The sequence below is a fragment of the Aphelocoma coerulescens genome, chromosome 1A, assembly GCF_041296385.1.
Source record: "Aphelocoma coerulescens isolate FSJ_1873_10779 chromosome 1A, UR_Acoe_1.0, whole genome shotgun sequence".
Lineage (NCBI taxonomy): Eukaryota > Metazoa > Chordata > Aves > Passeriformes > Corvidae > Aphelocoma > Aphelocoma coerulescens.
In genome coordinates, this window is record NC_091014.1 from 30,277,605 (window position 1) to 30,399,500 (window position 121,896).

Genomic DNA, 121,896 nt, shown 5'->3' on the forward strand with positions numbered 1-121,896 from the left:
ACGAATTCTTTGGGGATTTTGTTGTTGCTGTTGTTACTGTCCTGTAACAAGTGATGTGGAAATACCTAAAAACTGGAAATTGGATATCTAGTGTAGATAAGCAGAACCTGAAATGACCCTGACAATACAGGTGAATGATGCAAAACTTCATCATCTCCTTCATCCTCAGACCAAACTGCCCAGAAAGTGCTTCTGGTTTTGGGGGACTCCAGATTGTTCAAACTTTCTGGGCACCCAAAACATTTCAGTGGTAAAATGTCCACTGTTGCCTTGATTAAGTGGAAGACTACGTATTTCCTAACAGATACATGGCTAGAACTGGTGATTTATGCACAGGCCTCATGTTTTTGTTCAACTGAAAGTGGCTTAACTTGTTAATACCATCTGCTTAGCAGTTTACATGTTAAACTCTTAGATATTATATGTATTTTCAAGACAGATCTTTCGAGACAGAGCTATTCAGAAAGTATTCAGAAATTATAAGCTTCAATGTCAAATGAGAAATTATTTATTAAAGAGTAAAAGATGGACATTAATATGAGATTTCTATATTGCATAACTAACTAGCTGAAGGAGGGATGATCCTGTTCGTAATGGAAAAATTAAATCCTGCACTGGAGGGAATTTTATGCATGAACAAGGCATGGGGCGAAAAAGAAGGTACACTGCTAAAATTTGCTCAGGCATTCTTTGCAGAAAAGGTCCAGATTGGAGTGTCATATGTAGGGACTGTGTAACCTTGAAGATTTAAGTAATAGAGGGAATTTAATAGAAGACATGAAAGGTCATGCCTGTAAAGATATTCTGCTACATAAAAAGTTTCTATTAATAGCTGGGATCGCCCCTATTAGAAGTAAGAAAAAAGATATACTTGGATATACTAGGTGAGCACCTGGTGACTGTGAAGAGCCAGTATACTATGGCAATAAAAAGATCCCAGAGGAATCTGAGGGTGTACCAGTATTTCCAGCAGAGTCAAGCTCCAGTAAGGAAAATTCATTCTGGTGGACTTGCCAGTGCCAGACTATTTTCTACAGACAAAAGGCTGACCTAGGATTAAATGGGTATATACTTACCTGAACAAATTTCATGCAGAAATTAAAAGGCTTCTAAGTGTGAGAGGAGTGGATTTTTGGTATCAGAATGAAAGATTTCTGGTATCTCTGAATGAAAGAAGAGGAAATAATAAACACCTCTTATTTTTAAGATGCAATGATCAGTTCTACAGCAGTATTATTCAGAGCTTTGTAGGGTCAGTGGTAACAGGGGATTAGGCTCAACGCCAAATGTTCATCTGTATCCTCTACCCCTAGGTCTATACATCACCATACATACTTATGGTTGCTGCCTCCTGTTGCACATGGAGCATTATGCAGAAGCAATCCTGTCCTCCAATTCAGGGCTGACATCGTTTCATCAGCTCTCATTTTCCACAACACCTTCCACTGGAGATACGAGGACACTGAGAAAAAGAATCGTAAGAGCGACAAAAAAAATTAACATTGGTAGGACTGGATCAGGAGCATGGAACTCACTTGGTGCATATCCTCTGCTATTAGCTCAGTTTGTCAGAGCATGACATCAATAACACCAAGGTTGTGGTTTGATCTCTGTATGGGCCATTCACTGAAGAGCTGGACTTGATGATTCTTGTGGATCCCTTCCAGCTCAGAATCTTCTGTGATTTTGTGATCTCTATTAGCCTTTAGCACAGATCAGTAACACACCTATGAAGCAAACCTCCTGGTTGCACCAATGTAGAAGTGTTTGACTGTGTGCCGAGCTATACAAGCATGAACTGGATTCATTTCCGATAAAACTAAACCAGAGGACGCAATCTAGACGTACATGGATCCTCTCCCATAGTAACTGCTGCTGAGTCCTTGAGACCAGAACAGCCTGGTACAAACTAATTTGCAGCACACCTCCAAAATGGGAAGAATGGGGCTGGACTGCTGGATCCACGGCACCAACTGATTTGCTTTGTAGATCTATTCCTGTTGCACCACAGTATTGCTTATGTAGATGAACCTGCTTATCAGATAGAAATTACCATGTTCCTCAGAACAAAAAAATCTATGTAAAACTGATTTTTTTAGTCCTTAGCAGTTTTTTACTATGCCTACTACAAATTTCCTGCCAAGTGTTATCAAAGTACTTACTATAAAGTCTATTGAAAATTGCTCTTTTTCATTTTATTTTGTGGGAAGAGTTTAGATAAGAAAGCCTGATGGAGCATGCAAATAGGGATTCCATGGGAACAGACTTTTCTCAAATGCATTTCAAGACCTTCCTCTGGAAACCTCAATATGGGAATTTCAGATCAGTTTGCAGTCTTACCAGAGTTCATGTTCACAGATCTGATGTTTAGATCTACAAAAGTTCTTGTCAGACAGCGTTGTCTGATTTCTGCTGTTTCCTATTTCTGCTTCTACCCATCCTCCTTTCAGAACTGAAAAGTGAAGAACAAAACAAAAAAAAAAGACATTTTTGTTTTATACACTGTTGGCTTTGGAAAATCAGAGGTATTCTCCCCAGTACCAGACAGTTTCTGACTGCAGGCTCTGATCTTCCAATTGATAGGGTTTAAAATTAGGGTGAAATGGGCCAACATATTTACCCTAGGTCATTTGTTATTTCTGCCTGATGCTGTGGAATCTCCAGGAGATGACTGCACAGTATGTATTGCTGAATTATGCAGATAACATATGAATTTAGGGCAGGGGCTGCCTTAAGCAAACACTATCTTGCTATTGTGAATTTAATATTATAACTATTTTAGCACTTTTCTGTCTTTCATCTGCTTACTTTAAAAGCGGCAGTATTTGTTTGCACTGACACTGTAATACGCTCATAATCTTAAACCATAATGCCAATAAACCACCACTGACAGTGTAATGATTCACATTACCATATCATTATAGATGTAAAAGTCAGTCCCACATACCACCTACAACATCAGTATTGGTGAGGCAGCCGTTAAGATGTCAGTGGTAGAGCAGAGAATCACCATTATAAGCTTAGTCAACATAATAAAACATTGCTAAAGGTAGCTACAGGGCCATGCTCAGCAGCTGTTTTCAAATATAAACCTCACAGCAGTTTAAAAATAAATTTTAAATTAGTCAAATGCTTGAATCCACATTAAGAACTGATGTTTATGTCAGCAAAAAGAAAAAAAATCCTATTTAAGATTGTCAGAGAATGGGTATTTCTTTAATGTCTATTGTGAAAAGCATATTTAAAAAAAATTATTTCCATATATTTTAAATGAATGAAAAATTGAGGGACAGGAATTTTACTCCAACTGTAAACGTCGTGCCCTTTGCTGACAGCAATGGAAAAGCTGTGCTTAGAGTGACAATGCACCCAGGTTGTATGTAAGTTACCATAGCTGAATCCAAGGGTGAAGTATTTACACATAGGGATTTATATTCTACAGCATACACAATACATTCAGGTCTTTTGTGGTCATTAGTATAATTCAAAGTCATATCCGATGAATCTTTTGCATGAGCTTTTTTAAAGCAATATAAGACTAAGTAGACTGATGATAAAGATTCTGGCAAAAAAAGAAGTTACTTTAATTTGGAAAGTATAGAGAATGGAGACTGGCAGGCTCAAATGGGAATAAGGAAACAGAAAGCACACAGCAGAAATATACTAAAATAAGAGCATTTACTTCAACAGCAGCTTACATCCATGGATATTGCGTTCATGAATGTGTTTATATTATGTTATACAAACATAATCATATTGTTACATTTCTTTGTATCTTGTACATAAAAATCAGAGGTGACTCTTCTGAAGTGAATTTTAACCATCATAAAATTCAGATAACACAGAAGAAAACTTTGTTTCCTCTCTGTTTCTTAACTAGTCTCCAGGAGTAGATCATGGAGCTCTTGTCTTTATGGCTCAGCCTGTACTGAAGCAGAAGGCACTCTGGTTTCACTTATATTTCTTAGATGGGTAAGTACTTTACAGGGCAAAGAAGTTCTTGAAATTGGCCCTTCATCTGACAGCATGCAGTAAGGTCAGGGTGAAGCACCATTAATACATAATGCTCAGGGCTCCACTTTTACAAAAGATTTTGTTGTCCAATGAGGAGTTTGACAAAGCCAAACTTTTAGCTCTCAATAAAAAATCTTCACAAACAATGGAAACCCTGTTGGAAATATTTTTTCAAATTACTTTTCTAACACCCCCAGCAAAACTTGAGTGACTAATTTTCAAATGCCTGTATGGATTGGTCAGTTTTCCAGTGAGGTTAGAAGAGACAACAGAAGTAATTTTGACCCTGTATCTCAGGGCAATTTTTGTGCTTTATTAAAACATGTCATAACTATTGTTTTCAAGATGATCTAAATTTTATGCAGGGACATATAGTCCTCTCTTTAGATGCATTATAGTTCTGAACTTGACTTGGGATGTAAGAATGGAAGATGGTGGTCTTTGATCATATCTGTACACACTTGTGTATGTGACCATCTGTAAGGTCATATATGCTGCTGAATGCATATTTAGGAAGAGAGGCAAAACAGAAATCAGGGTTAATTATTTATCTGTAAGAAGCACAAGAGTCGTATTGATCATTTATACATTGAACATTTATATGCACTACTTTATTTTTGTTACCTTGGAAAAAATACCTAAATTGCCATTAACATACAGTGCTCAAAGTAACTTCCACATAGGCTACTCTTTTTCAACTCCAAGCATCTAAAATTAGTATTGAATTGACAAGTTTCTCAATTCAAGCACTGCCACCATTGGAGGCATTGCAACATTTCCCTTCCTCCTTGTAATGGGCTGACGCTGGCTGGGTGCAAAGTGCCTGCTGAAAGTGCTCTATCACTCCCCTCTTCAGCTGGACAGGGGAGAGAAAACAGAATGAACGGTTCATGGGTCAGGATAAGGAATGACACTGTTGGGGCTGCCCGAGGCAGCACAGCGCCCAGCTGCAGATGTCCTTGGCTGCTGCTGCAGTAGGCAGGGGTCGGCTGCAGCCAGCAGGGAAAGCTGTCAGCTGCAGCTTGCAGGGAAAGCTGGCTCCTTCGCAAGGAGCGAGCCCCAAACAAAGGTGGTGTAAAAGCATCAGCAGAGGCAAAGGATGAGAGAGGGGACTCTGTGTACGTTCCAGCTCGTTCACTCCCGGTGGAAGGTCCAGGGACAAAGACAAAGGAGTGACACAGACCGCAGTATTTTATACAGGGGTAGAACAAGGTGAAACAACCAATGGGGATCGACTGAGAAGGAGGAGACAACAGAGGAATATCCAAATAGGGATTAACTTAAGGGAGGGAGTTACATGAACCAACCACCGGGGCATCGAAGAAGGGAAAACTTTCCAGAGCAAATATATAGGCAATTGAGGGAAATGCATAAACATGAACTTATACATAAAACTGGGTGGAGAACTCCTGAACCAATAAACTTAAACATGTAAACTAAGAAGCATTAGGAACATGGGAACTCGCCTTAACCACAGGTAGGAATCAGACCACTGTGCTCTGGAGGACTGTCCACAGGTCCTTTGAATGGTCTGCTGCAGTGGCCATTGCCACCTGCACTGCAACAGAGGAAATGGAGGAATCACTCAGCAATTACCATTGCAGATAAAAGAAACTTGACTTCGGGAAACTAATTTAATTTATTGCCCATCAAATCAGAGTAGAATAATGAGAAATAAAACCAATTATTAAAACATCTCCCCCACACCCTTCATCTTCTCAAAATTCTCCCAAATTCTCTCCCTTCTCAGTGGCATAAGGGGACAGGGAATGAGGGCTGAGGTCAGTTCATCACACGTTGTCTCTGCTGCTCCCTCCTACCCAGGGGGAGGACTTCTCACGCTCCCTGCTTCAGCATGGGGCCCCTCCCACAGGAGATAGTCTTCCACAAACTTCTCCAAAATGAACGCTTCCTACGGGCTGCAGTTCTTCATTAATTGCTCCATTGTGGGTCCCTTCTATGAAGTGCAGTCTTTCAGGAACAGGCTGCTCCAGCATGGATCCCTAACTGGATCACAAATCCTGACAGAAAACTGGATCACAAATCCTGACAGAAAACTTGCTTCAGCATAGGCTTCTCTCTCCACACAGCCACAGGTCCTGACAGGAGCCTGCTCCTGTGTGGGCTTCCCATGGGGTCAGAACCTCTGCTGGGCATCCACCTGCTCCAGTGTGGGGCCTCCCAGGGGCTGCAGGTGGATCACTACTCTCCCATGGGCCTCCATGTGCTGCAGAAGGACAGCCTGACTCACCATGGTCTTCACCATGGGCTGCAGGGGAATCTCTGCTCTGACACCTGGAGCATCTCCTCCCCCTCCTTCTCCATTGACCTTGGTGTCTACACACTTGTTTCTCTGCAATATTCTCTGTACTCTCTTTGGGTGCAATTACTTTTGTGCAGGAACTTTCTCCCCTTCCTAAATCTGTTATCCCAGTGGCACTACCACCATGGCTGATAGGCTCAGTCTTGGTTATCAGTGGATCCATTTGGACCCATCTGCTGTTGGTTATCTCCAACATGTGGGAAGCTTCTGGCAGCCTCTCACAGCAGCCACCCCATAGCCCACACACACACACATCAAAACCTGGATATGCAAACCCAAAACTCCTTCAGTCAGAGATCCCATTTAGACACAAAGGGCTTCACATACTGCATTGTGAAGGGCAATTAACCACTGAAGGTCAAACAGATTCAAATACAGGGTCCAATTCTTCCTCCCTGCTATCCTTCCAAAGGTAAAATGTTTAAACACTTTTGCTGTTTTGCAAATTACGTAAGACTTGGCAGCATGAAGCCCAGGTTTCTGCAGATACCAGGCATATAAACTGTATTTATAAATCGTATTATCTGATGGATAACCTTAGGAAAAAAAACCTTTCATTTAAGAATGAATAAAATTTGAGCCAATTCAAAAATATGAAGGGTTTTTACATTTTTAGCCGGTGGAATATGTGTATTTTGGAAAGAAACTGCTCTTTAATGTACCACTAAATTTTATGTATGAATCAAATAAACTACCTGCTATCTCTTAGAAAGTTCTGGCAGGACTTTTTATCTATATTTCATTAGATGACTGAATGTTCAGGAAATATACCCACAAAGTTTTAACACTTGGATAACTGTGATCACGTCCTAAAGTAGTAGTAATTAAAAGCATTTAGTACCTTTCAGGAGACATTGTGATGAAGCGGTGCTAGATTTTTGGAGAAGGCGCTTATGAGCCATCCCTCCCCTGCCAGCTCTGGGGCAGCAGCACAGTATCTTCCTGTTTGTGAAGTCTGAGGATGATGAAGGTTTCTATAGGTCAGCAGTGGGCTTAGTTAACATGAGATAACTGAAAGGATCTTGGAAGAAAAATCAATGTATCTGAGTAAGGCTATAGCAACAATGAAGAGCATCAAGTTCATCTGTACTTCTGTGGCTGGCACTCATCCTGTAATGGCAAAGGGCTGCCTTCCCTTCCCAGATGTCTTCATAGCTATTTTTTTAACTAGGCAGGATTTTATCAGCTTTTCCTCTCTTTAAACCCTGTCAGTTAGTGCTAGCCAGACTTCACAGTTAATTGTATTCTAATCTACCCAATTAGTCCCCTATTCCCACAAAGACTTACACATGTGGTTAATTTAAAGTTTCATGCAAGTGTGAAACTCTTCTGTGCCTGAGCCTGCCTGCTTCTAATGAGTGAAAAACCAAATGCTTTTCTTTCTGAAATCCCTCCTCAAGAGCCACAGCTTTCTCTTGGCCTTTCATCATTAATCTCAGCTCCAGTGTTATGCACTATCTCACCCATGCCTGATCATTAAACCTAATAAAATAAAGCGAAAAACAAAACCAAAATAAAAGCCAAAGGGAATCAAATTACCTGATGGCCATGCTTTGTAAATAATGAGTCTTTCATGACACCAATTCCCTTTCTTTTGCTTTCTGTTGTTTCCTTTCCTCTTTCACCCCACTGTGACCTTTCTTAGCCAATGTAATTCATTGTGTTGTCTGTTTTTTAAGCATCCTAGAGCAGGGACCTTGTAATCTCTGCAGTGTGCACAGCACCATGCACCTCAGAGGAGTGTGTAAATATTAATTAACACACATTCACATTCAATGAAATCAAAAGCCCCAATTTTACGAATCAATAACACTGTCTCACTGCATATGAAACAGTACTAATCCATGGCCACGAAATTTTATCCTTTTGAAAAGTGGTTTCAAATGGAACCTTCATGAGCAGTATGAAAAATACATGCAAACAAACAAAGATACAGACATCTAGTAAAGCACTGGTTAGCTGTATGAGTACTGACTTTCACGCACAAAGAAAAATGCTGTCAACTGCTGCCCCTCAACCTGCCACCAATGATGTTAAACTCTGGAAATTTTTCCTAAATTACTTTTCCAAACTTTTGGATACTCTTAGTCTATCATTTCTCCCCTTCTCTACCATTCCCTTAATGGTGTTAAAACATTACAAAAATGCTAACAACAAAAAAAATTGTAGAAATTAGAAAACAAGAGATTTGTGATACTTCTCTGCAACCTCAGTTTATCCTTTCTTCTGCTTGTGTCTCATGCTGCAAGCTTCAATTGCAAGACCTTGCTCTATGATTCTTTACAAACTCCCTCCAACTCCTAGAAGCCAAGAGGAAGGGTTTTACAGACCAATCAAGCAGTGAGTGCAGACAAGGTGTTGAAGATGGTAAGGATCATACCTGCATCACAGGATGTCTAGCATGACCAGACTAATGAATGAACTACAACCCTTTCAAGTAAAACGTATATTCTTTCTTGCCTTGATTCACTATTATCCTCTGCACTGCATGGATTCAGGGCCTTCTGGAAAAAAAATCCTGCCTCTGGCTGTGTTATTGCTAGCCTAAGCTGTTAGAAAATTGTCAAGGGTTTGGTGGATTGTTTCTCTTAGGAGCAGAAGAAATTAAAGATGGAGATAGATATTTGTCTAAGTTGCTCTAACAGGAAAAAAGACTTTTGTCCTATTTCTGTGAATACATGCATGATCAAATATATACTCCAGCCCTCTTTCCACTCTGCAATATGTTCCCTAAATATCACTGCTAATTTTATGCCAGAGTCACGTAGGGTTTTACTGACTTTCTCTCATAAATCACTTCCCCTGAAATGGTAAACTGTAAAACAGAAAATGCTCTTGAAAGCATGGCTACCACATATCAGATTGTTGGCTGTATTTGCTTATTTTCTGGAAATATTAGCTGGGAAGAGTTTGAGGAAGGAAAGAGATTGTTGCATTTACTGGACTTCCAGACATGTGGCAACTTACGGGAATACCATATGCTTTTATGAAGCTGCACAGTAGCTTCATCTGACTAGCCAGAAATCTGGCAGCCCCAGGGTCTACCAAATTAATGACGTGTGGTACACAGATGGTTCATGTACATACAGTAGGTATGATGTGAACTGAAAGCGTCAGAGGAGCAATGCCCAGATTTAGTCCATGAAATCCCTCAGACACAAAGCAGCCACACTTGAGATCCTCTGGCTCAATGTCTGCCAGATTTTAAGGTAGTATTGAGCTCTGGGGTACAACAGTACTCTCTCCTCTATTTATTCCACAAAGGAACAGATCATTTTTTCTATTTTTTTCTGAATTAATAAGGCTTCAGTGAGGCTTTTCTCACTGCCAGCATAATACAATTAAACATTATGTCATACTGTAACAGGTCTGCCCCAAGGGAAGTTAATTTTCTTCTTAGCCTGTAGGGTGCTAAGCATTGGATTTGTAGCTAAAAAAATGACCAGAACTCACCAATGTTTAGACTGTTACTGAGGAGTGCTTGCACAGCATCAAGGCCTTCTCGCTTTCCTTCTCTGCCTTCTCATTACCCTGCAGTGGGTAGGCTGGGGATGGACAAGAAGTTGGGAAGGGACATGGCTGTGGCAGCTGACCCACACTGGCCAAAGGGATACTCCATGCCATATAATGTCATGATCAGCAATGGGTTAGAGGAAAAAAGAGATGGAGGGGCTTTGGCTTCCAAGGCTGATGTTACTCAGAGGCTGGCTGGGCATCAGTCTGCTGGTGGGAGATGATGAGTGATTATTGCCTTTGCTTCACTTGGTTTTGCCTGGGTTTTTTCACTTACTAAATGTCTTTATCTTGATCTATGAGTTTTCTTGTTTTTTCTCTTCCTGTTCTCTCCACTGCCCTGTTGGTAGAGGAGGGTGGGTGAGCAGCTGTGTGGGTGCTTCGCTGCAGGCCCACAGCGCATTCCAGTGTGTGCACAGGCAGTGTGTTGAGTGGAACACAGCTTGTGTCAAGAGCCCTACCTCTCACATTTCAGGTGGATTTGAATGTGCAATCATCAGCAAGTGTTCTTCCTTTCACAGCTAGATTGTCTCCTTCTTCCGCCAGCAGCCCTTGTGTCTACTGAAGCACATATTTAACTGGTGAGTTTGGAATCTGTGTGTTTGTTGTCCTGTAATATTCAGAGTAGGGCCTTGGCCCCATCTATTTCCAGGCCCTGCTTCCCCAAACCCTCACACAGATGTCATTTTCCTGCTAATATCCCCATGCTCTAGCTTACACTTATTCACTGTCTTCCTTGTCCTTCAGGATCTCATGTGCACATCCTGCATGTCCAGGTACTTTGTCCCAGGACCTGCTCCTCATGAGGGACCTGGTTCCCCATCCTACCCCATAGTTCTCCTCCTACCCAGAGCCAAGCATCAGCACTGGGAGCAGAGACACAATGCTCCTACTCCCCTTCCTGTGTTCAGGAACACAACTGAAAGCACATGTTAAATTATTTACCTGTAGGTTCGTGACCTGCCAGCCATCACGATTTTACCACTAGTTTAAGAGTGTTAGTTCTTCATGCTGTTGCTCGAAAGTAAACTCCTTATTTCTGTAGGATAAGCAAGTTTATAGCGCTCTTGAGTGAGGGGGACATTCTCAGCAGGTAGCTATGTGAGTCTGAATAGCTGGAGTGCCAGATGACTGCTTTTAGGGCATGTATTTATTTACTTTTACAGTTCCCAGGATCTTTAAGCTCACCTGGTTTTCTTTGTGATCCGAATCATTAAATGTTTTTATTCAAGATGGTGTCCAGGATCAACAACACGTAGTTTACTAGGAGAGTCCTACTGAAACTTTTTGTTTATTAGCAGTGAACATACCATCTCTTTTTAGAATGAAAATCAGCCTCTATGAAGGCAGCAGGAGTTTTGTCATTGATTTCAACACTATGGATTTCTTTTTTTCATATAAAAGAATCACTTACTGCAGAAAGGAACTGAGATGCTGAAGCTTGGTTTGGATCCTGACTGATCTCCAAATCCCTTGTGCAGTCACCCAGGCAGCAGAGCTCTATTGTAAGTCCAGGAACAAGGATGAATGCCACTCACCTCCAAAAGAGAGCAAGAATAAAGCAAATGTTTGGAGGATTTAAAGTCTTTAGGGACCAGAAGTGTTCATTCTTCTTATTTTCCTTAGTTGCTTTTGTAAGGTTTCCTTCACTGTGAAGCTGATCCAATTGCCACTGAATGTAGCTAGCAAAACTGCAAGTGACTTGTAAGCCAGAATACCCTGGAAGGTTGTTATTGTTATTATTACATGATACAGAAATGAATTTTGAAGAACTTTTTGAAAAGGATGTGTTTCCTCTGGACTGTCACCTAGTCTGAAGAAGTTCCAGCTCTCAGCAAATAACACAGAATGACAGCTTCAGAAGTGTCTTACTAGCTCCCATTTCAAGGGATGTCATTTTTGCCTTCACTGTGCCTGTTAATGTGCCCTGACTTCAATGGGCTTTGCACATATCCTTTTGGTGATAAAAGCAGTCCTACCACCAGTAAAGCACCACAGAGAGAGTTTAGTGACAGCTTGTAGGAGAAATTCGCCGTTACTAATTAAACCCACATTTTCAATGTTGGGGTCTTGCTGCCTCCCCAAGTACATCATAGGACTGACTGGAAAGAAATCACAAAGAAAAATATTTAATTGGAATATTTAAATTTTAAAATATTTAATTGGAATTTGCCAAAAATTCCCCCAGCATACGATTTTTAATAGAATTACTCAAATTACTGAAGGCTTGAAGGGCATGTGTTCTTGGACAGCAGTGCTAGTGCATTGCATGCTGGCCATAAGTGTGTAAGGGCAACTGTTTTTCACTTTCCCTGCTCCATGTCAGTTCAGTGTACATGAAGAAAGAGATTTTTGAAGAACATTTTTAGAGTTACTGCTGCTCGGAGGCTCCAGAGTAGGAAATTAGCATTGCAAATAGAGATCACACTGCTGGAGATCCTTTCCATTATGTCTTCCAGCATGATGTTCCCCCACCCTGCACACTTACTGTTCATCTCTTCTATTTTGCTAATTTGCCTGCCTGAGAGTCACAAAAAATTCAGTTACACTCTTTGAAACATACATATTCACAGATTTCTTCATTTCGTCTTGCTGGACAATGAAGTTCTTTTCCTGAGCTAAGTACTCACACACATTTCACCTTTGGGTCAGTGTCTGTATCTGTGACAGAGAGATCAGAACTCTTATCACTCAACCTTCTAACACTTGCGTTGCACCGAAGGGACAGTCAGCAACCTTTCTGACAGCAGATTAAGAAGTAAGGCGCTTAAGAGAGTCTCAGAACACAACTTTCAGTGCCCTGCTAGTATGCTTTGAAACCAGTCTCAGTGTGTATTTTCAATTATATATTTTTAAAAATTCAGTACACACAGAGTGGTCTGTTTGCCCTTTCCTTACACAAACGCATTTGCCTTCTGCTAATGGGAGTAGCAGAGGCATGAACAACATCTGGGTTGTAAGCACTAGGAACCTTCGGGGTCCTCAGCACTCCCAGCTGTGTTACTCACTGTTTCAGCACACTGCCAACAAAAACTCAGAGAGTATTTCCACTTCATTCTGCACTTTTTCTTCAGAAGCATAATGAACCTTCTTTCAATCAAAGCTAAATATTTTACTGTGGATGCAAATTTTTCACTAATGAATGAATAGCAGACATACATTTTTCATTTGATAAAGACATGCACTTAACATTGTCATTTAAAAACTGTATATTCATATAGCCATTTAAAAATAACCAGCACCATTGTCATAATTATCTTTTCATATGTTCAGCAGTGACAGCAATTAACTATGAATGTAAATGTAATCAAGCACACTACCACACTTTTAACAACTAAGGCAGTTTCTGTAACACTGTTGTGCTGGTAATGGTCTGTGGTTTGCTGTCAAGGAAGCTCTTAAGGGGAGTCTCTTCCCAACTAACAAGTATGTTGGCTCACTAGCACACCACGTTGTCCTGAGTCTGCCAGTGAGTCTGCTGAAACTCATGGTGAAGACTTGCTCAAAAAAGAAGGCATCCTAGTCCAACTATGGGAAGAAAAATGAGTATCTGTGTGTGTCCTCTCTCACAGAGGTGGGGAGTGGAGGAATGTCTGAAAGTAGTGTGCAAGAATGGAATTCTTTGGGGAAGTACTAGGCAAGTTTTCCAACACCTCTCTTAGCACACATGCTCTCTATGTTCCTACATGTAATTGCAACCTTTTTTCTATATATCCCCTTTCCCAATCTCCTTGGTTCAGCCTTCACCTGTCAGATGAGAGAAACTTTTGCTAATGGTCTATATGTTTAAGGAAAAAAACCCAAACCCATGTTCACAATAGAAAACAGGACATATGATCAGAACACAACTTACCACAACTTGATTATTTCACTTTGGTCTTGCCCCAGCTCCCAGCTCTCCTTGTCTCTCTCTCAGTGCCTATTGCTCCTCTCAGATTCTCACCTCCTTGGAGGAGACCACAGGTCTTCTCAAAACCCCCAAGACTTCACATCAGCAAAAAGATATCAGAAATATAAATGGTGAATTGCACAGACATAATATGATACCATTTCCTTAGTATGTGTTGGAAAAGTGGAAGGATTTTCTTTCAAAATCTATTCAGTGTTCTCACAAAATGCCCTGTTGAGAGTCCTATTGTCCTTCAGGAAAGGCATAAGATAACCAATACTGGGGCACACAGGCCTGTGCCGCAAACAAAACATGCTGTGGAAGGACTTGCTTCAGGGTTGAAATGGCAATTTACTCTCTGGAGTCCCTCAGGTACTCTGTATTTCTGCTGTGAGAAGGGGATGTCAGCAGCCATGAAAGCACCTTGTCCCTAGGAAAGGGCCAATACAACTTGCTCAGTGAAACCAGGCCACCAGATGCCTGTCACTTGGTAACAGTCTTTGTAGCAGAATAGGACTGGACACAGTGTACTCGATTTGCCTGAGGGTAGAAGCACCCATGTCTCCTAGTATTAGGCATTACTTTTCATTGATTTGACAGGGAGACTGCGCTCTGTTCTGGCATACTGAAAAGCAAAGACCATATGAGAAGTTTCACCAGTGAACACCTCCCACAGGGGCCTAAAGACCCAAGGCACCTGATTAGGCATGGCCAGCCTTCAAGTTCAAGTAATACAAATCACTGCAAGGAGAAAGTTATGCAAACTAGTTAAGTCATTTATTACGAACATACTGATCTCTGTCTGTGAGGTCAAGATCACCACTAACTAAATTGTTCTTTTTCTATTGGTCAGCCAGTTTTGCTTATCAGGGTATTCACTATATCTCCCACAGCTCACAGAGGTCATCAGCAAGGTCACTGGCAGGTGATGAGAAGACTTCTCAGCTGGAGACAGATGCCAGAGTTCCTCATAAGTGTCTTCCTGTATTGATTCATTCAAATTCATATAACAATTTTTTTCATGAGGGATTTTTGTTTCTGCCTGATGAAAACTTCACTGTGTCAGCACCAGCTGGACCAAAGACTTCAATACAATTTTTACTTCCCTTTGAACAGCAGGGAGAATGCTTTTATGCACCCCTGCACCTCCTATTTTCAATCAGCTCTGGAAGCAGAGTTGGACACAACAAACACAACTTCTCCACTGCCATCTCTCCATACTGGGAAGAGGAGGAAGGTATCCCATAACTAAAGGTTACTTGGGCAGATTTTCAAACTGAATCCTGTGCTTTTGAGATTAAGGCACTGGCAGTAAAGAACATCTTCTCAATACTGTCATACACAAAAATTGGTATCTGTCTCTTAAGAAAAGAGAAATAAAAAACAGCAAGTAGCCTACAAATTCTGACTCCACAACAGAGTTTCTTGCTTGATAAAAAAATACCTAGAGAAATAATGAGGAGAACAGTATCTTCACTTCTTTAAACTTAGTCCTGGTGCAGTGACAAGGCACAATATCATTAATATTATTTTTCTTTAATGGTTTTGGATCATTAGTTGTCATCATAGTAGATTTGCACTAACTAGTTATGCAATTAAGTGTATATAACTGGAAGCATGATCAGTAAATTTAACTTACTGATTCCCTAATGGGCTCATCTCTATCTTCAGCTTGGTGAAATCAGTAGTAACAGGCAGCACTCAGTTTAAAGACCATCCAAGTTAGCTCAGGATTTTTTATTTGGACTCCAAGACGTTTGAGTCAGTTTCATGCAGTGTGTCCATTGACAGATATAAAAACACTTTATTAAAATATGAAAATTCATTTTTCAGAGATGTCTTGGTGGATACATATGTGTACACATGCCATGTTGTATGCAATAATTCTATTTTGTATATATCAGCCATTCATTTTACTTTCTTAAAGAGGTGTAAATATAAAAAATAGTTTCAGTGGCTGAATTCATGTGTGTGCATAAAATGAATTGCTGGCGGTGTAATAGAAATTATGATAAGGTGTGTTTCCACATGTAATTGAGTATAAATTTTATGATTATGCTGTCTGGCAAATAAATAATACAAATTGTCCAAAGAGCCCTTGCAGATATCAGGCAATACTTCTCTGGTTTTTTAGCTTCCAGACTGCTATTGGGCTTGTGCTACTGTTGTAAAAACAGAAAACACTCTGGGAGTTGCTTTACTTTTTTCACTATTCTGCTTTTTGTACTAAACAGACATTAGTACCAGAGTTTGTGCAGAAACATTCAAGTCTAGAGGATGAACCAAATGCATCATATTTTGTCACTTTTTTCAGTGATGAAGCTCTTAAAACTGTTCTCTGACCAGAAATAGAGCATTAGAAATTCAGCAGTTCTTTAAATAAAGTTTTCCACAGATGATCACTACTGAAGAAATGTAATCCTGTTTGATATTCAGTATATATTTTCTCATGACAGTTTTATGGTACAATTAAATTTCATACTTTCTTTTCTACCACTCTGAATATGCATTAGAAAGCCAAGCATCATAATTCTAAACCAATTGGGTTGATTTGCTTGTTGAAATTCAGTTATTGCTTCTTTATGTGCATTTCAAAGAAAGGCCATGGGATGTACCAATATATTTAGAGTCAACACATGGTCACTGAGGGTCTAGGGCACATCAAAATTGTTATGCACTTTATGTGAAAAATGAAATAATGTAATTCTAAAATGGTTTGTTGGAGTAACAAACTGTAGAGAAACAATAGAGCTAATGGAGGACTAGGGAGAGAGGCAGATTATGGAACACATTGTGTATTACTTGAAAATTATACTGATATTTAGATGGACATAATAACTTAAGACTCATTTGAATGCAAAAGAATGAACATTGAGTTGATATTAACTTTTAATGCTTGTCATTTTATGTTAATTTATATTTTTAAATTATAGTCATTTTTTTTTGTAATCAGACTGGCTAATTATACCTCAAACATGTAAATTTGACATGATGGCAAAACCAAATTAAAAAAAAATTAGCAAAGTACTTGGTTATAAAGACCTGTAATTCACTCAAACTGGATTCTGGCTAAGTTCCTCCAACCACACAAATCATTATGCTTTGCAGTAGCAGAATCCTTCCATTTCTCTGAGGTGATTTCTTTAGTTGATTTTACAAGGTGACAATGTTAATGCACTCTCTTCGTGCAATCTTTTCCTGATCACCAATTTGACAAGTTTTGAAGAAATCCTTCATCTAACCTTGATATTTGCAAATGCAGTTTTCAAAGATTCCCTCATGCTAAAAGCATCATTAACAAAAACATATTTTTCTAGCACCAAAATGGTCTCAAATTGGGATCATGAGCTCTGTTCTTAAATAGTACACAGTAAGTTACTTTTTTCAATACGAAACATCTACTAACCTTCTAAAATCAAAATGTAAAACAGTGCCTTACATTTTATATATCTGATTCTCTTCAGGGCAATTATTTTCCAACACATATTAAACAAAGTTACTGTGTCTAAGCATGCCAAATAGACAGGAGCTTATATGGAAAATGAGCACTTTTTTTTTCTTAACTTACACTTTGGAGTTAGAGTTTATTTCATTTCTTTTATTGTGTTTCCAGAATTGAAATAATAAATTCCTTCTGTCAACTCTGTTCAGATAGCTTGTAAGTGCTCATAACTCAGATGTCTTTAAAAAAACTAAATATTTTATCTTGAATGACCTTGAGCTTCATCAAATTGGGAGATACTGTGTGCAAAGCTTTATGTACAGTGTTGAGCTGATAACCTGGTTGCACCAGCCCTCTACTCATTTGAAGTTCTTTGTTTCTTTAACAAGTATTTGTGTAATGGAACTCAATCATTTCATGAAATATTGTTTTCCTTGCATACGACTGAGCAGATGAGATGATTAACAATTATATATATATATATATATAACAATATATAACAATTTGAAAATCCTTACTCCCTCAGCAGGCTATTCTTTCTCCTCCTTCTGCCTTCCTTTAGTGTCAGCACTTTATTCATGTTGTCTTTCACAACACAAATTGCAGTGAAATCAGTAAGCTAAATTTTAACCAGGAAAATATTCACTCCAGCAAAACTCCAGTTGATTCAAGAGGGAAATTTCTCCTAAATAGTAATTGAAAGTTGAACTATCACTTTGGGGATAAAAAAATGTACAGTTACTGCAAATAGCTAGGTTAGGTGAAGTGAATCTCTGCTTCACTTACGTCCATGGAAATGCCAAAGCAAAAGTCTGTCCCTGAGTTTATGAAGTATTTTAAAATGCCATCATAATTCCTCTTCACTCATTCGTGCCTCTAATCCATGCAAAGTCCTGACTGCACAAAACTGTGGTAGTGTCTCCTACAATGTTGAGAAAGCAGAATTCTCCGTTCTGCCTGCCTATGAGGGCTTTTGAGGAACAGCAGGATGTTACAGTACTACCCTTGCTAAGGCACTGCAGAGCTGAGGCAAACATGCTACAAGATCAGTGGCCCCATGAGTTCACCAACTGCAGCCAAAGGCTACAGGGGCACCAGTTCAGTGGGGGGTTTGTGGTGGGTTTCCACCACTGCCCACTGGGACAGCAGCAAAGCCAAGGGCAGCCTAAAAGTGATTCTCTTTCCCATCAGGAGCAAAACTGTCAGTCTGTGGCAAGGGCTTGGTCTGCCTTATTTTCTCTAACCTTTCTATGTGTGTAGGTGGCCAAACTCACAGTCACACCCACGGCTAATTAATAACATGTCTCATTCAACAGAGATTGTTCAAGCACCCGTATAAATGGCTCTGCTCTAGCATCTCCTACCTGCTCTCCAATTGGACTCATAAAATGCATGTAACAGCAGTTACAGAGCACCAAGGTTTACATACCTTCAATATAAAGCAGTGAAAATTGAAGAACTTTGGAATTTACAGACCATCCTTATGATAAGAACATATCTTTTCAGTGGCTCAGAGCTGATTTTCTTTTATTAAAGCATCTTCCATAATAGCTAGTGCATACTTACCATGCTAGTTACTTTTTTGCAATTATGTTATTCAGAAATAATTGGATTTCTGGGTTTAATTGGGCTCTAAATTAGCCATAGCTTTCATAAAAGCTATTACAGAGATTTCTAATAGCAGCTTTTCCTGCTATTTAAGCACAGAGTATTTCAATGAGAGTGATTCACCAGTGTAAAAAGTCTTGGATTCTGTGAACTCTAGCACAAGTTCAGATTAATTATGGCAATTCAGGCACCATCCTTTTGTAATTAAACATTTGCTCAAAACATTACCCAAAGTGTATAACTGTGTCAAACAACTGGTTGTCCTTTAGAAAGATATGATTTTGTTTTCCAACTCTGTGGAAGATTAAGAGGTTTTATGGCAGGTTGGCTCCTGATTATCGAGTTCAGAGGCAGAATCAGCACTTGTTTGCTCTCACCAGTCTTTTCACCAGCTCACCTGGGAGGAGGCTGCATGTGGTGTCCCTCTGATGTTCCTTCCCACCCATGGAGTCCTGTGCTCCATTTGCTGACCACTCCTGCACATGTGCTTGCATGGAAACATCCTGCTATTGGCAAAAACAGAGAAGTAAAAATGCAATCAGCTATTTTGGAGAATATCCTGGGACAATTCCTTTGACTTTGCTGCAAATGATTGAGGGGTGATGATGAGGTGATTCAGGGTTAAAAGAAACAGACCTGGCCCTTGTGCTTTTCCCTGGTTTCTGTCAGTGGCACTTCTACTCCAGTGCAGCAGTATCTGTGATCCTCAGAGTCTTCACCTTAACCTGTAGGCTAGGCTACATTTTAGGCATCGCTTTGATAAGGAAAGGCCCTATCCTACCAGACAACATAACTCCTGGACCATAATGATGCCTTCAGTACTTATGTCCCAGCCTGGTGGGGGATAAAGGATATAACAGCAATTATTTCACTGTCATCTGATTCCTGCTTACTGCATGGCCCTGTGTACCATGTTTGCTGCACTAGTTGAGAGAGGCTAAGGTTTTGCTCAGTCCTTCCTCACTTAGTGCCAGGTGAAAAATGAAGCTTCTCCCAGATCCACAACTCAAGACTGTGTCAATTGTGTAATACTGAACTTGAGGATGGAGTGTGACCCAGCATGACAAAACTCTGAAAGGATTTGAGAAGGCAGACTGATTGGGCTTTGTTTTTTAGAGAACAAGTCAGCAAGCCTCTACCTGGTATTTTTTGCTCTGGGAAATGGATAATCTAAGAAAATTTAAAATATATTGTGGTAAATTTGGCTTATTCTGTAATGCGCTCACTCTTCTGATGAAGCCCACTTCTTTCCCAAGGATACTGCCAAAGGAGACAAGCCCCATATTTTTTAAATTATCCCAGAAAAACCAGAACACTCTTCCAGTGATTCATATAAGTCTGAACAATGTTTGCCCACATAACAAAGGTTGGAATTCGGCCCCAGATTAAAACATGAGAATCTGGATGCCTGCAAATACATATTTATGTGTGAACTGGGTGGCCAAGCTTCCATTTTATCTCTGCAGTTTTAGTCAATACACTCACATGAGGAAAGCAGGATTAAGCCCACTGTACTATGGACACTCTAGAGCTCAGCTCTGTACCTGAATGCAGGTGCTCAGAGGTACCTAAGGAGCTCTGAGGATCCCATCTGCCTTTTGGTTGTTGATGCTGGAGGGTGCATATCTCCCAGGGTTCAGCTGTCACAACTGTAACCCCACATCCATGACTGGGGCACTTGCACAAGAATCCTGCATTTACACAGCTGAACTGATATCAAGAAATCAAAACATTGAAAGAACTTTGGACACTCAGGGACTTAATAGAACATCATAAGGTATCACCATCAACTTAATTTATTATGTTACTATGAAGTCCAAACAATATCAGACCTGAAAGACAGGACACAAATCCAAATTTGCCAAAATTAAATATGAAGGTTGAAACAATTCAGTTAAAATTTTTACTCTTGAATTTTTTTCCTTTTCCTTCAAATGCTGGAGACTGCATTTTCTGGCAAAGAAGTCCCCTAGTGACAGGAAGTTCCCCTCACACTTTAGGCAAATGGTGAGTGATAAAATTTCAGTGTCTTGCTGCAGATACATTTTGGCTTTTTTCTAACCGTAATAGCTTGAAAGATTCCTTGAGATCTGCTTCAAGGCTGAGAACATTTTTTGTAAATTCATTTGCTGAAGCACATTTTTTCAACTACCTGAGAAAATTCAAGGTTCTTTTGTGTAAATAGTGAAAAAAGGTATCAAGGCATGCATCAGCCCTCAATCCTTTTCTAGACAGCAACAGTTTCACAACTGACTTCAACAGAAGCAAACTTAAACCTTCCAATTCATTATTCCAGTTTGCCACAGACAAAAAAAACCTTACTAAATTGCAAAAGTAATTTGGTGAATTGAGTGAATTCACCTAGTTAAATAATTTTTAAAATGTAATCAGAAGAGATGTCTTATTAAAAAGCAGTTTTAAAGTATATGAACTTCTTTTGGTGCCTGTTTCATATAACCAAAGATTTATCAATATTCATCAATAGTAAATTCACCTACAGTGACTGTGAATAATGTGATGTTTAATATTCCCTAAATTTTTTAGATAACCTTCGTGAAAAGTCATTAATTACAGTATTTATCTGCTACTCAAAAAAGAACATGATATAAAATGACAACTCAATTTTCCTTTTGACATTTCAAATACAACTAGGTCACATTAATCAATCAATAATGTGCTTATCATACACTGCAGTCAATTATATCCCAACTATCAGTGACAGTTTTCTGGCTTGCAATCTGGACACATACACTGTCATGATAACTACATTCTTTTTAGCCCTTTTGTATTTTACAAGCAGTGCTATTGCTTGAAGCACATCATAAATGTACAAAAAGGGCATCAGATACTTCATAATCCCAATTCCATTTCTGTGTTATTGGTATATTTCCAAAGAATAAACTTTCAGTGCATTGAAATCCAAGGAAAATAGGATAAGCTTCCCTTCTCTGAAGAGAAAGTTACACATTAAATAAAACTGACAGCACTACAAACAGAGCGTTTGCGTTTGCTGATTGCAAGGTAGCAATTACAGCTCACCACTTTAATGAAGTCATAAACTAGTTGAGTTTACTTCTTTGGTTTATTGCATCATGATAACCTTTTATTTTGGAGTTGTAGCCATATAAACTATGATTACTAATGATATCTCTGTCAAAGACATTATTAATACTGTTTTCCAGGACATTATTTATATTCTAGCCTATCTGTAAAGATCAGACAGTATCTCCCAAATGAGCTTTGACACAGTTTTAAATAGAACTTCTCACCTTCAGACAAATCGTATAAATCTTAACCTTCCTGTTTTTATTGAAATTATTCTGAATGAATGATACACTCACAGATCTTATGATATAGTATTTCTCCATTGGAAAATGCTGATTGGTAAATGGTGTAATTTATTATTTCAACAATACCTGACTCTAATTTCCCTTGAAAATACTTTCTGATAAGGAACAACAGAACATACTCAATTTTTTGAAGGAGAATTTTTTTTTAATTATCTTCTTTTCAAATATTTAAAATTACTTATTAACCCAGCATTAAGGAAAATTATGGAAGAAACAGTTCAAAAATAAATTACCCAGAATTTTTATTTTAATAAAATTAATTTTGATGTATTTGCTCAGAATAGGAATTTGTTTTAAATTGCGGAGTTTCCCATGAAACAGAATAGGCAGGTTTTATGAGGCCACAGACTCAGTCAGGCTAAGGACACAAGCACTGACTGATGAACTTTTTTCCCACAGAGGTTACAGCTTCTGAATAACCATCCTCCATGATTTCCTGAAAATGAGAAAATATGACTTTTCATATACACTTTTTTTTCATCTTTCCTGCATATAGTTTGCTCCAACTGGCTTGTAGATGGAGGGCTGAGAAGGGAGAAGATGTGTGAGTTCTCAGCCCTTCCAAGTGCATGATGAGACACATCATACATCTTCCTTTGTAAGTGCCAGCAGCAGAATATGGAAATGAGAGGAAATTTGAATATCAAAAGTCATTCTCCAGTTTACCCACTCTTAAAGCCTGTCACAACACATTCCCAGTAGTAATTAGCTGCCCTGTTCCAATTCAGAAACAAGGGTATCACAGAGGTGGTTGAATGACCCTAACTGTTGCAAACTGTTAATTTTTTCAGGATAAAAACAAAGAGAAAGCAATTTAAAAAATGCTGTACATATCTAACTGTTCAGTAACAGCTGTTTGCTTGGTTTTATTGTTTTTACATCATATTTTGATGCTGCTATACTCACTGGGACATTTAAAGGGTAATATAGTAATAATTTATGAAATAAGATAGTCTGATATGCAACAGTATTCCTAGTGGTACATTTCGTTTCATATTAGCAACACAAAAACCGTAAAAAGCTGATGGTGGCAGTGGGTTCCCACTGAGACATACCCTATTACAGTGGTATCCATGTCAGCATGTCAGCTTTTTGCTTTTTAATCACAGCTTTGACATTCAGTGACTACAGTGTTTTTCTTTCAAAAATCATATAGGTTTTCACCCAGGAGCTAAAATCATTTAGATGACATTCCTTCTCCTACCTTAAAGCCAATTAATGAAAGGGGTGTGGGTAACTTCCATTGAGGAAGACAGATGTACCAACAGTAGTTGTGTGTGCAGGCTATAAAGAAAAAGCCCTTCCTTAACCCATAGCTTGAGCCCAAATAGGTGCTGCTATGGGACATTCCTATGGCAATCTGAAGGTACATTTCTTTTGCCCTCACAAACATTAGTTGTGCTACCAGTGCACAATACACATGAAAATTGTCAATGAAACCTGACCTTTTGATATTTAGTTAATGTAGTATACCCAAAACAAAGAAAGGCAAGACCCAGAAATTCTGACCTACACACTTACAAAGCTAAAATTAAAATGTTGCTGAGAGAGGTATGCTGATATATTGGTCAGCTCAAATAATTTGACTTGGTGAAAAATGGTCTTTCAGTCCCTGGAAAATGTCTTAATACTTCAATAGTTTTCTTATCAATTGCAAGAGAACTTTCTCTCAGACCTTTGCCCTTGCCTGAAGTGTGGTCAGACTGCCAGCCAGACCTCTTGCTCCAGAGGGGGCAGAAAGCTTCCTGTACAAAGCCTTGTTTGGATTTTAGTGATGCTTTGAAAGAGAGATACTGCATGCCCACAGGAGAAAGGAGTAGGAGAGGGGCTTTAACAGATAGGCAATGTGCAGTGGCACAGGCTCTGCCTGAGAATTACCTTATTTTCCCCAACAATGTCTTTAAAATTGAATCATCCTGGTTCTACAAAATCATTGAATCTATTATTCAATCTCTAGTTTATTTTCTTTACACAATTTCCAGATTTTTATTATACTACCATCTCCCATCAGAGAGATCATCTTTGTAAGAGGAAACTGAAAATCACTGGTTATGACAAAAAGGAATTCCCATTACCAAGTCATCATCTAATCATTTTAGGATCTCCGTATCCTATTATCAGCTTTCTTATGAAATACCATTTCTTAATGACAGGGATTTGACTAATACTGTGTGAACTCTGTTAACATAATTTGAAAGTTACAGCCAAGTGTGTATTTATGGAATAAGGCGTCATCTTTTTCATGCTTGCACATAATTTTAGCTTGTAATTCGATCAGCTGTGAATGTTGAAAGTTAATTTTCATCAACTGGGGAAAGAGAAATAGAGTTATCAGCATTTTCTGCTGGATTAAAACATATTGGCATTGAAATCAAGGGGCCTCAAAGAGAATCAGATTTCCCTTCTCTACATCCACAAAATTTCCTTTGTGGGTGACAGAGGCAATCTATCCATTTAGTACTTTCTTTGAGGGCCATGGTACAGCTTGTATGTGAGATATGTAACTTTTACTGTATTTCAGCTGGTTTCAATGAAGGCTGAGCATTAGGGAGAATCCAGGCCACTTCAGTCACATTCTTAAACCCTATGCAGTGAACTCAATGCCTGATTAATTTCTGCCACCTCTTGCACTCTGAAAGGCCATCTTTCCTTCCCCATGTTCCATTTGTTGCAAATCCAGATCTTACCTTAACCTGAGTGGTGTGAGTCAGCTGTCCTGGCTCCCCAGAGTGTGGAAATTATACACTGGTGTAACACAACACCTCATAATTACAGGTCTACATGAAACCATGTTAAAATGGAGAAGAAATTTATCTCTTCTCTTTATTTTTGTTCTGTATGTCTTGTTCCTTGTATCTCTAATTCAGGGATAAACCATATGATGCAACACTTTTATTTTTAACAGTTCACCTTGCATCAATCTGAAGACACATTTCTTAGGTAATAGCTTGGGGAAATGTTGTCCAAGCCAGAAAAACAAATTCAGCAATTTTTTTTATAGTCTTGAAAAGATAAATACAGATTTTGATCCCTTTCTCATTGATGATCTTCATAACACCCTTCCTCACAGCTAAAAAAAAAAATGTTTATTTTTAGAAAATAAAATCTTCTATGGGAAAAAGACATTTTGGATTTATTTAAGAGATATATACTCTACTAATGAGGATATCAACTAACAGAAATAGAATTTTGCTTTATCTTTTCACAGGTAGATTGACTTCAAGATTCTGAATGAAGAAAATCATTAATAAATTTATATGGCTTTTCTTTCTGATTGAATTAAAAGTTTAGAGATCCCTATCTGAAATAGTATATATAGAATTACAGAACTTCAGAGAAAAATTCCCTGTCGATAGACTGTTCTCAAGACAGCCTCCCAGTGGCAAAATGCTGGGCAGTAAGGTCAGGCAGGCACTGTCCTTTCAGTTTGTGTTTATACAGCATCTACCATTGGCTCAGGTGAATGACTGGTGTTCTCAGCTCTAATATCACATAAAGAGCAATACGTTTTTTATCAAGTACATTGTCACAGAGTGAAATAGGTAATATCATAAAATGATAGCAAATAGAGCAAAACTGTCCATATGAGCAAGTTACCTATTGTGCTTCAGTATTCTTGGTGTCTTTGTTACGGAAATCCAAGTAAGGGGATAATATAGGCACAGTAATGCTAATGAAAGTATTTACTTTGATTTTCATGAGCCTTGCATTATGCTTTTACTTCCTAATTTGCAAAATCTGATAATTCACAGTACAGCCTATAGAGTTATTAATTTGAACTAGTGAAGTTCTCTACCTGATTGATTTTAAACCAATTTATATAGGCTTGTCTGTTTAAGCTGTTAATGCTGTTAAAGATTACTATGGTATTACTGCAGCCTGCAGTATTTCAAAGATTATGGTGCTGTATCTCACCAAATCCTCAAAAAGGATTTGACTTTCCACACCACTTCTGGTCATCTAAGAGCTATCACTTGTGAAACAAGCCCCTGAAAGCCTGGGCCAACTGTGCTAAGTGCCAGAAAACAACATTTACTCTGCTTAAAGAGCTAGGGCAGGAATTCAACTATTCAGCATAAGAACAGAGAACACATTTTTATTTCATCCAACTTCAGGTACCTGGATAAACATTTTGGTTAATTAAGCTGTGAAACTCTGTGCTGGATTTAGAGATTCATTGTTTAAAATCAACCTGTATTTTCCTTTGTGATTCATTCATTTTAGTGAAGAATTACCCATTTAAAAGAAGTACTGGTTTTGCAAACATGAAAAGAATACCTTAATAAATGTAAGTCACTTCTCTGCTCTAACTGCACTGGGAAGATAGATTACTGTTGTAAATTAACCCACATACAGACTTTATGCTCTCTTGCTCCTTAAAACAAAACCAGCACATGGCTAAGTAAACCGTCTCTGAAAATATGTGGCTCCAATTGCTCAGCCAGTGCAGAAATCATTATTAATAACCTCCAGCCTTGGTTTGAAAAGTTTAGCTGATGACAACAGCCTGCAGAAGAAAGGGAAACAGAGCACCATCTGCTGTACAGCCCTGCAAATGTTTCAGAACAAAAGCTGCAAGAAAACTGTCTTTACCTTAAGCTTTCCAAATAGTTAGGATTTATGGAAGGTCACTGTCATCCAACAATGCATGACCATGAGCTTTAGATGGACAGAGTCAAAAATTAGAGAGACACATGAAGACCCAGAGTTCAGAGTAAGTTGTCAAAAGCTACAGGGAGAAAACAAAGCATGGACTGTTTCTTTGGAGAGACTAGCATGGCTGTGATTTTTAAAAGTACAGAATTTGACAGCCTATATATGTATATCTATATGCTACTATATTGACATGTCATTTGGCAGACCCCCCAGCTCAGGCTAAAACACTGTTGTGATAAACCACTCAGAAGTTGTGCTAGTATGCCTACACCTCAGGAAAAGGAAAATTAAGATGCTCAGGGGCCTCATCCCTGTGCAAATCCTCCTCATGGTCAGTAGCCATTTGAAGATGAGCCTTTTGAAGGGCCTTTATTTGCGAGAGTTCTTTGGGGGAATCTCAAAAAACAGATCAGGCCTAGGCATGCCTGTGACAGACTGCAGAGGATCCTAAAGTTAGGAAAAGTGATGCCAGTGACTCCTGAAGCACCCAGCAAGCCCGAGGGTAATCTGTCTTCAACACATCCAACATGAAACATTGATCAGTACAAGAGTGATGGAAAGTGATTGATTTCTGTCCTATGAATAGAAAAGAAACTTCACATTTCAGACTTCAAAATGCCCAAATCAACATCAAGACCATCACCCCGGAAGATGAGGAAAAGCTACCTCTTTTAAAGACTATAGACTTCATAGCCACCAACTGAAAGAGCACATAAGGTGTGTAACAGCCCCTTTCCAGTCCTGAAGAGAATGAGGGACTCTCTGTAAGCCTGACATCCCAAGATGCACATCATCTCCCTTTATCAGTTGCTCAGAAGAGTCACTATGGCTCTTCTAAATTGCCCACTAAATAATGGGCAATACAAATGAGCAATAATCACAGAATCACAGAATATGCTGAGTTGGAAGGGACCCAAAAATATAATCAAGTCCAGCTCCTGGCCCTGCACAGGACCATCCCCAAGAGTCACACCATGTGCTTGAGAGCATTGTCCAAACACTTCTTGAACTCTGTCAGGTTGGTGCTGTGACAACTTCCCTGGAGAGCCTGTGCCAGTGCCCAACCACCCTCTGGGTGAAAAACCTTTTCCTAATATCCAACCTAAACCACTCCTGACACAGCTTCAGGCCATTCCCCTGGGTCCTGTCACTGTCACCACAGAGAAGAGATCAGTGCCTGCTCCTCCTCTTCCCCTCACGAGGAAGTTGTAACTCAATGAGCTCTCCCCTCAGTCTCCTCTTTTCCAGGCTGAACAGGCCAAGTGACCTCAGCCACTCCTCCTAATGCTTCTCCTCAAGCCTCTACACCATGTGTGGTGAGGCCACACCATGGATCCTGTGTTTAATTTCACCCTAAAACTGAGATTCCAACATATAAAGGAAGCAGAACATTTCAGCACCCTTCTGTCTCTCCCCTGCACTAAGCACATTCACAGGGTTCATTAAGTCCAAGAAAGAATACAGGAAAAGCCATCCTTCCTTGGAGAAATGCAGTAATGTGATCTTCCACACCAGTCTGGGATGAAAACATCTGGATGAAAACTCTTTTTCTTTCCTTCTGATGAAGTAACAAAATCAAAATAGTATCATTCAGTTTATTCTGTAGCTATAGAGGCTAAAGAAGTTTAGAAACATCTTATTTCTCATAGCTATTGAATTGAAGGTGTTTTTTCATTTCTCTTTGTTTGTGTCACTTCACTGGAGTGAGTGAGCAGGTCTACAAGATTATACCAACAGTTTTCAGAAGAAAAAAACATCATGAAAACCTTCTTTAACAAAATGAGGGCCTTGGGCATCAAAATATGGCCATGTTCTTTCTGTTTTACTCCAGACCACAGGAATGTTTTGAATTCACACACATAAAAAAAGGAACTGTTATGTTAAATTAATATGTGCTTTCTTAGAAAACTCAGTTTTGCACCAAGTAACTTCTCTCAAAAATATATATATGAAGTTCAAAGAACACAGCCTGTAATAGTACTCTTAATATAACAAATTTGGAAAGCTAACTAAAAAGCTTGAGATAAATATACATCTGATGCTATTAGAGTTGCACTGTTGTACTCCCTTTCTCCTGAGATTCTGCTGAATCTAGGGCTCCTAGATGACTGCAAGCAGTAATGGTCTCTTAAAATTAAGACCAAATGTGAAAGAAATGCAAAGCAGTTTGTGAACTCTTCCTGTCCACAGAACCAATTACATTATTAAAGACTGCCAAACCATTCTGTGTTTTAATTGCTGTTTGAGATTTCACTGCATCCTGAAAAACAAAATTCTGTTTCCATTTCAATTAGTGCCCAGGAGATATTTAAGAACAAAACTGCATGAAAACAACGATAATACAAAAGGTTTTATTGAGAAGAGTACCACTTAATTTCCATAATTTCATGCATTTCCCAAAAGAACAGAACACATAATTCTTTGCCTGTCCCTTGTTCTCTACAATTCCCAAATGTACCCCACTTATTTTCAGTCTATAGAGTGCAGGGTGAAGAAAAACAGTAACTTTATAGAGAAAATGTTTATTCAAAACCCTTGATTCAAAGCCCTAGGGTATCAAAAGATTAGTTACTTTTAAGGACCGTACTAAAGGTGACTTTCAGCTACCTCATTATTGAAAAATGCAAAGCAAATAAACCCTGCTATTCAAAGCAGCAAGATAGCAATGCAGAAGCTGTTACAAAGCAAGCTGGTTTGACACCCAACAGACTAGCAGAAAGAGACCCAAATAGGCATTGATAATGACTGTTTCAGTGACAAAACATAAATGCTACATCTTCCAGATGAAAAAAAATCCTTGGTGTTTTATTGTAATCTCCAAATGATAAAGGAACAGCAGAGGATGAGCCCTGTGAGATCCCACAAAGATACCCTCAAGCATATGATGGCCAGATAAACAGGACCATGAGGAGGAAATCTGGTGGGCATTACTGCCTCTTCCCAAGGTTGCTAGGAGCCAGAGAGCCTCAGTACCCACGGCCAGGATTTGCAGGGGTTTCACGCCAACCCCTGAATCCAGGGCTGGTGCTGACACCCTGCCTCACTCCAGCATGACTGTGACCCACACCGGGCACTGCTGTCAGAGCCAGGTGGGCTGGGGGATGCTGCAGTTTCACCCCACATATAATGGGGAGAGGAGTGGGGCACAAGGTGTGTTGGGTGTGCAGAGCCACACGGAGAGCCATGGCCATGGGGCAGAAGCTCTGAATTCAGTGGAGCTGGCTCCAGGCAAAACAAAATGCCTGACAGTATCAAAGGAAAAACAATATTTAATCTACTCATAAACCACTCCCACAATCTCCTTATAAAACTCAGGATTGGAAATAGTGAGGAGGGGCTACTGTCACTAGCCCTTGTTTTTCATTAACAATGTGGTAGGATGATCCTGGCTGGAGAGCAGGTACACACCAAAAGCCATTCTATCACTCCCCTCCTCAGCTGGACACAGGAGAGAAAATGCTTGTAGGTCAGGATAAGGACAGGGAGAGATCACTGACCAGCTACTGTCATGGGCAAAACAGAGTCAACATGGGAAAACTTTAATTTATTACCAATGAAATCAGAGTAGGGCAGTGAGAAATAAAATCAAATCTTAAAAACACCTTCCCCCAACCCCTCCCTTCTTCCTAGGCTCAAGGTCACCCCTGGTTTCTCCCTTTCCTCTGCCCCTGTACAGGGGGGATGAGGAACGGGGGCTGCAGTCAGTTCCTCGCATGTCTCTGCTGCTCCTTCCTTCTCAGGGGAAACTGGACACAGCACTCAAGGTGCAGCCTCACCAGTGCTGAGTACAGAGGGACAATCTCTGCCCTGGTCCTGCTGGCCACATACTCCTGATACAAGCCAGGATGCCACTGGCCCTTGGCCACCTGGGCACACATTGGCTCATGTTCAGCTGCTGTCAACCAGCACCCCCAGGTCCTCTTCCACCAGGCCGCTTTCCAGCCACTCTCCCCTCAGTCTGTAGCATTGTGTGGGGTTGTTGTGATCCATGTGGAGGACTCAGCCCTGGGTCTTGTTGAACTTTGATACCATCAGACTCAGCCCATCAATCCAGACTGTTGAGATCCCTCTGCAGATCAACATTCCCTCCAAACTTGATGTCATCTGCAAACTTACTGAAGGTGCACTCAATTACCTTGTTCAAATCATTGATGAAGATATTAAACAGGACTGGCCTCAATACTGAGCCCTGGAGAGCCCCACTGATGCCTGGCTGCCAGCTGCATGTAACTCCATTCACCACCCCTCTCTGGGCCTGGCCACTGAGACAGGTTTTAACCCACTGAAGACTGCAGCTGTCCAAGCCACGGGAAGCCGGTTTCTTTCAGGAGAACGCCATGAGAGGCAGTATCAAAGGCTTTACTGAAGTCCAGGTAAATGCTATCCACAGCCTTTCCCCCATCCACTAAGTGGATGACCTTGTCACAAAGGAGCTCAGGTTGCTCAAGCAGGACCTTCCTTTCCTTAAGCCCTGTTGGCTGGGCCTGATTCCCTGGTTTTCCTGTACGTGTTGCATGACAGCACTCAAGATGCTCTGCTCCATGACCTTCCCTGGCACCAAGGTCAGGCTGAAGGCTTGTAGCTCCCCGGAGATACCTCAGCAGTTACCTTTGGCCAGAAATTTAGTTACTTGGCCTTCTATGTCTATTCAACCCTGTAACACAGTAAGAGGGAGGTAGTGAATATTGTTTCCACAATGCTGAAAATGAATGCAGATCTCAAATGTGAGTATTTGGCAGAAGCATGTTCAAGCTGCTGTCTGGCCAGTACTTATGAGCACACACAGAGCACAAATGAAAAGACAGTAACTTGTGGAAACTTCCTAATTAGCTTTGTTGGCATAGATGGATTACTTCCCAGAACTGAAAGGCAGAAGGGCCTTCGATCAGTCTCTGAAGCTCAGTATTTTTTATTTTAATTATGCACTACCTACACTAAGGTCTTCTTTTGTGATCAAAAGGACTTTGTGAAACAAACCAGCAGCCAGAATTAGAAATGCTGACTGAGGAGCAGATGTAGAGGATACCATACTGCACGTATCAGCCAAAACTCTCAGATCAGCAATAGTCTATAGATGTAATGTGTAGATGCTGCAACTGTTGCTTCACCTGAAGTTAATTTGCTTTAGAATCACTGAATATCTCAAGCTGTAAAAGACCCATAAGGATAATTGTGCTCAACTCTCTCCTCCTCACAGGACTAACTAAACCAAATGGCTAAGAGCATTGTCCATATGTTCCTTGAGCTCTGGCAGGCTTGGGGCTGTGACCACTTCCCTGGGGAGCCTGTTCCAGTGACCGATCAGTGAAGAACCTTTTTCTAATGCCCAATCTGAACTTCACTGATTGTTGTTAGATCACCTTAGAGGTCACTAACAAGAGTAACTAACAAGAGTAACACAGAGTGGATTTTTCAGATATATTTGCTAGGAGGAAAAAAAAAAATTAAGAATTACACTTGTATTTGCATCAGAAACCCTGACACAGGATGCTTTCCTGCCAGGAAGCGGAACATGTATTACCTACTAGCTACTGATTTCTCTAACCACAGACCAACACTTAGCATTTAAATAATTTCAAAAAGTGTTTCAGGGAAAAAAATTCTTTCCTGGACATACTCACAAATACTGGGAATGGCAAGGAATAAATCTTAAATGGATCCGGCTATGGCTGGGATTCACCTTAGCTCACATTAGGAATCTGCATTGTGGCACTTTCTTCTAAGTTAACTTCCTAGTCTCTATCAGGAGGGAAAAAACAACTGCTATTACAGTAAAATTTCTTTGACTCACATTATATGTTCACCTTAGGATGAATCAAGTTACAGAATTTCCTTTAAATGGTGGTCTAGAACAATTATTTCAGAGAAGTTTGATGTTATGAATCCAACACATGATTTCAGTAAAGGAGATATAAATTTCCTGATGCACGAGTCCCTCATCAGGCAGTGTGAGAGAATGAAATGTTAAAGGTTAATGACTCAAACAATTGCAAAAGCAGCAGGATGCTGTGCTCTCATCTGCCTCAGGGGTGGGTCGTAGCAGGTAGCACCAAAGAACATATGAAAAGTAGTACCAGGTATATTGTATATATACATATATATGAGGTTCAATATTATTACAGCGAGAAAAAAGAACTGAGTTGCACCTAAGTTTTCTGAATGTAACAGAAATAACTATAGCTACTTCAGAACTGTTATCCAATATAGCTATGCATAAGACCATTAACAATAATTACATAATTTTGTATCAATACAAGTTTGCAACTCAAAGGACTGTTGTATACAAAGTAACTTACAGGCCAGTTCAAGGACACCAGAGACAAAAGCTAGAGCACTCTGCTGGAAATAAACTGAATGTACTATTAGTAGCAGAAATGTTTGCATGGCAAAACATCTCCATTCCTTCAAAGTCCACATTCTGTTTATTTCCTGGTAATATGCTATGATGATATAACCAGACTGTTAACTTTAAGGAGAAAATAAACAAGACACAAACTCTGTTCTGAACCATGTACTAGCCTGGCCAGCCAGGTTTCTCTTTGTTGCTGTCTGAAGAGAATGGGCATTATGTACATTCCCTGAAGAGTTTGATTTTCAACAATTTTAACAACAAAAACAGACACAAACTGACATGCAGAAGGTTCCCTGTGAACATCAGGAAACATTTTTTTTCTGTGAGAGTGACCAAGCTCTGGCAAAGGTTGCCCATGCAGGTTGTAGAGTCTCTGTCCTTGGAGATACTCAGAAGCCAACTGGACAGAGTCCTGAGCAAACAGCTCTATGTAGGCCTGCCTAGGCAAAGGGGTTGGAGGTCCCTTCCTACCTCAATCCTTCTGTGATCCTAAGATGTCTTTAGAAGGTCTAGGAGCTACTCTACTAGTTCTGCTGCTTATGCTCTGAAAGGTACTTCTTATTCAGTTTACCAGCTATTTCACATCCATGAAAAGAGGGTGCAACAGCCATCATTCAAGCCTCAGAAGTTACTTTTTCATTTCTATGTTGAATCTGGGTATTAAAAAACTAGAAGATGGGGGAAGGAATGTTCTTCCCTGGGTCTTTGTACTACACATGTACAGGCAACTTTGTGCACAGAACAAAGAGAAAGAGAGATGGGGGTAGGGGTATTGATTTTTTGTTTGACTCAATACTATATCACAGCCTCTCTGAACCTTGTAGCATGACCCCAAAGTGAATAAATGTCTGGTGCATCTCCTTTTTTTTGGCAAGACATCACTCCAACACTCCAATCTCCAAGATACCAGCTCTTAAATGATATGGTATTTGTGCTTACCAGTGAACTGATTTGAAAAGCAACACTTCTTTCCACCACCTCCCTTCCCAATTAAGGGGGATACGATGCTGTAATTTTGGGAGTAAATTAAGAACGAAAGAAATTAAAACTGTGCTCATTACTAATTAAAATGTTGTTGATAATGTGAAGGCATTCAAGTAAGTCTTCTGCATTCAGAAATAAAATGTTTGCATCACATGAGACTGTTGAAATACTTTCTTGTCCATTAGGAAACCATAAGAAAGTTAAACAAACATTGACCAAGTATAAACATTTCAAAATCAGCAGATCTAGAAAATTTACAGTAGGAAACCATGAAAGAATATCTGGAAGAATGCTGCTGTTAATATGCTCAATAAATCTTAGAATTCCCAGAAAACTCCACAAAACAACCTAAATAATTTTAATATTATTTAAAATACTGAGTAACTTTTAGTTAAGACTACTATGAGACTATTGTCACACCAAAAAAAAAATATTTTAAAAGTTGCAATACGATTATCTGGAAAGAAACTAAAAGAAAATACTACAACCAGAAGTAATCAATGTGCTTTCCAGGAAAACAAAACTTGTCAAAAAAATTTTCTATTTAATCCTGAATGTATTTTTTTGTTCCGTGAAGTTGAAATTATACTATGCAGAGAAAAACCAGAAACACAAAAAACCTGCAAGATTAACTGGCCACTCTCAACAAATAAGATTTGATAGAAAATCGTTATCAAAGAGCTGTTTCCAGTGATGTTATAAAGGACGACATTATTAAAAGCTTTCACTGGTAATTTGGAAGTAAATATAAAACCATGGCTGCTGAAGTTTGCAGATAACAATACCTGTAAGATGATAAACAGTGATAACAGCAGCAATTCCACAGCTGAATCTGCGTTACTGTGATGAAATGGCATCAGGCTGAGCTCATTTTAACAAAGACAAATGCTTCCCACAGCAAGGAATGAAGATCTAAGCCCAGGAATAGAAAGTATGCTAACATGAGCACTCAATGTACAAATTCAGAAATTACTAGGAAAATTTTATCTATGCATTAAAATTACCAAATTCTTAACTATACTGAAATCCTGTATACCATATTTTATGCTGTGCCCAGATTTTAAGGAGGCTTCTGGAAAACTGATGAAGGTATTAAAAAGAGCCACAAAACCTAAGAGATGAGTTTGAGTAAAAGTTCATGAACTCAATTTTTTTGAATTACTCAAAACAAAACTGAGCAGTGATTTGATCACTACATTTAAGTATCACCACAAGGAGAAACTGCAGGATATTAAGGACCTCTTTACCCTAGTGGGGAGAAGCATAAAAAGAATCCACGGCTGAAACCTAATACCAGAAAAAATGCAAATGAGACACAAGGCACCCATATCTCTGTGAGAACAAGTCCATTGCAACAAACAGGCAAAGGGAAGCATTTTCTTTCTTCTTGCACTCAGACCAGGAATGGACATCTCTCTGAAAGGCATGGGCTAGCTGAACAAAAGTTATGCTTTGGTCAAATAAATTATTGGGTTCATTACAGCTGTAACAGGGAGAAATCTGACGGCTTGTGATATATGACTGATGAGACTAGATGAACTAACATCCTCCCCCCTAAGGCCAAACTTTATTAATTGATTTATCAGTGCTTTATGCTGCCATCCATTGCTGGGGTATCTGAGCACTTTCATATTAAATCAATAGCAAAATTCTTAATGGACTTCAAGGAGCTTCTGAAACGTCTACTTTTAGAAGTAAAACTAATTAGTGGAGGATTTCTGAAGAGGTCAGAAGGTCTGTATTTATCCTTCCTGTTAAAGGCAGCATATTACTGTATTTCTTTTGTGCTTATAGAGTATTTTGAAGCAGTGAGCCAGTAATTTCAGTCAGGCACAGTACTGCTAAATGGTTCCATTTAAGAAACTCAGTTCAGTTTGTCTCGTCTAATGCCGGCCAAGGTGCCAGTGGGTATCATGACAAAACTGCAATTTCCAGTGCTATTTAGGGTAGTGGACTTGCTTTACTGACACACGAAAAAAATTGCATCCTCAGAGAGTCATAATTTAGATGAAAATGAAGAGTGCTAGTATGCACAAGGCACCACAATCTACTCCTTAAAAATTACACCTTTTCACAGACACAATACTATTCTATGCCGAGAACAAGCACTTTCATATCTAACAGTTATAAAGTTTTGGCATAGGATATGGTGTCCTCAAAATATTTGTATTTTGCAAAAAGATATTAATTGAAATTTGGACTCTAAAATTTATAAAAATACTTAAGTATTTTTTATACAAATACATGAAACTTTCCAATGTATTCTTTGACAAATGTGCACTAATAAAGTGACTTCTAATTAATTTAGAGACTGCTTGAGGTCTAGCACATAAAAAATACAGCAAATTTGCTAGCCGCTCCATTCTTCTTACAACAGCAAACTGTTAATACTTTATTCTTCAAGTTAAATCAATTTTCATTAATTACACCCTATCCTTCTGGGCAAAGAATAATCAAAATAGGCAAAATAGGATTACTGCAAAAATAAGATATTGATCTAGTTTTTAAGCAGTATCCTATCATCACTAATTTTTGCTCAGTTTATTCATTGTTTTTATGGACCAGTGAAGAAGGTACTTCTCAAAATCCTGTATGTTTCAATGGGCTATTTGCAGCTGTTAATTTTTCAGCCAGAACAATTTTACATACTGTGCGCTCTATTGCATTCTGCAATCCCTCTAAACTTTGTTTGGGCCTTTTGAAGTCATAAATCAATTTTCTCTCTTTGTACCTTCACAGAAAGAAGAGCTGATTGAAGATTGCTTCTTCCTTAGAGGTTGTACAGCACCTACAAGAACAGGGCAGAGACCAGGTCCTTCTCTGTACACCAGGTGCCCTGGCAGCCAGGTGCTCACCCTGTTCTCCGAAGCCCTGCTGAGCCTGTCTGCCTCAGGCAAGCAGAATGGCTCAGATCACCTCCTTTTAATTGTAATGGCTTCAACAGCCAAGCTTTCTTCCTGAAAGCATGCCTCTAGTAAAAAGCCTTTATCTCTACAGAAAAATAAAGATGGTTAAAATTTTGTAATAGTCTATACAAAGCTGAAAGGGAAACTGAATTTATTCCCCAAGTTACAGTCAAGAAACACACAGCACTGCTTATGAACTACACTAGGTCAAGAACATGCTTAGATGCTCAGACACATCTCATGCAGTAGCTCTGTGGAGAAAGCAGCATGCCTACTCACTCCAGGGAAGCCTTCTGGCTTGAACCAGTACAGTTACCTCATTACATCAAGCAGTCCTGAAAGCACAGACCTGGTGGCAGAAGACATACAACAGCCAGTGAGATCCAGAAAGATCAGAAAGGTAGAGTGACATCAACTCCTGGAGAAAACAGGCAGCAAGCAGACCGGAGGGCTAGTGAAGAAAGGAGACAAGCCAGGAACAGCAAGCAGAAAGGAAAACAGGCAGTAAACCCCCAATACATCAATTTTACCCACAATGATGAATATCAAAAGACAAACATATATAACACACTTTCGGTAGCAAATATTTTTTATTTCTTGGGCTTAGATCTGCAATCCAAATTCACCTTGAATAATACTATCCATGGCATAAAAATGTAAAACAAAAGACTAAAGTAAAACATAGCAAAATATTTTAAAATGAAAAAAATAGCAATACCAGTGACTAGTCAGAACTGCACTGAACACTTGACAGAAGTTATATCCAATAGGCAACCAGAGTTTCCTAGACACCAGTGAGACACAGTAGGTCAGCATTATAAGGCTAAAACATCAGCTTTAATTAAATTTGATTTCCTAGTCTTAAACCATGAGTTAAAACTGATTATATTGCTTTAATTTTCTTTGAAGCCTAAAAAACATACCCTAAATACTCATTAATTCAACCACAAAGATTTGCAGTTTAGGATAACTTCTACATCTACTTTTGTATTCCAAAGCTAGTCTTATAAATATTACAGACTGATTTAATGTGAATTACTCTAGTAAAATGTGTACAGAAATGACTGGCAGTACATTAACATTCATAAGACATAGAAGAAAAAACAGACCTGTTGTACCCAGATTATAACTCTGAAAATGAGGGCATGATATTAAATGACCCAAAGGAAGAACAAGAGGAAAAGTGAAGGCAGTAGAAAATGCTAATAAATTGCTCATCTCAGTTTAATAATTTAATACAAGCTGCATAAAATAGAAAGGCCACTTAGGAAGGCACAAAAAGCATTTTTAGCTATCTGTGTTCAATGCTAGTAATGAGAAAAAGACAGCACCATCTAGCACTTCTCCAAGTGGTGAGAAAGCCATAGGTAAGCCCCAAGTTTGCACTCTGTGGCTTTAGAGAGGTCTGAAGTGTGAAAACAATCCCTAGCAAACAAACTTCACAGTCTCTTTTCTCCCCTTGCAAAATTCTGTTTGGTTTCAAGTGAACGTTTATTAAAGCAAATTCCCAAACTTTTGCTTTTCTCTAAGGAGACAAATCAATAAATTATCTGTGGAAAAGAGCACAAGGAAAGGAAGAGGAATTTGAGTGAGAGTATTAGTTCAAAAGATACTTTGAAAAGCAATCATAACACTTAAAGACTACAGGTTTAGATTATATGCTTAAAGGCTTCTAACAGACTTACTCTGGGAATATAACATGCCTGTATTTTACAAGTTTGGCACTCTTAAAACAGCAAGAAACTGTATCAGACTGGAGAAGTCCTGCTTTAGAAAGCCTGTTCTGGTAAAACAGTGCAAGGAAATTGTCCTAATTTCTAATCTATGAGTAAGACCCATGACCCATATTCCTAAATGAGGGTGTTAGTGTGCTAATCTCTGGTTTTGACCCAGACTCTCTGTCCTGGGCTGACGTTTTGAAGCCGCTTTATTCCTTACCCGTCCGCTCGATGCCCGAGGCCGCTGTGCCTGTAAGATGGACCCGGGGGCGGGGCCGGAGCCAGGGCCCGGAGGGGGCAGGTGAGCGGCTCAGGCCGAGGGCTCCAGGCTCTGGGCAGGGCTCGGGAGGGAGCGCGCCGGGAGCACTGTGCTGCTTTTTGGGGTTGTGTCCCAGCTAGCTGGGAAAAGGTTCTGTGGGGTTTTTTTCTTGTTCTTTTTTCCCTTTCCTTCCCCTTGCCTCACTGCCTCCCTTCCCTCCTCGCCGGTCCGGGGAGCCTGCGGGTGGCCCTGGCAGGCCTGCGGGGCGGCCCCGGATGGTCCAAGCCCCTGTGTCTGTTCCCTCTCCGGGAATTTTGTTGTATTTTGAGGGGGTTTTTCCCCAGTTCTACCCTGTTTTGTTTGGTATTAATAAACAGTTTGTTTTTTCCACTTTCACTTGCTGTCACCCACTTGTCTTATTGGTGGAGGAAAGGGGAGGCCCTTTTCCCTTTGGAGGAGACACTCATTCCGGAGTGTTTCCTCCTGAAGTTTTGTCTCCAAAACCGAGACACTCTGAAATTGGGTTTTGGTTGTTGGTTTTCAAGGGTCATGTGGAATTCTAAAGATAGCAGGCCAGGAACTTAGAAGAAAATGCAAATAACTGCACCATTTCCCTTCCCCTTTTAGCATGACCATTAAGAAACAAGTAAAACCAGTACAACAATACAGCAGCAAGGGGGTAGTTATTTCTAGTTTCAAAGAGTTTAGATAGGGTGATACTAAGGATCTACAGTGACAAGTTACAGTTCTTTTCCTTGGAATTCACAGTAAACAAGGAATCAGTCTTATAAGAGTTATCTGCCCATCCCTTCACATAAGGGGCTGACAAATGAAAAGTCAAATGATTTGACAAACCGAGGACACTAATTCTTACATCCACCAAATCAGAAATTAGATTCAAGGATAGAGAACTATTTCAAAATTGTTAACTGTATCTCAGAAATCTGGAGCTCTCTAGCTTCTGTTGTGAAAAATTGTTCATTCCTTGTTATCTCACTATTTTATTCCTATGGATTAGCTGGAAATTAAAATAAGGAAATTAAATAAAAAATGGGACACCTTAGAGCAGCCTTCCAGTACCTGATGGGGGCCTACAAGAGAGCTGGAGGGGGACTTTTTACAAAGGCATTAGTGACAGGATAAGGGAATGACTTTAAACTGGAAGAGGGCAGGTTTAGATTAGGTATCAGGGAAGAAATACTGTGAAGATGGTGAGATACTGGAACAGGTTGTCCAGAGCAGCTGTGGATGCCCCATCCCTGAAAATGTTCAAGGCCAGGCTGGATGGGGCTTTGAACAATCTGGTCTAGTGGGAGGTGTCCCTGCCCATGAGAAGGGGTTGGAACTGGATGAGCTTTAAGGTCCCTTCCAACCCAAACCATTCTATGATTCTATGATCTGCAAGTGGAAATAGACTGGGTCCCTGGTTTGTGCAACCAAGGTGGCACCCACATATAGGATAAGCATTTAAAATCTAAATTTGAAAGAACTGATAGTCATTGCTTTGATTAACGAAACTTGCAATCATATAGATCAAGTAGGAAGGCAGCAGCCATGCACCTATCATAAGAGAACAGATATTCAGGGAAGAAACTACCAGATGATCACTCAAGGAACATAATGACTTTACTAATGGCTGCAAAATTCCTCCTACATGAACATCATCAAATAGCAGTCTGAAGGAAAAGGAAAAATAAAACCCAACCACAGCAGGAATACAGATCCTCCTTTAATTACAGGTTTCTGTAAAGAGACCTGTAATAATACCTCCTGCAATTTTTATAAGCGTTCAAATGAAAGAAGAGCTTAGTGTAATGATTATCTTTTAAAAGCAGTGCAGGGAAAAGGCAGAAAATATACAGAAGATGCATATTCATAAGTTTAAATGAGGACTCTCTCAAGAACTGACTGTGGCTGTGCATAAAGCAACCAGAAAACTGAAGAGACACAACTGAACTTTAACACAAGAATTTCCAATTACTTAATATTCCTTCAAGAAACTTAAAATTTTAATAGGCCCACAAAGGCTTGAAAAGGCATTGGAGGCCAACATATCTTAAATTTCATGACAGCTTGGGAGGACAAGCTGTTCTTATATAGATCCACTAAATGGTTACAAGAGAGAGATTTTGAGAACTACTTTAAAATGAGATTTCCTCTTCACTTCCTGAAGTGGAAAATTCACTATTACTTCTGCAAACATCTTCTGTTTTGAAACCTGAGTAATAGTTTCAAGTACTCTACTAGGACTACAATGCAACTGTGAGGCAACCTGCATTTCTATAGGAGATTATCCTTCATTACTTAAGATTTGGCAATTGAATACAGAAAGCAAGTTGTTAAATGTTTCTCTGTAGTGTTAAACAGATCAAACAACATTTTTTGTTTTCCTAAGGGAACCTAGGGTGCATACACTCATGTTTAGTTATTTTTTACTAGCTGGGTTCATGCTTTGCCCATTTGGACAACATGAGCAAATAACTTGGCTGTTATTTGTGCAAAACTCTGGAGGAATTTCAGTTATTCTTCTCAAATATACAGAAAAATGCAGCTGGACAAAACTGAACTTCCAAAGAGAAACAGAAGATATTCAAAACAGATTAGAAATAAAACAGAAAAATCACTTCTAAGTTCCTGTGCATAGAAAAATGCTCAGACTGACAGCAACAACCCCGTAAGACAGATACAAGATCTTTTGCAAGATCCATGGTGATGAGAAGTACGAAGCCATTACTTCACACTTCTACTGTCTCTGCTACAGAAGAATCCACTTTCTGCTAATAAAATCATACATTCTCATTACAGTTCCCTGCAACTTATTTTAACACACAAAATCACTGGAGCTGTTTCAAATGCCATCCAAAGTGGTGAAGTGGGCAGGAAAGCCCTGAGATAACTATCATAAACACATTAGATACGGTGAGACAGAAGTTTAAAACATTAACTATTCAAAAACAGATAATTTACTAAAAATTCTGGACAAAAACCCTATACATTCATTTAAATTATACATGAGTATTCCACTTAATCAAGTAAAAAAAATAAATCATACTGTCAGTAAATGGATATTGTTAAATCTGTTTTGACAGCTGCAATTTTTTCAATTTGAACCAGAAAACAGACAATGAAAAATAACTTAAGACAGGGAGTGGAAACTCTATATGTGTCTATACATTTGGAGACACCTTTATGAACCAGGCAGAAGAAACCAGAAATCTAGTGTTTTCCTACAGACAAGCTAAAGTACCTTACTGCTCAGTTTCACCCCATTTAATCTGCCACAAACACCCTCACAGCCATACATAAGTTAATAAGCAGCAGCACTACATTGCTATTTCCACTCAAAAAAAGAGCCCAATAATGCATATACAGCTAACACATTACACCTTCAGCTGTACCTCTTACACGGTTCTACTTCTAAACCTTCCAAGCACACAAAGACCATATCCTCCTCCCACCACTAGACTGTAGCTATTTCCTTCTCTGTGCTGTGTAGATGGGAAGTATAATTTGGGAGGAGGAAAAGAAAGGCAGCTGGTTTCTCAGTCATCCTGTTATGTAAAGTGTACAGATGGAAGTGTGGAAAGCCTGTGCGGTTGGAGTATGTCTGGTATGGACAGGTATCTGGCACAAATTAAGAAATATGTTGACAGTTCAGTCTTCAGACTTCAAAAACAGCATTTTGCCAGAGTTTACAACTTGACCAAATTTAGGTCAAAACCAGCACAAGACAACTCCATACTCTTTTAAAATATGTTTAAAATAAGAATAACGAAAAATATTTTTTCCCCCTCTAAACCTCTTTTCTTAACCATTCTAAACTTAAACCGAAAGCTTAGCAAAACCAATTCAACTGGCATTAAAGGTCACCTCAGTCTAAATTTCAGCAAAACTACAAATAACTGGACAGACATTTCCATAAGGCTTATACAGCCTTATTAACCAGCAGTGGCACAAGCACCATGCATAAGGATGTTTCAGTCCCATTAAGGGATAGCTTGCTTTTCATACTGTCTACAAAGAGTGACAGAAGCTCATCCAAACAAGATAACATCATCTTCACAGAGATCTCTTTACCGTGAAGCTGTGATCCCTTTAAAAGAGACAGAATAATGATACCGTGACATAGAGACAAATCAAGCATGAGGAAGACAGATTTATCTTCAGTTAACATGAATGTACATTTCCTGATGTTTACATTTTTCTATCAAACTTTACACTTTATAATACCTTTATAATAAATAAATAAATCATTAAAAATGGGATTCCTAAAGGTCTGTAATTTGTTAGGTCATTTTTTTTTTGGTTACTTACTATGTTTGTAGAAAAAGCAATGTATCTAAAACTAGACAGCAGTATATCCTTGTATATAATAAGGATTCCCAAGCTAGATGTAAGCTCCTACACTTCTAAGCATCTAACCTTACAAATCAGGTATTGAAATGTTTGGGACCATAACTGGTTTCTATCACATTACCTGAATTCCCAACCTTTTAAGTGTCTCCAAATGTTTCCCTTGTAAGCCAGATTTTGTTTTTTGTTTTTCTAAATTTAAAACAGGGATTAGAGAACTAAAAATGTATTTGAAACGGATAAATACTCTGGAGAATTACTTAATGGAAGCTACTTGCTTTTTTTTAAAGTTTTTTAAAATGTTCATGAGTGTTACCTGGAGGTAACCTGAGGTGAGCAGTTTTCATTTATATTAAAAAAATTAATCAAAACCTATGGCTTAAGGCCATATTCTGCTATTTGTAATATGCTAAGTAAACATTTCTAGACATAAGCACAAAGTAAGAATTTTTGTTCTACAATAAGCATCAATATTAATTCTTTTTGTTCTCCTCCCTCACAGAATTTGAAATTTAAGTGGAAGGACTGCTGCTAATGTCCACATTCCCCTTTTTTTTCCTTAAACGGCCCATTAGGTTTTAAGAGTATCTTGACGTGTCTACAACATACTAAAAATAAATTCAAAACTGGAAGTTTCTGCAAAGACAAACACAAAAAACAGGTCAAAAGATTTTTTTTAAATACACACAGTACCAGTAAAAAGGAAAGCTGAAGACAAATTGATATAAAAATCAGTATTTATGTAAAAAAATAATGCACTGCATATTGCAAAATCAGTCAGTTACAGTATTCACCTTCACACAGATTTCTACATTTTCAGGCTTCAAAAGGTTACACAGCGAGGAAAAGAGACCTACATAACTTCCTAGACTCCATCCCAAGAATGTATACCCTGAGCCCGCAGGGAAATTAGAAGCAGGATACAAACACTGCTGACAGTGGAGTGTGTTTTTGTACTGCTAAACCATTTATCCAGCTCACATGGATCTGGAAGTCAGAGCCAGTCTATCTCTGACAAGGAAACAGCCACAAAAATCAAGCTTCTAAAATGGGGTTGGGACGAAGGTGCAAGTCAGTGAGTGGATCCTCCATGTTCAATACACAGGAACTTTCCTGGAATCCAAAAGCTCACTTTACGAAGACTTCATCTCAGGTTATCTAAGTTCAAATATACTTTACAAATACATTTCATACCATGCAAGTTTAAATATTTTACTGTAACACTAGAATTCAGCCCTTTTCTTCATGTTTTCCTCTGGAGAAAAAGTTTGTATTACTTAAACAGAAGTTTTTCTTTTGTCACTAACATAATTGGAGAAAACCTAATCCTTGCCTGTTGCAAATCACTATCACTATTGACAGTAATGCACTAATGTAGTTGAGGGTCTGCCCCAAAACTATTTTAAAGCCATTTATTAAAAAAATATAACAGGATATATTCTCTAAGAAACCCATCTACTACACAGTCTGATGAGGCATCAGAACTCTTACTACTGCTCTTCACTTTTAGGTACTACATACTCTATAACAATCATCAAGTAATAATTCCTAGTATGGAAATACAACAGCAACAGCTTTCCACCACTGGGCTTTTTTTCTACTTCCAAAATGTCCTATAAAGCTGCAAAACCATGACATTTTTAAAAAGTATTGTGAGACAAGCAATTTCAAACTGGACTTTTACTTAAAAACCCCTCAGTTCTGTTCTACCTTTTGATGCTAATGGCTCTACAATGTTGAAACAAATTATTTTTAACATAAAGTCTCCGTATTTACTAACAGAGAAAACTAGTATCACATACTAGTTATTAATTTCTCAGAAAATCATATTTATAGTGTGCAGTTTACATCTGAGATAAACAAAACGAGATTGTCAAAACAGTACTTCATGTAAGAGATGAACATATAAAGGCACGTACAGATTGTCAATGATTACAACACATTTCTTTGACAAGAGAGTATTTTCTGCGCTTGTAAACAACTTTGTTTACATAAAGGCTCGCACCTTTAAAGTGAGGTTAGTGCTGCTGACTCAGTTATTGCTACATTCACAGTTTAAGAGAATTTTAGACAATATATGAGGTACACTCCCAAACAGAGCCATCTTCATTTCTTCCTTGTTCATTTATCATTAGATAACTGAATTATGCAGACTAAAACTACTGGCCATAGAAGCCAGAAACACCCAAATCATCAGATACGAGATAAACATTAGCACTGATTAAACTTCAAAAGACCAAAAAGTCACCTTTGCAGAAAAAAGTTCCTGTTCTTCATTACATGAATATTTTCTTCATTTTTATGTATGCTAGTAAACTTTTTTCTGGGCACACTAAGAACCCATTCAAGCTGTAATAGAATTCTTGCACCTTTTGACCAGTTCCATTAATTCAATCTCCTTCAGCTAGGAGTCAGAAATCACCTTCCCTTTGATCTTCTGGCATACAAGTCTCTTATGCTTTTTGTTAGCTGCTTTATGAATACTTTGTATACTCTTCCACAGTATGTATGTGTGGTTTTCTGTAATTCCCGTTCTAGGGGCTGCAACAGCGAATGAACCAGGTCATCTCCAAATGAATACTGTAAAGAGGTTAAGAAAATTTAAGGTTAATACGGAAGACTGTCATTACTCAGAGGTATTAGAGTTTTATAAAAATTATTTTTAGCATCGTATTTGCTGTCTATAGGCTTATTAAATGTTTTCAAGAACTGACAAGTGCTTCTGAATGCAGTAATTTAAAAACACCTCTAAATTACAGAAATATACTCTCATGCTTTCAATAAACCTGACAAGAAAGATTTTTTTTTTTTTAATGTTAAGCAAATGAATGTATTCAGACAGGCAAGGAGGAAATTTTAAATTACCTTACCCAATTAAAAATTTACAAATCTAAAATGGTTTCTGGATTTTTTGTTGTTGTTGTTGTTGTTGTATGGTAACTTTCTCAAATGACATATAACCTCTAAGTAATACAATTCTTACCAAATTATAATGAAACAGCAGTATAAAAAGTGGTACTGAAGTTTCATTAAACTGAATGATGGTCAAACACATACTATGTTTAACATGGGCATGAAATAAAGTTGTCATTAAATCAACAGTGCAATGTTTTTTATAAACATATGGTAAGTTAAAACAGTGTTTTGAAGTAATGTAATTTTGTTCATCTTATTACCATTGAATCAGTAGTGGTTTACGTACTTTCTCTGACATGTTCATATACAAAATGGGATCATAAATATAAGGAAATAATTTTTTCTTCTATTTTTGACAATGCTCAAAGGAAACAAAGAAATCATATTTTTATGGAAACACAATCACTTTCCCTGCAATGTATTCTCAGACCCCCAAAAGTACTTCTCTTCATTTTTATATCTATATGACTGTGTAATAAAGCAACATTAAAATATACTATTGATTTTTGTAGGTTATACACACACAGTACCCTGCTACATTAAAATGCATCAGTGTTAAATTTTACAGCTCTTCAGTGAGTACACTGATGTAATGATAAATAGTTTATTAGATGACTTATTTGCAGAATGAAATAAGTCACTGTGCTTAGTATTTAAAGGAACAGCAATGTATTAATACACTGGATTTCTGGAAAAGGTCAAAATACAGTATGTAAAAAAATTTTTTACAATCCGAATCTAGATACAATTAAGTATTAAAATGTTGCAGAAAATACACACAAACTTCGGGAAGAAGGGATTTTTCCTGCACTTTAAAATCTCCAGAAGAATGAAGCTTCTGGTGATGCCTTGTTCAGCCTGGAGAAAAAGATTGTCCCTCTCTCCTCTGCACTGGTGTGGCCTCACCTTGAGTAATGTGTGCCATTTTGGAAGCCACAACATAAGAAGGATATAAAGCTATTAGAGAGTGTCCAAAGGAGGGCAGCAAAGATGGTGAAGGGCCTTGAGGGGAAGCATTATTAGAAGCAGCTGTTGTCTGTTGGTCTGTTGAGCCTGGAGGAGACTGAGGGAAGACCTCATTGCAGTTACAACTTCCTCATGAGAAAAAGAGGAGGGGCAGGCACTGATCTCTACTCTCTGGTGACAGTGACAGGACCCGAGGGAATGGCCTGAAGCTGTGTCAGGGGAGGCTTACGTTGGATATTAGGAAAAGGTTCTTCCCCCAGAGGGTGGTTGGGCACTGGAACAGGCTCTCCAGGGAAGTGGTCACAGCAGCAAGCCTGGCACAGTGCTTGCTCTGAAGCACATGGTGTGACTCTTGGGGATGGTCCTGTGCAGGGGCAGGTATTTGGATTTCAATCATCCTTGTAGGCCCTTCCTATTCAGATATTCTAAGATCTCCAAATGCTTATGGAAACAGTTTACTGGGTGATTTATTAAATAAACAAGAATAAAGCCTTTTAAATAAACACTGACAACTGCAGGCATTGTTTTAGAATCCTAACCTAGACATAGCCTACACTCTGTTTCAGAAGATGGTCTTCAAAACAGGAATATACTGGAACTCCATCCAAACAATAAAGAAGAAACCGGTGAAGCACCTGACATTACTTAAAAGAGAAAAAAAATTACTTTGTTGCAATCAAGATGAATATCAACTAACCCACAAAATACATGTACCACTATAGATAGCATACATAAAAGAATAACTAGTACAATGCAGAAAACACTTACATTTTTTATTGCTTCATAGACAGCCCTAAAAGTCGGTTGTTTATCATCATGGTAAACACCTCTGTTTCCATGAAGAATAAATATACCTTCTTCTTCAGCTGTCCTACAATTGCTTCCATAGATACAGTGGTCAGGCCGGTAATTCCATTGGCAAGGAAAGACATAAAGACTTTCTGTGCAGAAAAATGAAAGCTCTGGGTTAAGTAGCAAAATTGTTTCAGAAAATAAACCAATCTTCTCTTTATTTATTTATTTAGGACTGCTTTATAAATTTCTGTACAGTTGTTTTGAAGTCTCACAGTGAACTACACTCTAGCAAGCTCCATCACTGTCTCTCAATTGCTTTCAAAGAATTGAAGAATAATCCCATGACTGCTTTTGCCCAGAAGCCTGCTAATAGAATATTTTCCTGGGTTTTTGAACACCACGGAAAAGATAACTTTACAGTGTCAGACTTAAAATCAATGCAGATTTACCTGGATTGTGAAAAAACATAATGTTCAATAGATCCTGATCACCCCATGTTATGTTCAACTTGTATTTCTTCAGTAATGGCATAAGAATTTCTCCCCATTGTAACCGGACTGGTGTCATGTCATTCTATTAAACAAAACAAAGCAAAACAACACACATTCAGGACAGTTATACCTATAGGGAAGGAAATGCCTTACAGAATCACAATAACTTGCACTTCAAAGTTACAAATCTCAAATGTATAGATGACTCCTTCCTTTTAAACCAACAAGTCTATCTAAGGAAAACAGTTACGGAAACTTCCACTATGTTTTATTTCTCAATTATTAACTTACCAGGAAAATTTCCCTCTAACGTCTTAAACCAAGAATTCTAAGAAATAGCAAGGAGGTTTTTTTATACAGCAGTAGGATCTAACACCAAAACTGCATTTAAGTCATGCAGCAAGTAGATGGGAAGTATTTAAATATCCACACTTTACGCAATTTCTCTCTTTATCACTGAGTGATAATATACACAAGTTCTAATGCTAACCGGAAAAATTCAAACCAGTTCAATATAAAATTAATTCTTAAATAGTTCCAAACACACAGATAATAAATAGTGGTTACAAAGCAGTGTACAAAAATACAGAAGTCCTTCAAAGGTTTTCAGAAGCATTTTCATCAAGTTGAACTTATTTTTTTTAGTTACTGAATTTGAATTTCCACATCAATGGGACAACTTTTCACTAGCAAAAGTCAGAAAGAACCAAAACAAGAGCTGTTACTAAATTCCCAAATTCTTGATTTAGCAGAATCACTTCGAAAGAAAAGGAGTTCTTCTAAGGTTCTGGTTGAGGAGCCGCTACTTGGAGTAAATTGGCCTATACTGAATACCATGTTAACACAGGGATTAAAATCTGCAGTTTAAATGGTTGCATATTCTACAGCTAATCTCTTACCTTTACACTTTACTTAAGCTCAACTAGAACAGGAAAGGAACAAGGCTGCTCATTTTGTACCCTGTACTTCACAATTTAGAGAGTAAGGATGGAATAACAGTAAGTCCCACAGAGAGAGAATTCCTGAACAAGTACAATCATTGTACCCTTGCTTCTTTTTAACCAAGTTGCCAAAAAGAAAATTTTATTAGAACTCCAGTATAGTTTGGGATTTGCATACAGGAATATCATGTTAAGAGACAGATTACCAGGAGCAAAATACTCAGTTTAAGATTTACAGTATCAAAGAATTCCTTCTCTGAGCTTTACACTGACAAAGTGCACAAATCACCAGTTCAGTTTTTACTCTTTCCTCAAATCATTTCAGCCATCAAATATGAAGAGCTTTCAGAACTGAAGACTAAACCAAGAAATACTACAAGATTTCAGACAAGAATTAATACAAAAAAAGATCTACAGCTTATATTATGTAAGAAGCCAAACAGAATATTACAGTTCCTTCTCTCCTAAAAAATTTATGACTATGATTGCCTGCAAGTATTCAATGAGCACAGGCATAAGAAATGCACAAGAAAATTGTTCTCTAGTAAGAATTATCATTAGGCTCAATACAATGCGATTAAATGAAATAAAACACAGGCTTTAACACTAAGCTAAAACCTTCCAAAAAAAAGCAAATAAATCAGACGGACTCACAGTCGGTAAAGATTACTCCCTCACCTGAACTTTGCAATTCACAGAATATTGACCTAAGGTTTAAATTTAGACAAAATGCTAAGAATTAAAAACAGAATTAAATTATCTCATTCATACCAGGATAATCATGGTAAGAGAATATACAGTAGCAAATAAAGTTTTAGAGCAACCCATAGAAATAGAAGTTTAAATTGTTAAAAGTCATTATTTAACAGAATTTTCTTTTCACTTGTACAGTTTTAATAGCAGAGAAATCCAGAGGATATCCCAAGAAGATGCAAAGCAGGTAACAACATGAATCATATAGCCAGATGTCTAGAAGCACTACTACTTGGCAAATAGTGCTGTCAGATTTAAGAACTGGAAATTGTAATATTTCTATGACCTTTGCATAAATAGGAAAGAGCTATATATTAATAAATAGCAGTGATATATAATGACACCAGTGTAGGAGCAAGAGAAACTACTTGAATAATTACTTGTTTTCCTTCTTCCAAATATTCTATGTAACTTGCAGTGAGGTGAAACAGCCTGAGAAGTAGGACGGTGATAGAACTGCTTTTCAGAATTTACTCAAGTAAAAAAAACTCAAAGAAAAAACTCTACAATAATTTTAGAATTTCCAGAATATAAGCCTTCTCTCCAGTATTCCACAACATGCGAAGAATGTTAGAGATTTGAGAAAAAAACCTCAAATGATAGTAGGCATTTCTGTGATGCCATCAAACTGATACAGACAGGCTCTTAAGAACTCTCAAAACTCTAGTTTACTTGAGCAAAAGAAAATGTGTAAGAACAAAATATATGCAGGGACATCAAAGTATTTTCTGACACTTTGGGTTGGTTTTTTGTTTGTTTAGCTTGGTCATTACTCATTTCTGTAACCAGAAAACTTCTGCCTGGCCAAGACTGAAGTCAGACTTAAAAAAGCTGTCACATTTAGCCTTGTATTTAGCCTTTTTCTAGATTCTAGGAAGAAAATATTAAAGCTGAGGAAACATTCTCAAATCACACAGCAATATCTAAACGAGTTGCAGCTGTGTCGCACAAACAGCTGACCAACTTAAATTTCCTTAATGCCAAGGGAGAGCCAGCCCTCTTCTTTCTGGTTACACGATTCTACCCTATTCTTGCACCAGCAGTGTAGTGCTAACACTTACTGCATGGTTTTGTAAGCTGATGTACTTCAATAACCCAGCAGAAGGATTTCTTTTTTCTACTGTTAGCAAGTTGAATTGAATCACATAAAGCACCGAACACCAAAGGCTATGACCAAGTAAATAAGAAAAGCAGGGGAAAGCAGCTGGTAAGAGACAGCAACCTTCCTTTTAGAAGCAATCTGTTTTTGTGCAGGCTCACCGTATTTCTTGAAACTACAGCCCTAAGCAACACTGAATGGTAGAAAAAAGGTTATAATGGTTTAGGTCATAGAAGCTCTCTGAACTTTGGGGTTTTTTTCTAAAGCATACCCATGAACCTCTATTTTGCACACTCTATTTGAAGTTAATTTGTTTGGGGCTTGTTTGATTTTCTAAGAGCTTGTTCCCTTCCTTGACTGACTGCATCTCAGGCATCACAATTAACCTTCTTAATGAATGTGATAGAAGTCATTCCTCTCTATTCACATTGCCTCATTGGTCTTTTTGTTAAAAAGCACAGTGCCTGTAGCAATGGCTATATTTCTTCCAGTTTAAAAAAAAAAAATCTACATCTATATGTATACAAATACAAAAAAAGTCACCTACTATTACATCTTCCATGTCCTAAACAGTCTTGAATGCTTTACATTCCTGTTTTCTAAGTGCAGCTTAGCAGAGACAACATGTAGGCACTAACCATCAGAAGCTTCATTATGAATTCTAGTCTCATGTCCAGTTATGCAGTGTAATGACCACACTATATTCAGTAACACATCTGTGCCTGCACATGTATCTGTATACCAGCATACACATGTGTGTATTTAGTGCATGTATTTGTGCTGTACATATACACAGAGACTCACAGACTCACAACACACAAGACAAATAAGATAGGACCTGGAGTAACAACATCATTAGGCAACACCAACAGCCAAGGAGCTAGGATGCTTCTCTGAAATGGCCTGACCTGATAGTCCTGAGGAGATTGACTCAAATAAGTAAATGGATAAAAGATGACTTAATCCTGGAGCACTACATGGAACTATAGGTTATTGCTACCAAGATGAACATTATAACCATTGGCTAAAGTCTCTGGTTCTGCTTTTTTTAATCTATCTTCTGGATAATCCTGACACAAATCAATGTGACAACAGAAGAAAGATGCTTAAAGGCCTCAAGCGGCTCAGCTTGTAATTTGGGCTACAACAGACAAAGAACCCGGAGTTTTAAACCCATAGCACTGGAGGAATATCCTGATCCAAAACTTTCACTTCAGATAAATGCTCTGGCACTACAGTATCTTGCAAAAAGGTCTACAGGCATCTTTAAAAAGATACAAAAATTCCCAGAACTTATATACTCCTTGAAGAATTTGCTGAGCCTCTTGAAAGAATATAAACAAATTTACACCTTCCTATAAAACAGTGAAGCATTTTCTAATTCTACTATATTTCACTGGAATAATTAATGGAACACGAGATGGAATTGTTACCTCTGAGGTCCAAAAGCATCTGCAGTGTCACTGGCAAAGGGTATTAGGGTAGTCCCTACCCCTGAATTTGGTTTACCTCTTTTCCAAAGGTGTGAGAATAGTAGCTCCTTTGCTATCAGTCACAAGCAAAGTCATACACTCTCAGGCCCACTGTGTAAAGACTCAGCTACACTAAATCCTTTTCCAAGTTTTGCTTTGATGTCTGCAATTTTTTTCTTATTAACCAATTCTCTTTATAATAAGACATTCAAGGAACCTGAAGATGAGAACAAAGTCTCTGCAAGTTTCCATGAACAGTTTTTGTAATAAAGCTTGTACATCTGAGGGCACTGGGATGCTCTCCAAGCTTGTTGGGACCACACTCTAGGTACTAAGGAGAATAAACTAAATGGCTCCCCCACTCAGTGCTGTCTTAGCCCAGATCTCACAGAATCACAGAAAAAAATATCATAGCCCTCTAGAACCAAGGGAAAGTGCAGTGTTTCATTTTGAATTTCAACATAATAATGAATTATTTCACCTAATTAAATCTTCTATTTTAAGTATATATATATATATATACACTTAAATTTAAAGAAAACACCAGTTTTAGATGTTAAGGAGAAAGGACTTCATGTTGTCCTCTAGAAAACTACAGTTCATTTTATTGACAATTTTAGTATCCTGCATAATCTGTATACTTTTGAAAATTTTAACTCCAATTTTACCAAAAATGCATAAAGTTTCCAATGAATTTATAACCTAAGTTGTACTGAGAAGTCAAACCAGAATTCTGGCATAGTATGAATGAAAGACCAACTTTACCTTAGTGTTTACCACACTCAAATCACTATACAGAAATGCACTGTCAGAGGATAAGATATATGTGTGTTCAATCCCATGTTTTTCTCATTATACTTTTCAGTATTTTCATTTCTCCATATGCTATAATCAGTAAAACAAACAATTTAAGTAGACAAAGCAAGATTTCATTGATGATATATATAACAATGATAGAGACGTTTTCTTGGAGAAACTACAGCCATATACTACAGCTACTATAACTTTCTACTTTACAGCTGAGACAATCCATTCTCCAGTTCTCTTAAATTCTCTGAATTTCCTTAAAGAAAAATACAGAGCAAGAATGCTAGGATGAAGGCTGTTTATTAAACTGGAAAGGGGGGAGAATTAATATCTATTGCAAGTATTGCTCCTCTCATGGATGCATCTTCCAAAAGTTTTTGGCTGCATGATTATTTTTCCCTAATCAAACTTCTCTTAAACAGAGATGTACTTTTCCCCCAAGCATAATCACATAGCACTGCTATTGTACTTGTGTTTCAAGTACATTAAAAAAACTTCAAGTCTCAGAAGCAATGACCATTTCTACTGCTGTGTGCATTGCTTCCATGCACAAAGGAAAAAACTAGGACTTCAAAGCAAATAAAAAGATACTTAGGGTGATAATCACCTGGCTACAATGTAAAAGAGCAAAATTTGGAAACCTTCGTTTTCAAGAACTTACTAAATGTTTTAGCACCACCTCCTGGTCATACAACTACACACATTTTACAAGTTTACAATAATAGGTTTCTGGGATGCCTGTAGTGAAGAAATAATGTAGGCATACCTGTTAGCAAATGTAATTTACAGCAAATTGTATCAAGTCACAGGATCTCTCAGAACTAAGAAAAATTAAAACAAGCACACTTGAAATTCAAGAATTCCAACTCTTACAGTGAATGTCATTTTAAAAATAGGTACTATTTTAAACACAGTATACTTTGAGAGCATTATTACAATTACAGAAAAAACATTTTGAAAAATACACATGAATATGAAACAGGAATAGAATCAAAAGATGGAAATGCACAGAAAATGCAATAGAGGCAATACACATACCTTGAAATATTTTCTTCTGATACGTGTCATATTCATTAGCATGACTCCAGAATTAACTCCAGTTACTCCATAATAGGGATGTCTAGCAAAACGATTATACCACCCAATACGAGGTTCTTCATGTTCCGGTGCCATTGCAGCAATTTGTGTGGAGTTGAACTTTCCCAGAAAAGACCAAATATCATCAACAGGCCTCAAAAACAGGATGTCAGTATCAACATACAGTAGTGAATCCACATTTTTGAGGATTAACTGTGAGGGAAAGAAATTTAAAACAAAAATTTTAAGTTTTATTGAACTTCTCTTCATAAAATACAATAAAGTTTAACAAATTTTTGTCATATGCAAATAAATTCACTTCAGGCTGACAGTTTGCAGCCAATAAATTTGTCATCATTCCTTTTTCTCTCATTTTAAAGAATTTTTGTAGAGGGAACTAAATTTTATATAGAACAGCAATGCAAAGGCACTCATTCTACATTTTATATATCAGGGTTCCTTAGGAGTAAGTGGAGACCAGGTGTAATGTTACTCCAACAGGAGCTCCTGTCTTGCTCTTGTTCCCTTGCTTCCCCATGCAGCTAATCAAACAAGTGTTAAGAGCCCCAAAAGAGACAGTATTTGGGACACAGCTGCCACTGCTCTAATTCACCAAGCCTGAAGTATGTTTTCTGAAGTGTCTTAGATGAGCATTGCACAAAACACTGGCAACAATATCCCATTTCTTGTTTCCTTTTCTCTAACACTTCTCAGACCCACGCATGCAGGCTTTCAAACTGAATGAGGAGATGAGGTATGATAAATCCATCTTATCTCTGAGAAGATGACATGACCTATTACCTCTTTCTGAGGATATTGTGCCATAATGCATCAAGTGAGAAAAGAACTTCTATACCATAGGGTACTGGTGCCACAGCAGAATGTTAAACTCAGAGAGCTTTTTAGGATGTCATAAAAGTAACTTTCAGGAGTAGTAGTAGCACTTCATTTAAAATCAAACAGAAATCAGAGTAACAAGGACAGTTTGATGCTTCATAAACAGACTTCTAGATTGTCTTATTACAAAGTAACTTACTGGCAAAAATAGCCTTTGTGAAGCACATGGTTTAAACAATTTCTTCCATTCTGCTGCACTCTCAGATGGAAATGTTATTGGATATAACGTGTAATTAACTTTTCCTTCATATGGGAATCCATCAAGCTATGTGAAAATAAGAAATCATAAAAATTACTTCAATTCAATTCTATTACAAAAAATAAATCAATTTCACCATTCAAACTGATACTTGCACACAAGTGCAATGCCTCTTTGCCATAACAGAAATACAAGAATTTGTCAACTAATCAAAAGACTTGAACAAAAAGTGGCACCTGCAGGCCACTATGAAGAAAACACATCATGTCAGATCACATGCAAAAGGAAGAGGAAGTAAAATAAATTAGTATTTACAAAAAGTAAGTACATGAATCAAAACTCTTCCTCTCTTAACTAGTTACCACATAACAAATACCACTGAAATCTTCCCAAATTTAAAGTAATCTTACTCCATTTTTGCCACAGATTCTGTTTGCATAAGTGTATATAAATTAGCATGTGTAACATACTAATGTCACAGTTAATATGACATTTTAAGCAGAAAAATAGTAAAACCCTCCATAGTGATAGCCTAGTCAGCTTCTAAAACTGCTACTCCAGTCATAATGTAATTTTCATTAACTGAAATTTACTAAAATTAGACATTACCATATCTACCATATTCAAAAATTGGTGTTTCACTTTCTGAACAATGTAAGACTGACTCATGCTGTAAGCACAGGGACAAAAAAAGGACAGATCTCTAATTTTTTCTTCTAAACCCCACTCTAAAAAAGCTCACACAAGGTAACTTGGTTTGCATTCAGAACATCAGGCTTGTATTTCACAGATTCAAGATGACAAAACAGGAAGTTTTGTTCTGACTCTAGAAGAAACTCTGGTATCAGCAGCTGGCATTCTTCCACAGGAAAAAATTTCAAAGATCCTCATCCAATACTATGAATGCCTCATTACCTTATTTTTAGGCTCCTGCATTTCTGCCATTCTACCAAACAACTATCCAAGAATTAGAAGATTTGCTGTATATTACTCAAATTGTGCTACAAATTGAATACATTTTTTTTAATACTTACTATGTCTTTGAAACTCTCATGCAATTGGTCCTCAGCAAAAATATGAAAATGGAGAGGTTTGATGCTGAAAATAATGGCTGATCTCAACATAGTAACAGTCTCCTCCAGTCTTTCACCACAGGCCACCACTGCTAGATGCATTTTCTCAGAAGGATGTGTTTTCATATAATCATATCTGATACAAAAATATTTTTTCATTTGACATTATTTCTAGCACAGGCTTAAAAAAAAACTCTACTATTTACTGCAGCAAGTAACTTAACAAAATACCCTTTATCATACTTAAACCAGCAAAGTATAACTCAACAGAACATGCAAACTACAGCATTACACCTCGTATGTATGCTTTCATTTAACCTGAATCATTCTCATGATCACTCCCACCATCCCAGCCTACAGGGGAAAAAAAAGGTCTAGAAGTTCTACACACAAACATTTATTCTTTACAATCTTACTATTCATTACTAGCAAGGAAATTCATCAAAATAGCTATGCTAAAAGAAAAACTACTTTAAGTTACATCAAAATGTCATAGGCTGACAGCACATTACGTCTATACAGAAATTTTTTCCCCTCTCCCTGGACTAAATACAGACATAGGAAAAAATGACAAATGCAGCAGAGTTGAACTCAACAACAAAAGTGAGATAACTCCTACTTTCAAGAAGTTCTCTTAAGAACATTTTTGACTGATCTAGGTTTTGTCCATTTTCTGCTCCAATAAGTCCTTTTTGGTCAAGTACACGCTTCAGTGCTTCACCCAAGCACTCACAAAACACAGAAAGTTTTCTCCTATCCTTCCATCTTGCAGGAGTACAACCTGGGCTGGAAGAGGGGAGAAACTAATAGCTCAGATGGCCTTGTGGGATGCCCTGGTGCTCCCAGTGGTTCTGGGAAATCCCTCAGGCACACTGACCACACACACTGTTCATGTCCTTGAGGCTAAATCATTGCAAGTTGTGGGGACTGGGAAATCCTTTATTCCTGAAGACACCTGTGCAACAGTTATGCTGAGAAGTGCCTGGAATGTATCATACAGGGTACATTTAAAAGTTATTTCATTATTTTTATATAATAGACTAAAATTGTTGTCGGGTAATACCATTAGCTTGGTGGCAAACACAGTGGGTATACTAAAAATCTCCTGGATTTCATATATTTAGTCACAAAAGCTTTCAAAGCTTTTAAACACACATCAACTCAGAGCCCATCTACAAAACAATATTATGCACTTGAGCTCTTTGGACAGACTATGGGAGGAAAGGGGCTAATAGAACCAAAGGTATCTGAAGGTTTAAATTACCAGTTTAATGCCAAATTATGCAGACAAAACCAATTCTGAAGTTAGAAAAGACTTTACCAAACTAGTAACAGTAGAGAAGTGCTTGACAAATCACCCATTCTTAGAAACTTGTCGAAGAGAGACACTTCAAAATGGGAATTACCAGATGTGATTCTTAGCACATAATGTCCACCCAATTTATGCAACTATGTAAACACATAAAAGTTTTCCTTTAAGTTGGCAATACATAATATGCAAATATGCCTCTTTTCTTTAAGGCACAGAAGAGCTACACACATTATTTTCAGTTCCACAAGGCAAAATATAAGCAAAGCTATCACTGTAAAACTGCTGAATTTTAATGCCATAAATAATTGCAGCATTTAAAAAACATTCTCAGTTTTGAAAGAATTTAATACCCTGGAACTGAAAAAGTCCTTTTTTTTTTTTAAATCTTAAATTCGGGGATTTAAGATTAATAAAATTTAGATTAGATTATGCAGCCAGTCTTAAGTCAAGGTTCAGGGCATTATTAAAAATCACATGGATGAAAGACCTCATAGGTCAGATTTAGATCCAAAATAGGGCACCTAAATGAAGATGCTAACCTACAAGATTGTGTCCAAAGTGTCATTAAAGCCAATAGAGATCTAGTGAACAGGCTTTGGAGTATCGAGAGCAATTAATCTTATTTCAAAGTAAACACCTAAGGCTTGAATCAATTTTTAACATAGGTATAAGTGCCATTTAATAAGTTCTAGAAGATCCCACCTGATCTCCAGATGCCAGTCCAAAAAGACTGGGTATTTCAAAGATCATTTTGTGTCTACTAGTCCTAAAAAGATGTCTAGGGTACCCAGGTGCTTCATGATTAACACCAACTATTGACTTCTCAGCAACTAAATGGCTGGTCCCCTGGATCATCCTCTATGCCCTTTCAATTTTAGTGACTGTTTAAGACCTACCTGGCATAGACACCAATATGCAGACATCTATATTCAAATGATTTAATCTGCAGACTGAAACCTTTTATAAATCTTGAAGCAAAATCTGAAACTTAGTTCAGGTTAACACACACACTCACAAAAACAAGAATCTTAAAATATAATCAAGAGATGCCCATTCAGACCTTTACACATAGAGCTAATTTAAACATTACACCCCTGTAGTAAGTAGTAATGTAAAAAACACAATGCAAGCTGAATATGATGAGGGTAGTTGAAACCCAGAAATAAGTACACTGCTACAGTGTGAACAAGCTGCAAGCAGCAGATTAGCCTCATCACTAATCCACTGAAAAGGGAATTACAATAATTAAGCCCTGAAGTCATGAGAGCCTACAGTGATATTACAAGGTCATGTGATAAATAAGGGCAAAACCTACACAAACTGCATAGCTGAAAGCCAACCTCCTGAGCCACATGTAACACACAGCTTTCCATGAATAAAGTATGACAAAAATTATGCCAAAGAAACTCTAAAATGCACTGAGATTCAAAGACTGTATTCTATTATTTCTACATCTAGTGACATCTGCAAATAAAAGAATATTTCAAGCCACACAACAAAAAACTGACTGATCATGTTACAATGCTTTTACAGTCACTTTGTTCACACAATCTCTGTTCTCTAAGTTTCAGACTTATTGAGTTCGATTTTTTAAATCTGTGCTTAAAAATTATTCCTTTAAAGGCAAAAAACCAAAAAAATTTAGAAAGAGCTAACAAAAACTGAATTTCAGATCATATCATATGGGAAACAGCTGGACTCAGATCCATAAATTCACAACATAAAGCTTTATCCCTGAAGCAGATAGAGCAAGAAGCTGTTGGAAAGAACAGGTCACCATTCCCTCTGTGGACTATCCACTACAAAGGGAATGAGACATATTAGATCTCAAAAATTTATTAAGGCAGAAGTTATGAGACTTTGGAATTGTGGTCCTTACTCCAGACTCCAGGAAAAGACATCCTTTAGTGATTATAAGCTGCATTTGACTTCCCTGCATACAGACCACTGAGAACCACAGCCCCCTTTTTAGCAACCGGGGCTCAGTGCTGCTCCTCTCCCTTTCATGTACACACCTCTCTCCACTGCCAGAGAGAAGTCCTATCCCCATCTTCATCCAGGAACATATTTACTGATAGCCCTCAGCTGCCAGCGTCTTTCATCGCTTTTTCCTCTTCCTGATGCGAGAGGCAGCATAAAGTGTAAATTGTTCAGCAGAGGTTATCAGCTTGAGCTCTGCAGTCTCATCTTCCATGTGAACACTTCTACCGACAGAGCCAATTATCTTTTTCACTACTTGTCTCATTCCCTTCTTCAATATTATGTCTACATGGCTTCAGTTTTCCCACTAATTTCTTCCCAAATTATCTGCCCTCAACTGCTCCCTTCTTTTCGCACCTCTGTAACCCTTCTCCCCATCTTCCTCCACTGAAGTTAGGCATGCAGCTACTTCACCAGAAGCCAGGGAAAGGAAAAGCATGTTCATCTAGATAACTGGTCTGGTACCTGTTATGACCAAGTGATATAAGATCTTTTGGCAATACATTTTTTTAGCAGTTCAGTTGATGAGTTGACAATGAGCAAAATAAAATTTATTCTACAAGAACAGTAACTTGTCTGAAGCTGAGCAGTTTTGGTATCAAGAGTACCACAGCTCTGGTATGAACCTTTATTGAAACTCAAATACAGGTTCTGAAAGGGTTAAGATGCTTTCAAAAGCAAGGAGATGCTTTCAAAAAAATTGTTGAGAGGCAACATGAAAACACAAAAGTAAAAATGTATATTTTTATATGCACATTTCTAATTACTAATAGCTTGATCTTTTGGTGTGGGAGAACCTAGTGGAAAAGCTGGGAAACAAGCAACAATAGAGTGAAATACAAACTGTATTTTAGTAAGGATTTTGGATAGAGTAACAAAGAAAACTTGACAGACCTAATTTCTAAAGAAAAAGAAAATAAATCTCCAGTAACGTGGGAGTCCTAGCTCCTGTAGGGAAAGAAAAACCTCTGGTAACTAAAATGGAAGAGAAAGGAGGCACCTGTAACCCAGTAGAAGATACTGAGCAGAATGCCATGACAGGATTTGAGTCTCTAGGGAGAAATAAGAGAACTTCATTTTTGTGAAGACACTAATTACACTTGAGGGGTAGGGACAGTAAGAATAAACAAAACACTTGAGACAGAGCTCCACACATACTCCCATGAGTCTAGGAAACACATTTAAAACAGTCCACTTTTGACAATGTGAGTAAAACACATATTTTAAAACATACTTCTCAGCAGCAGCATAAGGCCAGGTACAAGCCTTGCCCTGAAGTATTTCTGTGTCAAGTGTAGACCTTCATTCTGCACTGATTAATTCTGCTGTTAATAACCTCTGAGAGAGGAACATAGGTGGATATCCTCAGTGAATCTGCTACAACAAGGTTTTCCAGAGCCTGTCTGTCAAGACACTGCCTTATATTTAAACATGTTTACCATGATGCATTGTACATTAAATTAGCATTTCTAGGTCAATTACAATTATAAAGCTGTAATTCAGTAGTACACTACAGAGGTATGTTTTGACAGGTTTACTTTTCTAGAACCTTCATGGCATCCCAGACGCACTTCCTGGGAAAAAAAAAAGCAACAAATTTTATTGGCACTAAAACACCCACCAACTCCACAAAACACTTAGCTCTGTCCTTTAGACTTGACACAAGGAACTGCAATAGAGGTCACCTGTATTTGTTTAAGGTAGGGTTCTCCTCACATAATACATGGAGTGAGAGGGTACCAAAACCTCAGGAACATCCTGTATAGTGTTCCATCTAACTTGGTGTAATAGAAGTGGCTTTTACAATTAGCATGGAAAATGCTAATTATATTCATTAAACAATGTAGGGAAAGTATTTTCACATAATCAAACTGTATTATTTCAAATCTGGCACTACCAATGTACCTCAGAAAATCAAATTTTAGATATGTAAGTACAATACGGATGGCTTACTTATTGCATCCTTTTTTCCTTTAATGCCCTGTTTGATCTAATCAATCAACCACTAAGAAGCCCAACCCAGAAGCCTTTAGCCACCAGAAAAAATAAAGCAAATAGGCAGAGTAAGAAGGCAGCAAAGCTACACTGATTAAAATGCAGCTGTTGAATCACTTCTACACTTATTACAAGTAGGATCAAGGTAACTACAGACATTATCTGGATTTGAAAGTGATGAAAATTCTAATTTTTATTTAGCTTAACGTTCTACTACAGCACTGAATGAAAAACATGTTATAATCAGAGTTTATTTTGTAGAAGTATGCTAATGATATCACTGCATATGATGTCCAAATGTAATCTACTCAATGCCAACTCAATTAGTAGATCAGGTTTGAGTGTTACAATATATTAGTAATTTTAAATTGACTATAAAAATATGAAGTCCCATTCTCCAATGAGCCAGATAGTTTAGAGAAATTCCTTTTTTCAGGACTATCACAATTCATCTCAATATAACCATACCACATGAAGCTCAGTATACCCCAAAACTTAGTGAAACTTTCTACTTTAGCAAGCAACACAAGTTAAAACCCACTTAGTTGCAACATCCAACAACTGAAATCATCCTGGTCAGATAGCCATAATAAGGATCCCTAGGAATTTTTTCTTAGTCAGTCCCAGTAGGAAATAAGTAGTCATACCAGCTAGACAACACTGAGCACCTTGAAAGGTGTACTAGAAAAGAAAAGCATCATCTAGACCATACAAAACCTGAGCCTCATGTTATCTTCATCAGCATTTGTTAATTTTGATAAAATCTATACCACTGTATGTAAAAGCAATCTCATGCTTCCTCTGTCAATGTGAAAGCTAACAAATAGTCTGTGCCAGAAGCACAACACATGACATTCTCAATAAAGTTGATAATCAGAATAGTGGTGAAAAAATGTGGGTGCAGAATAGCTACAAAATCCTTCCCACACACAGCATAAGCAATTGATCTTACAGTGATTAACCTAAAGATCCTTATTATTCATTATTAGAATCAGCACCTGTTCAGAGCTCATCAATTTCAAATGATCTTCAACTATTGCATGACTCATACTGAAGTCTAGATACATACCTCTCTCCTAAAAACTTTCCAGATTCCTCTACACATCTCCAACACTTCTATCATACACACTTGAATATTAAAAATACATACAACATCGGTTTTCACTTTATACACTTAAGGCTACTTAAGAGGAAATACGTAGCAAGCTGCCTTTCTAAAATGTCTATGACAAGTTCTCTCATGGGTAAACAAATCCCTGTGGTTCTGATATCCAGGAGAGAAAAAAGGTAACTGAAATTTTAAGTTAGAAGCAGAGAGATAACAAGCACTTAGTTTTTTCAACAAAAACACTTAAAAATCCAAAAGCTCCCAATGTTTTAAAAACTTCGGTGGAAAATGGAAAGGAGACATTCTAACCCTGAGATAAATTTTAGGACTGTACTATGGGCAAAGATATCCCAGCTGTATGATCTGCTCTTGTAAACAAACTCATTTGGTTAGTTTATTGAAACAGCAAGAACAGAACATTAGACATTCCGTTCACAAGCTGATTTATGATCTGATTAAACAGTGCTGCTCTCACAGATTAAATCAAGCCAAATAGATTCAAGATTTGTATTAGTGCATTTCAATAACCAGACTCTGTCACCTCTATTAAAATTCATTGGGAATTCTATTATTTTGTTGACACCATTTAAGCACTGGAGTTAGCTGTCATCAGATTTCAATTAGATACGTAACTCTTACATTTTCCTTATATCCCTCTCCCTATCCTAGTTTCTGCATAGTCCAGCTTTATTCTGTACCTCACTACAACAATCACACCTATGATGAACACAAAGGTTTAGTCAATCCAGGATGAAATTACTTGGAATAAGACATTATTATGGTAGAACAATCATTCCTTCCCATTTCAGAAGATACCCAACTTAGAATCACAATGTTGCCTCTTTATGGAAAAAGTTTTCAAGAGACTATCTTCATGAAGAATCTTGAAATGGCCCTCTAGATACTATCTCAGAAAACAAGAATGATAGACTTCACTTGCAGTGGTTAATAACCTTGCATGCAATTAAATTCATTCCTCTTCCTCCAAAAATCCTACTGCAAGCCTGAGAACAACTAGTAAGTATAATATCTGAAGCAGTCTTCAGCTTCTCAGTGCACCTAGCACAATGCACACACTTTGTCTGAGAGTGAAACAAAATTATAACTCATATCCAAAGCTCAAACCAAACTGCAATTATCTTCTTTGTTATTCCAGCCCAAATGAGGCTTAGGGCCAGAGGCTCAGATGTTGGGCCACTGCAAGTGCTTGTACTATTCAAGGAGAGCACACTTTCTCCTTCTCCCTGCCATCTTCCCCTCCTCTTCTCTTACACAAACACACTGCACCTCTCCAACACAAACTAAACTGATTAAACAGAATAAGAGTAAGTAAAGTTTGGGAGAAGCCTAGTGGCCCACTAAGTTAGAGCATCTCACTGAGGAATTCAACAAGCACTGAAGTCAGCACAACATATGGGGATTAATTTAATAGTAATATATTGATAAAATAATCCAACTTAATTAATGTGAAATGCTTAATCTGAACACCACATGCCCTTTAGTCATTTAAGCAGCTCTTTTTCTTTCCATTTTAAAATGTATAAACATGAAATTCTGCAATCATTAGGGGTTCACCATGACTACTGTTTCATCATGGAAGTGGACACATCCAGTAAAGTCATAAACAATGCATACTTCAACAGAATTATCTTCACAGCCACATATGGCTTTCTTAATAGATTAATACAAGTTACAGCTTAAGGTGCATGCAAATAAACTGCATGGGATTTGTCCATTTCTGGTTTCAAGGTTCCTCTTGCCTCAAGCCTGACAGAATATCCAGAAAGGAAGTTTTCTGCTATTTTCATGCATTACTTTGTATTGTGATGGACTTCATCATGCTTACTGGGGTCAGAAAACAGCAAGACCCTCTCCTCTCTCAGCACTACAAGTGTTAGATTGGCCCAGATGTCCAAGGATTAAATGAAGCTTACAATCACATCCTGTCCCTCACTTAGCATAAGATAAGCCCCTATGCTCTCTTCACAAGAGCATTTGTGATTTACCCCACTGCGCTAAACTTCATAAAGTTAAACTCCCAAAAGTTAACCTATAAGGAAAAAAAAGTTATTTCTGTCCATTCAGATAGCTAAATCTGCCTAACAAAGTCAGGTGAATCCTTATGGATTGACACACTACGGATTGCTACCAATGGCAGTGAGAAAAACTCAGCAGCCCCAAATTGCAGCTGAAGTTCATTAACATAATAAAAGCCAATCTAAGCCACCTCTGTAAGAAAATTCTTGACAAGTGAAGAGCTTAAAAAACACTGACAACACACAAGCAGAGAGGAATAAGGGATCTAAAGCTTTTCCCACAACCATAATTTTCAAAAAAGCATTAAGACTTGTGAAGCTCAACTTCTTTTCCCCTTTGCTTTCCCAGAAATATTCAAGCTTCATACTAACAGGAAAAGATAACCATATCAAAGAATGATCAGCAAAATTTTAAATATAAGAAAAATTGACTTACAACTTTAGTTATATATTGAAGAGAACTACACAGGTTAGAGAACCTGACAGCTTACTTCTTTTCAAGCTATCTGTGTAATCTGACAGCCTAAAGCATCTGAGCCACCACAAATGTCAAAACATTTAAACTTGTTGTTAAAGATGCAACATTAAGGAGACAGTCTATGCTTTAACATACTGTATGTTAAAGAACATTCAAAACGGTTTCTTCTGTGCTTTTGGATGAAGTGCCCTCCTTAAATTCTATAAAGCATGTAACTTGAATAAAAAAAATCCACATGTAACTACTAAGCATATCTGACAGTTTTTATTGAAAGTTATATCATGGGTATTACTGTGCAGCAAGTTTTATTTTAGGAAAAGAATTTATCATTAACTTTTCCAACTATATTCAGACAGACTTTTAACAGATGTTATCAAGTTTCTATTTAACAAAGCAATATAATTGAAAAAATCTACTCTTGGTAGTAACACTTGAGTCTACGATTCCAGAATATAATGTAACAGGAAAAAGCCCAGCTAAAGGCAACCATAATATAAGAAGGTGAAATGCATGTGAAGTAATGAAGATATTTTGTTTTGTCACCTTGCTAAAGAGCCAAAACACATCAGCTACATCTGTCTGCAATCAAATAATAAAGTACTATTTAATAACATCCTACCTAAAAGCAGCTTCCCAAAAGCAGTTCATTCCACAAACATCAGAGGGCAGCATCCAATAGGAATTCCAGAAAGATACAGACAAATTCTTACACCTAACAGAATAAGACAAAAATAACCTATATAAATGTTACTGATTTTATGGCAAAGTTAAATGGATTGTCTTCTAGCTCAAGCATAACTTGAACAGTTAATTAGTTGGCAGAAAACTGGCTATGTAATGCAACTTGAATACAAAAGGTATTAGATGCCAATCATAATTTTCCAAAGGTAGAATGGTCCCATCCTCTAGCCTTTCCTCTTCATATATTTTCAGAATGAGAAAAACAAAGGGGCTGGGATTTTTGAGGATCTTTCTATGTTCTAGGCTTAAATTAAACCCATAGGTAATGACTGAATGGCAGCACTTACTACTAGAAAGAACTTCACCTTTTCAATACCTTTGTTCACTCAAAGCAGAGGGACAACTGCAACTTTTCATTTTTGAGGTTACATTGTCCATTTAACACAATTCCTATTCATCCATTACTCTAGTCAGTGTAAATGTGCAAATCTGATTTTTAATGAAAAACAAGACTTAGTAGCACCAAGGAATTCCACTGTTTCATAACAAATGGTTAATGCAATATAGAAATAACCACAACATTTCACAAGTTTTCTTTCTTCATACTAATGGCAAGACGAATAATTTATTGACTTCTGCTACACTAACAGCTTAAAAAGCAGGGTTTACTAATTCATCACTACATTTTATGCAACAGCAATACAGGAAATAATTTAAAATAGAAACAAAAGTCTGGTGTTCAAAGGGTCTGGTGAAAAAATCAACATCAAGATTTACAATCTGAAATGAGTAAGCAGAATATTGTAAAGCAAGAGATGTTCTTGAGTGACCTCCTCTGCTCCCTACCATAGTGATATAAAGCCAGTAGTGTTATTAGTGTTTAGTCCTTTGAAAGGTGGTATCTGTGAATGAAAGACATGCATAAGAAGAAAACCGACACAAAAGCTGCTGATGAAAAGGTATTTAAGGACTATAGCTCAGAACTCTACTGAAAGTTGGCTTTGCAAGTTTGAAATTAATCAGTACCATCTTGGTAGTGTAATATGAAATCTGTAAAGGCCAATGTTTCGCAAATACTAGACAACAATAGCTTAGTGTAGCATCAAAAAATGTCAAGCTGTGCAATTTCTGCTTTCTGTAACACTTGAGAAAAACGACCTAATAAACACATAGTGTTTCACAAAGCCTCATTTAAGTGCTGTGGGGGGTGATGCAGTTCTTTGGTAGATCACAGGAAATCCTTGTATTCTGTAGATAAATGTCTGCAAGAATTTTCAAGTAACTTTATTTCACGACTTAAGAATGCTCTCCACAAATAAATACCTAGGTACAAAAAATGAAAATAGAGACTGCAGCTCTATTTCACGGATATCTGCACTACTCTTTACCAAAGTAAATGGCATAAAACCATGAGTTCTCTATGCCAGATTCTTTCTTACATTATTTTTTGTGGCTTTCAAAGTTTTATAAAAACTTCAAGGCACATAAGGTCTTGCACTTATCTGAAGAACAACCTTTATGATCTCTACTATGTAGTTTTTCTCTAGTAACTGTTGTGAGTTAATGAGTAACTTTCTCATTGCTTTTAGGATAAATTAATAGACAATTTCTCAAAAAGGGTTGTCTGGTTTGGAAGATCACTATGCTATTATTACAGGGGATTCCTCTTCCAGCTGTCAACAAGAGTTTTCTTAGCTGTATTGAGTACTACCCTACCCAAACTACCAGGGCAAGAGGCAAATTTGAAGTAATGCCTAAGTCATTTCTCTGACATATTAAGCCTTTCCAATGTTCCATTTAGCACACGATCATCTGCCTTGGGTTTGATTCATAAATTTCATGTTTAAAACAAAAGTGTTCCTAGGATACATATGTATGCAATTTACCCAATGTTAGCTCAAGACATTCTCCTGTCAACAGAAAGTCCCTCTCAACTGACCACATGCTACCATATTCCCCGAAGTTTTTCATATAAAGGATTAAGAGACTGGAATAATTGGACAACATTTTCTTCTTGTCATTCGCAATAAGATCATTTAAAATGCCACTCATGAAGGTATTTTTTTACTTGAAATAAAATTTGAGGAAAGCTTGGACTACAAACAATTGCTTTACAAAGCTAGGGAGATGCATCTTACCTGTTCACCGAACAGGCACAGTCATTGTTACCTCAGAGAGGTTACTAGTCAGACAGGAATAGTCACCTTCAGTACTAGTGAGGGATATTTTGCTCACATCAATTATTGTTATGTGATTAAAGGCCAGTCCCCACAAATAGAAAGCAGAAAATAAAGTCAGGTGAAACAAACACAGCAATCTAACCCAGGCACACTGAACACCCTAACACAGCCCCAATTCACAAGGGCAGAGCCCATGAACCAGGCAGATGCTTCACCAGACTAGGTAAACAGGAGAGACTCTCCAGGCCAGTTTACCTACTGCCTAGTGGAGTTACTGCCTGCAAGGGTGTAGGACTCATTGGGAGATCGAGGTGGACTGGGGAGGAACAAGAATGCAAAAAACAAACTAAAGATAAGAGGGTCCAGTCACATGTGAAGATTTCTAATTTCCTGGGTGACAGCAGTGGCTCCATTCCATGTGCACATACAGAGGTCAAAGTGCCCACAAACGAGAAGATGGCCACAGATCCTAGGGGCCCATGAGCCTGCAGGGTCAGGGACTGGAGAAACATGTGTCACACAGCACGTAGGTGTGTGCATGTTGGTGCACGTAACCACCAGCAACTGGACTCGCCCACAAGTAGAGCAAGAGGCTTGGGAGCCAGGTGTCAGACAGGCCATAAGATTGGGTGAGATAGGCAGAGAACACAGAGTCTGAGCTACTGAAAGAACCTCTCTCTTACATAGCCACAAGAGACTAGGGTCTGAGGGGTGGCAACTGGAAGCACCACAAAGTCTGAGCTGGCCACCTGGGGTTTGAGGAGTGGCTAATGTTTAAGGCTATAGGTCAGGACCAGCTATCTGAAAAACTCCCTTTCATGAAGCAATCCTGTGGCCAGCTGCCACAAGGCTAAGGCCAGTAACTGGAAAGATCCAGCACATTCACCTGTACATGTGTGTGCACATCCAAGAGGGTGTGAGTACCAGAAACTGAACTGGGGCTGCAAGCTTCGAGGGCTCGCACACTCGGGTCAGCAACAGCAGAGACCAGAGGATCAGGAGCCCGTTCCTGGATGGACCACGTGTCTAAGGCCAGTTACTGGAGGGATCCACAATACTGATGTATTTTTCACTAAAACCTTTCACCCGGATCAGTCACAGAAGGGGACAGGATCAGGACACTTGTTTGTGGTTGTGCAAGCACTGTTTCCTATGTGCTGATCTCTGTGGCCAGCCATGTGTGTATGCACTAAGAGCCTATGTTCCTATTGGAATAAATGCTCAGCTTTGCTACTGGCTGGACCCAGGAACATAGAAATGCAGCAGCCTTGCCTCCATCACACTACTGGGTTGGACAACTCCTAACACCTACCACTGTCAAAAATATAAAAATGAGGAAATATAAAGTTTCAAAAATCACTGGTGTCTTAGGCAAGCATTCTCAGTAATGTTTGCCAATTCAAAGCATCTCTCCCTTAAGCAACCAGCCACTTCTTAACTACATTTATCAGGTAATTTAGCTTCAAAAAGGGGAGTAGAAATTTTAGTATTGCAGACACAGAAAAAGTGTCTATATTGTGACCTGAAAAGCAAACTTTTCAGATGAAAGGACAATTTCAAATTAGTGTGCAAAATACACAGCAGTGCCTAAGTTGCAGCCATGAAGACTGAGGCCCTGTGCTCAGGCAAGTCAAGTTTTAACCATAAGAAATCCCACAACCATCACTGGTAACCTCCTTTTGTTAATGGAGTCACAGTTTTCAGGAATACTTCTCAATCCAAGTGGCATCTTTTGTACTACTGTAACTTCACAGCAAACTTAGTAGAATGTCTGAATGGTGAGGGTTGCAGCCCTGATGACTAAGTTCCTGTCATAATTCCTCTCATTAACAACCTAAGTTTTATCAACTACATGAATCAACCAATAGACAGATTCATGTCTCTCCTACAGCACAGCCCACAAGAGCAGCAAAACAGGAAGAATTAATTTCCTTCCTGCTCATAATCACACAGGAGTAAAAAATTGGGATGATAAGATGCTCTATTCAACTCCCAAATGCACTAAGAATTTCTAATTCTTCTCAGTAGCTTTTTCTGAATATTTGCAGCAATATACAAATTTGTTATGACATATTTTGTCATAGAGGCAATGGCTTTATTAGATAGGAGATAGTAGATGCAATGTTAGATGTCTGATACATAAACTTTTTAACTGGAAAAATCCTTGTAACATTTCATTGCCTCACAACATTTCTATGCAAAATAACATTTGGTAGTCAACTGCTTGTCCAATTCAGCAGAGTTTTTAAATGAAGTTTCAACTTCAAATCATTCAACATTTCATCCTTTAAGTTTAACTCGTATTTTGAAATTCTTTGACAGGTTCTGGATCAATTTCTTAAAATAAGAATAGCTGAGAAGCAAACTGGTGAAACTGCTGGTTAAGCTCTGATACTGATGAAAACAGCTGTGTACAGGCCAAGGAAAGAACCAGCTACCTGTCACAACCACCCTCCTCAGCTAAACTTGTGGATATACTTTCTACCCTTTTCCATGCACTATAATCTCCCTTTGCCAGAACAGTAAGAGAGCAAGAGACCGATACAATCGGTATCAGTGTCACACATAGCGTACCGGTATGGCTGGCAGCACAAAAATGCTAAACTACAGTGTAAGGGAAAAATGTTCCATTTTAATAGGGTCAAATTCATTGACCTCACTAAATTCACAGAATTGACAACAGACTGATTCCTTCCGTATATCTCAAAATTGCCATTAGAATAGCACTTTTTTGGACCTGAATAGAAAGATGAACAATTATCTGCCTAACTGAAGTGGCAATATTGACAAAATTAACTGAAGATTCACTTTGAAACAGTCTGCTAATTAGCTAATCTGAAAGCATGTGGAAAAAGACTGACTTGAAATGACACTCCACAGACAGCAGATTACAGCACTATTTAATGACGTGTAGCAAATATACATTTATGCACTGTTTGGGGGTTTTTTTGGTTTATGTCTCATTTTTTTCTGAGTCACCTTCTCCACCCATAAATAATCCTAGCAAAGGGAAATAGGCTGACTATATATACTACCTTTTGATTGATTTTGTATTTTCTGGAAGTAGAGATGCCAATGTTTTCATTTTTTCAAGTTCAGAACCATTGTTCATTTAGCTGTATATACGATAGTAACAACTATTCATTACTACCTCACTCACTGGAATGAATAATCAGTAGGACAATTTACCACCACTGTTAATCTTTCTTCACAGCTAAAACCCAACCTTCAGATTTACAGAATCACAGAATACGCTGAGTTGGGACTCACAAGGTTCATCAAATCCAGCTCTTAGCACTGCACAAGACCATCCCCAAGAGTCACATCATGCGCCTTAGGCTGTTGTCCAAGCACTTCTTGAACTCCTGGTCCTGTGACCACTTCCCTGGGGAGCCTTTGCCAGTGCCCAGCCACTCTCTAGGGGAAGAACCTTCTCCTAATATCCAACGTAAACCTCCCCTGACTCAGGCCATTCCCTTGGGTCCTGTCACCACAGGACTTGTCACCACAGAGCAGAGATCAGTGCCTGTCCCTCCTCTTTTTCTCACAAGGAAGTTGCAGACTGCAGTGAGGTCTTCCCTCAGTCTCCTCTTTTCCAGGCTGAACAGGCCAAGTGACCTCAGCTGCTCCTCATACAGTTTCCCGTCAAAGCCCTTCACCATCTTTGCTGCCCTCCCTTAGACACACTCTAACAGTTTAGTATCTTTCTTACATTGTGGCTCCCAAAACTGCCCCCAGCACTCGAGGTGAGGCTGCCCCAGTGCAGAGCAGAGCAGGACAATCCCCTCCCCTGCCCAGCTGATGATGCTGTGCCTGATGCACCCAGGACACGGGTGGCCCTCCTGGCTGCCAGGGCACTGCTGATTCATATTCAACTTGCCACTGACCAGGACCCCCAGGTCCCTTGGTGCTGTGACCACTTCCCTGGGGACCCTATTCCAGCGCCCAAACACCCTTTCCAGCATCTCATTCCCCAGTCTGTACCTCCATCCAGGGCTGCCCTACCCCAGGTGCAGAATCTGGCACTTTCCCTTGTTGAACTTCATATGGTTGGTGATTGCCCAGCCCTCTCATTTTCAGGGTCTCTGTGCAGGGCCTCCCTGCCTTAGAGGGAGTCAACAGCTCCTCCCAGTTTTGTATCATGTGCAAACTTACTTAGTATCACTTCCAGCCCTGCATCCAAGTTATTTATTAAGATGTTTAGCTATTATATTCTTAAAATGTTCTTCAGCTGTTTATATCAAGTCTCAAGATACAAGCCTTTAGTCTTCAGTTCTCTTGTTCCTCAGGCTAGAGTAGCCTTTGAAACAAACAATTCCTTACCAAACTGATTACCCAATAAGTTCCCCTGAATTATTATGTTTATTGGAGGCTCTTGCCTCAACTTGTAATTCTAGTTTCAATATGTTACTTCCTTTTAAATTATTTTCTTCTTAAACATGTCATCATCATTGCTAAATTCTTCTAGGTGTAGTATTCCAAAGCCTTATTCAAGGTTTGCAGTTTTCATGTTTGCATGTTTCCAAAAACTAACAGCAAATTCAACACCTCCCGCCCCTCTCCCAGAGCATGATCAAGCTTTCTCTGCCCTTGTGGCAAATACCAAACTAGACTATTCAGGCAAAGAAAACACTTCGTGGTGAAAGAAAAAAGAAGAACACTGCTGAGTGCATGAGTGCCTTCAGATGATAGTTAGATTTGCTTTGCTGAAATGTATTTTAAAGCTATCACTGAAAACAGCTGAAGCGACCCATTTATGGAAAGTTACTATTAATGCATACAAAATGTTAAACTTCAAGGATTATAAGGTGATCTAAATGCAATTTACTCTGTAAGGTTATGAACCCTTCAGGATATTACATGATCACAAGATAGTCAGAATTGGGCATAAAAAAGACATGTGGCCATTGTGCTCAGTCTCCACTGAAGAAGCAGCTGATGTATAAAAACTGAAAAACACCAATACATTCAACAAGATGTGTGTATCACTTACAAAAGTCAATGTAACAGAGTTTAATACTCAAGAATAATTGAAAAATGCATCTAAAGGAACATTCAGTGGAACATTTCTTGACTGCCACAGGACAGAGTTAAACAAAAGCCTTTTAAGGATTTTTCTAACAGTCTGACTCACAAATAAGTTTTGCACACACTGTTTGCACAAACAGCATGTTTCAATAACTTACAACAGGGAATGTTTATCCTGAGCCTTCAGCTTGACAGCAGTTTATAGGTAAAGAATTCCCACACAGGTGACAACAGACACTGGTTTTGCAAGGAGCCATGCCCCCACAAAACTGTATACAGTGGAATTATTTGTGGCACTTGAGATCTTTAGAAAAAAAACTTTCTCAGTTAGTAAAACTTTTCTACTTCAACAACTTTTCCACAACAACACAGGGCAGATTTATATCTCATCTGATGTCATTGCAGCAAGAAGCTTCTTGCACCTTGCTGAGATTCTTCTCCATGTATTTAATTTAAAAACTAAACTTTTAGTACAAATACTAAAACAGTATAGCTTTTAAAATAAACTTGGTTCTTCTTTTGCTTACCAGTAGTATGATACATGTTAAAGTCATTTCAGTGTTTAATAAAACATTTATTTAGATTATCATCTTCTACCCAACAAAAGTTTGCCTTGCTTAAACTTCGTGTTTTCTTTAGTAAAGCAAATATCATACATATGATTTTTTTCATCCTATTTTTATTTAGAACTAGTAGATTTCAACCACTCACAAGTTTTTAATCATGAACTAGAAGTGAGGAACAATCATCCTCACATTTTTTCACATTCTAATCTGTATTAACTTGAACTAAAGCAAAAACATGGGGTAAAAAATTCTTTTAAGTGGCTACACCAGTCAAAAGCTGGGTTTCACATTTCAGCTGACTCCACCCCTAGTAACTCAGAATGCTGTTTCATGGTGTTTTAAGATTATTAAATCAGAGCTTGTCATCCTGCCATCCTCCGTAAGTCCTTTGCACCAGCATCGACACTTTCATAATTACAGGATGAGGCAATACAGAGCGCTGAGTCGGCCAAAAACTAGGTAGTTTTCTAGCAGGTCACCACACCAACTCCCTCGTGTGCTCAGAGGAGCACAAGCAGTGCAAGGACTGGGGGGCGCCAGAGCTTGTACAGCACTGGGAAGCAGTGATCATCGCCAAACCAATAAACTCACTTTGCTTTAAACTCCTGTAGAATCTAAGCAGAGTTAGAGCTAGGCTGTCCCAGAATGGTCTGGTCCTAATTTCTCCTCCATTTTCAGTAACACATCTCTTGTCACGCCTCTTTTCCTGGCGTTAGGCTTCCGGTAACCACAGGTGAACAGGATTATGAAACTATAATCTAAAGGAAAACTAGGAATTTCCATTCCATAATCTCATTCATCACTTGGCCACATTAAAATTTCTGCTAACAGAAGGCAACAGAACTACGCGGGTCTGCAGAGTGTGAGATGCTCGGACATACGCCCCTTTAATTATAGAACTGAACTCACTGGTTTCTGTGAGAAGACTGGCTGTATTAAGGTACCCCATAATAAACAGTTTTGCTTCAATGAAGCTATATTTGATAATCATAAAGTTATTAGGTTTCAGACCTGAAGGAGCACCGTGAAATTTTCTCTGCTTGGAAGAAGGAAACGCACCCTCCTCGCTTCACCCGTCCTATCCCACCAAGCAGCAGCCAGGGACGGGCTTAGAGCCGCGGGGACGCGCACGGGGGCGGCCTCGGTCGCCGGCAACGCCACTCCTGAAAGTTTTCCTTGTTTGTTTAAGGCTTCCCCAGCCGCCGTTTCCCGGGACCCGGCCCGCGGGACGCCGGAAGGGAGCGCACAGACACCACCACCCGCTGCCCCCGAAAGCGCCTTCCAGGCCTCGGCGCCGCCGCCCGGCCGGCACCGCGCAGCCGGGGGCGCCCGCGGCCCCCGCGCCGCGCTCCGCCCGCGGCCGGGACGGAGACGGGCGCGCTCCCGCGCCTCGCGCCCCTCCCCGCAGGAATGCGGCGGGAACCGCCGCCCGCGCCCGGCCCCGGCCCCGGCCCCCGCGCCGCGTACCTGCCGGTCCCCGCCTCGCCTCGGCCCGCGCTCCCTGCCTGCCGCCGGGCGCCGGGCGTGGCGGGATCTCGGGCCTGCCTCTCCCGGCCGCCGCCGCCGGGCTCCTGCTCCAGGGAGAGGGCCAGCTGGCTGAGGCCGTAGAGCAGCGAGCAGACGCCGCAGCCCAGGCACAGCAGCGCCACCCGCGCGAACCGCCGCATCCTCCCGCCCGGCGCCAGCACAGCCGGGCGGGCCCGCGGCTCCAGCGGCAGCGGGAGCACGACGGGAGCGGCAGCGGCGCGATCCCCGGCGCGATCCCGGCGTGCGAGGGGCGGGGCGGGGCGGGCAGGGGCGGGGCCGGGAGCGGGGCCGGGCCGCAGGGCGGGGCCGTAGTGGCGCCCACTGTTTATTTGCCGCAAAAGTGAAAAAAGCCGCACGCCCCCTTTTCCCGCTGCATCCCTCCATCGCGGCCCTGTGCTCAGCGTGGTCCCCGAGCCTCCCGAACATGGGTCCCTGGGAGAAGTCGAGAGACAAAATGTCCCGGTCCGCTCCACACTGGTGCGGAGCCTCACCTTGAATCCTGTGTGCATTCTTGGGAAACTCAATATAAGAAGAATGTAAAGCTATTACAGGGTGCGTGTCTTCCTAAAGGGCAAAAGTGGGGCTAAAGCCTCAAAATTACACTCCTTCCACACTTTCAATGTTTCTGTTGCACTAACTTCGATTTTCCTGTGTAAAAGCTTCACAGCTGCCTCTGCACAAGGATGCTCTATACGTATAAATATCTAAAAGGAGGGTGCTCAAGAGGATGGAGACAAACTCTTCTCGGTGGTGCCAAGCAATAGGAGGCAACAGAAGAAACTGGTGCACAGGAAGTTCCACCTGAATATAAGGAAAAACTTTTTTACTGTGCAGGTGACCGAGCACTGGAACAGATTTCCCAGAGAGGTTGTGGAGTCTCTGTCACTGGAGATATTCCAAAACCATATGGACACAATCCTGTGCAGTGTGTTCTAGGACAACCTTGCTTGAGCAGGGAGGTTTGGACCAGATGACCCACTGTGGTCCCTTCCAACCCTTACCCATTTTTTGATTTTCCCACTCATTCCCTAGGCAACTGAAATTACACAGGTGTTCATTCTTTCTCCTTGTGCTGACACAATCTGAGCATGCAAATGACTTTGGGCTCCAGCCCCCTTCCCTCCTCTGGCCTTGGCACACAGGTGACTGCACAGTACCCTGGCCCGAGGAGCAGGTGGGTGCTGCTGGGCCAGGGAAGTTTGGAGAACTGAGCCTGAAGGATTTGTCTGAGGTCACTAGCAAAGATAGGGCTGTTTTAGCTCACCAAGTCATGCTTCTGGACAACAAAATGTAGGTCTGGGAAGTGGCAGAAGAAATAACAGCTGTACATCTTTCTAGACAGGGAGAATATTGGTTGGGTTTCAGTTGAATCCAATACAGTAGTGCATCCCCTCTCTCTAGCCCAGACCACTGAGCAACGGTCTAACAGCTTAACTAACCTATACTGTTGCCAAGGTAAGTATTTTAAAGTCATCATTCAGTGCTGCTCCCTCAGCTTCTGATGCTGATTAAAAAAACAAACAAACAAACAAACAAACAAACCAAGTTTGGAATAATTCTGCTTACTTCTTTGTCCTTATAGTGCATTCGGCTCACATTTTCTCTATGGACTGGAAACATCCTTTTTTAAAATAAGTGATAATAATCCCATTCAGGACCCTGCATTTTAAGAAAAATGCCAATATGATTTACAATAAAGCATAAAAAAATAGCTGTTACAGCTTTTGCAGCCTAAGGATGTATGTTATACATGAATGCCCATAAAATCTGAGCTATAGCTTACTGCTATTCTTGGCTGTGCTTAAAAGAGGGGGGAAAGGAGGATGCCAGCTGGCAACTCTGGTAGTTGGAAGAGAAGTAATGCCAAAATCGTTCATCACCTCTTCCTCAAAATAAAAGAAGAAATGAGGAGAAAAGGTGGCCCTCAGAAAATATGGAATACTCAACTCTGTTTGCAGTGGAGATACTGGGATGATTACTAAGAGATACAAGCAGGGAAATTGGGGCTGAGGAAAAAAAAAAGTAGATTCCAAGAGAAGTAAGGAACTAGGGGGGATGATGAGAAATCAGACCAAATATGGCAGGGTGATGATGGGAGAGTCATCGATGAAATGGCAGAGGATCTGTAAAAAGAACTTTGAAAGAGATTACTGGCTTGCATTGCAGGAAGAACTAGCTCTGAAAGCACCATTCAAAGTCTTAGCTGGGCTTTCTGCCCCCCTGTTCTTTGTTCCTCAGTGCTTTCTGCCACACCCTGCCATTCAGCTTCCCTGATTTTGTGGTTTTGCTCAAAGTCGGGTCCACTGCTCTCATTGCATACCTACCTGCTGACCTGTGCCATGAATTCCTGCACTCCCACTTCATAGCCCCTTACAAACATTGTAAAGTCCATATAGCAGGGAATGAGTAACACAGCAATATGAGAGTCAGAGTAGAGAGATACGATGGAGTATTTACTGACAGCAAGCTTAAAAGCAGAGACCACTCAATCCCTGCTGAGGTGTGACGCTTGACTTTTGTATGGAAGAGTGTTCCAGCCAGGGAAAATGAGGTCTGAAGTGTTATAGTGGCACCAAGAATGAATGTGGCAGATGGCCAGTAATAAAGGTCTCCTCCAGAAGAAGAAGAAACTATATTCTTAGAGGAGAAAAGAATCAATAAGGAATGCTAAAGAGAGGTGACATAGGGAGATTTTTTTATTATTATTAACAATCATGTCATTACCCAAATACGAATTTTAAGGATTCTCTTCATTCAGTGCTGTTCAATAATATGTGAATAATTAATGAATGAGAATGCATCTGCAGTGCTCTAAGAATATAACTAAGGCAAGGGCAGAGAGAAAGCATCTTTGTTAAGCTCTCTGATGCTATTGGGGAGCCAAAGCAGCTAAACTTACACAAGGTTTTTTTTCACACTGCAAAATCTGTCCATTTAATCTATCAATTGGTCTGATAAAAGATAAAATGCTTCTTACTACAAACTTGGCCTTGTGAGCAAGAAAGATAAGCAAAAGTTACTGAAATGCCATACCCAAATTGTATCACTGAGAAAAAGAAACATTATCAGACAGTATCTAATTACCCAGTTCAGTTTATAAATTCTTTAAAAATTAATAATTATGTATCTTTATTACTAACCATGAATAGTTAATGAAAAATATGTAACATTTTATGCTACAAGGTCTGCCAGTCTTTAATTAACTCAAAACACGAAGAGTTACAATTAGACACAAGATTCTCTCCTTTTATTAATGAGTCTAAATCTTTAAATCCTTTTCTTGACTAGAATTTAGTTATTTATCCATGGTAACTTTTGTATCTTTAGGATTCAATTCTATTTACTATGTCCAGAAAATAGCCCAAATCCAGAAAAAAGCTATCTTCATAAACTATGGGTGTTAAATAAGTAGTTAAAACAATCAATTTTTTTGAAAGAATCAGCATCTGATACTTCTGCAAGTGTGTTCAAGGGTCATAAGAGCAGTTACTGTGAGCCAGAAAAGGAAACCAACATTCTAGCAACTCATTAGATCAAGAGATAAATCAGATCAACTTAAATTTAAAAAAAAATAGTCCTAATCAGATGCATTTGTATCATTCCCCCGGTTTTGTTCTTTCACAAAATTAAACCATTAATTAAGTTGGTAAAGCAATAAGATTTTGTGCTGATAGATTTGTGTCAATGCTGTCCTGTATGAAGACCAGTTAAGGGTTTTTCAAAGGCAAAGACACTTCTTTTGATGTTCACATGCCCCTTCATACAAGCTGCAGCGTCAGCACTTGGCTATGATAGACTGCAAGGTTGGGGAAGCAGGAAGAAACAGCTTTGCTGCCATGTGTTGTACATATGGTATCATCAGACTTCTTGGGGTAATGACACTTTTCTCTTGCTGCCAGATACCACTTTTTTTCCCTTCCTGTTATCTTTTAAGAAAAATACTTAGTTTGGTATAACTACTTTCCACTCTTATTGAACCTAACCCTTCAAATTTCCTCAGGTATAAAAATATTAATGATGATGACCACAATATTATTACCTTCCCCCATTCCTTTCCTATTTAGCTCTCATTGTTTAGCATTGTCGTGTGTTCAACCTACTTCAAGCAAGAGCCTAAAATATTTTACAATTATTGTTGATAACCACGATAACACCCCAGGGCAATAGAAATAGAAAAAACATCTAGGACAAAGGTGCACAAAATTAAGTAAGCTGCATTGTAAGCAGTTGAGGAAGTGGTGTGATACTTTGCAAATTTCCTAGTTTCTTCTAATTTGAATCAATTATTTCTTCATCAATAGTATATTTCAAAATTTATTTAATAGATGCTTTGTGAACAATTGCAAGTTAATAAACATTAGTCACAATATTTGTATCATTCCTCTTAAGAAAATTCAACTTTCATGCCCTAAATAAATAAATAAGGATCTATATATGCAGACTTGCACAGTATTTAGTAGTTTACTATATTAAAAAAGCAGAATGAATACTCTCTAGGAGCACTAAGAGAATTTTCTTTTAATCTTTTTTTTTCAATATTTGTGTGTCAAGTCCTTTCTTTTCTGTAAAGATTTCTACATATAAAGCTCCAGAATATCAGTCCAGAAGGGACTTTTGTTTCTTTGCATAATCTAAAATTTTCCAAAGACTGTGCCTGGCATGGGTAAAATAAAGAGGTGATGGTGACAGCCAACATGGCCTTACTAAGGGCAAATCATGCCTGACAAATTCAGTGACCTTCTGCAGTGGGCTCAGAGTGTTGGTGGATGAGGGAAATGCACAGATGTCACATACCTGCACTTGTGCAAAACATCTGAAACTGTCCTACGTGACGTCCTTGTCTCTAAGTCAGTGGCTGATGAGAAGCTCAACATGACCTGGCAATGTGTGCTCACAGCCCAGAAAACCAAACCTGTCCTAGGGCTGCATGAAGGCAGCGTGGGCAGCAGGGCAAGGGAGGGGATTCTGCCCCTCTACTCCACTCTCACTAGACCCCACCTGTAGTACTACATCCAGCTCTGGGGTCCCCAACATAAGAAGGACATGGACCTGCTGAGAGAGTTCAGAGGAGGGCCATGAAGATGACCAGAGGGCTAGAGGACCTCTCCTATGAAAAAAAGGCTGAGAGCTGGGGTTGCTCAGCCTGGAGAAGAGAAGGCTCTGGGGAGACCTTACTGCAGCCTCTCAGTACCTGAAGGGGCCAACAAGAGAGCTGGAGAGGGACTTCTTACAAGGGCATGTAATTGGTAAGACAAGGGGGAATGGCCTTAATCTGAAAGAAGGTAGGTTTACGTCAGATACAACAAAGAAAAAACTCACTATGAAGATGGGGAACACCAGAACAAGCTACCCAGAGAATTTGTGGACGCCCCATCCCTAGAAATGTTCAAAGCCAGGTTGGATGGGGCTTTGAGTAACCTGGTTTAGTGGAAGGTGTCCCTGCCCATGGCAGGGGGGTTGGAATTAGATGACCTTTAAGGTCCTTTCCAACCCAAACCATTCTGTGAATCTATGATTTGTGTTTAAAGTACTTTGGTGAAGAGTCAAAGCAAACTTACTTACTTACACAAATATACCATATACAAAAAAATATAGAAATAAGGCAAGCAGGGCTGGTTTTTGCTTGTTTTTTTGTTTACATATAACTACACTTAAGTTTAAAAATCCTTATTGTGTCCTGCTGTTGTTTGCTACAGCATCAAGTGTTTTGAGTGCCAACACCCAGATCGGGGTTTTTTAATTTCTACAATATATTTTTTCCTCTAATAGGAAAAATATTTACTAGCAGTAAACATGTGCAATAGTAACTTTGCACTATGCCTTGAAAGTTCAATTTTTAAGATGAAATATATCAAATAATCTGAAAGTAGTTACCCAAGGTAACTACTTTTTACCTTTTCCATTTCACAGCAACAGTGCAGATTCCACACAGTGAATTTATACTATTTGTACTAAGTATGTTATCCTTTTCACTTTTTTGAAGATCCTTAAAATGAATGCATTAGCTCAGGAAATCTTCAAACCATAAACAGAAAACCACACTTTTATTTTAGGGTTTCTTTTTTCATGTTTGATGTAAAAATTTTATGCATTTTATGTATTTATTTTTCCTATCAGAAAAAGGCTGCATGTCTTGGAAAGCAAAACTGCATCTAGCAAACAGCTAAAATGGGAAAAAAAATTAAATTACAATTGCCAGCTGTCCTTATAAGTGGAAATAGAGGTCTAGGAGAGTTGTCAGGTCCTTAAGAGCCATTCAGCAATGCAAGCCAGATGATACACTGGAGCCAGTAGCTCCTATTTTGAATGGAAGAGACAACAGATGGTCATTCAGTAAGGAGGTGTTTTGGAAAGTGGTCTGTCAGTCAAACCAGGTAAAGTGTTGACTGACTTTGCCAATTTATTTACCTTTTTCTTTTGTTCATCTGTACCCTGGTTTTATTCCCCCTTCAAGTAGAATTTAACATGTCAACCAATGTAGAGACAATGTCAGAGATAGAGAAATCTTACTATTTGTCTCTCTTTTTCTCTAAGGGTTGCTTAATTTTTATAAATACAAATTGAAAACCATGACTACTTCAAAAGCAGTCAAATGTGGTAGTTGTTTAAAGCATTTAGTACTTGAATAATCAGGAAGACGAGATAAGACACTAATATTGCCCTCTTTTACTGACTGCTTCTTTTAACACTGAATAGAACAGCCACATCACTGACAAGTGCCTAAGGCACCCAGCACCCTCACACTTGGTGACAGCCTTGGTCATGCCTGAAGTCAGGCAGTCAGCCTGCCCTGCACTGCCCAGTGCATGCCCTGGAGAGTGCAGACATTACACTGCCTTAGCTGTGGTGTCAATTGGATTGTTCTCAGACCCTCCCGCTGCACAAGTGGCAGCAGAGCCAGAGAGTAGTTGGGATATCGTGTAGTGCTGAACTTTGAGCCTGAAACACCCAGAATAATTTGAAGTTCTGCTAGCTCAGGATTGTACTTACGCATAACTCAGCCTTCCTTTGCCCATCTTTAATCTGTAACTTTACAAATTTAGTTTTTACTCTTTTTTTTTTCCAGGACAAGAAAGGGTAAAAAAAAATTTGGACACTGTCCTAAACTATCTCCAGGCACCAGGCCCATATCTGCAGGGGAATGCTGTGATCTCCCATGGCTGCCAAAACATTTGTGTGGAATTTAAGAAATTTGTTTTGATCTTCAGACCCATAATTGTGTAGCAGTCTTACTGAACAGTCAATAGCAGAAAGAAATGAATAAAAGGGTGATAGGAGAGCTTTACAACTTGCTCTCCTCTTTTGAATCCCTTCTGTGGTTGCAAAATAGATGAGTAAGTAAGGCTAAGTTAGACCCCTTTAATTAGTGACAATAGCCCTATTCTGGTATCTGATGCCAATTTAGTCAGTATTTCTGCTAGTACCCAATTTGGTAGTGACATCAACAGTTTCCCAACACTTGCTGCCTGCACTTGGGGATCTGTGCCCAACAATGACAGGGTGGCATTTAAAGCATTCTGCACCCAAGGAGGCATCAGTCTTCCATGCTGCCTCCTTGGAGTGGAGATGAGGTCCCATACTCATGGCCGACACTTCAGTTACCTGCTACACAAATGGGAAACTCCGACGGTCTTTACAGGAGAATCAGCTTCTTTCAAGAATGCCTTGCAGGACCCCTGCCTCATGCTGCAAAGCAACACAAACGACAAACAATTCAGACAACTGAACATGGGAACTGTAGAATTGAAGACAAATTGAGAGAACCCACACAGACCACTGTTTTATAACCTGCTTCAGTAGCAAAGAACAGTTTTTATATACAATGACATGAAGCCTTAGACAAAGCCCCCTTCTCAAGTTTCTTACCTCCTTTGTTACTTGAATTTGCAAGCACGGATGCTTTCATAGTTTCTTGCTTCAGAAGCAGTACTCCCAGGAATATCTCAACTTCCATCATAACCAAAAGCAGTAATGAATCATCTCTGCAGTAAATTAGCAGGGTCCTCTTGGCACTTTGCGATCAAATTCCCACTGTCTGTTGTTTATCCCCAAATTGCCCACCTGTATTTCTTGCACTTTCTCCTAGACAGTACAAATACATTCAGAGAGAGGTTCTGAACAATTAAATAATTTTATTTACCATTTTATCATAAGACACCCTAAGCATCACCACTGCCAGTCAAGATTGTAGTGCACTTACATTAGTTTTCACCAAAAATACTTTCTTGTCAGATTGCTCACAGGCAAGAAGTATTTATTTATTCCTGGGAAAGGCATTTCAATGTGTGTCACTATTCTAGGCATCAAAAACATCTATTTATGCTCCTCTGAAACCAACAATACGTGAAATAACTGTATGTGAAATAACTATAGGGGCATAAATTTTTAAACCATTTCATTATCATTAACTGTGTAGCATTTATCATAGAAAAAAAAATAGTCTTTGCACTGTGATTCCTACTGTTTCTTTCTTTCCAGACACTTCCCCCCAGCTTTCCTGCCAAGCTTTCAGAATTTTAAATTGTTCAATATAGTCTTTGAACTGAGGTCAGGAAGAGGTCAGTTGGAGGCAGTATCCCAATGGGTTACTATACACTAGGCTAAATGCAAAGTATTGCCATCTTTAATATTTAAAGGAGTGCTTAACTGGAATTGAACATAGTTTATCAGACAGAAAATTTGTAGCATCTCATGATGCAAATTGTACTTTCTGACTGCTACACAGAGACCTTTTAAATAGATCAATATACTATGGTTTTCCTAGAGCACCTTTAGATTTTTTTATATGAAATTTGCATATATTAAAAAATTACAACCACACAAAATCTTTCATTCACAGAGATGTTTATTTTTGTCTTCAATGTTTGTAGGGAATACGATTTCACTACAAAAGTGTCTCAGAGAAACTCCATTCAAAGTCTAGGCTTAAGAATGAAGGGAAAATATACTTTCAGCTGTACCAGTCCTGAGCAAAGTTTAAAAAAAAATTTTAAAAAAAATCCTCTAGAGATAGGAAGCAGCACCAATTAAACCAGAGGGCCTCTTACTGATATCTGCTCATGCTTTCTTTTCTGCTTTGAGAATTGGTAAAGACTTAGGTAGGAAAAATTACTTTATTAGAACATGGACATAAGATTTACAGTCCCAATCTCTCACCAAATACCACCCTTTTTTTTATAGTTAGAGTCCAGGGCCTCAGTTTTACTTTCTGTTAAGTAGTCAGGACTGCTAACAGCAAGACTGTTGCCCCCATGGTGTAACATTTTCTCTTACTCAAATTGGTAAATAAATATTTATTTAATATACTTCTTTTAATAAATATTTATTTCCTATCAATATCAAGTTCCTGAAAAGTTACATTGTTCTTAGAAGTATACTACTCGTAGCAGTTATAAAACTTCTGATAACATCAGGTCTCAAAATAATTCAAGTGGCTTACAATCTGTCTCTTGTTGTTTCAGTGAAAGGATTTCAAGCCATTGGTAGCTCTCAGTACTTAATAGTTGGTTTATCCAGGACATTCAGATTCAATCTGACAAAGTAAATACTTCTAAGAGTCAGAACAGAAAAGGCACTTACTCATTTTGGGGAAGACACCTGGCAGGTAAGATTTTTATTTTCAAAATAACAAGCCCTTTTTTTTAATAATAAAACCCTTAAAAAACTAGTTGGATAAACATAAACCCTATGAACAAAACCAACTTAGGTACCCATTCCCAAGAAAGATAATACTGTCATTGATTGAGAAACTGAGAAATGTGAAAGCATCCAGTTTTATTCACTTCTGTGATATTCCAGTAGACCATCACAGCTGACTAGAAGAAAAAATCTCCTCCAAAGAATGGATGTTTTACAAATTGAAAGCCTCAAAAATTTCTGGACTATTTTTTGTTAGGTACTTGTATCAGCAATAAAATGTAAGATTCTAATGTGTATAACCAGGAACATCACCTTGGTTACAACTGATAACCTGTGACTTCATCCAGAGGAGTAAATCTTTTATCAAACTTCCTTGCAATTGAATCATTGCCTCAGTGATGCTCTGTGTAAGGCACTTAGTAAATTTTAAGAGCATCTGACAGTACTGTTGGTAGTTTTGATTTGTTTGTGAGGATGCTCTAACAACGCTTCAAGATTAACAAGTTAAGGTGTGGAATAATCACTGAAAACAGCCATATGAATTACTGGCCACAAAACTCTTCAGAAACCACATCCATTCTAGTCTGGGTTCTTATTACCCTTGCAACAAAAAGCTATCCTTTTCTTAGCAGTCCAGGAATTAGACCCTTTAAAATTGTGTAGTGGCTAATTGTATGAGAGGAATTAATTTTGTTCCTAACTCTTTCATCAAAACTTTTGCCCTTTCAATAAATAACCTGTATCCAAGAGTGAAATGTTCATGGTATTTACTACTCAATTCACAATTAGGCCAAAGGTCACTGAACCAACAGGGATCAAGAATTATAAAGCAAGACACACCTCTAAGAAGTGTGATGTTGCCTACTTCCACTACAGTACACAGAGAAAGGAACACTAAACAGACAAAAAAAAGACAAAGAAGCCATTATATGGCTCTTCTAGGGATTATTCTGGAAAGACATTTTCTTTGTTCTTCCTTCCCCCCTCGTTATCCTCTGTCTTTTTGTTGGACTGGGGGTTTTTGAAGGTGTTTTACATTTTAGAAACAGAAGCTGCCTACTCAGAATTTCTGTAGGAAAGCTAAGAAAGAACTCAGTACCTGTGCATGCTCCTGAGATCTCCGTCTCCAGCAGGGACTAAGAGCATTTTACTTGGCAACATTCTGCCTCCATCAGTTGGAAAGAATTTTGCTTATTTTGCCACATATGGAAGCCTCCCTGCATAGAATAAGACCACTTGCAGAAATGCAGATAATTGGCATCCCAGAATGCCAGGTACCTCAGAGCGTTTGAATGGTACAGGATCAGTGTAACTGAGTTTGCTCAGCAAGAATCTGTTCAGGTAGTCAATTATATAGAAACAAAATTGATATTGACCTCTAAGATCCCCATACCATTATTCTGAAAGACCATGTTGATCTTACCAAAATATAATTGAAGAACTGGGAACAGCAGTCAAATTCCTCACTTACAAAAGCAAGCATAATAAATTACTTCAAACTCACTGCATCCTCAAGATGTACTTAAGAGAAACAAAAAAAAAAAAGGAGAAGGAATCAGGAATTAGAATGTGTTTCCTTCAGAGGTGGGAGTAACGATAATACATAAAACCTGAAGATTCCCCTTGCCTAGATTAATTCATAGCTGAAGGCTGTTACAGTAAAAGATGATCAGTCAGATGCCAGATTTTCCTGCTCAGAGACTTGTGCCATCAGGAACTGGGCTTGACACTGAAGCACTTTTATTTATTCTGTGCAAAGAAGGATCAGTTTGAAATAGATTATTCATGGATGGCAGTTATATATTAGATGCCTACAAACAGCAGATTAGATCTCTGTGTTCCCAAAGTGGATATTCAGAAAGTAGAATCGGCCTGACCCCTCACTTGTCTTAATAGATGCAAAGTGATTTAACAACTCCATCCTTCTTTAGTGACAAATCACTGGGACTATCTTTGAACCAAACAGAATGTGCAGTTTGCAGACTCTAGTGATCTTGGTAAGAGGGTAAAGAGCCACATTTCATTAGCCTGGGTTATGCTTATTTCCTTTTTCTGCATCCTTTTGCTTCTTCACACAGAAGAGGAAAATCACATGCATGTGGGTAGCAAGTTATCAAAAAATACATTAATAGGCTCTTTTCCTCAGCTATCTTCTCAGTAACTCCATTGTAAATTAAAGGTCCATTGGTCTACAGCTACATGTCTTAGAAGCTTGAGGAAGCACATTCACTTTGCTTTGACCAAGATCAATATTTATATATAGATGTGCTGGTTTTGGCTGGGATCATTAATTTTCTTCACAGTAGCTAGCATGGGCCTGCGTTTTGGATTTGTGCTGGAAACATGCTGGTTCTACAGGGATATTTCAGCTGTTGCTGAGCAGAGCTTACACAGTCAAGGCCTTTTTTGCTTCTCACCCCACCCCAGCAGTGAGCAGGCTGGGGGTGCACAAGGAGTTGTGAGGAGACACAGCTGGGACAGCTGACCACAACTGACCACAGGAAGATCTCAGACCATGTGGTGTCATGCTCAGCATATAGACCTGAGGGAACAAGAAGGAAGAGTGGGATGTTTGGAGTAGTGCTGTTTTTTCACCCCAGTCACCACTACCTGTGATGGAGCTCTGCTTTCCTGGGGATGGCTGAACACCTGCCTGCCCAGGGGAAGTGGTGAATGTTCTGCTTTGCTTGCATGTGCAACTTTCGCTTTACCTGTTAAATTGTCTTTATCCCAACCCATGACTCTTACTCTTTGAATTCTCTCACCCACTGCACAGAGGGAGAATGTGCAAAGGGCAGTGTGGTACTTACTTGCCAGCTGGGGTTAAACCATGACAGAAAACTGTGTAATTAAAGACTACACTTTTCCAGGTGGCCTAGATCCTGAAAACATAGTCCTGCTCAAATATTCCTCCCTCTGCCAAGATATGCCGTACTCTCTACAAAACAATTAACATTTTGGAACTACTTTTTAGAATATTGTTACTGAACAATATTTTTTCTGGTGGTAATTTTCTTTTTAAACATATGGGACAAGAAGTGATAAGGTTACAATTTTGTCTTTTACAAAACCCCAAAAGGGACAGCAATCCCTTGTGATAATTCTTATTAATAATCATTAGGAGCCACGGAATATGCTTTTGCCCTTCATCTTCCATGTTTAACTTCTTAAAAGTACACCTAAAACTTCCTGCGCCCATTAAACTGTCTGCTCCTAAAATCTGCCATCAGCAGACAGAGCAAGTTCATTCTGATGACTTTTATCTGTCTCCCATAATAAAAGGAGCAAGATTAGGATTGAATACATCAGAGTGATTCAGTGGTGGTTTGTTTTTATTAATTTTCATCAACACAGTTAAATAGAGGTTGTAATCAGCTCCTGCATTACTACAACTCTACAATCTGAAACTGATTTTTTTTCCCACTGCTTTTTCTTTCACTGTTTGAATCCAATGGTACAGTTTAGGTAGGGGGAACACACCTGGACTCCTAGGCCTCATTAACAGACATCACAATCTTTTGGCACAATGTCTTAGGAAGGTCATGTAAACATCACTTGCTGTTGGATAATAGCATTTTCCAGCAAGCATGCAGTTTTCCATTGCTGTTGTACCATTTACTCTATTCTAGGCAGGAAGTTATAATAATTTATCTATAGAGTACTGATTTGTAATTAACTTGTGAAGTACTTTTCCAAATTTAATATAGTGGTTAAACCCTGTTAATTCTTGTTAAAACATGGGTTCTTTAGATATCAAACTAAAGTCAATATATGATTGTTGTCTTAGACAAGTCTTCTAAGTCTCTTTTAACAGTTTCTCCTCTGTTTAAAACTTTAAGAGCACAAAAGAAAATCATCCGAGCTTCTACAGTTTGAATGATTTTACTGTACAGTTTTTGCTACTTTGAAGTTACAACCTTCCAAATTGAGACTGCTCTGACATAAGTTGGGGCATAATTTCAGGTTAGGAAAACCTCTGAAAACTCAAACTGTATTTCCAGCACACCCAAATCTTAACATTGAGATAGAAGTATGCATTTGCAAAATGCCATATTTGACTGACTGGTCCACCAGCCAAAACCAGCATTAAATTTTTATCTTACCTATCTTATTCCTGAGTAGGCACAGGCTAAATTTACAAGTATAGCACTTGCTGTTGCCTTTGGAGAAATTAAATGTAAATGCCTTTCTATTTCCCTACAGTTTCTGATTTTGAATGAAGTACACCCAGACTCCCTAGTAGGGAGAAGAGCCAAATAAAGGCATGTTAGAGAAAGAAAACCCCAAACAGATACAGTTAAAGAACCCTGGATGAAAAGTACACAACAGACAGTTCCATGCCAAATCAATCCTGTATAACAAAGTAAAATCAATCAGCAAAATGTAGGAAACTGTCAGGCTTTTGAGACAGGAGAGAAAAAAAGTAAAGAATCTAAGTTGCAAGATGTGAAGTTTAGAAGACCTGCCTAAACACTAGTGAACCAATAGAAACAAATTCTAGAAAGTACTCTGTCTTGCATGGCTACTTGAAAATGTGCTATTCATAATATTAAAAAAAAGTAAAGTGCACAAATTATAAAATCAAACCATTTTTGAGATTTTACAATCTATGCCCCAAAACACCAAGTATCTAGATAAACACATAATAGGTTAAAACTTCAGTCATATTCTTAATATCATGACTCTTCATATCAAGAAATTTAAATTTTTAAATGTAATTTATTTATTACTACCTCCTCTGTTGGAATCAAGATTTTATATGGCATAATTCAACCTGCTACTGAGAAGAATTTTTGTTTATCTCTAATATGTAGATTTAAATTAATGAAAAAAAGAAATCAGTCTCAACTGTATATTGTTCTTTTTCTTATACCACCTATAATTAATGGCAAAGTTAGGAAGATAAGAGACTGAATTACTATACCCTTTATCAATGAACTATTTATATTTAATTTTCCCCCTTTTCTCCCCCCTTTTCCTTTCTGAAACCAGACAATCAATCAGCACATAAAGGAACTCATTTACATGGAACACTATCACACTTGTCTTTGTTGGGCCACCATTTCATTAACATCCCAGGATGTATGGCTGTTGCAGACTGGTGCATATATAGATTTAACAAATAACAGTTCTTATGCAGAGAGCAATCACAGAGAAACTTAGCTAATCAGAACACATTACAACATTAAATTTTCACTTTTTATAAATGGAGTAAAGATGCTTTTAAATATATTTACAGTTAGAAAAAAGGACTTAGGATTACTACAAGTCAAAATTATTTAGAAATTATGAAAGTGAAGTTCACTTAAATTATATTATGAACAGATTCAAATGCAGTATTTTGCTTAGAATTTGTCTACTCTGCTGTCAGTATTGTCATATCCCTTTAATCACCAACAGGCAAAAACCTAACTTTGCTTAATGCTAAAACAAGCATCATTGCAATGAAACTCTGGCAACCTAATAGTTCAATTAAAACCACCTCAGCTTTTTAGATCCTGACTTCTGTTGCACCTGTAGTAGAAATTGCTCTTCAGTGTCTTGTTCCATAAAGAACAGTGAGACTTTTTGCACTCCTTTTGATAACCATACTTGTACCACATTTTTGAGATTATTCTCTAGAGACAGTTGAATCATAGTAAAATCCACTCCATCCTTCCTTTCAAACCAAACGGCTACTTAATTCTGAAGATAGAGTCCTCTTGTTGGCAGTGCTGGGTGGTTTATTCACATAAACTTAAATAAAAATACATTTCCCATTTAGTGAATTACTCGTAATAGATTATTATTTCTTTGCAAGGAATTCTGAAATGTGTTAGCATTCACTACATTTTAAATTAGAAACACATTTCATAAAACTTCTTGCAATGAGATTTACTATCCTTAAACTGCTTACTTTAAGCAGTTTCAGTTCTTTTGTAATCCATTACATCAGTATATTCTGCAAATAGTCCCACCTAAAAATAAAATATAAAAAAATAAAGTTGAGAAGCATGTATTTTTCTTTTAAAAACTAGTGTATGTTATTCTGAACATTAGCCCGGCCCCCAAAAACATTTAAGAACCTTAAAAAGCATTGTTTTACAGATACTAAATTTGGCCAGGTAACAGCAATGAACAGACATCCTATTTAGTAAGATAAAGCAGAATACATAATAAACAGGTCAGTAGTTATCCATCTGAATTAGCCTATAATTAACATTTGATGTCTAAAAAGTTTAAACAGCAACACCAAGGGATGAGGTATGTATGTTCTCAGATATCACATCAGACTCTCATTTTATGCAACTAACTGTATTTCACAACTAGCATCTTACAAAATAGAACAGTACCATTGTGCCTGTAAGTACTGCATTAAAAACAGAAAAATACATTACTACAAGAAACCACCAAACATCACAATTGTCAGGGGCTACAAAAATCCATCGTTTTAAGCTGTTAAGAAGACATATCATATGTTGGTAATAATTTGGGGCTGGATTCAATACCAAGAAGGTCCATCCAACTTGCACATGGGCTTAAAAATATATTTACTTTGAATGAAAAAGAAAAGGCTCACAGGAGTGTAAGTGCACTACCTCACTAAAAGGAGCTAAATGGACTTTTGTACTGAACCAGAATATATAATTTAAAATCTATACATGAATTGTATGTATGTATCAAAACACTTATTGGTTGTAAACAAAAATGCAAAATCTGTATTCACAAAAATATTTTATTGGTAATGTTACATAATACCAGATGGTATTGTAAATAGTTCTGCTCTGTATCAGTATATTGCTAAGTGCGTAAATGTTGACAGTTTATGCCATAAAGTAGGATACTGAGTCTTCTTCAAATTATTTATGACATAATATATTCTAATAGGCCAATTTAATATTAAAGAAATTTATTCAGGAACAAAAAAAAAAAAATAGAATTGTTATTTCCTTATTCTTGTGCAGCATCTGATATTCCTGTACTGAAATCATAAGTGACTACGTGACACTAGAAAAATCTGGGGCAAGGAAACAGCACTAAGCAGAAATGAGAACTGCAGTTCTGTTCTTTTTAAAGCTTTTCCAAACTTTCATATTTCCAAATAGTTTTTGCCAAATGCATCACCATCTGAGGTTCAGTATTTGTTACACAACACAGAATACCAGTGTACAGCGACAATGCAGTACTTTACCTGAATTGCAAGGTTAACTAATCAATGCTTAGAATGTGTTTTCTATTTTGCTTGTAAACATTACAATAAGTGTTTTAAGTGTCAAAAAATATTGGTAAAACCATCAACATAATTCAGTAACAGTAATCTAGTAAAATGTGTCAAACATTGGCAAAAATCCATACAAATGTTTTCTTTAATAACATTTTTCCTATTTAACCACACCAAGTACCAGCAGGTGTTTTTAAGAAGATAATTATTATGAAAATTCTGTTGCAGCAATAATTGATTAAGTTGATCTTTGACTTGCATACATATAACTATGTTTCACAATTCTCAAATAATACATATTTAGGCAGCTTGAACTATGTTATAAAAATTTAAATTCAGTACATGCCAATAGTAGAGACTCCAAGAGTTGTGTTAGAATTCACTAAACTAAAAGTGAAAATGGACATACCAATAACACTGCATAATGAACATTCAAACCACATTTTCATGGCACCCTTACACATGAAGATGAAAAAGTTGGTCTGAAGATGCTTCATAACCATTTGTACGTTGCATTTAAATTACTATAGAATCACAGAATAAGCTGACTTGGAAGGAACCCACAAGGATAATTGAGTCCAAATTCTGGCCCTGCACAGGACAGGCCCAGAGTCACACCATGCACCTGAGAGCATTGTCCAAACACTTCTTGAACTCTGTCAAGTTTGGTGCTGTGACCACTTCCCTGGAGAGCCTGTGCCAGTGCCCAACCACTCTCTGGGTGAGAAACCTTTTGTGGTATCTAAACTAAACCTCCCTTGACTCAGCTTCATGCTGTTACTGTTTCTACCACTGCACTTTTTTTCTTTCCTTTTTTTTTTTTTTTAACTGCATCATGTCCACTCAACATATCAATTATGCATGACTAATCTGTCATGAAAATGTGGTAACAGGTGACAGAAGTTATGTATTTGCATGTTTTGAAGAGACTAAAGAAACTGGAGGAAATAAACTTTAATGAGATTCCCCATTCAGTGATGACGCTTCTCCTCTGGGTGAAGATGACCTGGACATTCCCCTCTCTGTGTTGTCAGAGCTAGAACCACTCTGACTGTGTTGATCTGCAGAAGTAGCACTGGAAGCAGGTGGCGACTTAGTTTTCTCCTTAAAGTCTGTAATAATGACTGTCAGATCTCCAACGGTAACTTCCAAATGCTGAGCGCTACTTCGATCCACATTTTTCAACCTTGGCCTAAATAAAGGAAATAATCATATTAAAAGCACACACACCATCTTATTATCTTGTCTCCCTCCTACTTTTTAGGAGCTCTGGAGAACAAACGTGTATATAAGATTTCTTTTTGCAACATGTATTATGTAGGAAAACAATATACCAGAAGTATTAATGGTGGTTTCCTAGTATGTTTTACATTGAAATAGTTGAATAGAACACATTACCTTCTTCTAAAACTATTTAGAACTTGACATGATGAATAATGTCACTGTGCAAAAATATGTATGTGAATGTTTTCACTTTTGAAACCCAAGTCTTTATTGTGACTATGCAAAGTTACAAATTTGATCCAAGGAAACATCCATCTCTGCAGGAGACTGAAGCAACAATTCTAAGTAGAAAATTATGCTCAGTAATGAAGATGTTGGTGTCTGTCTTTTGAATTCAACAGCACAGACAGTGCTAACTTGCAGCAGGTGTTACCTCATTTCAAAACCTCACTAGGATCACTAGTGTACTATTTGAACTGGACTTTGTGTTCACAGTATAACTCTGGTATTCCTGGCATAGGCTCTGTTCTAAATTATGCAGAGATGAGTGTTACATACAGTGTTGATAGGGTAACATCATCTAATCTTTTAATTGTTTGATTTTTCACAACAAAAAGAACTAAAGAATAATTTTACTTACATTTTGCCATCATATTTTTGCTAGTGACAAGCATAAAGTACTTTCAATTTAGTCCTTTCCCATGATCACCATGAAAAACTGGTACCGGACAGCTGAATACATACAAGCAGTTATGAACAGCAGAGTTTATTTATTGAGTGCATTTAACTGACTCCACAGCTATCACTGGCTCAAGCTGCAATGAAATAATGACATCGCATGTTCACAGGTGTGACAGCAGCAAAGCCCTAACCCTTACGCTATCATCTGACTTTGTTTGAAGTAGAATTGGTTCCCATTCACTTCAGCTGAAACTACTCCTGCCTTTCCTCCACTAGAACTGAGATAGGCTTTGACATCGTGCTCCCCTGAGGCTGAAACAGCATGACTGAAGCATCTCAGAAAAAACTGCAGATCTGCATCACTGGAATAGAAAGAAAACTTCAGAATTATCAACTTGTGCAAGTGCTGTGTACCTGGAGTTTATTAATTATATTAAATGTGCATGAAGATTTTTATGGTTGTTTCCAGTAATAATAGACATATTTTAAGGCAAAAAGAAAAGGATATCCTTTCCCCAAAGAATACTGAAGAAATCTGCTTAAACAAATCAAGCATTCTTAATTACTATCCTACCTAGTGAAACAATTCTTGGAAAAATTAACTGTTTGAAGCATTAAAAAAGAATAGCAATTCTTAATGCAAGGTAATACTGGTATTTTGGTACAAGATTTTATTTTAGTTATTTTTCAGATTTCTTTACTCTTTCCCTATCTCACTTTTTTACTGTACATTTTTACTGTACTATTGCAATTTACCCACTAATATTTCAATTTATAATTTTTAATTGGCTTAACTAAGGCTCACTATACTAATGTCAAATGCTTCATAACTGAAGAACTTCAGCTGCATGAGGTAAGCTTGGTAATTTGAGTATTTAAAAATGAAAAAAGGAAAGGAAATAACACCTCAGTGTCCTTAATCCTAACCATGACTTTCCTAATAACTGCTCTCTCTTGACTCTCAGTCTCTCCCTTGTTCTGATCCTAATGATCCTATTTCAGGCACAACAGAAGCATCTGCTACTTCTCTGCATAACTAATCCCAAAGGATATTTCTTGGCTGGGCTATTTTGGACTGCTTCCAAAGTAAAAAAAAAAAAAAAAAAAAAAAAAAAAAAAATCAATACTTCCTCCCATATTTGCTTAGGCTTCATGTCTTATCTACTTCTCAGCTTTTTTGGCACAGCATTCTTGCCACAATAACTTTATGCTTAGATTATGATGAATTAGGGGTTAAACCTGCTGCTTTGGTTTAGCAGTTTGCACCCTCCTTCCTTACAGCAAGATCAAGGCTTTTACAACTGCTTGTCTGTACTGCAATATTTCATGTTTTCAGTTCTAAGAGTCTTTCAGCATCCCAGATGTAGCATAGAGACTTCTATCACTAGGTAATACACATACCTTATCCTGTCACATTAATTTATGCCCTAGTTCAGCCCTTCAAAGCTAAAGGGTTCTACAAGGCTATCAATAACCAAGTTCTTTTCCCTACTAATCTGCAGTCTGGTACTGGTTCTCTCTCCTCCCACTACTATTTTGCATGAAAACCTGTCACTTCCACCCCCTCTCTTTTCCAGAGATTAATCAATTTGCCTATCAACAGTTCTGTATGATGTGACAAATACTTCTATAACCCTTAAAACAATATCCTTAATAACCCTTAAAAAGTCTTTCTTCATTCAGCTGGATCTCCATCTTCTGGCCACAACTACACACTGCAGATCTTCACATTTTATAGACAGCCTAAACCAATGAAACTCCACACCAATATATAACCTAACTGTTTGCCACAGCACTTAGAAAGCAGTAAAATCAAAGAACATTTTCTTATTTTTGTTTGTAAATTACATTTTACCAATACTGCAAAAGTTTCTAAATTTTTTACCTGGTTTTCTTATGACTGTTCTTTTTGCTTGTTGTTTCCTTTTCACTTTTTTCCTTTTCTACTTTGTCTTTTTTCTCTTTCTTTGATTGTGTAGGGGGCACAAATTGCTGAGGAACCTGTTGTGCAACCAGCTGAGAGACAGGTCGAGGTTTCCTGTGTGCACATATATATAGACATGCATAATGCTTAGACTTTGCAAGTCTCAAACTGTCTACACTTCAGTTATTAACATTAACTATCACTGTAAGAAGAAATATTGTTTAAACAAATCTTGCTGCTAACACTCCATTAAGATAGCATATAAAATTTAAACCCATTATAGCCTTTTGTTTCACTTACATGCATTATCAACAAATGAGATTTCTTTTTTTTATTTTACAAGATTTAGAGACCATACTTTGCAATGTGCCCTCTTCTCCCAGCTGTCATATCCAAACAGAGAGCTCAGAGTGAGCTCCAAAAGACAAAAATTACTTTACCACCCACTCCCAGCCGCTTCAAATGATGAAATGGTCTGTTCTGAGTCTATTCCAATACAGAAGTAGACAATCCATATCACAAAAAGGAAAAAGCTGACCTTTGAGGTACCAGAGCTAAAGCCATTGTTTGCCTTATAGAATAAAACTTAAGTGTTTTCAGCTCAAACAAATTCATTGCAGGCAATAATAAATCCTGTTGGGTATCATTTTTATCATGTTCACTGGAACAAAATACACTGCTAATTAATATTAGTAGGATATAGCTGTAAGAACACCTGTACTTCGGAAGCTGGCAACAGAAACATATGCCTGCAATCCACCAGTATACACAGTGCAGGTTTCATTTCCAAGTTTTGATCCAAGCTAAAAACCAGTGTGAGAAGAGCAATGGCAGGCTAAAGAATTTCAACAGTTTATTATTTTTACATTTTCCAAAATATTATTTTGAAATTAATTTTTTATTCTGTTTCGTATTGAAATACAATGATCCTATTTGAAATGAAACATTTTACTCATTCCATTGCAAGTGTATTTACTTGCTATGTAGTTTTGAAATTAAGAAATTTCAAGTCATGATATATAAAAAAGGTTCTGTTATTAAGACTTTGAAGATGTAAATTTCTTCTCCAAAAGAATGCTTGCCCTGCCAGCTCTTGGGTTTTGTTAGTTGGATTGTGATGTTAGGTTTTTTAAAATAGAAAAAGCACAAATTATATGCACTGTGATACTCTGAAAATACAAAACCACTATTAAAGCAACAGAAGCTATCAGCTCACACACATACTTATTTATCCCAGCCCACAGGATCACACTACTGGCATTTCTTGCTTGGGCAAAGAGATGAGAAAAATAAAAAATGCAGGAAATCAAGGCAGCTCCCATTAACAAGTTGTATTTTCAGTAATGATTGCAATATTTCAAAAGTTAGAGTGAAAGCCAAATTACAAGAATTTATAAAGTGTGGGAAAGGCAGTTAATATAAATCAGCTGAGATTTCATGATTCTTCACAGTAAGTTCTTAACAAATTAAAATAAATTAAAAGAAAGACTATTAATAAATTGTCAACACAATAGAACTTTGGGATAAAAACTAGACTACCCCTTACCCACTCATGAACTAAGCCTACGCTGACTCTGGAGAGATGAAGGACAGGAACAAATCATTTAAGTGAAAACTACCCAGCTTATATCAACTGAAAACTATATGACTACAGGCTTTCCAGGAGAGCACTAGGACCTTGCAAAGTATGCACTGTATTGAGTCCACAATGAACAACTCAAACGGACTTAATGGACTACAAATATGTAGGTTAACAGAGTACAGAAGACATTTTTAAGAAAATTTGTTTCAGAATTGTTTTGACCTTTTGTCATGATAGTTCACAACACAGCAAGAACCACGAAGGTGTAATTGATGCACAAGCTTATAATTTCAGGTAGAACACACTTGTGATATGCAAAGAAAACTGATTATCTGTCTTGAATTGAAGATTGTTCCAGGAGATAGGGATACAGTTTCTCATGACAGTTAAGTGACAATCCTGTCATTACTAAATAGTGACCTGAGAGAATAATCTGACATGCTACTTATGAACTAAGACACTTCTTGACAGAAAATGAATTGTTTCCCAGGACTGTGGAAAACACCATGAATATGGAAACTTGCTAAAAAGGGGTGGAGAGGGGGGGAAAAACAATCTTAGCCAAGTAAGTTCTCATTTTATAAAAATTTCAGTTCCTGAGGGTAAACTAGATAATCTCTATTACAGTACAGCTGGGAAATTAAGCTTAGTTCTAAGTCCTAGGCTTAGAACATTTTTTCTAATACCATGAAACAAATGAGACTGAAAAAAATCCTGTCAACAAGGAACAGAAGTCAGTAAAGACAAAAAACCCACAGAGAAATCACACTTTGGAAGGTGCACTAAAAATTAATCAAGAGGTTCTTTTATGTGGCTTTGCTGTGACAAGAGATTCCACTCCATTTTATTCCTTCCATTAAAGAGCCCTCTTTTTGTTGTCAATTTTTTCTGTAGCTATCAGTTATATCTCTGTTCTAAATTTTATTATCTGCTTTGTCACATCCCAATTTATTAAATGAGGCATTCAATGTCCCTATACTTAAAAAAAAATCAAGAAAAAAAGTAATTCATCTCCCAACGCTAGGAACACCTTTCAAGCACTCAATTTTTTTTTCCCCAGGTACTCAAAATGAACTGCAACCAAGCACTTTGCAAGCCATGCAGGTGTCAGGAGATAACTCTACTACACTCATGAAGCTTGAACCTGATAGAATTTTTCCTGCTTAGTGGTAGCTGAATCATGTCATTCAAGCATGAATAAATCCATGCATAAAAGGCTATTTCAGAGAAGATAAAAGTAAGAGAAACTATCCCTGTAACAGGAAATTTATTTTGATCATTTGCCAAAATACAACATTTTAAGTTACTAATTTTCAAAACCAGTTAAAGATTCCTTGTAATACACTGCTACAGATTAAGTAGATACAGTGTTAACACTGTCTTTTGTTTATATTTATGGTAATTTTCTCTTAAAGAATATTCAAGAGCACCTGAGCTAACTGGTGTTTAGAAAGAAGCTTTATAATCTTCTGCATTAAGATTACATACATTTTTGCCTCTATCACTGGACCACTATTGGACCACCACAACTGAACAATCCAGAACTACAAGCAGAAATGTTCATAAATACCTGTTATTTAGCCAGCCCCTAAAAGCTTTGTATTTTTACCTAGTAATTACACTTCAGTCATTTGAAGGAGAACAGTAAGAAAGAAAGGCATATACTATTACAGAAGATAAGAGCTATCAATTCATTCCAACAGAGGTGAACTTTATGGTTTAAGCATTGTAGGCATATCAACAAACTTATTTACTGAGCTTCCAAGAGCTCTCAAACATCACATCTCTGAATACTGCACATCTCCAAATATTGTACCTCCCTGAATATTGCACCTCTCCTTCTCTACTACCTAGTTTTCCCTTTCAGACAGTGTTATCTTCTAAGTTGACATCAGCCATACTTCTACCTACACTTCTATTCCAACCTCATCCATTACAGTTTTATTAATTATCTAATTCCGATGTTGTTTTCAAGATTGTAAATACTTCATCGTTTCCTTTAAAAAACTAGGAAAACTAACATTTTTGGTTTTTAAACAGCCAACAGTCATTAATACAAACATACAAGAGTAAAGTTTCTGTCTTCCCTAAAATTCCCATAAATGCTCAACAAAAAGGATGTCATCATTTTTACCCTAGTCTTCTTGTTGCAGGATGTGACTACATTTTATTTTACAGGGTTTGATCTAGCTTCTGGTTTAGAAAGCATATTTATAGAGGCTGCAGAGACTTGTCTTGCTTTAGGATCTGTGTGTGGAAACTCATCCTGTACTGATGCTCTCGAAGAAAATATTTAATGCTGCAAAGGATGGACTAGTTTTTGTTGTTGGGACTCTTAAAAAACTTCTTTATAGCACAGCAATTTACATGCCTAGAGATGAAAAATACTCAAGAAGACCACATGTTATCTGGAACAGTTGCCTTGAGTAATTTCCATGACCCAGAGCTCAACACAGTTGTTGGGGTCCCTCCCCCCTGCCATGTGGTCCTGGGGGGGAGGCACGGGGTTTCCCTGGCCCTGGTCAGCCTCGTTCCCCATTGGTTGGTTTGTGTTCCCCTGAGCGGGCAAAGGACCCTCGGGTCCCGTGATTGCCTCAGCTCCTCGGCAGAGCCCGGCCATGCGGCTGGAGAAATAAACATCTCTGAAACATCTAGCAAGAATCACTCCTTATATTTCTTTTCCATGGGCCTCGTTGACTGAGACACATGTTGCAACATCCCTATTGCAACACACAGTATCTTCCTGCACGTAAGTAATTTTAGACATCTCACAGCAGTACCTGCTTCCTTTATTTCCCTCACCTAGTATTCACCAATAACCTATGTTAATAGTATTTCGACTAGTTTGATACCGTGAGTAACTTGATCTCATTACAGCAAAGCAGGTCCATTTTGAGAACCAAAAAAACAACAAAAAAAATCTATGTACAGTACTAATGACCAACACATGCACCAGAAGTACAGTAAACTCTCAGTTGCCTGAGTTATGCATTAAACATGCAGAAAACCAAACTGGCTTAATGCTGAAGCATCTTCGGGTTTAGCTGAATTTAATTTATATCGAGCACAACTACATTTGCACAATGCTGCTTCTGTAGCCATCACAAGTCCATAAAGCATTTAATGTCTCCTGCACTACCCAGAGTAGAAGCTCCAATTCTGACAGGCCTGAATTACTTATCTGTCAATCAGCTTTAGGGTTCATCTGCTACAGTCTGGAAACAAGGAGCATGATGGGGCCAACTGTGACAGTTTTTCCTTGAACCAACTCCAAATATACCTACATCTCAAGAGAGTCCATTAGCATGAGGCACCCCTGCATGTAAAGTTGGGATTAGATTTGTCCATTTGGTGCCACATATCCTGGATGCCCAGAGCCAGCCAAAAAAGACTGCCAAGTAGTAGACGGCGCGCCAAGCGAGACTGCCGAGAAGCACAGTGCAGAGACATTAACAGTCCAACAGAGCAGCCAACATACTAGCTTTGATTTAGTGGGAGCCATCCTGGATTTAAAGTGGTCCACACAGAAGCAGTACCCATATCCTCCCATTATCCACAGATCTCAGAACACAACCTACACTTTTCTATACAGAAATCTTGATGCTCTAATTAAATCCCAGTGCTTTTTTCAACCTGTTGTGGGAAGTGGATTGTCATCTGTAATGTGCAGTTTAGAAGGTTCAGACATCCTGAAGAATGGGCAAGTTACTCAAAGGCACACTCTTTCCTGAAGCTCTATCTCCTCTGTTTTGTATATTTTACTGCAGCAGAAATATTAAAATTACAGCTTCCCAATTGAAACACAATGAGTCTAGATTAAGGAAACACTGTCACCTCAGCATTCAATCAAGCTGAAAACCTGGATCCAGAATATCAGCCAAGCAGAGCTTCCATTTTAACGTGATCCTTTCCTTCCCTTTCCTCTTCTCAAGCCCAACCACCTTCTGGCTTCAATTCAGGCCAATAGCTCTTGCCAGAGGCTTATCCTGTCTCAAGTGGCAAATTATCTCTTTTCTAAAGCTATGGACACACATGACTTATCTAAAAACTTTTGAAGTAGCGCATTAGGCCTGATACTTAAGTCTGCTGTTGGGCTCTGGTCAGCATACTTACCAAACCTTTCCTCCAATAGCTAGAGAATACCCTAGTCTGGTTTTACTGGACTAGATCTTGTCCCATCTTAAAAATCAGAAAGAAATTGTCTGTGAAACCCTGCTCCTACAGAAGGATGTTAAGTCCTAGCTGCCCAAGGTGGTATTGATTGATTCTGGGTTCATGGACTCAAGTTTCTCTTCCAAATACTAAGCAGTTACCTTGTGAATGACAGCAGGATTCAATGAAACAGGCAATATTAAGGAATCAAAGAATCTTTTGGGTTGGAAAAGACCTCTGTGATCACGATGATACTATCAAACAGAAGAGGCAACTATTATATATCTGGAATTGTCTATTCACCAGAACAGTTCAAGACTGATCAGCAATACCTTATCTTCTACCATGTTTTCCTTCCCAGAAAAAAAAAACAAATCCTGAGAAAAAAAAAGCCTGTGGTATTTCTTCATAATTTTTCACCTTTTAAAATGTACAATCTCTACATGGTATCACATATATTTCAAAATTTCAACTTTGTACATGAATTTCATCCTTTTCTCCACTTCTTAGAAAAAAAGCCCCACCACCAAATCAAATCAGGCTTCAGAGACTTAAAGCGGTTTTATTCAAAGGCACCCCTAATCCTTAAGCAGTACCATTTATCTACACTTCTCTTCCCTGCAGGGAGACATTGACTTTTTGCTCAAGACAGCAGATTTATTCCTCAAGAAAGAGAAGTTAGAAATATCTAGAACAGAAACATTACTGGTTTCATCTTACCCTTGGTCACAGAATACTTTCCTCAAAAATGAAAAATCCACATTATTCTTTAAATAGAAAATATTCTTCCCTTTCAGGTGATTCAGGAGGACAGAATAAATGCTTCCAAGATAATGCAAGTTCCCACATCTTCTACTCAACTTCTTGCTACTTTTAGGCCTTCACTAAAACGCACACAGCTCAGGTAATGAGTTCAGCATGTTTCTGAACATCAGCTTCTTTCTGTCCTACCAGCACGGCATGATAGGACTCATTCCTCAGAAACCTGTAGTCTAGTCAATTAGCACCCTGAATTTTACTCTCCAGGCTTTTACAGGACTTGCTATTGTCAAAAGGTCTCACATGTAGTAAATAATCTATCTACGTATGTCATCTTTGGTCAAACTCATGTAGCTGACTGCTAAAGAATAGAACCTGTACAAAAAAAGAAATGCTTTTGTCTTTACAGTTTCCACATTGAGTTTTTTTAAGGTGTCTCCTTGGGAAAGTCTCGGAGATCATTCCAAAAGCTGCACTGTAAACACAGGGTATGCTGATGCATTATGGACTGAACCCAGAACGCTTGTCACAGTTCTGACTCACGTAGGAGAAACTCTAAAATCAAAGTTGGGCATTCCCAATTAAGTATCTTTGTGCAAAGCATAAAAGAACAAGGTCAACCAGCTTGTAGGAAAAAATACCTAGAACTACTCACTGGGCTTCAGAGAAAGTCAGTCAGGTCCTCCAACTAACCACTCAAGTTTTCCTAAAACCCACCTTCCCCTTCACTTACTACTTTTGAAGGACACCTGCTTAAAAGGCAACCTTCTGTAAAGAGATGATTGTATCCCTCTCTCATTCATGCCATGCAGACTTTCTATCTGCTCCTTTCTATCTGCTCCTGTGCAGCTTCTGTGTTTTTAACTGAGCTGACTCAGCTAAGATAATCAATACTTTTTTCAAATGGACTTCTAACATCAATCATATACTACTATTCCTGCTCCACCAGCTTTTGCTACTCCCTCATCTAGCAGTGACTTCAGAAATGCCTTGTTAACATTCCAAACCCTAATAAAATCCTGATTTGCTGATGTTTGTTTCATACATGTCTTTTTAAAGTCTAAACAGAATACAGTTAAGGGCATTAAAATCTTGTTGAGAATGAAGTTAAATCATTTAAATTCTACTCTGTCCTTTCATTACTACACTGGGTCATTTTGCAATACAGATGTACAGGCTTTAAATATCTTATAATTTATCTGAAGATCATTTTCCACTCAAATCTATCCTAAATATTAATGTCTCAAGAAGCTAATAGAAATCTGATACCCACAGTAATACTCTAATCTCCATTTTTCTAGTTCAGTCATTACTGGAATCTCAAGAAAAGCTTATCTTGACATACTTTCTACTTTGTCATCATATTCTAGCTAGTCTCTAGTCAAATCTCCTCCACTACATGTTCTCATTTCTCTAAATACTAAGGTCCACGTTCTCAAATATACCTTGACACAGTAACTAGAGCAATTAATTAAAAAATAAAAGGTTATTCCTAATCTTGAAAGCAGGCAGGTATATACAGGGACACAAACAGAAACAGGCATGATTTTAAGGTAAGCAGCTTTCTAAACAAATTGAAAGATGTGAAGAAGTGGTTTTAAGTAGAAGATTTTTTAAGGAATGAATACTCCTGTAACACATATTAGGAAAGCACCTTCACATAGATATGAATGTTTGGAGCAATTCTTACAGCATTTACTTCAGTAACTTCTACAAGGCACAGCTATAGTTAAGTATTGCAGCAATATTAGAGTATGACAAGCTTCCTGTGCATTTTCAAAAAGACATTAATTATGCAATGATCTAACTCTAACTTTGTAGTAGAGCTTAGACAGCCTTTCACTCAGCAGATCACAGAACAGGTTGCAACCAGCAACTTTGGAATGCGACTTTCCATGATGGATCGATGATGTAGATCTAGATGGCAGAATGTCTAAATGGCTCTAAATGTCAGAATGGGGGGGGGAGGGAAAGATAGTTCAAATTCAGTTTCTGCAACAAGTAACACATTACCTTGAAGTAGACGCTACTAAGAAGTGACTAAACTTTCCTCCCACCCATTGGCCAGGTTTTTTTGAAGGTTACTTCCCTTCTCCCACCCCCATATACTGATAACAAGTTACTATATAAATAGCAGGTAATTTCCTCAGGCATGTTTTCTCTCTTTTTCAGAGGTCTTCCTGCAAAACAGGTAACAAAGACACTAGTGATTTTTGTATCAATGCCACTTCCAGAGTCTCGTTTCCCTCCCAATGTAACTGGTTTTAACAACAAAAAATGTAAGCAACTTCACTTAAGCATTCCCCTAAAACTTAAGCACATACACAGCTACCTGAGTCTTCCTCGCTTTGAGCTAACCTCTGCCTCCAAAGAGCTTAACTTCAAAAAGACTGGTCTTCTTTTCAAGACTAGGAAATCATGGAAAATTTCATTTGAGGCCTACATTTGTATAGACACTGAAATGGTATTGACAGTGTTAAATAAAAAAAACAGGACCAAATTTAATTTCACATCATAATCATATCATGCCTTAAAATGCAAAAGAATTTCCTAGAAGTCATGTAATTTTTACTTGAGTTCTTTATAATACAGAATGAAATAACTAGAAGCAAGACGTGCCCACATGCATTAAATCACTGGAGTAGCTGTCCTAATGTAATAATGCTGACAATCAACAACCAATTTGACACATACAGAGTGGCAGAGTCTTATTAAACTCCCAAGTGAGAAGATAAAAGTGTAACTGTTACATATTGGGCCATTCATTCCAGTTTATGCTTAAAACTGTACCATTAAGGTGTAAGTATATACAATCTGGCTGCACAGAAACCAAGCAGAAAATTCCCTATCTTTTCTACTGATCTTTTTTTGTGCTTCAAGACAACAAAATTTTCAAGTGTTAGTCTGACAGTAAACATTTAAAGCATGAAATATTTTTTAAACTTCAATAGTGGAAGGCAGTTTTTGTCAAATGTAAAACACTAATTCCCAAATAATTAAAGAATTGTTAAGCATTTGTACACACAAAATGCACAACAGCTTTTAATATATCCTTCCATATATTTGCAGACTAGTAGCTACAACGTTTTCAGATTTTATTTTCTTCTATCACGCAATTTTTCAACTAATAATATTTTCTTCCAGATTTGATACATAAGCAAAATTTGCTTTCTAAAATTATATTTATCTTTTTATTGACTATCATATCTACTCCACAATCTCTTTCTGCAGCACCTTGTACAAGAAGACCTTTTAGGTTCTGCCAAACAATATTCCAGAACAAGGGAAGTTGCTTTTGCAACTTCTCTATAAACCTAGCACAAACATGTTCCATTACTATTGCTGGTTTTTGAGATCAAGTGCCAGTAGGCCACAACTTACCTCCCAACAAACAAACAAAAAAAATCTGTATAGGCACATCAGTGGTATTACTTAAAGTGAACAGGAAATCATCAGGGACACTGTGTATAGTAAGTAGTATTGCAAATGCTGTGGCCAGCTAGATCTTGTAAACTGTTCTACACAGAAGCAAGCAGCTCATGCAATGATGCCACTCCTGATTTTTAGCAGCTTAAGTCCTACTATGAAAAGTAAAAAGTATTTCCTACTACCAGTTCTTGTAACGCAAGTACAAGTTGCTATCAATTAAATTAAATCGAATCACTACCAGGAGAAGCAGTCTTTGGTTCTGACACAGATGAGCTCACTCTCCCTCAGTCATCAGTACTCTATTAAGCTATTCATAGAATAAAAACTATCAGATTAAACTACATTTAGCTTGCTGTGTCACATGAATATGCCCTCACTAATCACCACACAAAGCCATCTTGTGAGAAACTAGTCTTTATTTCTACATTGAAGCAGTTCATGATTAAATGCATCTTCTACAATTTGCTATTCAAAATTATTTTTTCTCATTATCATTACTTCTGTCATATCCTAGAGTATTAACAGTCCACTTCACTGCCTCTGCAAATAATGCGACTGAATAATTATGACAGTGCAAACAATGGAGCTAGTGGTCTGTATGAGAAAACATGATATAGATCCATCTGCATATAGCAGAGTAGCAATGCAATTTCTACACATCCTATGTATATTTGAATTCTAACTTTCAGACAACTCTGATTTGTGCTTTCATATCCCTAGCTGTTTTACAGTGTGAATAATTTACTTGGAATTCATCCATTCAGTGCATTTCTAGCAATTCTGTCTTTCAATAAAAGCTGATTCAATTAGAATAGACTCACAAGACCCATATGCTTTTATCGGTCACTGTGAAAATGTGCAGAAAACTACCCCTTGAGGCAGTGTCCCTATTTAATCATTCCCTTAAAGGGAATGCCCTATTTTCCAGATGACATTTAGCAGATGAGGCCAGCAAGTCTCCTGAAGACAACTGGTACAGTGCACAACAGCCTGCTCTAAGTAATATCTGTACCAGGACCTTTAGAAAGACAAAGTTCATCTTCATGGATAGTTTTTAAAGCAGCCATCAGACGTTACTTCTCCAACAACCAGTTTAAAGGCTCCAACCTCTTGCATACTGTTGTTAGAATTCTTCCCCATGTGCCACAGGCTGTGGTGCACCAATGCTCAGAGTGACAGCTATACTAAAAATAACGTGCTTGAGAAACATATGGGTATCAACTAGTTGATGTTTCCTAGATGACACCTTGCTATATATGAGCAGGAGTCAGGAAGCTCAATTTCCTCTAACAGCATCCTCTGAGGAGGCAGTATTTGGGAGTTTACAGAAAAAGGAGTGGTTACAGTCTCCTAAACCCCTAGATCCTTGGGATTCATGGGGAAGTGACCTCTTCCAGCTGCCAATCTCACAAAAGATTGGATCCACCATGCTGCTCCTCTGCCCCTTTCCTGCAGAAACTGTGAAACCTCTTGCACCTATGCAGAAAAACATGCAAAATATGAGGTTCACACCAATGCAGCAGCACAGTCACTGTTGCACTGAGCAGGGTCGATACTTGGTACAGCTATTTTTGTGATCAAACCAGAAGGAGCTTGCTTCTGTCCTATCTTTTTCATTCTGCACTGCAGATATCTTCCCAGAAGGTTGAAGCAACCTAGAAATTTCTTCCATTCAGAGCCAGCCCCACCATAAAGATGTCCACCTTGAGTAGGGGAAAAGGCTACACTCTTTCCCTAAAAAATCAAGTCTCCATAATATTTCTCATTAAGATGTATATTAATCTAAAAAGATACCACAGAATGAGTCCTCACCTTCTCTTTTATCCTTCTTATTCAATCACAGAACTACTAGTGCACGACCCTAATCACAGATTTCAATGATAGTCATAACAAACAACTTTCCTTTCACAGCATGTGCCAAACCAACTTTTTTCAGCTTTTAAAGCTGGGAACTCTATTTCCATAATGAATTTTCAAACCCCTACTCTTTCACACTTCTGTTTTTCTACTAGGCACTGTCATATGAGCTGTATGGTACAGAGAAAGTATATTCAAGCATCATGGAAAAGTTTAAAGACAGGTTCCAAATCTTCAGTAAGTTAGAATGGGAAAACTTTCAATTGCTTGTTTCCTCCCCACCCCTCAACTCCTAAGAAAACAAGAAAAAACTTGTAGCAGACGTCAAGGTCATATCTTCTAGTCTTCAGTCTGACTTCTGATGGAAAGTTTGCCAGCCAAAAGCCTCCTAACAACATTCTGCAGCTGAACTCTCCAAGTTCAAGCCTGCTCTACATCAGCGTACCACATACCAGTGGAATGCACTCCAGAGAACAGACAATCCCCAGGATCTCTCTTGTCCTACTTAAACCAGGATAAGCTACTGCATAAAAGTATAAAAACTGAACACTTAGTATTTTGTTCTAACTAGTCTACTTCAAAAGTATCTCGTAGCTGACTGTATGAGCCAAGAAGACATCATTTGATACTCCGAGGAAATGTTTTCCAAAGCATACTGTCCTAACCTGACTTTCAAGATGAAAAGCACAGGCATTTCTATCAAGTTTTAAACAGTAATAGGCATAGTGGGCTGTCACAACAATCAAGGAAAAATTGGTATAAAAAGTTAGGGGCAGAAAATGCAACTTCTCATCACTTTACAGGTGATACAAGAGCTTCCTTTTTACCAGCTAATCTTCTCTTTTAACATACTTCATCTTATTTGACGTCTTTATTCAAATCCCAATAGCTTTTAGTTTAGGACAGACAATTTTCCCTAGAAAAGACACAGGATAAGAATACCACTGGCGGCACTAAACACAAAGATGACGTTTCCACCAAAAAAAAAAAAAAAAAAAGCAGCAAGCAAAGCTACAGATATCAAAACACACACTACTTATGCCCCAAAGGAAAGTACTTAATCATGGAAAGAAAGCAAATACTGGATGGCATAGTCTTCTTTGCTTCAGTACCCACACAGAAGTTTCATTCCATAGAACCAAATTAAACAAGGGAGTATGAGTTCAAGTTAGAATAAGAAACAGACCACTGAATGTTATTTATGGCAGTCAACAGCCTCTAATGAAATTCGCCCTCAGAAAAAAAATCTTTAGAAAACTACAGGAAAGGTGAAAGAAGTCATCAAGTACTGCAGAAGAAAAAAAAAAAGGAAAAAAAAAAAAGAGAAATCACAAGATGGGCAAATGAAAACTCAACCTAACCCAAATTTCAGAAAGATACTAGAATGAAATTATTTAAGAATTAAAGGGAGCATTAAAGGCTAAAGCCAATTGGCTTGACAGTCTAGTTTCTTTCTTTAATGGAGTAGTAGTCCTACTAACTAGGAGAAAAGAAATACATGTTGCCAATCTTGACTTGCAACACTGTCAAAAATATATTCTCCCACTTAAGTTAAACTATGATGAGGACAAAGTTGTGCAGAACAAAGTTCAAAATTTGGGTTTGCTTGTTTAATAGTTCTCACCAACCAGCTGTAGATATATTTACATGTATCTATGGGGTAGCATTTATAGTGGGGTTTTACATGCATACTATTTGATATTTTTAATTATACTTTGGACAAAGATATAAAGAATAGAACAAGAATCAAGCTGAGAGGTGGTGAGAACTATCTGACAAGACAATCCTGAGTGAAGGTGACTCAAAACGAAAATTATCCGTTCCAAAAAAGACAGCACAAAGCACAGCAGGCCCCACAATTGCATGAACAAAAGCCCTGTTGAAGTAACAGCAAGATAAAAAAAGGACACCAGACTGTAGCGGTGTAGATTATATTAGTAGTAGATTATATTTTTTTAGGAGCTTCTTAGAGTAACAAATTAAAATACCTGTCAGGTTCAAAACTACGAAGATTTAACATGAGACTTAACCTTAAAAAAAAAAAAGTCAACAACCCTCCCCCTACTCCTTTCTAAAATACAGACTTGATTTTCTTTTGATTGGCTGCCCGTTGCATTCTCTATTGCCCATAGAAGCTACACCCAGGAGGAGCATCTAACAGAGCCACCCAATCAATAAAAATTCATTCATTGTTATATAACATCATTGAAATTGATGTGTGCAGAATTCTTAAGTTACACTATATTTTTCAGGGAAAACAATTCCTAAATAAATTCCTAAACAGTTTCAAAGGTTACTTTTAAAAACTCTTTTTAAAAATAAGACTGGAAGTCCAGAATGACTGGATTACTCAATGGCTATCTACAGAGCAAAAGAGAACTATTTATTCTTGCTCCTCTTCATAATTTAATATTAACACTAAACCATAAAACTTGTAATACATAACCCATATTTCACCAAGCTCTATATGACTCTTCTACTCACTTCATTCTTGCAAATATTTCCTTCTCTAAACTACCACAAGTAATGAACAGCTCTTTAGTCTGTTGAGCTTGATTCAGTCATGTATCTGTAAAATCAGCATGACAGGCAGTTCTTCCTCTTTTTCTCCTTCCCAACCTTTCCCCTGACACACACGCGCATGTGCACACACAGAGGCTGCATTCTGGAAGGCAGAAGAGCCCTTAACAAGCTGTTGTGAAACAGACATGTTAAACCAGATATACAAGAGAAGTACCAGCTCTCTGTCCTCAGCAGTACTGCATTTCAACAGAAATACAAATACCAGATTTGATTAAATGTAACTGATTTGTGCTTATAAACATCCAGATGGTACATGACTAAACACATTGCACATGTTTTCTGAAGAAAAATGACCTTGATATCCAAGTTAAAAAATTAAACATTTTATTTATGCGTCTCGAAGCATAAAACAAACTCATGACAGTTCCAAGTAGAGACCTCATATTTAGGGGATCACCAGATACGACTATAAAATACATGCATATATTAGATGGCCAAACTCTCAGGCACAATCAAGGAGCACAGATCAAACACCAAGGAAATGTACTAAGATTCTATCCCAGTTCCTTATATCTCACACTCTTCTGTCTGGTGGGATTTAAATTTGGCTTTTCATACCTTAGCCTGTGAGAACAGGAACAATTCAGTGATGAAGATCGATGATCATAGAACATGGACGCCATGCCCCCATTTGGCTGGTTATATATTATCTCTACTTCAGCAGTAAAGGACGTTAAGAGGCATAGATCCCAAATCCACAAAAATTCATCCTGACTTAACATGACTTTCTCGTTCTGGCTACAAATTTCAGGGGCTATTTTACAAATTATATTGGATATAAGAGCTTACTCAACGTGTATCAAATAGGAATCCCTTAAAAAAAACCACCCTAAACCTAAGGAAAAAAAAAAAAACCAAACCAAAAAAACCCATAAAACTCAGATTCACAGGCAAGATTATGTTTTTGCTGAATTTAAAAGCAAGTAATGAAAGTAGTTCTAAAAAATAAAGTAAAACCCTAACAATCATAAAATACACTTCTGTACGACAAATCTTCCCCTATTACTAGCTAAAGGAACACTATTAGTGAAAATATCCTTTGGAATTCCGCCCTTTTTCCTAATCTAAAAATCACAGAATGTTATCAAGTCTGAAAAGGGGAAATTGATTGCATGTCCCTGCACCTTTTTTTCCTTTGTTTACACAGTAGGATGTCATTCCAAGTACTTCAAAGTTTAAAAGCCAGTATTTGCAGTTCCTCCTGTAGCTCTCGCTATACTGCCCTGCATGCTCATCATTCACACTGAAAGGAGAAGTGGTTTGTCATAGCACGGAAAAAAGAATAGGACCTTGCAACTAGAGACCAGACCACGTGCATAAAAACCACACGAAGGAAAGCAAAGGGACAGGTAATTATAAATCTGGATGCTACTGCTAACTGAATAACAAGAGCATTAATAACACTTCTGAGGAAGTTGAAGCAGAGAGATGACAACAGGGCAGTAATGCAGCCTCCTAGAAGGCAGCAGAGAGTAGGAAACATGCATTCCTTCAGAGGCAATGCCAATCCTTTTGTGTACTTCTTCCCAGCAACACAAATTCTTAATCTTCAGCTTCACAACACATCTGAATTACAGTGACTAATGGTGTGAGCTGGCAAGGAAAGCAAAATCCAAACATCTATTGAAGGACAGACAAACTGGGAGCAAATACATGCTGCAATAAGGTCTGTCCAAGGATCCAGCCCAATTCTTGAAGGTCAACCAGTATTAGAACACTCCTGATTCAGAGAGTGCCATGAAGAACAGAAGGAAAGAAAGAAAAGAAATGGTAGCTTGCCAATGGAGGCAACTTTCTTTTGACAAAGCAGTAATTGTGAGAGTCAAACCAAATTCAGCAACCCCATTATAACTTCTCCAGGAGCCATATAATTCCCTTCCGTGTTTCCAGCATACCGTCATTGCCTCTGTTGCTTTTCCACAATTCCAGTCTGGGCTTTTTCAGTGTTCTAGCAGAGACTTCTCTGTACAACATGAGTGACAGAAGGGGAATGATGATTTTCAAGTCATTTAGTCTCAGCAAAAGTTAAACAATTTCATGGGGCAGGGAAATCAGACCACTTACTTAGCCTAAGGACTTTTCCTCTTGCCAATCTGCAATAGCTTTTGCAAACAACAAAGTTTCTCAAAAAGGTCATACAATTTCTTTATAATGTAAACTACTAGGCAACCTAAATATAGAGGTTGCTACCAGTTCCCTCCATAACACAGTACATGAGGGTTCTATTCAGTATTCCTTAGTTGTGCTTCTAATGAACTTCAGCAGGAGATTTGTTCAAGAAAGGAATAATTATTACAGTCCTATGTTCCTTATATTTATATAACATCTTTCATCTAGAAAGATTTCAAAATGCTTTAAAGGTCACATGTAGAAAATTGCTATACTCAGTGCAGTCTCCTATCAAGAGGAACATAGTAATTTCTCAGTACCCAAGCAACAAAACAGAACAATTTATGTTAGAAAGTAAATACTAAAGCCATGTCTACAGGGAGAGTTTAGATCCTCAGTGACATTACCAAATTAATGTCTGGCAACAATTGTAGAGTAAAAGGTAGAGGGATCTCCATCTGGCAGATAGGATCTTAGTTTTACAGCTGACCTGCGGCACATTTAACTGGCACCATGCTGGGGCACTGCTTTAGCACTAAACCAAAGAGTGCCAGCTTGGGAATCAGTTACACCACTTCCTGCTGCATCCAGGACTTCCCTTGGGACATCCCCCTCCAAGCACAGCCCAGTTTAACCATTCAATGCAATACTGCCATGGACAAAAAGTTAATTTAACTCCATGATCCAATCTGCTTTGAAAATTCAGTCTAGAAATAAAATGTAATAAAGAAATTGTAAAAATTATTTGCACTTAAAAATAATCTTTAAAATTCTGTCAGTTACTAGAGAACATAATCCACATCTAGCCTCTGGTACAAAAGGTAATTCTTTCAGAGAGAAGAAATTACTCAACAGTCAAAACTCCCACAAACCCTGCCCATTCCTGAAAATATTTCTATAAAGGTAAATGTGCATAATCAAATGTTTTAATCAACTTCATACCTAATTTCCAGTGGCCTTCAAACCCACTTAATTTCAATAAGATTGCCTGGTTTTCCATGTGCAAATCTGGTCACATTTAGTGAAGTTTAACATTCAGAATCAGGTATTACACATTTCAACACAAAGAAAGAGATTTCTCTGAATTAAAAAAAAAAAGTTGCATTTTACAGCGTCTTATAGACCAAGTGCCAATCAGTAAAAAAAAAGAGTTGAAATTTTTAAGTAAGAACCATTGCACAGCAACAACCATGCTGATGCATCAACTTAATCTAACATCAAATTTCAAAATGGAAGACTAAAATAAATAAATAATGCCTTCTCAGTGCCATCAAAACATGGTAGTACTGTTATCCTGCCCCATGTTGATGAAAACCATTTTGTCCTATAGGCAACACCAACAAATGCTTTAACAAGGTAATAATTTGGTCACTTGGACTCCAGATCCTTGGGAAAAATTAAAAAAAAAAAAAAAAAAAATCAAAAAATCCACCCAGCTGGCCTTTTGTGTTTCTTTGGCACCCTAATGATTCTCTCCATGGACACAAAGGTCTACTTACTAGCTCAAATCATATATCAGAATTGGAGACAAAAGCTGCCTGGCCTAAAACCTCAACTTTTATCTACCTCATGCCATGTGTAAAACCTGGACTTAGCAAACATATGAAGATGCAACCCATCTAAACCTTATGGGAAAAAGAGTCCCATAAACGTACTCAGGTACACATTGTTACAGAGTTTAAGTAGAAAAACAAAAATCAACCACAGTTCACATGCCAGGTCACTGCTGGGGAGAAAGTGGAAATCAAAGGAAAAAAAAAGACACTTTGTTGCAAAATTATTTAAAAGATGAACTATTCAAGTAGGGAAACTAGAAGGCAATGAAAATGTCTGTTTCTCAGGAGCTCCATTTTTTGTTTGTTTGTCAGTTTCAATGCTTTTATCCAGCTGAGTTTCCAATGCAACAAAACATAATTTTAAACTGAGTTTTCTTATCAAACTGACTGGATGTTAAAGAGGCTTTTTTTCATGCTGTTTTTAAAGACTTTGCATTAATTCAGCAGTCTTATTTTGCTGAACGCTGCCAATCTGTACACATCTCTCTGTGATATAAACATAACGTCATTGTTATAACTGGAAACCGCAATATATGTGACAGATGCAATTCCCTCTTGGCACATTTACCTTACTGATTTCCTTTGTTAAAAAAAAAAAAAAACCAAAACATTCAACTAATATTCACAACTAAAGTTATGAGAAGTCCTTACAATATTCATTCTGTTTTTTCAGAAGTCAGAGAAACCAACTCCAGAAATAGAGAGTAATCATTTTTGTCAAGCAATTGGACCTAACCTTCCACTTACAATTTCAAACATGTAACATTTGTTGCAAGTCATACTCAGCACTGCTTTGACCAATGTCTACAATGTAATTGCGGCTTTTGATAGGATTGCAATTTGATTGCCATTTAAACTTCTCTTGCGGATGGGATTAACCCATAGGTACGGTAACGTAAGAAAGGATTCTTGAGCACCGTTCCCTTCCGTTAACATGCACGGCTACAAGTGCGCTCAAGTCCGTTTGTAAAAAGCCTCCATTCCCCAAGCACACATGTTCAGGCCACTGGCAGGCACAGGAACCAGTTAATCCACCGCAAGCTTTGTGACTGGTGTACAGAGAAAAGGTTCTCTTGGGCAGTCACGGTTACACCGGGAGGCAATTCCATACAGCGCAATTCAGCTAACAATTCCTCCCTAAACACTGAAGGGTTATAATCCACCCCCTGTAGCCCCCGGAAACCTACACGGTGATGCTCTGCGATGAAAAACGAATTAAAATAATACTAATACCACTAATAATAATCAAATAAAGGGGTTATGTATGAGGCAAAGTTAAATTCACATAAAAAATAATTTTAAATTAAAAAAAAAATATTTAAAGGGTGAGCGTCTTAGCAGGCACACCCCAGAGGATAGTTCTTCTTCGTGAGAGGGGCACAGTCTCTCCAGGGTTAGGCTGTGCAGGCAATTATGCCCTTCCTGGTATTTATTATTTCTGTTTCTACACACGCCGGCGCACCGCTGGGTCAGGTTCACCGAGGAGCCCCGGGCCGAGGGAGGCTGTGTGTTCCCGCCCCCGCCCCTGATAAACGAGACCCGATTCCTGTCACGGCCGCCCTCCCTCACACGCTGGGGATGCACCGCGGCTCCCCCGGCCCCAATTCCTGTCACGGCCGCACAGCCGCTCCCCCGCCGCCCCCGCTCCCCCTCCGCCAGCGACCCACCGTGTGGAGGTGCCCTTCCTCACGTCGCACATCAAGCACTTGAAGGCCTCGGCGCTGTTGCGGAAGGTGCAGACGCTGCAGTCCCAGTACCCCTCGTCCGAGGAGGGTTTCGGCTGCCGCTTCGGCCTGCGGAGACACACGCGCGCCAGGGGCAGCACCGGCCGCGACGCCCCCGCCGCCCCCGGGGCGCCCCCGCCGCCATCGCCGCCGGCCCCGCGCTCCCGGAGGGCCCGGGGGAACGAGAAAGCGCCGCCGCTGCCCCTACCTGGTCGGGCTCTTCTTGTCTCCCATGCCGGCTCCAGACGCGTCCCCGGCCCGGCCCCGGCGCGGCCCTTTGTGCGTTTGTCAATAAGGAGGAGCGCGGGGGGTCTCTGCGCTCTAGCGGGGACCCGGGGAGGAGGAGCCGCCGCCGCAACCTCCAGCTGTCGGGGAAACTCCCGCTGCTGCTGCTGCTGCCGCCGCCGCCGCTGCCGCCGCCTCCCGCTCACGTGTCCCCCCGCCGCCAACCAGCGGCGCCCGCAGGCCGCGGCGCCCGGCGGGCCGCGCACGGCGGCACCTTCCCTCCGCCGGCAGCTCGGGCGCTGCGAGCGGCGGCGGCGGCGGGGCCGGGGCAACGCGGGGGCTGCTGGGGGCGGCGGGCGGAGCGGGGGCGGCGCCGGCGCCGGGGGCGGCCCCAGCGGGGAGGCGGGAGGCGGTGCTGGGCAGAACGGGCAGACCGGGAGTACGAGTGACTGCAGCCGGCCTGCACGGCTCTTGCCTTAGAGCCGCCCCTCTGCTATCGCCCAGGGTTGCTCTCTCTAGCATCCAGATTGTTTTGTGCTTCTCCCCACGGAAATTGCTCCATGCCGTGGTTTACAGTAAGAAACAAACGGGAATAAGCTGAATACGAAGTTCTGCTTAGAAGTCTTGGTCTAAAGCATCCCGTTGGCCTGAGGCCAAGGGAGAACACCGTGGGTACCAATACAAAACCAGGAGAGAATGGTGTTACCTTGTACCTGTGCACAGGGTGGTACTTTTGCACTTAAAACCTTGCAAGTACAGTGTGGTTCACATGCATCATAGCAACCTCAGACAGGACACGGGTGTTTACCACGTCTACTATCAGAGTGCACCCGAACCCAGTCACAGACTAGGATGCCATTTTGCAGGATGCTGTGCAAACAGAACAAAGAGCACATGTCCTAAGTACATAACAAAGACAGCAGTTAGACACAGGTAGACAGCAGAATGCAAGCAGACACTGAAATTATACTGGTCAGCATCTCAGTGGCCAAAGCTATTGCTGATGCATTGTCTTTATCAAGAAATGATGGAATTTTGGGACCAAAATATGCCCAAGGGGAGTTTCACTGAAGTGTGTGAGGACATAGAGGTGTTTAAAAATTAAGCAAGTGGACAATGGAGAAACTTTCTGATTCTGAAGGCAAAGTTGTCAAGACAAATTTCAGCTAGAAATGCTGGGATATGATGAAGAGAGGGAAAATGTAGGTAAAGTACTTGACATCTTAGGGAAGCAATTAAAGACCCCTTAATTGGGATGTAACATTTATGCAAAATAACTAACATTTTTATAAGACTTGCAGTTTTCTGTGTCTCTCTAGGAATGCTGTGTGTCAGCAATTGGAAACCTGTGTGGGATTTACTTGTGGCTGGCCATTTATCCTAAATTCCTTCTGCATTCACATTCTGCTTCCAGTATTGCAATTTCCCTCACCTTATGGTTCTCCTTCTGTATTTGCCTGACATTTTCCTTTCTTTCTCTATTGCAATTTCTTTCTTTTCTCTTTATGCTTCTCATGCAGTCTTCTGTAAATTATGAATAACATGTATGGATTGCACATCTGAGGGTGAGGCATGCCACACGCAGACAGCTGGCCTGGGTTCATTTGCATTTAGTTAGACATCTACATGAACTAGGAGCCCAGACCCAGGTCTCAGCAGGAGAAACAAGCTCATGCTGAAGGTGATTGATCTCATGCTAGGACAGGAATACAATTTTCTGACTTATGGGGGCTATCTCTTTCCATTGACTATAAAGAGTGCTTTGCACCAGTAGTCCAGAATTGGATGTTTAAAATTACAGAATTATATGAGATGTCTCACCTATGCTTGAACCTGACCTTATGTAGAAATCTCTTGATGGGAAGCAGTGGAGAAACCTGTTTCCTTGTGCCCTTTTCCACAGCACACTCTTTCTACTGTGTAAATAAACATTATTTCCCCACTTTTGGAAAGCAATTATTTTGAAATAACCGCTTGCTCTTGACCTTTCCTCCGTCACAGCCTCCCTTTCTCCATACTGATTGTGAGAAAAAGAACTTCCACTGATGTTTACAAAATGCTGAGATACGTTGTAATCCCTTCTTGGAGAATATTACAGCTGGTGGGGTCAGTGGCTCTGACCCAGGAAGAGGTGGCCGGTCCGGGGAGATGGTCCCAAAAGGAATCGCCTTCCCAAGGCCCGGTGTCTTCCTCTCAGCTGCTGGCAGGAGGGCCCTTGCAGAGACTGTCAGCTCTTTAGTGATTATCAGCTCATGATTTCAGCTCAGCTCTGCAGGGCAACCTCCAGGCCAAGCCAGACCAGAGAGAGATGAGAAGGCCCGTGTGGCTGGTTCCACACAGACGTAGCTTTATTGTTGGTTCCCTCCAGCGAAGGAGAAATCCAGGGACGAACTCTCTCTCCCACAGAGCCAGGGGGCTTCCTTTTATAGGGATACAGGGGATCAGCAGGGGACCAATGGGTTACAGAGGGTCTGGGACAGACCAATGGGTTACAGAAAGATCTGCATAGTGTCTCTCAAAGGATTGTGGGTCCACCTTTCCTCACCATGACCCAGAAGTGGTTGCCTTTCCAGGGAGTCCTGCTGGGTGATTGCAAAATCTCTTGTCTCAGCAGAGATCCCTCCAGGGCAAGGGCTGGGCATATCCCACAGGAGAGAACCATTTCTAATCAAGAGGAAATGCAACTCGCAGCCATAGATGTTATCCCTAACAGAATAGTAATCTTTCTGGGTTTGTGCAAGGGTGGGTCTTATTCTTGAATAATGTTGAAAAGGAAAAAAAGACTATTTTCCTTGCACCCTTGTTCTGTCCTCAAACAGGAGTACAAGAGAAGACCACTGAAAGCATCAAGCCATCCCATGTCATTTCTGCAACTGAAATGGTTACAGAAGGCATTATTTAGCACCAATGCTGGAAAGTACACGAACCAGGTGTGTGTAGTAGTCAGATGCTGAAGAGATGCAGGGGGACTTTGATACAAACTGAAAAAGCTGAGAATTCTATAGTCAGGTATTTTGTCATCCAGTGGTATTCATGTGAACCCAGAAAACTCATCTGTCTTTGCTAAATATTTGAATGACACATGATCTAGAAAGTTTCAATGACAAAATTGATGGCATCAGTATTAGCAGTCTTTTAAAAAATGTTTCTGGGAAAGAAAAGGGATGAATGAACCATCATTTTGAATACCCTTTATTGAAGTTTGACTTCATCTAGAATAACAGTTGTTCCAGAGCAATTATTTGCACCCTGTTTTAATTCAGCTGAGACAGAAGGGATGGGCAATATAATTGTATCCTTTTACATCAAGTATTCACTCTCTAGCTAGTGTTTAGTCTCTTATTGTCTTAAAATTGACTTTTTTGGTAGCATTGTACAAGGGAAATTCTCACTGTATGATTATGATATTGAAAATTATATATGCTGATAGCTTTGTGGAAGTTATGTATTTCAATATATGGTATAAAAGTTCTGGCATTCATGACTTGTCAGTTAAAAGTTTATTCATAATAAAGAGGATGTGAAAAGGGATGGTAGCAATTTTTAAGTACCTATTTTGTGAAAACTCATGCTGCAGAGAAAATTACAGTTGTTCCTGAAAAAAGGTGTTCACATACGAGGTTATTAAGAACAGGCTGGTGCCGTGTAAATCCATACCAAGATTTGCCATTTAGTCAATACTTGAACCATTGCTGTGCACATCAAACCTATGCCAGTTGCTGCACTATCAGCATCTTGAGCAATTAAGTAATCACTTAGTCACTGCTCGAGCTTAACAAACTCTCCATAAAGATGATTATCATGATGTTGTAGATAAACCACATTTTAATCCCTATTCATGAAAAGGAATACTGTGTAAGTATAAAATTGTACTAGAACAAATGCATGTTATTCCATCACGGTGTATCTGTTTTGCTTGGGTTGCACTGATAAAATTAATACAAATAATGGGAATTTTACTACTGAGGCGTTTTTTGGCATGTTAGGTATAATAAGGCCTGAATCCTGCCTGGGCTTCTATGTGATACTGCGGGGGAAAAAAATTTAAAATCAGAGATAGTGAAAAGGGAAAGCTGCTTGCAGACTCTATATAAAGACAATAAGACTGGTGACAGTGAACACTGCCCTTCCAGCCTATGTTTGCTCAGCCTCAGGGGCAGCCCAAGCTATCAAAAGACATACCAATGGTTCCTGACAACTCATGCTTCTCTTACTAGTGTGTGGAGGCAAGTGAGTGAAATTCTGCTTTAGAAAGGGCCAGAAGAGAGAGGGACCACACCAGAATACTTCATAACATCAGAGAGCCTAAAAGCCGTTTTAAAACAGTTTTCACTTCCTTGCATGTACAAGCCTGACCTAAACATATTGTATAATTTTTAGGGAACTATACTACTTACGAGAATTGTTTCATCACTATATCCTTCAGGTTTCACAGAGTTAGAGTGGCCTTGACATCTGCAGGGATATGCAGTCATGAACCTTGAGTAACATGGTGGTAAATAAGTCCAGGAGTCTTTCTAGGGCCATAATTTGACTGTATCTTAATGCAAATTTGGCTCGAAATTCATACAGATGATTGTACACAGAACTCTTGCAGGTTACAGCACAGCAGCAGTAGCTAAGTGCGTAAGATCAAGAAAAATCTGATCAAAATTGTTTTTTTTATATTTGTCCTCTGTGAACGAAATTATCAAACCACTCACCTTCTGATGCTTGGTAATTATCAAGTAATTATTTCAGTGACTGCTTACTTGTCATTCACTCTCCCAGTTTGGGGCCAGCCATTATCCTTTCAGATTTTCTAGTGAATTTAAAAGTTGTTCAGCTCTATAGTTTCTTTAAATCCTCTGCTTCATCAAAGAAAACTCTTGAAGTTTCCCTACCTTTGCCATTTGGCTTCTCCCTGAGGTAATCCAAGATGTGAAGGATCACTGGTAGGAATGAAAAAACATTCTCAACATTCACTAAATATTTCTGGTCCTTTTGCTGAGATTTGGTGGCACACAGTCTTTTAGACTGAAGAAGATAATCAATTTTGGTCAGATTGCTAATAAATAATACCAATACTTAATTCTATCATACCTCTTACAGAAGAGGTTTGCTAAAAACTGTGGATGCTAAAAAGCTAGGGGCAGAGGAATTTTCCAGCTGCTCTACAATTCTGTGAAGTTTTTCCTTTCTCATACAGCTCTGACAAACAGTGAAGAGGGTTTTGTAAACTAATTCTCTGTCTCTACCTGCAATTTGTTTACTAGTCTTGTTTCTGTATATCAGAAAAAAAAATTTTGAATGGGTGTTAGAGAACCCCAGCCAATCCTTCTAAGGGGTGGCTGGTCAAAGGACCAATGACCTCCTGCCATCCTTACGTATGAAGGTATATAACCTAGCTTGTAATTAATAAAATAATCCCATTCCATTCCATATTCTCCTTGGATCTGTGTCATGATTCTTGCCGTTTCTCGGTACAACAGCAACAAAAAACTGCCTGTGAAAGGTATACCAGGTGA

At 38.6% G+C, this 121,896-nt stretch overlaps 2 protein-coding genes across 7 annotated transcripts; both read right to left on the minus strand.

Annotated features, from left to right (window-relative positions):
- Positions 1 to 37,608: 37,608 nt before the first annotated feature.
- Positions 37,609 to 84,505, minus strand: GXYLT1 (glucoside xylosyltransferase 1). Of its 5 annotated transcripts, none has more exons than XM_068997615.1 (8): positions 83,611 to 84,505; positions 83,347 to 83,430; positions 56,815 to 56,989; positions 55,721 to 55,846; positions 54,646 to 54,897; positions 48,494 to 48,617; positions 48,018 to 48,190; positions 37,609 to 45,947 (listed from the first exon to the last, which is right to left on the minus strand). In XM_068997615.1, the coding sequence occupies exons 2-8, from the start codon at positions 83,427 to 83,429 to the stop codon at positions 45,786 to 45,788; spliced, it is 1,095 nt and encodes a 364-aa protein (XP_068853716.1). In that variant the 5' UTR covers position 83,430; positions 83,611 to 84,505; the 3' UTR covers positions 37,609 to 45,785. The 5 variants fall into 5 exon arrangements, with proteins under 5 accessions (XP_068853716.1, XP_068853690.1, XP_068853707.1 ...); XM_068997589.1 differs by lacking the exons at positions 83,347 to 83,430; positions 83,611 to 84,505 and adding exons at positions 66,382 to 66,474; positions 75,685 to 75,971; XM_068997606.1 differs by lacking the exon at positions 83,611 to 84,505 and having other exon boundaries at positions 83,347 to 83,528.
- A 66-nt stretch (positions 84,506 to 84,571) lies between these two features.
- YAF2 (YY1 associated factor 2) lies at positions 84,572 to 116,693 on the minus strand. 2 transcript variants are annotated; one of them, XM_068997636.1, is made up of 4 exons: positions 116,373 to 116,688; positions 116,108 to 116,233; positions 96,375 to 96,527; positions 84,572 to 93,776 (listed from the first exon to the last, which is right to left on the minus strand). In XM_068997636.1, the coding sequence occupies exons 1-4, from the start codon at positions 116,396 to 116,398 to the stop codon at positions 93,539 to 93,541; spliced, it is 543 nt and encodes a 180-aa protein (XP_068853737.1). In that variant the 5' UTR covers positions 116,399 to 116,688; the 3' UTR covers positions 84,572 to 93,538. The 2 variants fall into 2 exon arrangements, with proteins under 2 accessions (XP_068853737.1, XP_068853745.1); XM_068997644.1 differs by lacking the exon at positions 84,572 to 93,776 and adding an exon at positions 93,785 to 94,851 and having other exon boundaries at positions 116,373 to 116,693.
- Positions 116,694 to 121,896: the final 5,203 nt, after the last annotated feature.

Bases quoted from the DNA above. Each gene is read 5' to 3' on its own strand.
- GXYLT1 (XM_068997589.1), bottom strand. From the start codon at position 75,884: ATGCGGCGGTTCGCGCGGGTGGCGCTGCTGTGCCTGGGCTGCGGCGTC. The intron at 56,990-66,381 runs GTAGGATGTTAT...TTTTTGTATCAG, and splicing joins TTTTGGGAAGCTGCTTTTAG to ATATGATTATATGAAAACAC. The intron at 55,847-56,814 runs GTAAGTATTAAA...ATTTTCACATAG, and splicing joins ATGAGAGTTTCAAAGACATA to CTTGATGGATTCCCATATGA.
- YAF2 (XM_068997636.1), bottom strand. From the start codon at position 116,398: ATGGGAGACAAGAAGAGCCCGACCAG. The intron at 116,234-116,372 runs GTAGGGGCAGCG...GTGTCTCCGCAG, and splicing joins GACAAGAAGAGCCCGACCAG to GCCGAAGCGGCAGCCGAAAC. The intron at 96,528-116,107 runs GTGGGTCGCTGG...ATGTGCACACAG, and splicing joins AGGAAGGGCACCTCCACACG to GAAACCTCGACCTGTCTCTC.